This window comes from Vanacampus margaritifer, chromosome 8 (genome assembly GCF_051991255.1).
Source record: "Vanacampus margaritifer isolate UIUO_Vmar chromosome 8, RoL_Vmar_1.0, whole genome shotgun sequence".
In the NCBI taxonomy this organism is placed as follows: Eukaryota; Metazoa; Chordata; class Actinopteri; order Syngnathiformes; family Syngnathidae; genus Vanacampus; species Vanacampus margaritifer.
In genome coordinates this window covers 25,892,602-26,036,780 of record NC_135439.1, presented here as the reverse complement: position 1 = coordinate 26,036,780, position 144,179 = coordinate 25,892,602, and the positions used below count along the sequence as shown (strand labels likewise).

At 40.6% G+C, this 144,179-nt stretch overlaps 1 protein-coding gene and 1 long non-coding RNA gene across 3 annotated transcripts; one reads left to right on the top strand and one right to left on the bottom strand.

The window, feature by feature from the left end:
- The first annotated feature begins 80,517 nt into the window (after positions 1–80,517).
- Positions 80,518–137,403, top strand: p3h1 (prolyl 3-hydroxylase 1). 2 transcript variants are annotated; one of them, XM_077572222.1, is made up of 15 exons: positions 80,519–81,157; positions 82,714–82,866; positions 82,983–83,172; positions 83,247–83,381; positions 85,134–85,273; positions 90,992–91,081; positions 91,199–91,251; positions 109,237–109,364; positions 109,507–109,634; positions 133,851–133,946; positions 134,471–134,621; positions 136,441–136,558; positions 136,629–136,704; positions 136,786–136,926; positions 137,006–137,403. In XM_077572222.1, exons 1-15 carry the CDS (start codon positions 80,597–80,599, stop codon positions 137,354–137,356), a joined length of 2,511 nt encoding a protein of 836 aa, XP_077428348.1. In that variant the 5' UTR covers positions 80,519–80,596; the 3' UTR covers positions 137,357–137,403. The 2 variants fall into 2 exon arrangements, 1 of the variants encoding a protein (XP_077428348.1); XR_013294954.1 differs by lacking the exon at positions 136,629–136,704 and having other exon boundaries at positions 80,518–81,157; positions 137,006–137,154.
- LOC144055952 (uncharacterized) lies at positions 114,443–123,704 on the bottom strand. The gene is made up of 2 exons (XR_013294955.1): positions 120,523–123,704; positions 114,443–120,081 (listed from the first exon to the last, which is right to left on the bottom strand). It is a non-coding gene; the product is annotated as an uncharacterized LOC144055952 (long non-coding RNA).
- Positions 137,404–144,179: the final 6,776 nt, after the last annotated feature.

Sequence of the window (144,179 nt, the reverse complement as noted above, 5' to 3'; positions counted from 1 at the left end):
TCATCACACCAGCTGGTTTGGCTATGTCCCCGGATCACCGCAGCTCCATCTTGCGACACCCACGTCCAGAGACAGTGCAAGACATGCTGTCTTTCTTGGGATTGTGTGGCTACAGCCGAGCCTACATCCCATGTTTTGTGGATAAAACAGCAGGCTTGCGGGCCCTGGTTAAACAACAAGGGGTCCGAAATTTGAAGGCCACATTGCAGTGGACCCCTGGGGATGATGCATTGTTTGTGCAACTGATTCAGGAATTGGCATCAGCAGCAGCTTTGGCTACCCCAGATTACACTAAGGTGTTTCATTTAGATGTGGCCATTAGTGAGAAGACAGTGAATGCGGCATTGTACCAAAGACAGGGGACAAACAGGGCAGTTTTACTGTATTGTAGTGTGCCATTGGACGGAATTGAACAGAAACAAGCAGACTGCGTTAGGTACGCAGCGGGCCTGGCGAAGGTCCTACAGAAAACGGCACATGTGGTCATGGGGTATCCAGTCCAGGTGTTAACAGACCATGCGGTGTCAGCTTTTGTCGCATCGGCGGCATTTACTTTGACACCCCTAAGACAAACACGGATGATGAAGACCTTGACGGCACCAAACGTTACGTATGTGCATGATGGTGTGAACATGGCTGATCACCTCCTGGAAGGGGCACATGAGTGTGCTCTGAGAATACAGAAAGATCAAAAGGTCCGTGAGGACTTATATGCGGAACCATTGGAAGGTGGACGGGTTATGTTCACGGATGGGTGTTGTTGGCGGGCCAAGGATGGGACACTCCACGCGGCAGCGGCACTTGTCGAGTGGAAAGGTTCTTCCTTCCTCCCGGTGACAGCTCAAAAGTTGACAATAAAACCCTCCGCCCAGGCGGCTGAGGTGATGGCTCTGGTATTGGCCTTGGAACAGTGTCCAGGACAGCAATTAACTGTATATACTGATTCGGCATATGCAGCGTCGGCTGCCCTGATGGACCTAAAGGGGTGGCTACACAATGGCTGGCTAACAGCGAAAGGGTGTCTGCACAGGCCGCAGACAAGGCGGTTGCAGATTCGTCATCAGCATCACCGGAGTCGGGCATCACTCCGTACGTCTACCTTCGGGTGCTTTCCCGGAAGTGGACTGAACCTCGCTGGAAAGGACCGCTAAGGGTTTTGGCTAGAACTTCACACGCCGTCCAATTGGAAACTAAAGGACAAAAGTGGTACCATTACTCACAATTGCGCCCGGCCCCAGACTTTGTGCCTGCCAATGGTGAGCTTAAAGATTGACTGCCCGGACGGGCAGGTCAAGAGAGGGAATGTGACGATGGCGAGAATTGGATCAAAATCGGACTCGGAAGTGTCTGAACAAAAACGACGACGATGCAAATGTTTAACTTTATTGACTATTTTGTTTGCAGGCTTGTGCTTTGTGTGGACTATGTTAGCGTTTGAACATATGGTGTGGGATGATAGAAGTGATGGAACGAAAGGAGAACGAGTGATGGTGTATCATTCCTGTAATGGAACGGTATGGTATGAAGCAGAGCAAGATGGTGGTAAGACGCTGACACAGACACAACAACTACTGTTAAATCTGAAGTGTAAACAACCGACACAGGTGAACACTTTGGTGACAATTTTCAACTGGACTCAACAATGGCTTGATTTGTTAGATAAATTGGACAATTATCAACCACAGTACCAGGACTGGTCCTTGGTACGCCAACAGGAACCTAGAAGGAGAAGAGAGGTAAAGTCAAAAAATAAGTGGGAGAAAAAGGGCTACCAGAATCGGATGATAGGCTGGGCATATAATAATTCGGTGAGAATAACAGTGGCCCCTAATACGAAGACCCAAGTAAATATACCAATAAAGGCACTGAGAGGGTTTCGGGAAGCGTGGTATACACCAGTGGAGGCAGTCATGTCACTAGTAACTGGAGACATGTTCCCTGGTTACTGGTGGTATATGACAGCACATGTGACAATGTGGGGATGGGATTCCGTGGTTACCACACAGGCGGGTGATTATTGGACACCGTCAAAGAATAAAATTGCTAAGTATTTCCATAATAAGATTCTCCTAAGAAAAGAAGGGGAGATATTGAAATTAACAATTGCAATGGGTAATAAGTCAATTGCGCCACCACACCAAGAAGTGTTAGTGCTAAACACATCATGTTGGGGGTTTAAGTTGTGGGCATATTCGTCTGGAAAAGATCCATATTTTCCAATTATCATTTGTGAGAATGGGACTATGATAAAAGGGGAAGCACCGGTAGTAAATAATAAAACCCGTCGAACGGGTACCACGGCCAAAACAATGACGACAGTGGATGACTGGTTTATGAGTCACACAGGTATTTCTATGGTCACTAATAATTGGCTCCTGATGGCTGAACAGGCCGCTAAGAATACTAACGAGGATTGTTTGGTATGTTTAGGTGCAAGACCAGTTTTGAAAATCATGGCAGCAACTGTTGTATCCAAAACCTGTCTCTTTGGTTTCCTGTATAACAAAACTCTCCAAGGAAAGTGCAGCCAATTGGATTCGGCCTTTCCACTGACAAATATGGAAAAGCAAAAGCCCATTTTTGACATCCATGTTGCACAACAAAATTTTGGATTGGAAACATCCAGCAGTCATGGTGTAATGAAAATGTGTCTTTGCCAGCAGGAATACCTCTCGCTCGGGCTGATGTTTGGCTGTGGTGTGGAGAGAGAGTGTTGTACGATAGGCTTCCCCCCAATGCCTCAGATCATTAACTGTTAGGACAATCAAACGCACGTTGGGGCCACTACCGCCGGGTGGTCAGTATATGATGATCCCTCAGAAGGACCCCCAGGAAGCGGAGACAGCTGTGGCCCTCCGGGAGTCCGGGATGTGAGTATGTGAAGGTGGCCTCAGGGATCTGAGGCCATGAGAGAGAATGAAATTTTATACTGATTTTCTACTAGAATGAAAGTTTATACTGATTTTCTACTAGAATGAATTTTTTTTACAAATTTTTAGTTGTTTATTGATTTTTAGCTCATGTTTAACAATAAAAAACAAGGTATTCGAGTGATGACCTCAGTCGTCTGAGGTCATGAGAGGGAATAAAGGAATATAAGAGTTTGTGTGAATGGGGGTTGCAGGAATGGAATGTTTCAGAACAAAGGATGCTAATTGCAAGGTGAGATGCAGAGCCGCGATAAGCTCAAAGTATGTTGTAAATCACATTTGTTTTACACCGGGGGGGGAAAAGTACAAAACAGGAGAAGCCATCCAGTGACGCTGCGGATGAAGATCGGCCAATGAAAAGCAAGCTAAAGTTAAACTGCAGAAAACACGTAGCCAATAGAATAATGTCAGGATGCCTTTGTTTCTGTGTCATTTAAATACTGTGTAGTATAACTATTCACTGGGGCAACTCGAATGAGACTACGTCGGCTGCTTGAGACAGAGACGTATAGAATTGTATTGATAGGGACCCGGGACCCCAGCTGTTTTGTATTAGATTTGAGTGTTAGGAATAAATCCACTCGTGTGTGAAAATGCCGGCTTCCTGATATCTTTCTATTGCAGAACGAGCACGCTATTGTTGGATGGGTGATAGTTTGGTAAGGTCACAAATTGGAGTCAGATTATTAACTTGAGTTTATATTAATATAGAAATAAATTCCGACAACGGTATGGCATTTTTAATAGGTTTTAGGTGAATTAATGAGCACACACTCACACGCACGCACATATGCACACACACACACACACACACACACACACTCACACATCCTCACGCTCATAGAAAAAAAAGGGGAAAAAAGTGAGAGACCAATGATGATGACATGTCGAATCGGTAAGATTAAGAATGAACATTGCTGAGCTCTCTCAGGAAAAATATAAAAATAAATGAATAAAGACAAATATGAATCCTGTCCTGCCGTGTTGGCTCATTTAGCAAGGAAGATGACAGAAAACGTCAGAATCTTTACTCTAATTGTAACCGCCTTTCGCCAGCCTCCGAAGAAAGAATAACATCTTGGTTACACTTAGGAAATGAAAGATGAACATGTGTATTACATTATCGATCAAGTTTTACATGATCAGTTTTGAGGGGAAAAACAACACTTGAAAATGTAATAAATACGCAATAATTTAATAAGGTATTACATTATCGTTAAACATGTTATTACAATATCAGTCAGGATTTTTATTATATTATTGATTAAATTATTACATTATTGGATTTTATTACATTTTTGTTTGAGCTAAGTGCAAATTTTATTACCGGCAGATTTTCAGGCGTTATCAGTATCAGTACATTATCACGTTTAACATGGCTATACTATACTAGCCACTTAGCTTGTACCTATTTACAGTTGACTTACCAATAAGCCTGCCAAATGATAGCTCACGGCTCACAGAATTCCAGCTCCCCTCTCCTTTCTGTACATTGCAGTATAAAAATAAAACAGCATATGGCCTTTAATCAATCAATCAATAACAATCAACATACAGTATGACAAACTGTATTGCAACAGGTTTTCATTAGTGACCGTGCTACGGCTTGCTAATGCTAGTGGTTAACTTTGATTGAACTTACAAAATTGAGTGAAAGACACAAACTAAGTTGCCGGTTTGTACAGTATTACAGTCAATATCACAGTTAAAAAATGTTCAACATAAATTCATAATTGCCCATCATGACTTCATCTTTTACTTATGCATTTTAATTATTAGTAATGGATATTTCTAAATCATGAGTTAATCATTAGTTAATATTTGAAAATTATTAGTTCATAACTCTTTAATAGTTGTTAATTACTGTACTTCAATATGAGTTAATATTTGCTCATCATGACTTTGGTTATGCATTTTAATGATTAGCAATGGTATTTCTTAATCATGAGTTAATCATTAGTTAATATTTGCAAGCTATTAGTTCAGCATTCTTCAATAGTTGACAATTTATTAGTTCAACATGAGTTCTCAGGACTTCATCTTTAACTAATGTATTATAAATGATTAACTAACAAGCGTTAATATAAAGTGATACCAGAGTATCCACCCATTTTGGAGTTCTTGCAGCGTGTGTGTGTGTATATCTGAGGGACAATGTGGGACACTCCTTAGTGTGGCACCGACGCGGCATCCCCACCTCGCGGGCAGACTCAGTGATATTGGTTTACCCATTTCTAGCACCAGGGGCGTGCAGTGACCTTTGGAGGGGCAGGTGATCAAAGCAAAAAAAGGGCACATGATAACGTGCTTGCAATATCCACCCACTTGGGGTTCGAACTCATGTCACCACCGATCTGCCATGCGTAGAGGGGTGGGGGGTGGGGGTGCCTGAAGTAGATGAATACCTCAGGAAATTGATAAAAATGTGTGCGAAGGTATGTGCGTGCGTACGTGTGTGTGGGTGTGGGGGTGTTACCATTGTAAAATTAATTTGAAATAATGGCTAAACAATAAATCACACATAATGAAACTGTTATTTGTCTGCAATGCCAATGGCAATCATCATAAAAACTTTTTGACATTTGTGTATAAAGAATCATTTATGAACAACAAATTTACATAGATAAAAATAATTATGTAAAATGCACATGAAATTTAAATTTTAAATAACACAATTAGTATTTTCCTATAGTGCAAGTAGCATAAAAATGTCTTAGTTTACATTTAGCTTGATTCAGGTGAAGATGTTAATATTTTATTATTGGGACTGTACCCAACAATTAACAGACACATCTCAGCAAGCTACAGTACATTGTTTGTTTTTGATAAAACACTGTGATTGTTGTTTTTTTCTTATTTTTCTTTTTGATTCATCATCGTCCCTGAACACACTGCTGCCTGTTTCTTATTAGGACCTTACTCTGACCGCAAACCCTCAAAAACGAGCTGTTAGTTAAAATAAAAACCAAGATTATGTAGCAATTTCCACAAATATTTTGAAGTATATTTCAATTCAGCTATCATTGAGTACATGCTACAAGTTGGAGTCTTCAGGAAGAGTTCATTAAAATTGAAGGCGAGAGTTACAAATTTCGACATATTCTGTGTACCTTAAAACGCATCTGTAGAGCAGAAGCTGTACACACTACACAAGTTCCATGCCCGTCCTAATGGAAGAGAACGTTAGTTTTACCAGTGGAGATTTTTGCCGTGGTGAAAGTGGATGGGAAGGATCGTGGTCTTTATGAAACTGAAACATCTTCCCCGCGTCCTCCGAGCCAAGTGCGCCCAAATGTCAGACTTCATCATAGTTGCTAGGCTCATTACAACTTGTGTCACATTTCAATTGAAGCTAGGCTAGCACGCAGTATGCTCTGTGATCATGTCTACAGGATATATCAAATAAAGGTATTGGTTATGCTTGAGTTTTCTGCATTCTATGACCTTGGCTTTTGTTTACTGTGAGTTAGACTACGTAAATACAAACGGAGCGACCAACTTACCGACCGCAGGTGTAGTGGCGAGCGACCTGGCAGAATGAGAGCGCGTCTCATAGTATGACTTCATCCAAGGATAACGTAATAATAACAATAAAACTACTTTCACAAACCAAATTATATATTTTTAAATATAAAATAAATTAATAAATGGACAAAGGGTTACTTTGGGCATCAGTGCCAAAAGGGCCTGTGCCCCGGAACCCATAGCCCCCCCTGTAACTGTAGGTCAGCGCACCTGCTGCACACTCACACTCCTCGTAACTCTTCACTTGCTTTCTCTTCCGCATTCTCTCCTGCCACCCATGTGCACATCACACCAGTCACTGTTGATATGAATATCAGCGATCATGTTTCGCCACAAATATAGGTGTCAAATTCTGGTCCTCAAGGGCTGCAGTCTGCGTGTTTGAGAGGTTTCCCTCCTTAAACACAGTTGAATCAAATAATCAGGTTTCTTCAGAGCTTACTGATGATGGAGGAAGGAAACCTCTAAAACATGCAGGACTGCGGCCCTCAAGGAGCGGAGTTTGACACCTATGCCTCAAAACGTTAGCTGAACTCGTCCACAAGTTTCCACTGCTAATGACTGGGAATTGATTAATTATTTCACCGGAGCCACCTTCTTTAAAATAAAATAAAAATCCACAATATTCAATGTTACAACCATAACACGGCAATGTTCATTGAACAAAATGCAGACAATCCATAACAGTTGTTAGCTCTTCTCTAGTAATCTCACTTAATAGTTCAACAGTTAATTATTTATCGCACATTAATTATTGCCAAAAGACAGCTTTTATGTTTCTATTCATTAAATTTTTGTCTTATTTTCCTGAGTTCTCTTATTTTGCTTTGAACTCAGCAAAATATAAACGCAAAGGTGCACCTTTGAGGGCTGATGTAGCTATGACACGTCATTGCTCACGCATTAATTCAGTGGCATGTGCCATGCTAAATAGGAAAAAGCCGTAGGTGTGGGTAGAAACAGGCAAGCAATCCATTCATTAATCATTGCAGTAAACAGGCCATCCAGTGACACCTGGTAGGGTTAATGCTTCAAACCTGTATGCAATTACCTCCCCCTCACTGTTCTGTTCAAGGCAGCCCCTCACACGAAACCTTGTGATTATAAAGGAAATGGGAATTAGCAGAAACATTTCAGAGGGGTGGTCTGCAGTTTGCTGCTACATGGATAACTTGCAAAAGAACAGCGGGAGGAAAAAAACTTTGCTAGAGTTGGGGGTTGATTGGAGTTTTCCCTGTGGAGCAAGTGGGAGGAGGGAGGGGCAAGGGTCAGACCTACACCAAATTAGTAGTGTCTGTTATTTGAGACCAAAATAAGAGAGAGGCAGCAGCAAATGATTTCCCCAATGCTGGAACTCCTTTCTTAGCTCTCTGTTGAAATTAGGAGGCCATGCTGCAATTAGTGGTTTGTTTCTTTTAGACTGAAATATGGCAATTCTTAGCTTTCAACTAATTTTACTGGGAAGACTTATTGGCCGGGCCAAACTAAGGCTATAATTGTAACACGTGATATGTCAATTTATTTAAAAAGCAGAACTTTATTATGAGTATTGCTACACAGAATCCAAAAATTTGTTTTCAAGTAGGGTACAGTTGAAAAACGCCTCCTGAATAAACTAATGATGCACAACATGGCAGTATCTTACTTAAATTGTTAGTAGATTTCAGTTTATGAGCCAAAATTGAACTTTTGATGTAAATTTAAGAACTAAAAGGCAGATACATCAAGGAACTGTCTGTATGTTTTTTCGTGAAACAAGCATGACTCAATTAGTATTCGCTAGTGTAATTGCAAAAGCAAAGCGCGGGTGGGACCATTGCTACATGTCGCGGAGGTGGGAACGAACTAACTAACTAGTCGTGTCCTCCACATGCGGGCAGTTTGAAAAAGCTTCTCGGACGGGAGGAGGAAATAGCGACCGGTATTCACTGGAACTTACTCGGAACGAAAGTTTGAGCTAAGAGTCCAGCGGCATGCTACGCGCTGTAGCTTCTTGCTAACTACAACCATAATGTGAGTTACATCTTCCTCAAAAAAAATCCTCCCACCGATTCACTATTTAAACATCATGCACATTAAATACACGGCTAAACTTGTGACTGGGATAAAAGTTCATTTTGCAGTTGATGTCATGCATCATCATCTTCATTGGATCTATCTATCTATCTATCTATCTATCTATCTATCTATCTATCTATCTATCTATCTATCTATCTATCTATCTATCTATCTATCTATCTATCTATCTATCTATCTATCTATCTATCCATCTATCTATCTATCTATCCATCTAACTATCTATCTATCAAACTGTGGGGTGTGGTTACTTTTAGTGACAGCTCGAAAACACCATATGGCCTTTAATCAATCAATCAATCAATCAATAGCCTGCCCGGGTCCCTATCACCCGCAAATAGCAGGGGCACATTGTATAGAATATATATTGTGGTGATATTTATTTTTATTTTGGCTTCATGAACATACTCAATATTGGAGTAATACAAAAGTTATCCAGTTCTATTACTTTAATATTGTGGTATTTTATGTAATTAACTAAATTTTTTAGCAGGTAACTTGTAACTGTAACGGATTACATTTTAAAAGTAACCCTCCAAACTGCTGGCATATTATGTCTCTACATAATCTGTTTATTCTGTTTGGCAATTCGGGCTGCCAGCTCACTGCTTTCTTCTCGCATATCACGTGAGCACCGCAACTGTTGCGACACACTGGCGCATAAATGTCTAACTATTTATTGTGAATGAATTTTTTTTAACTTGATTTAGTTCCTTTGTTGTAAATATTTTCAACTAAAATGCATTATTTATTTCCATAGTATTGTATCATTTGATTCTTGCACTTGCGCTGTCACTTTTGTCATACTTGCAATGCATCGTGGTCTATATTAACCTGGTTGAGTGAACATCGATGTTCACTACTTTTCAGAGTGCATTGTGGGTAATTTTGAGTGCCCTACATTTTCGCCCCCTGGACATTCGGACACCACTACAACATGGCCGGGAGTGATGTCATGCAGCTGACAAATTCGGCCTTTGGAGGACCCAGTCTTGTGAATGTGGACACAACCTGGGAGTGTCGACTGTCACTAGCGTGGTGTATTAGCACTGAGTGCAGTGAAGTAGGAAGGAAATAGAAAATAAGCGATGGGCAGAACAAAACAGTTAACCCTGGAGGATAGCTTTTTGGCTTAAAAAAAGCATCCTCATTGGCTCATCAAAGCATGGAGGCGGCGATCGATTTGTTGCACGTCAAGGAATGACGCTTCATTCGTGGAGCAAACGTAACGACAAACCGTCAAGCAATGATCTGTGGGGTTCACGGCTCGTTTTGCCGGTCACGTCAACCCCTGGACCACTGGATGCTGTGGCAGAGCAGGAGTCAGACCAGCCAATAGTTGTTGTTTTTTTATGTGCAATAAACCAGTGGTCCCCAACCCCCGGGCCGCGGACTGGTCCCGGGCTGTGGGCCATTTTGGACCGGGCCGCACAGTTGAAAGAATAAAAAAACGTATTGTACTTTTTGTCAATTGTTTAGCCGAGGCTTAAAAATATTTTATTTTGAAAAGTGACCAGATTCTCTCTGTTTATGACGGACTCTTGACACAGTCAAGATGCTAATTATCTCAGTCACGTAGCACTGATGCTAATCGTCAAGTTAGCAAACTGAGTAAAAAACAGACATATTTGGAAAGTTTCTTTTCAACAGAGAAAAGGCCCAGTGATGAGACAACACAGGAGCCTATGACCAAGAAGAAAAAGAAAGGTGCATGGACTTACAGCTTCAGGTGATTCCCACACATGATGGCCCGCTCTGCATTATGGTGAGTGAGTTACTCATGGACTTTAGATTTGTTTTGTGGTGCCTTGTTATGTTGGCACATTTAATGAGGGTGCTGCTAATATACTTACATAAAAATGTGACTTCACGTTTATTGTTATATCTACAAAATACCCGTTTTTGTGTTGCTTGTATCATTCATAAACATTACCATAGTGACCTCACCATATTAAAGTGTTGTTGTTACCCTTGTTATGGGGTTTGTGCTGCTAGTACCAGCTCAGTGACCTTGTGGTAGAGTATCCTCCCTGAGACTGGGAGGTTGTGGGTTGAATCTCCGGCCGGGTCATACCAAAGACTATAAAAATGTGACCCATTTCCCTCCCTGCTTGACACTCAGCATTAAGGGTTGGAATTGGGGGGTTAGATCACCAAATGATTCCCGAGCGCAATTCCTGCTGCTCACCGCTCCCTCAGGGGATGGGTCAAATGTGAAGAACGAATTTCCCCCCACTTAGTTGGGTGTGACAATCAGTGGTACTTTAAATTTACATAAAAATAAATAGATTTGTGTTTACTGTTGTAGCCTTTTATTAATCAGCCGCTGAACAGCCAAGTCCATGAAAGTTGTGGACTTGTGTGAACCAGCCTGTGGTGGAAAAAAGGTTGGGGACAACTGCAATACACTGTTATTTTGTTATCAAAAGCACTTTTTGGAATGTTGTTTTATTGCAGGAAAAAATTATGTTGATGTTTGAGCTGTCACAAAAGAAAAAATAGTAGTGTTGAAGTCCAAGTTGTGCTTGATAAATTTGTTTTACAAAAAGCTCTTTTCCTACGTTTTTTTCACAGGAATTGGAATTTCGACAAAACTTAGCGATATTCTAACACTGATAACTAAAGAACGGAAAAAGATAGCAATACAGTTCTTTTTCTGATGAAAGAAGAGAGTCTAATCTTTCTTTTGGTATGTTTCATGTTTATATAGCAATAGAACCAGTGACATGCAGTTAGCTCTAGGTTTGGGTAGGCAAGCAATCGTAAATTTGTGTGGGGGCAGGCGAGTGTACGACATATCCTTGAGTGACCATATTTTCATTTCCAAAAAGACGGCCCGACCGAGATACTTAAATGATACTCTGAAATAAATCAAAAACAATAAAACATAACTTTTTGAAGTCTTACTTGACAAAAATGATTATGACATGTTGTAAGTGCATTTTTTGCTCCACAATCCAGTTATTGGGGCGAGCTGGGTTCGTACCCATCGCCTCCAATCCGGTAGCTCAACACTTTGCCCCTCAGGTAAAGTTCTGGGCCACCGTCACAGCCTAGGACAGTATTCAAACGCTAAGTGAGGTATGTAAACTGACGCGGTAAACACACACCTCCCATTTGCCGCACAACGAAAACTCACAATTTCAATAATTTACAAAACCTGTCCGGACGCCTGGAAAGGATGTAACAAAGTGGACATCTCTCTGTAAAACAGACTACTTCCTCAGAAGATCAAGTTAGTAATAGCAATACCAAACATCATGTAAAGTGAAACAGCCAGTTAATCGAAGCACATTCACAAAGCCAGTCTTTCCTTTTGCACCAATCTTGGTACGAATAATTCTCTGTCCCTTACTTTGCTGAAGATTCGGTAGCTAAGGCGTTGGTCTCCCATCCATCAAAAGCTGACGTTTTCCTCAAAAGAAAGGAGTGAAAATAGTTTTATTTTCTCCAGAGGTGTGCAGTGTGTTTTGAATTCTCGAATGCACTGTGCAAATGTTTACATAGGAATAATACAGCGACGTAAAAAGGCAGCATAGCAATCTGCCTATTTACGTAAAGGACTTTTATATTGCAATGACCCTCAAAAATCAGCGTCCTTTTTTATTTTTTGGCAATGAGTTGACTTGGTTGGCATTTTTTTCAAGTATATATATCTTAGTTAGTTTTTTTTTTCATAGGACAATATTGCTTTTATTGTCCATAGAGGGTATAAAAATAAATAAATAAATAAAAAGTAAGCCTACATATGTATGGATAGGTCTGATGCGACTGAACATTTTGAGTGGTGGAAAGTAAAAGAATATCCATAAATGACTTATCACACTTACAAAGAGTATCAGGGCTTGAGACTGCGACCATTTCACCCGCTAATGCGGCCAACTGTACAGCCTGTGCTGGTGAAAAATTAATCCAGTCGCACGGCACGAGTGCATGTTTAAATGAGTGGCGCAACGGCTGTGATTTGTGCATCAAACGCCACGGTTCGGGATTCGGGTCATACATACGTAGTCCGCGGAATGCGTTGCGGAGAACAACTTCAAAATAAAAGCCTTTCAAGTAATACATTGATGTCGATGCCTTGTTATTTGTATTTTGAAATTGACCCACACAGCGCCTGGAAGGCATCGCGGCTTAAGGCCACCAGCTTAACTTGTCTTCACGCGTCAACACAACGCCATCTCGAAATTATATTTAATTGCCAATTAAGGACACTGAGAAAGTTAATCAGTCTGTTAATTAGTCTGTCATTGTATGATACAACTTAAGTCTCCGGTGTTCGCAACTAGCCGCTAACGGGCGCTACATTGACAGCGTTAGGCGATCCGAACTACAGCTAGATAGATAGATAGATAGATAGATAGATAGATAGATAGATAGATAGATAGATAGATAGATAGATAGATAGATAGATAGATAGATAGATAGATAGATAGATAGATAGATAGATAGATAGATAGATAGATAGATAGATAGAAAGATAGAATGAGGAAGGCGATGTGTGACATCAACTGCAAAATGAACTTTTATCCCAGTCACAACTTTTGCCGTGTATATGGTGGCTTTTATGTTTAAATAGTGAATTTGAGTTTGGAAGGTGTAACTCACATTATGGTTGTAGGCTAGCGGGCTAGCTAGCAAGAAGCTAGAGCGTGTAGCATGCCGCTGGACTCTTAGCTCAAACTTCACTTCAGTTCATTCGTCCCCACGTTCCCGACATGTAGCAACGGTCCCACTCGCGCTGGGTGCACACGTGCTCTCTTGCTCTGTCTCTCTCTCTGTCTGTCTCTCTCTCTCTCTCTCTCTGTCTCTCTCTTTCTCTCTCTCTCGCACTCTCTCCCTCTTGCTCTCTTTCGCACTCTCTCATCGTATAAATTGTAATCCCTCGAAGTAATCTCCATTTCTAATAAATGTACCTGTAATTGGATTACATGTTTAAAAAATTGTAATCTGATTACTTTACTCCCCAAGCCTGAATATATATATACATATATATACAGTTTTACCTCAACTCACGAACTTAATTGGTTCCCAGAAAGTGAGTGTGAGGCGAAAAGTTCGTCTTCCAAACATTTATTTCCCATAGGAAACCATTAAAATGAGAATAATCCGTTCCCAGGTCCCCATAAAACATAATTTTCTACTAAATAAGCCTTAAAACTACACAAAATATACCTTATTTTATGTATAATAAATGTGCTATTGTATTGTAATTAAAGAAATACACTGTACTGTATAATAAAGTCGTTTTATTTGCCTTTGTGATGGTAGTTGATGGCTTGATGGAATGGAGTGGGAGGAGGAGGGAGGGAGGGAGTTACTGTTTGGAAGGAGAGTCACCTTCCATAAGGACTGTAGGTAACTCAACCTCCGGTGTGGCTTCTCTTCTTTGCTTCTTAGGAGACTCTTTATCCTTTGTGCTGACTAAAAACCTCTTAATTGACACCTGTTGCTTTCTGAGTTGTAAGGTCTTACGAAACTGAGGCATCACATTATCATTCATCATGTTGATGATTCTCATAGCCACAGTCTTTTCTGAATGGTACTGTTCGATAAAAGCCTGCACATCACTCCTCCTTAAGTTAGTTGATGCTCTCACTTGATGCTGCAGCCATCTCCTCCTCCTCGTCCTCACATGACAACTCCTGAATGGCTTCCTTGTTCTTAAGGATGGTAGCAATGGTAGACTTAGCGTACTGGTACAGGGACACTAAGTCACACAAACGCACACCTCGTTTGTGTTTTTCGATGATCTCCTTCTTCTGCTCAACAGTAATTTTCTTTAAGATCTTCTTAGGCTTAACACTAGCCTGTGGTTGGGTCTTTTTTAGTCCCATGATAGCAAAAGTACACTCCAAAAGGGTCCAAAATGTCTACCAAACACAAACCACGTCCGCACGCAAAGAAAGGGGGTGATGAACTGGGACGCCGTGAGCGTGCGTCAGCTTCTCGTGATTTCTCGTGTCGCGTGATTTGGTTCGTCCGCCGAAAACTAGTTCGTCAGCTGAGACTATATGCTCGCGAATTTAATGTTCGTGAGGCGAAAAGTTCGTGAGCTGAAGCGTTCGTCAGCCGAGGTATCACTGTATATATATATATATATATATATATATATATATATATATATATATAGGTAATTTAATTAATGACACATTTATTTAATTATTGGTTTATTTAATTCCATATTTAATTAATAAATGACAGATTTAATTATTTCATGACACATTTATTTAATTATTTAATGGTGTATTTATTTATTTAATTTTGTCACTTGTGAGCACCACTGGGACTCCTGTGCACGCCATTATATATATATAACATTTATCATCAAAAATATCTTTACAATAGTACCCTTTAAAGAGGCATTAAACAAGACATTGAACAGAACAATACTGAGTCAGTCATAGTATAGCAGTTTTATTTTTATTTTATTCAGTTTCCTGAGTTTCCATATACCACCTGCAATGTGCTCACATACTCCTGGGGTTCATTTCACAAAGCATGTTCAACAAACACTGAGACTAAGCCTGAACAGCGAGTTGACATGCCCTGAGATAGGAAACTTAGAGTTGTTTCACCTGTCGTTGCCACTACATTAAAAAGTCCACATCAATGGAGCCCCGATTCGTCGAGTCACCATGGCAATGGGGAAGCGCAGTCCACGTCACCGCCCTCTGCTTCTGCATTTTTTGTTTTTTTTCTTACCCCTCTCAACTGAAAGTCTTAATGCGATCATATGGCGAATTTGAACATGTCTTTAGAAAAAAAGTGCAACAACGCAGTGGCTCCCCATAGAGGAAAGCGGTGTGGGAGAACGTTGCTGCTCGGGTTTCGGGTCAATGCGTAAATTTAAATGTAGTCCTAACTTTTATAAAAAAAAAAAAACACGATATATGCTGGTATGTGAGCACATGACTACGGCTGGTAATGTTGCAAATGTAAGGACTGATTGAATTGTGTATGTAGGTGATGGGCTGTGATGTGAAACTTAAAATATACTTTCATCCATTCATTTTACGACCCACTTTTTTTTTTACGGTTAGGGTTAGCTTGGCTTGTTTACCTATCCATTCACTTTTCCTCAATTTAAATATATTGCGACTAATGAGGACACCATAACTAGTACATTGTAAATACTGTACGCTCGCAGTAAAAAACAAAACAAAAAAAACAACTGTAACCGCAGTTAAGCTAATTCCGGCTGTGCAACACACCCCTAAATTAAAGCAACTAATCAACGTTTGTTAGCACGGCATGCCTTCATGTAATGTTCAGGGGTCCATTTCACAAAGCATGTTCAACAAACACTGAGACTAACCCTGAACAGCGAGTTGACATGCCCTGAGATAGGAAACTCTGCGTTTTCAGTTTCAGGACAGCTGATTTGAGGTAGTTATATCAGCGCAGAGTTGTTACACCTGGCGTTGCCACTACACTAAAAAGTCCACATCAATGGAGCCTTCGTCGAGTCACCATGGCAACGGGGAAGTGAAGTGTGCGGCGCCCCCCTCTGCTTCCGCGTTTGTTTTTACCCCTCTCAACTGAAAATCTTAATGTGATTATATGGCGAATTTGAACATGTCTTTAGAAAAAAAGTGCAACATCGCAGCGGCTCCCCATAGAGGAAGGCGGCCTCTGGGAGAATGTTGCTGCTCGGGTGTCGGGTCAATGCGTACATTGAAATGTAGTCCTTTGCAATCACAATAATATTACATGGGAAACCTGTTGAATAGTAACTCATTAATTCATTTTATTTAGGTGCAATCCTGCGGGGGAGAAGCGCACTTGACTTGAAACATGAAACATAAAAACAATATTCAAACAGTTATAAGAAATAAAAACGGAGCGCAACACACAATATATACTGTGATGTGAGCGCATGACTACTGCTGGTAATGTTGCAAATGTAAGGACGGTTGTGTATGTAGGTGATGGACAGTGATGTGAAACAATATCAAAAAGATAACTGTCCGAAAATGCCAGCTATGGTCTGATAACAATCTCACGACGAATATTTAATTCCCTGCGCAATAATGCGGCACCTTCATCATTAGGCTCATTGTCAAAAGGACATGCCATGTTCGTGACAAAAGTGGACTTTAAGCTATAGACTATAAGCATATTTTCGCAAGAACTCGCCACAGCGGACATTATGAATGAGGAAATGTGGCTGAACGGAAGCGGGGACAGAGAAAACCTCGAAGTTCATTGTGGAAAACCTGCAAACGACCAGGTTTGGTTCATGAAACATGTTACTACGGTAACTGACCGAAAGCTTAAATTACCTCTTTTTATGAAACAGGCTAGAGTTACCTCTTTTTCTCTGATTTCAATTACCTCCCTTTCTGAAACAGAAAACGCAGCGTTGACCGCATTTCAGGGTTTCTTGACCCAGAGTTCTCACTAAACCTGCTTTGTGAAATAGACCCCAGGGTGGATCCCAAAATACCCTCCTTGGATTTAGGATTTTAGGTAGTTCTGTCCTGGACCCCCCAGACCTAGAACCAGTTTTGTGTGATAACGCAAACTTTTGACAAACTCCCAGGGTACATCAAGGGAAGTTCCTTAATTGGTTCCTGCGGTATGAAAGGCCCTATTGAAAATATTAGTGGAACTAAATTCAATACGGATGGAGAGGAACTAAATCACACTCAGATGTTGGAATCTGTCATAAAATTTACTTTATTTACACATATTAGTAGAAGAAAGAGCTGTTGAAAGTGCTTTTTTGTGGCCATGGTTTGGGGGTTGTGCTTTAAATCTAATGTTTATTTCAGTATTCAAAAGAAATTCCAGTGAAAACACATCAACACGTGTCTTACATGGCTGCATAAATGATTTGCTCCACTAAAGGAAATACTAAATCTAATCCTATGGGAAGCTGCCGCCAAAGATTTTGTGAGACTTACAAAACAAAGCACTGAAGTCACTTAACCTTGGAATAAGCAAACAATTTAAAACTTTGCTACATTTCTTGACTAAGTTACTAACAACTGCACACACAATACATGTTAGCAGGAGAGCATTCAGAGCTGCTGTGTGGTCATCTGCAGTTAATTATTCATCATTGCAAATGGGAATTCCATTGACACGCTGTGCTAATGAAAAGGCATTACCCCAATTTGAAACAAGTGGGACTTATTTTCTAGCCTCTGCTTTTACTCAGCAGCCAGATTGCCCAGAGATATCTACTTTCTCTGGGCTGTGTAAAAGATACCATCTAAATCATTAGGACTCATTCATTGCCATGTGCCACACCGCAGCTCAGGTTCCTGTGACCTCAAAGTCAAGCGGCTGAGAGCTCCCTGTCCTCCAGCACTTCCTCCAAATATTAACAGGGTAGTTATGTAGTCAAAAGCCCTGATATAGAACATTGGCTCATTTAAATTATAGCCAATCAGGTGGAGCAGAGAGGCGTGTAGTGATCTCCATCAGATGGCTGCATCTTAGTGTCTTGTAGAAGGCAGAAAGACAGAGAATGACTAGGCTTACATGGCTGAAATAATGATGCCATGTGCATGCTGGCTGTAATGCTTTCCTTTAATCTATCTATTGGGCTCAAAGTTTCAACGCTGATTGCAAAAATGAATTTGGGATTGTTACATTATAGTTTTATACGGAGAATACGTAAGCTTGACTCATTATTATGTTATTTATTATAATATAATATGATATAATATAATATAATATAATATAATATAATATAATATAATATAATATAATATAATATAATATAATATAATATAATATGTAACAAAAGGGTCCTCATGTGCCCAAAAATCTAAATTGAGATATTCATATATTCAAATTCTACACTTAATTCCCTTTAAAATTATTTATATATTTTTTTCTTTAATTTTATTTCGAACTTGTATACAAAGTAAAAACAAACTGATTATAAAAGTACATGTGTAAAGACAAAATATACAAAACATATGAAACAAAACAACAAACACAACATTCAAGCAACGACAGCAACATAAGAAAGTTTCACAGTGTTTCACCCAGTCATGAGCTATACATTTACACATACATGTTTGAAAAGGAATAGGAAGAAGCGTAAACTTATCAGGTCCTACCCCTTTTAATATCCTTTACACAATAAATACTAGGTATGTATTAGTGCTGTCAAAGTTAAAGTGTTAACTGATTCATTCATCACAAAAAATTATTACATTAATCATAAATTAACACAGATTAATCACACTTTTAATTTTGACCATAAATTATCCTTTAGCGTGACAGTGAATGGCTACGTTTAAGGTAACACAGGTTGTGTTTTAGCAAAAAACATAATTACATGCATTAAAGTAAAGCATTTAATAAATGTTTGCGTATCACATTTAGAATATTTGGTCATGTCAAAATATTGGGGTCATTTTGTTTCATTTTAAATTATGCAAGTAATTAACTGATTAGAAAAAGAGGAGGATGAGTGTGTGCATAACATTAAATAAATAAAATAAATAACATAAAAAGTCAAAAGAATAAACATATAACCAGTGCTCTTCAAATTTGGCGGGGGAAAAATGTTGATAAAAAAGCCTTTTTTTATTAAGCGAAGATGTGATTAATCTGATTTAAAAATGTAATCGTTTGACAGCTCTAGTATGTATAGTAAACAAAAAAACTGCTAGTATACAGCTAATATATCTTGATTATTAATAACAAAGGTTATTATCGTAATTATTAATAGTGAACACATTGAACAGTGTGCCTTATGCATATATTATCATACTTTTACATCTACATGTACATTTTTTCCTTATCAATAGCAACAATACTACTACTACTACTTCTACTACTACTACTACTAATAATAATAATAATAATAGCATCAACCGATGTTACTTTTCATTGAAAAGCACTTCTTCTTCACTATACTTTTCAAAAATTATTTTATATTTCCTTTTGAACTGGTCTATGTTTGAACATTGTTATAAATCAGTACTCAGCCTGTTCCAAATTTTCACTCCACATACAGATGTGCAAAAACTGTTCAGTGTTGTTCTTGAATACTTTGTCTTTAAGTTATGAATTTCCCTCAAACCATAACCTCTCTGTCTCTCTGAAAACATATTTTAAATATTGCCCGGCAGTAATTTATGTCTAGCTTTATACACCAATTATACAGTATTGAGTTCCACAAGATCAACGAATTTTACAGTTTTAGATTGTAGAAACAGTGTATATCCTACATTATGGACTGCTATTATAGCTCTTTTTTTGCAACAGAAACAGAGGTTGTAATGATGTCTTGTAAGTTTTCCCAAACTTCTGAACAATAATTTAAACATGGTAATACTAGAGAGCAGTACAGAATATGTAATGATTTCTGGTTGAGAAAATATTTGACTTTTGTCCGAAAGGATATTCATATAGAGAGTTTGGATCCAATATAAATCTCATTTACTCTTTCTATATCTACACCTTCAATTTGTAATCTTGCACAGTTTCCTATTTTAACATTACCAAACACAACTAATTTTGTCTTGTTTAAATTTATCGATAACTTGTTTTTATCAAGCCATGTTTTTACTTTCTTATATTCTGAGGTAGTTGTATTCAAAATAAGATGCATTTTCTCACCAGAAACTAAAATAGTTGTGTCATCTGCAAATAACACAAACTTCAATAAATGAGACACATTGCACAAATTATTAATATACAATATAAACAGCTTTGGCCCCAACACTGACCCCTGGGGGACACCACATATAATGTCCAAACATTTTGATTTAAATTCCCCCAACTCAACAAACTGTTGTCTTTCTTGTAAATAACTTCTGATCCAATTCAAGGCTATATCCCTAATACCATAACGCTCCAATTTACTAATCAATATATCATGGTTTATAGTATCAAATGCTTTTTGTAGATCAACGAACAGTCCTATTGTATTGTCTATGGAATCAGTCATTTCTTCTGTTAAAGCTGGTGCAGTTGACCATTTTGTTCTAATTCCATACTGTCTATCAGAAAGTATTTTACATTTTTTAATTAATTTATCTAACCTGTTATTGAAATGTTTTTCACAAATTTTGGAGAATTGTGGTAGTAGGGAGACATCCCTGTAATTTGTTAACTTGTATTTGTCCCCAGCTTTGTAGATTGGAATATTTTTTGCAGTTTTCACTTTATTCGGAAATTGCCATGTTTGAAATGATAAATTGGCGTGTACGTAAGTGGTTTAGAAATTCATGGACGTACCTCAAAAATTGACAAAGTTACAATTTTAATGTTGGAAGGTAGAAAACCCTAGTTTTGAGAAAAACAGGTTTAAAGTTTTGGTACTTGCATCTTTCAAATGTCCATAGCAACCAGTACCTTAGAAAAAAGTGATTAACCTGAAATTTTCAGGAACAGGTGAAATATCAGTGGAAAGTCAATTCCAATAGCAGGAAAGCTGATCGTTCAAGATTTAAACCCTTGAAAACTTTAGGAAGTTTGACCTCTCAACAAATGAAATCAGCCTCAACTTTGAATATCACATTAAGGTTATATTTCATCTTCTGAAGCATCAGCCAAAGTTTGATTATTTTATTGTTGCTCCTTGTGGTATTTTCTCGCTTAAATTAGGTCATAATACCACAGTGGGAAATTTGATTTAATAATTTGATGTCAATTAAAAGATTACTGGCCATTTCATTGAAACCATTTCATTGAAACAGACTTCAAGGAGGCTATTTTTAGAGAAATCTCAAAATCGACATATTTGACCTCCTGCTCTATTTTCCTCAATTATGCCAATTGTTAGTTTCCGACAACTCGACCATTTTGCCGGAGCGGGTCACATATAATATAACATAATGTTATATTACAATTATAGTATTTATTTGTTTGTTTTTGTTTATAAATTATAATTATATTATTATAACTTAATTATCCTTTCTTTATTGTGGCCCGAGCAGCCAGTAGGTCCCAATTGTATCTGTAGAAATTATTCTTCTATATTAGGGCTCGAGCAGTGTTGCTGTGAGGTCCCTGTTGCATCTGTAGAAATTCATCTTTTTTTTTTTCTCCGAAAATGAGTCGCATTTTTGGAGACCTAAACACTTGTCAGGTCTGACAAGAAATTTTACATTTTTAAGTTGTCATAAATGTTGGCAGCAAAATGGCTCTACAGCGCCACCTACAGTGGAAAAACAAAAAACAATCCCAGGACGTTTGACCTAGGGCTATGAAAATTGGCACGCACGTATAAAAAATTCAGTAAAAGCCATATCCTAAAATGAACAGGAATTTTTGAATGTCCGATTCTGGCCCATTTCTGCACATACTCGGGTCATACAAGGGTCATACTTTTTCCCACTTCTCCCAGACGCTTCATCCGAGTTATTTCAAACTTGGCCTGTGCCATCTAAGGACCTGGAACAAAAATAGCAGACAAAATCTTCAGTTTTTGCAATACTATATAATGGGAGGGGGGCATCAAATTTTGTGTGCCATGAAAGAGAAAATGCTCACGAATGCTTGTGCACAAGCTCCGGAAAAATGATCATTTGACTATTTTTTACTACCTTTCACTATAAATTAAAAAGAAAATGTCATGATCCGTATTTGTTCAGTTTTTTATTTGGTTTTGCTTCATGTTATGTCCTGTTTCTTAGTGTACATGTCTTTGCTCGTTATGGGTTTGTGTCCACCTGTTTGTCAACCCTTGTGTCTACCAATCATATCCCTCAGCCACTTGTGTTGTGTCCAAGTGTTTCAAATTTGTCTTGTTAACTTGCTTGTATTTAGTTCCTTGGTTCTGTTCTGTCCTTGCTGGATCATTTGTTTGCTTTCGCTTATCGTGCTGGTTAGTTGTCCTTTATTCCTGTCTATGTAAGTGAGTGTTTATTTCTAGAGATGTGACAATGAAGCCTTGTGAAGCTTTTGAGCTAGTGATGGGATGATGATACCTCAAGGAGTGTATTGACACATTACACAAACTGTATTGACATTGTATTGACACTGTCTTGGTCACTCAATAGTGACCTCTGCTGTAGATCTAAAATCATTGCTGATAAACAAAATGAAAATAAGATGGTAAAACGTGCATGCTGTAAACCTTAATATTAGCTTATGAATTTATATTTATAAAATAAATTTAATAAATTTTATTTATTCACTTGCTAGTCTTTTAGATCAGATGACAAGTATTTCAACATCAGTCTTTGGGAGATGTGACTGAGGGTCTTGGAGAAGCGCTTATAGCAACTCGGTGGAAAATACTTGGGTCAAGCCTGTATCTTTTACACACGATTTAAAAATAATGCATAATTGGAAACTTTAAATGCATCATTGTGGGAGTACTTTTGTTGGAAACATACCGAATAACTAACTTTTCCAGGTGAACATAAAGTGAAGCAAATATCTACATGAGGGAATTGTGCTTGTGCCCAACTTTTTCTTTTTTTTTGTTTTACAAGTTCTTATTCAAGAACAATATTTGCTCTATTGTGTTCGGCTTCAAGCGGCTTCTTCTCTGGCTGACAATTTCACCAGCCTTTGAGAAAAGTCAAAGTGTTGCCAAACACGAGATTGTTTTCTTGCATTGGAATTCTCCATCCTAAAGCTCTCTCAAGTCAGTTTTCTCTCAAAAGGCTGTAAAGCACTGGGGGCGGCAGTGTTTGTTTGGTGTCTCCTTTTGACAGCTGACACCGCGCCAAAAGGTTAGAATCAGTTACGTAATTTCCGGTATCTCATTAGCGCGCATAAAGCCGCATACGTCATCAGCACGTGATCATGGAGGTTTGATCGGGGCTTTTGATACATTGTTTCGAGCAGTCTGTCTCACTCGGCTGACACATGCTCCGGAGTCTCAGTGTCAAACGTCCCATCTCTATTTATTTCTTTGAATCTGTTTTGTTTTCGACAGAGTGTTTCTGATATTTTCAACCGCCTAGTTTTCTTCTAATGTTTTATTGATTAAACGTTTTTGTGAGCACACCTGTCTTCCCGTATTACTTTCTGCATTTGGGTCCACAACCCCCAGCATACCCCATGACAGAAAATGTATTAAAAAAATATTTCCGAACATTCAGATCGAAAAATCACGAGACAGTGGAGTTATTGAGAATGGACCTAATGAGGCAAACTTGAGATCCTGTTTATGTTGTTGATATAAATTAAGCTTATAGTTCATTTTTGAGGATGTTTAATAAATACTTTGATTTAAAAAAAAAAACATCTATTAAAGACATATAGTGTCATATATAGTGCAAGAAAGAAAGCAAGGATGTTTAAACCCCTACACAATGCAATTTAAAAAGAAAAAAGTAAAAAAGAAATAATTTTATAAAGATTTTTTACATAATAAAACAGAAGAAGCAGAGAAGCGATACAAGGTATATAAAAATAAATTGAATAACATACTTAGGAAAAGTAAAGAGGGTTAATACTCTCGGAAAGCAAAACAAATAAAAAATGAAAAATAAAATAAGAATAAATTTATAACGATACTTAAAGAGAGTTAATACAGCAAATTAATGGAAAAGAGCAGAAATAATATTAGAGAGACCTGGAAAGTAATTAATAGTTTAACTAGAAAGAACACTGGAAAAGACATATTGTCCCACTCCATCCTAAAAGGAGATACTTATCTTTATAAGGAAGATATTGCAAATTAATTTAACAATTTTTTTTTGCAAATGTTGGACCTATCTTAGCAAATGATATTAATCAGCCAAGTAATATTGTAAGTAATTCAATAGAAATAATTCCAAAGCGTATGTATCTTAAATAAACTGATGAATATGATGTAATTACGATTGTTAGAGCATTTAAAAGTAAACGGTCTACAGATAGTAATTTCTTGGATATGGCCATAATTAATTATTTTTGTCACTTTCAACTGTAAAATGTCCAACTGAAATGAAAACAGCAAAGGTGATTACTTTATATGAATCTGGAAACAAAGATACAGTGTCAAATTATAGACCAGTGCCCTTGTTTCCACGTTTTTTTGTAAAACTATGAAGAAATTATTTGTGATTAGATTGGAGAGTTTTATCGAAAAACAGAGCATCATAAATGATTATCAAAATGGATTTAGAGCAAAACAGTCAAGATGATTAGCTATCATAAAATTCATAAAGTAACCACTGCAATATACAATACATTGTATACAATATAATTTTTTATTGATCTAAAAAAGGTATTTGATACGATAGATCATGGATCATTATTGCAGAAATTGTATAAGTATGGTGTCAGAGGAGTAGCTCATTCCTGGTTATGTTCTTATTTGAGTGATAGATGGCAATATGTATCTTGCGATAAAAATGATTCTGTGTCATTAAAGGTAACATGTAGAATCCCACAAGGGTCAATACTTGAGCTAAAAATATTTATTTTGTATTTGAATGATGTATGTTTTCTGGGACCCACTTATATGATTTGATTATCATTGTTGAATGTGAAATGAAATTGCTTAAAAAGGGTTTGACCTGAATAAGTTATCTTTAAATACAAGTAAAACAAAATGTATGACATTTAGTTATTGTAAAATGGATTCAGAAGTTACATTGAGAATAGGGGATGCAGATAGTTTTTGATATGAAATTTTGGATCATCGGGTGTCATTTTGGATCATAAATTGAAATGGAAAATGCATATAAATGATGTCAAATCAAAGATAACAAAAGCAATTGCCATATTACATAAGGTGAAGGATCTTTTGAACCAAGCTTTGTATAATTTGTATTATTTCTTGGTTGTGCCTTATATAAAATATTGTTTGGAACTAGAAAAATTCCCGTGGAAATTTTGAATAGGACTGCTGACTCTTGCAAGGTGGAAAGACGCAATGTATGTAGTACTTGTAGCAATAGTAGTAGTAGTATAGTAGTAGGACTTTTAGTAGTACTACATACTAATATAAGTAGTGCTTGTAGTTGTAGTAATTTTAATAGTAGTCAAATGGCCAAGATGGCCGCCGACCCAGGTGGGCGAGGGGGAGAGAGTCCTTGGCGTACCTAATCAATTGGCCAAGATGGCTGCCGGCCCGGGTGGGCGAGGGGGAGAGAGTCCTTGGCATACCTAATCAATTGGCCAAAATGGCCGCCGCCCTGGGCGAGAAGAGTGGCGAGAATCCTGGGCGTACCTAATCAAATGGCCAAAATGGCCGCTGCCCTGGGCGAGCTGAGTGGCGAGATTCCTGGGCGTACCTAATCAATTGGCTAAGATGGCTGCCGAACCAGGTGGGCAAGGGGGAGAGAGTCCTTGGCGTACCTAATTAATTGGCCAAGATGGCCGCCGCCCTGGGCGAGCAGAGTGGCGAGAATCCTGGGCGTACCTAATCAATTGGCCAAAATGGCCGCCGCCCTGGGTGAGCGGAGTGGCGAGAATCCTGGGCGTACCTAATCAATTGGCCAAGATGGCTGCCGACCTGGGTGGGCGAGGGGGAGAGAGTCCTTGGCGTACCTAATCAATTGGCCAAGATGGCCGCCGGCCCGGGTGGGCGAGGGGGAGAGAGTCCTTGGCATACCTAATCAATTGGCCAAAATGGCCGCCGCCCTGGGCGAGCAGAGTGGCGAGGATCCTGGGCGTACCTAATCAAATGGCCAAAATGGCCGCTTCCCTGGGCGAGCAGAGTGCCGAGATTCCTGGGCGTACCTAATCAATTGGCTAAGATGGCCGCCGACCCAGGTGGGCGAGGGGGAGAGAGTCCTTGGCGTACCTAATTAATTGGCCAAGATGGCCGCCGCCCTGGGCGAGCAGAGTGGCGAGAATACTGGGCGTACCTAATCAATTGGCCAAAATGGCCGCCGCCCTGGGCGAGCGGAGTGGTGAGAATCCTGGGCATACCTAATCAATTGGCCAAGATGGCTGCCGACCTGGGTGGGCGAGGGGGAGAGAGTCCTTGGCGTACCTAATTAATTGGCCAAGATGGCCGCCGCCGTGGGCGAGCAGAGTGGCGAGAATCCTGGGTGTACCTAATCAATTGGCCAAAATGGCCGCCGCCCTGGGCAAGCGGAGTGGCGAGAATCCTTGGCGTACCTAATCAATTGGCCAAGATGGCCGCCGCCCTGGGTGGGCGGAGGGGAGAGAATCCTTGGTGTACCTAATAAATTGGCCAAGATGGCCGCCGCCCTGGGTGGACGAGGGGGAGAGAGTCCTTGGCGTACCTAATCAATTGGCCAAGATGGCCGCTGCACCGGGTGGGAGGGGGGGAAAGAATCTTTGGTGTACCTAATTAATTTGCCAAGATGGCCGCCGCCCTGGGCGAGCGGAGTGGCGAGAATCCTTGGTGTACCTAATTAATTGGCCAAGATGGCCGCCGCCCTGGGTGGGCAGAGTGGCGATAATCCAGGGTGTACCTAATTAATTGGCCAAAATGGCCGCCGCCCTGGGCGAGCGGAGTGGCGAGAATCCTGGGTGTACCTAATTAATTGGCCGCCCTGGGCGAGCGGAGTGGCGAGAATCCTGGGCGTACCTAATCAATTGGCCGAGATGGCCGCCGACCCGGGTGGGCGAGGGGGAGAGAGTCCTTGGCGTACCTAATTAATTGGCCAAGATTGCCGTCGCCCTGGGCGAGCAGAGTGGGGTGAATCCTGGGCGTACCTAATCAATTGGCCAAGATGGCCGCCGACCCGGGTGGGCGAGCAGAGTGGCGAGAATCCTGGGCGTACCTAATCAATTGGCCAAGATGGCCGCCGACCCGGGTGGGCGAGCAGAGTGGCGAGAATCCTGGGCGTACCTAATCAATTGGCCAAGATGGCCGCCGACCCGGGTGGGCGAGCAGAGTGGCGAGAATCCTGGGCGTACCTAATCAATTGGCCAAGATGGCCGCCGACCCGGGTGGGCGAGCAGAGTGGCGAGAATCCTGGGCGTACCTAATCAATTGGCCAAAATGGCTGCCGCCCTGGGCGAGCGGAGTGGTGAGAATCCTGGGCGTACATAATCAATTGTCCAAGATGGCCGCCGACCCGGGTGGGCGAGGGGGATAGAGTCCTTGGCGTACCTAATTAATTGGCCAAGATGGCCGCCGCCCTGGGCGAGCAGAGTGGCGAGAATCCTGGTCGTACCTAATCAATTGGCCAAAATGGCCGCCGCCCTGGGTAAGCAGAGTGGCGAGAATCCTTGGCGTACCTAATCAATTGTTTATTCTGTATTTTTTATTTTTTTTTTAGACAGAGCTCAGTCATTCGGTAATCTTACCGATTCGACATGTCATCATTATTGCTCTCTCTGTTTTTGTGTGTGTTTTTCTCTTTTTCTTTTTTTTTTATGGCGTGAGTATGTACGTATGTGGGTGTGGGTGTGTGCATGTGTACGTGCATGTGAGTGTGTACTCATTAATTCACCTAAAACCTATTGAAAATCCCATGCCGTTCACCTAAACTGAATACTTCAGAATCCAGCTAGAGTCGTGAGGTTGTCAGGAGACCCGTGGAAGCATCAAAGAAAAAAAGGAAAGTGAAATCCAGCACGGACCAGACATCATCTACTACCCACCGGGTTACTGTTATACATTATTAACATTTTTAATTCTTTATTTCATATATTAACCATGTTGAAATGTTTTATAGATGTGTAGAGTAGGTGAAATAGTGTTGAACTCAGTATAATTTGACCTTAACCTTGTTTTTGTCTAAAAATTCCTTCTCAGTGTTTTGCGCACACACATTCTCTTCGTGAGAACAGATTCTGCTTTGAGAGAGCACACACACACACACACACACACGCACACACACACACACACACACACACACACACACACACACACACACACACACACATTCTCTGTTCGCACCATCACTCACGGCCACTCTAAATCCAGTTCAATTTGTTTGTGAGATATTGTTTTGGGAAAAAAGTACGAAAAGTACCCTGAGTGTATATTTTGTCTAAAAAGATGAACACAGCTGCGAACTGTGTACAAAAATTCCATTATGTAACATATTGTGTGTGAGAACCAATCTGTTTTACTTATTCATGATGGGAGGAGAAATAGGTGTTCTCCTACTGATTTGGATTCTGTGTTGTGTGATCGGAGATTCTCTGTAATAAATCATCCTTGCAAGGACTCTGTTCACGGGAATCGCATCATTTGATTTATTGGACACGCAAAAGTTTATAATTTTTAAGATAACCTTCTTCATTACCAACCAGAATCTTTCACGAACCCCAGAAACATCTAAATTCCAACAAATTAGGGAGACCTCAAGAGACCAAAGGAAAGACTGAGGAAAGGAAGGAAGGATAGATGAAGTAGAGTGAGATCCACAGACATCAGCCTCCACCAATTCAACGACCAGAGGACGAAGCAGATTGTTTTTGAATTCCGATAGATGATGGTGTGGTGGATCTGGCCTGCCTGAAAACCTCCACCAAAGAGGGGAGCCGTCGACCCCGGCCAGGACAGAGCAAGCACAACCCCCAGGGCCCTCCATGCCACGGCAGCGCCAAGGCACAACCCCCGGGGCCCGCAGGGGCCACCGGCCGGACAGCAAACGCACGATCCAGGAGCGCCGCCCACCCCAACACGGCCCGCGCCCCAAGCCCAACGCAGCAGATCGGGGCACGGCAGGCCCACCAGGCACCCCACTCAGCAGAGAGAGGGGGAAGGAGGAGGAAGGGTGACGAGGGAGAAGGGACAGGGAGGCGGAGGATGGGCGGGGAGAGGTGAGGAGGGAGAGGCCGCAAGGGGGAGGAAGGGGGAGGGGAGAGGGAACCATGGGGCACCCCGGAGGCCCACCCGCCCTGAACCGCGTAGCTGGGCACGGAGCGACGGACTGCGCCGGGGCAGCGCTGCCCCGGACACCAGAGAGAGCACCGCAACGCAGCACCCCCCAAGAGACCCAGGTAACGGCCAAGACGCAGCCGCCACCCAGCAGCCAACAGAGGGGCAGAGCCGCCCACGCTCAGCCAGGGGGGACAGCACCTATAGTGTTACCCCACTGGCATGCAGTGATTCCGAATATTAACCCTTGCTGCGCATTGGAAGTGAATCTTGAGGAGTTGGTGACTGTAAGGTGTCATTGCATGTAGTCTGCTCGATCCTGCTGGCAGCGACTGAGTTTCTGACTATAAAAACACAACCATTGGTTACAAATTGCCAAATACAGAAACAGCAATATAAGTTATCGCGATGTGGTGGCTCTCACTAACAGGCAGAATTAAGTAACCAGATTTAGATTAAAAGATTCTATATACGTAGACCATGTTTCCATAAATTTTTATATTAGTTTTTTATTCGAGGCAGATATATTTTTTCCATTAAAATGTGATTTATGAGGAGGTTAGACCATTGGTCGATATTGAGAGTTTGTTTATTTTTCCCGTTAAGAATTGTTTTTTAGCGATAATAAGGGCTGCAAGTGTAGATTGAAATTGTTTACGTGGTAAGTCAGTTGTTGTTAGGTCACCTAGCAAACACAAGTTTGGAGATAAAGGTATCCTACAGTCCAAGATACCGGAAAGTTTTTCTAAGACTTTAGTCCAGAAATACATAACCGGAGTGCATAACCATAAGGCATGAAAATAAGTGTCTGTAGTGTTTTGTAAACACTGGAGACAAATGTCGGAGTCTGAGAGTCCCATTTTCTTCACCATATATTGAGTAATGTATGTTCTATGAATAATTTTATATTTGATAAGTTGTAAATTTGTGTGTTTTGTCATTTTAAATACATTTTCACAAACAACAAAAATCCAAAAGTCAGATTCCGGAGCTATTGACAAGTTTGTCTCCCATTTCGAGATGGGTAAATACATTTTATCAGGATACGAAAGTAACTTTTAAAAATACATTTTTGAGAGTTTTTTTGCTGTTGTCGGAGAAAGCTTTGTAATATCTTTAGCTACAACAGGCCGTTGGAGCGTACCCCGAAGTGTTGGAATTTGTTTCTTTATCATACTTTTAACTTGCAGATAATGTAAAATATGCCGGTTTTTATTTTGTATTTTTGGAGCAAGGATCTAAATAATATAAAGATAATATCTGAGAAAATATGGTGGAGATGTGTAATTCCTTTCTGCTCCCACACACCTAAATAAAACAATTGGTTGTTAAGTTGAAAGTCAGGGTTATGCCATATGGGAGAAAGCCCACAGGGTTTCAATTGGGCCTTTGTAATTTCTAGTGCCTTCCACCAGGCGGTCAGGTTGAGTTCGGTTGGGTTTTTTCAAACAATTGTGTCGCTTAATCGATGTTGTAATAAAGAGTAAATCTAAAAGTCTGAGGTTATTACAATCCTTCTGTTCTAGTTCCAGCCAACAGTTAGCATCTCTGTTGGGTTGTGGCCATAGAATGATATATTGTAGCTGGTTAGCTTTATAGTAGTGCATAGAATTTGGTGCCACTAGACCTCCTTTGGATTTACTTTTCTGAAGGGTAGATAGACTAATCTTTGCTTCTTCTTTTTTTTCCAGTAAAATTTTGTAACGGCCGAGTCCAACAACTGGAACCATTTAGATATAGATTTGAATGGAATCATTGAGAAAAAAATAATTTATTTTGGGTAAAACTTTCATTTCAATGGTGGCTATTCGTCCTATTAGAGAAATAGGAAGAATCACTATAAATGCTATCCAGAAGTGGAGTAAAGTTTAAATGAATTAAATCTGTTAATTTAGGTGAGATTTTTAAGTATTTTAAATTGCCTATAGGAAATGAGAAGTGTGGGTCCTGGTTTGTAGGGTTCCATGAATTTTCTGTATTAGGTAGTAGTGTTGATTTTGTCCAGTGAATAGAATAATCTGATAAATGTGAGAATTTAGTTATTAAGTTAAATACTTTCCCTAACGAAATAGCAGGTTTTTCTAAATGAAGTGAAATATCATTGGCATATAGATTAATTTTGTGTTCTGTTACCCCAGAGTGAATTCCTTGAATCCTTCTTTCCTGGCGTATAGTTAATGCAAGCGGCTCAAGTTAGTAAGTTATCGTGATGTGGTGGTTCTCGCTAACAAGCAGAATTAAGTAACCAGATTTAGGTTAAAAGATTCTATATACGTAGACCATGTTTCTCTAATTTTGACATTTATTTGGGTTTATTGCGTACTCATCCGTCAGTTGTTTAATTTTATCTTCCAAGTCTTTTGCAAATTTTTGGTCCTGTTTCTTTTTATAAGATGAAGATGATATAATTTTTACTCTAATTACCGCTTTCCCAGCTTCCCAGAGAAGAGATGGAGATTCGTCTGGAGAGTAATTTATTTCGAAAAAGTCTGCCCACTTTCTTCTTATAATATTGTCAAACTCTGCATCATTTAGCAGTGAGATGTTAAAACGCCATGTCGGGGATGGTTTAAAGGTATAATCAACTTGTAGGGTAAGGGAGACTGGTGCATGGTCGCTGCTGGAAAACGTTCCTTGTTTTCCGTGTGTTCGTAATGTTGTTTTCAGAATCAGACTTGAGATCGGTGAACAGTTCCTTCGAAGGATTTTATTTTACAGAATTTTCTGGACATCACAGACAGATACGGCCAAACACTGTGGATTTTCCCCATGTGTGTGTGGCTCCTCCCACTTACAATCACCATTATACTCCCAGCATTCCAAAAAGCCCCTCCCCTTCCTCTTCCTCCAAATCCTCAGCCGCGCCCCTTGGCAGGAAACAGCCCCCCAAGCCCCCAGCCCTTAGCTAAGACAAACATCATTCAATACAAATGGCCAGATGGTCTATTGATATGTAAACAGAGCAAGCCAGAACTCCTGTCTTCACCCCGACAGCTGTTTGATCACGTGAGATAAGGGGCAGGAAGAATCTTCAAACGTTTGGTCACTTATTACACTCGTCAATCTTTGCTGAGTAAGTTAAAACAGTTATAATTAAATTGAAACAGAAGATTCTCCTCAATCCTTTTTTTGGACTCAAAAGAGTCCAACACACACAGATAAACATTTCAGGAAAAAATTCCAGCGGGATCTTCATCGTCGCAAACGGCTGGCGCAACATTAAGCAAGGGTTGTGTGGGAAGATTGGATATTATCATTAGAATAAGAAGCAGAAGCACGCAACAATGAAACATCCCTTTAGCAGTGAGAGTGTCACGGCTTGAGAAGGGAGGACCCCGATGCAGTGAGGAAGGCGAGCCACGGCAGGGATGCGGATAACTTAGATTTAATGTAGCAATAAACGAAAACACAAAATCACGCACACAGGCGGACAAAAGTAAACACAAACTCACACGCACAGGCGGATAGCAAACAAACTCAAAATCACGCACACAGGCGGACAAAAGCAAACACAAACTCACGCGCACAGGCGGATCACAAACAAACTCAAAAGCCCGCACAGTGGGGGTCAGAAGAGCGGCGTCTCGGAGTAATCACCCGACACTCCTTGCTGTGTCCATCAGGCTTTTATTGAGGTCTGATGGCAAGATGGCATGATGGGCAGCAGGTGTGTATGGTGGGCAGAGCCCACCAGCTGACCCAAATCATGACAATACCCCCCCCTTAACGACGCCCCTAGGCGGACCACCCGGCGCCGATGGGTGTGCTAAATGGAAATCCCAGACGAGGGACTGGTCCAATATCCAGGAGCGGGGAACCCACTGGCGGTCCTCGGGTCCGTACCCCTCCCAGTCGACCAGATACTGAAACCCTCTGCCCCGCTTTCGAGAGTCCAGAATGTCCCTTACTGTGTACAACGGCTGCCCCCCCTCGACCCGGGGAGGCGGCGGGGGCGCGATTGGCGGGCACAAGGGGCTGGCAGAGACAGGCTTAAACAGGGACGTGTGGAATACTGGGTGTACCTTGAGAGTATGGGGCAGGTTGAGCCGGACAGCTACCGGGTTGACCATAGCGTTGACCTCAAACGGGCCGATGAACCGCGGCCCCAGCTTCTTTGAACTCCCCGCCAACTGTAGGTCCCTAGTGGAGAGCCACACCTTCTGACCCGGTCGGTAGAGCGGTGCCGGAACCCGGTGCCTGTCCGCGAGCCGCTTGTTGCGGTCCGAGGTGCCGCACAGGGCCTTCCTAGTGTCTTGCCAAACCCTGCGAGCCCGGCGGAGGTGGGTCTGGACTGAGGGAATGGCAACCCCGCCCTCCTGGGAAGGAAACAAGGGGGGTTGATAGCCACAGGCTGAACGGGGATAGGCCTGTGGCCAAGCACTCGAGAGTGTTGTGGGCGTATTCGACCCATGGGAGGTGGGACGCCCACGAGGAAGGATGCTGATGGCACACACATCGAAGCGCCGCCTCCAAATCCTGGTTGGCTCGCTCCGTCTGCCCATTGGATTGGGGGTGATAGCCCGACGACAGGCTAGCCGTAGCCCCCAAGGACTTGCAAAAGGCCTTCCAAACCCGGGACACGAACTGGGGCCCCCTGTCGGAGACGTGACATAGTCCTGGACGTCCTTGCGCAGCCCAGGCCACCAAAATCTCTGCGCTACCAAGGACCGCGTGCGACCCACCCCAGGGTGACATGCTACCTTCGACGCATGCCCCCACTGCAGCACCTCCTGCCGAAGGTGTGTGGGCACGAACAACTTGTCTCCAGGGCACGCGACCGGGGTCTGCGTGTCGTCCGCTGCATCCGCCACCTTCCGCTCCACTTCCCACTGGAGGGCTCCCAATACTCTGTCCTCCGGGACAATGGTTTCAGGTGGAGACCCCTCGGCCGCTGGACTGTGTATTCGGGACAAGGCGTCCGGCTTGGTGTTCCGGGCTCCTGGTCGGTAGGTGATGGTGTAATTGAATCTGGTTAGGAACAGGGCCCAGCGTGCCTGGTGGGGATTCAGCCTTCGGTTGTTTTTGTGGTCCGTAAAAATCTGGAAAGGTTCCGCCGCGCCCTCCAGCCAGTGCCGCCACTCCTGCAACGCAAGGATAATGGCCAGCAGCTCACGGTTGCCCACGTCGTAGTTGCGCTCAGCCTGGTTGAGCCGGCGTGAGAAGAAGGCGCATGGGTGTAGCCTCTGGTCCTCCGGGGACCGTTGGGATAACACTGCCCCCACTCCTGTCTCTGAAGCGTCGACCTCGACAACAAAGGGAAGAGTCTCATTGGGGTGTGTCAACACGAAAATAATACTTTTAAATTGACGAATGCGGCCTCAGCCTGTTGGGTCCAAACAAACGGAATCTTGGTGGATGTCAGTCTTGTTAGCGGTTCCGCTTTTAAACTGTAGTTGCGGACGAATCGACGGTAGAAGTTTGCGAACCCAAGGAACCTCTGTAGGTGTTTCCGGGACGTGGGCGTTGGCCACTCGACCACGGCCTGGATCTTGGCTGGGTCGGCTCTCTTAACCGACCCTTCTCCACAATATAACCGAGGAACTGGACTGAGCTGGTATGAAACGCACACTTCTCAGCTTTTACATATAGCCGGTTCTCCAGCAGCCGCTCCAGGACTAGCCGAACGTGTTGTCGATGTTCGGCTAGATCTCTCGAGAAGATCAAGATGTCGTCAAGGTACACAAAGCAGAAGTGATTGATCATGTCATGCAAGACGTCATTAATGAACCCCTGGAATACTGCGGGAGCATTTGAGAGGCCGAACGGCATAACCAAATATTCAAAATGTCCAATAGGTGTTTTAAATGCTGTCTTCCACTCATCGCCCTCCCTTATCCTCACCAGATGGTAGGCACTGCGAAGGTCCAGTTTGGTGAACACCGTAGCTGAATGTAAGGGCGCAAACGCTGAGTCCATTAGCGGCAACGGATATTTGTGTTTAATAGTTATATCGTTCAGACCACGGAAATCGATGCACGGGCGTAGGGTCTTGTCTTTCTTTTCCACGAAGAAGAACCCCGCCCCTAGCGGTGACTTGGAAGGCCGAATCAGTCCGGCCGCCAGGGACGTGGTGAGGTACTCCGTGAGGGCTTGAAGTTCCGGCTTGGCGATCTGATATAGGCGTGTACCAGGCAGCGGTGCCCCAGGAACCAGTTCTATTGCGCAGTCATAAGGTCGATGTGGAGGGAGAGACATGGCCCGGTCCTTACTAAACACCTCCCGCAAGTCGTGGTATTCTGCCGGTACCTCATCCAGGTTAATCTCCTCTAACGTGGCTTTGGCTGGGCCACGGTGATCATCCACTGCTGACTGCAGGCAATGCGAGTGACAGAAAACACTCCATCTCTCCAACCTGGGAATGCCCCAGTTAATGTCCGGGTTATGCCTGGCCAGCCAAGTCAGGCCCAGGACCACTGGGGCTGACCGGGACGGCATAATGAGGAACTGAACGGTTTCCACGTGGTTCCCCGATAGACGCATCTGTAGGCTCTCCGTTCGGTGTGAAATCACACCCATGAAGCGTCGGGAGGCGGGGCGTCGACGAAGCGCCCCGCGGACGTGGCCGACACTGGCTGAGCAGCAGTCTCCGTTGCCTCCGGTCGCCGCTCCTCCTCCTCCCGTTCCCACCGTCGCTCCCGCAACCGGTTATCCAACCGGATGGCCAAACCGATGAGCTCCTCCAGCGTGGACGTCTGCCCTTCCTTGTGTTGTCCAATCAGTGCCCTCAGCCACTTGTGTCTGGTCCAGGTGTGTCTTGTTGCGTCATTAGTGTTGGTGTATTTAGTCTGCTGTCTCTCCTCTGTCTGTGTTGGTGCATTGTGGCATGTATGTTTGTCCTCATGTCATGCTGCCTGTTTTCTGTTCCCTCCCAAGTTCTAGTTCTAGTTCAAGTTCATGTTTTGTTGCTGTCAGTTTTTTTTGTTCCATCTTTTGTTCAAGTTCAAGTTCATGCTTTGTTTTATGTTTTTGAACTTTGGAACCCTCTTTGTCAATAGAAATTAAATCCCTTTATTTTTTTGACTACACCTCTGCCTTCTTACTCTGCCTTCCCGCATCTGGGTCCTAAAGCCCCCCGTTTTGACAGAAAGCAGGTAAAAATGTAGTAGACTAAACCCAATAAGCAACAAGTGACGGGAAATAGAGTAATTAAGATTGAAATAAATTTTGCCATTCATCCTATTTTAAATTCCCATATGTTGTTTCCAATTTCCTGAAATGCCTTGCTATAGATCTCATCCCCTGATCTGACATAGTACAGAGTGCAATGTATACAATCAGTTACCATATCATAAGATCTGAGGTTACGAACCCAAGGTGACCAGAGAGCTCAGAAGTGCTCAGCTTTGAGCCAACAACTGGAGTCAATATCCATTCCTGCCCAGTAGATGTCGGCAGTGGCGCATGCCACAGGGCAATGTTCAACAAGCGGGCACTGGGAGGCTGCACTGAAGGCAGAGCAGCAGACCAGCAGTAGGTGTTATCAATCCGGAAATTCCAGGATAAGTCCCTCAGAGCTGCATTTGATGAGAGGAGATCCCTGCCCAAAAGATTGACTGGACAGTTATGTGCAACCACAAAATAATGCAAACGAGTCTGTGAAAAAACATTGAACAGTCACTGAGCATGTGGATTCAGGGCACTGTTAAATGATGATATAATTTGTCATCTTTTGCGTGTTCCAAAAATTGGAGATGAGACTTCTTTGTGACAAAGGCTCCTTCGAAGGATGATTTATTACGGAGATCTCCGGTCACACCAATTGAATATCACGTAAAGAGTGTGTCAATCCAAGAGTGTGTGAGAGAGCTCTAATACACCCCAGTTTGAAAGCAAAATGCCTTTTTCTCTTCCCATGAATAAGAAAAACAGATTGGTTCTCACACAATATGTTACATAACAGAATTTTAGTACACAGTTCGCACCTGTGTTCCCTTTGTAGACAAAATATACTCTTCCGTGTACCAGCTCGTACTTTTCCCAAAACAGAATCTCAGTCAACAGATTGAACTTGACATCTCCTAATGTAGTATAGTTGTGGGAACTGTGTGTGTGCTTTCTCTCTCACGAACAGAATATGTTCTCACGCAGGACACTGAGAAGAAATTTTTAGACAAAAACAAGGTACCAGATTGGTTAAGGTCAAGTTATACTGAGTTTAACATTATTTCACCTGCTCTACACATCTATAACTAAATTCAAAATAGTTAAAATAATAAAATAAGTGTATTAAAAATGTTAAGAATGTTAACAGCACCATCATTGTTGCTGCTGCGGTTGCTTTTCTCTCCTCGATTGTAGCCATGTGCAGTTTGCTGGCCCCTTTTTCTCCACCCAGACGCTGGAGGTCGCTGTCCGCAATCGTGGGCCCAATGACCAAGGCCGTTCAGCACATGTTGGGCCACCCAGGGGCGCACCTTGACCAATGAATGTACCTGCTTGATACATTATGCACTCGGAATCGACAGAGGGAGATGAGATCACAGCAAGAGTGTTTAGTTCCTGCTTTTTCAAAAATTTCAACTGCACCATAGCAAGTAGTGTTTCTGTACTTCCGTATTTGTCTACCTTAGACTCTTTTCATTAGCATGTCTCCTCAAATTATGTTTACGATGTGACAACCCCCGGTCAATGTCAGCATTGGGAAGTTTCCTCCATGGCCCATGCCACAGACTTGAGAATGCCCTTCAAAATGGCTGAGCAGACACCAGATCTGGAATGACATACTCAGGGAGGGGAAACAAAGGTTAAATAATTTTCTCGCCTAAGAGCCTAATTATCAGGGAGGAAAAAAAAAAAATCAACCCTAATTTTTTTTTCTTTTAAACAATTTTTTTCTCATTCAACTATAAAAGCGGACATAATTGTGTAAAAAGAACACGGATATCACCTGCTATTAACATCTGTTCCTTAACAGCTTTCTGCACTGCTCGAAGCCAATTGGCACCACCAGATTGCATGGGAGAAAAATCCTGCATACACACACACTCATTTCAATAGTAGAGCAGAGCATCAGCGGGGTGCCTGACACGATATGGAAAACCAGTTTTTCCACTTTTCCATTCGAAAAGCGAGTCCTCAGCGCCATTATCACAACAGTCTTATCTCTCACACTCACCCTCATTTGGAGACAATGAAGAAATTCCATCCGCCTCCACAACAAGCGCTCATTCCTCCTTCCTCCCAGAGACAATCCAACAGTTTTTTTTTTTTAAACAGACAACACTAGAACACAAGCCTTTTTCCATTTCACTCATAAACATCACCAAACACACAGTTGTAGACATTAATAAAAAATAATAAAAAATATCTATTCTTGCAACACTTCTCATCCACTCCCCTTTTTCCTTTTAATTTTAACAGTTACTTCTTAACCATCTCCTGCATTACTTTCGCTCCTCTCTATCTTTATCACTTAAACACACACACACTCCATCTTCACTTTGAGACACATACAAACTCACGCACACACATGCTAGCTCTACCTCTTTCATCAAAGATACCAAACAAACAGCGGTTGATAATGGAGGAAACCAACCTTCCTCACAACAAGTCCTCATCCAATTATTCAACAATACTTTCATACCATCCCCATTTTTTGCAGGCATAATTCCCACACATACTTCACACACAGTTTTAACCTGCCCTCCATTTCCATATTATTTACTTACTTCCTTATTTATTATTATATTCAATTATTATTAATTTATTTTTATTAATTCAGTGATGTCTCACTTGTGGTACCACAGTTCAATAGGTTATATTTATTCAACAACGTTGCTTCTTACCCCTCCAAAACATAAAATAATAATAACAAACAAACATGTAATGCCTCAGAAATGCAAGGGCTTACGGTCCCTCAGATTCAAATAAGAACGGGACTGCCATGTGTTTTCCTCAAATAAATATGTCCGGACCTCTTGATTCCTTCACAGCGGCCGAAGCTTCAACTTCTTATCTCAAAAACGCTCGACTGTAACCAAACAAAAGCATTCGATCCTAAATTTAGTAAATTGCCTCAGAAATGCAAGGGCTTACGGTCCCTCAGATTCAAATAAGAACGGGACTGCCATGTGTTTTCCGTAATTTAATAAAACCACTGCTTCAACCTGTACACACATCTCTTGTTTCTCTTCACTTAGCTGCGCACAATTCATCGTAACGGTACTTGCGTATACAAAAACCTAGGTTCCCACGATACAAAAACTTGTATGTCTTAGTAAAATCCAAAATCAAGGACTTCTTATCTCTCAGATTCCGTAATGGAACGAAACAAACTTGTATTTTAAACTTTACTAATACCTGTTCACTCAGATCTCATGTAAAATTTAGTCAAAATTTAGATGACGAAAACAGGTTGCAGAGTCCACAACAGGCAGAAATTCACTACTACGAGGATAAGTGTCCTCTTACCGTACAATTAATTTGGCGCCAGAAGTTCTGTCTGTTGAAAAAACCCTTCAACCAGCAAAGTTGGACGTCGGGAGTCACCATTTGTTGGAAAACGTTCCTTGTTGTCCGCGTGTTCGTAATGTTGTTTTCAGAATCAGACTTGAGATCGGTGAACAGTTCCTTCGAAGGATTTTATTTTACAGAATTTTCTGGACATCACAGACAGATATGGCCAAACGCCGTGGATTTTCCCCATGTGTGTGTGGCTCCTCCCACTTGCAATCGCCATTATACTCCCAGCATTCCAAAAAGACCCTCCCCTTCCTCTTCCTCCAAATCCTCAGCCGCGCCCCTTGGCAGGAAACAGCCCCCCAAGCCCCCAGCCCTTAGCTAAGACAAACATCATTCAATACAAATGGCCAGATGGTCTATTGATATGTAAACAGAGCAAGCCAGAACTTCTGTCTTCACCCCGACAGCTGGTTGATTACGTGAGCTAAGGGGCAGGAAGAACCTTCAAACGTTTGGTCACTTATTACACTCATCAATCTTTGCTGAGTAAGTTAAAACAGTTATAGTTAAATTGAAACAGAAGATTCTCTTCATCGCGAATAATAATAGGATGTATTTTTGTACCAATTTTATCAGCAATAGAATTATTTGTAAGAAAAAATCAATTATTGAAAAAGACCGGTGCACAGTGGAAAATAAGGTAAATTCCTTCTTAGTTGGGTTTTTAAGTCTCCAGCTGTCGACGAGGCCAAAATCATCCATATATTCCCCTATTATTTTAGTAGATTGTAATCGCCTTATACATGTTGTGTTATTAGAACGATCTATTAATGGATTTAAGACTGTGTTAAAGTCTCCTCCAATAATAATAGTAGAGGTCGCTGCTAAATCAAACAGCTGAGAGAAAAAGCCATGGAAAAAGGCAGAATCATCATTATTAGGGGCATATAAATTACCAAATGTATATATTTTATTAAACATAGTCACCTGAATAATAATGTATCGGCCCTCTGAGTCTGTTACTGTATTATTTAGAGTAAAGAATAATTTCTTATGTATGGGTATACAGACTCCTCTTTGTCTACTGTTATAAGGGGCAGAGTACACTTGACTAAAATTCTTGTCAATAAGTATTTTTTCTTCAGATTTTTGTAGGTGGGTTTGTTGTAGGAGGCAAATATCTGCTTTTAATTTTAAGAGAAAAAATGTATTATTTTTGCCTGTAAGCGAGCACCACAAACATTCCAGGAAACCAGAACTAATTTATGCATACAAACAATATAAACGGAGTCCTGTGTATATATCTGTATAGGCTACTTGTTAATATTGTCATGCTATAGGATAGATCAAAGTGGTTAGGTGGTTTATGTGATTTGTGTGAAATAAGAGGTAGCGTGTAAGTGAATATAACAGTAAAAAAAACGGGGAGGGAGGTGGAAGTGAAGGAAATTAGCGGGGGATTAAACATGTAACAATACAACAGTAACTGGTAACCTAAGTGAAATTTTTTGTTTAAATATATTTTAGATATAGTTATGTATTAATATTATATTTGTAATATAGCCTATACATAATGAGTATTCATATTTTAGGTTTTATAACCACATATACAGTATATGTATACATCTAATAATCAAACAAAGTTTAGTTCCACCAATGCCAATTAGGACAGCCAGGGAGTGGAGTTGGGGTTCCGGAATAGTTGGCCATCGATGTATAACTAATAATTTACCCTCCTGCCTATTTTGACTCATTATAGGAAACAGTACCTTTCGCTGCTCATTAATCTCTCTCGGGAATTGGTCATTCATTCCGAAAGAGGTCCCTTTAAGCTCCCGTCCTTTACTTTTAACAAATTCTTTGTGTTTAAAATGCTCAAACTTAGCGATAATAGGACGGGGGTTGTTGCCCCTATGGGCTCCAAGCCGATGTACACGGTGAAATGTGATGTTATTTACCGTCTCCTAAGAAATTTTTAACGATGTCGTCATAATTTTTTTTTTAACTCGGCCTCTGGATTGTCAGAGGTATTCTCGGATATGCCTGAAAATATTAAATGATCCCGCATGCTAAGGGATTGGACATCCAAAAACATTTCTTTTAGCGTTTTATTCTCCTTTTTAATCGTTTCCAACTTGGCTGAAACAGCCGCGAGTGAAGAGTGTAACTCGGCATTATCTTGTTGGAGGTCACTTACCTATATGGAGGTTAAATTCGGATTTGGTTTAGCATAATAGAGCTAGTTCTATTTTAGCAGCAGGGCGCCGCCATGTTGGGTATTCTCGGTCTTGATGAAGGCCTCGCGATAGTGAAGAGTGATAGATATTATAACATTTTTAATACTTAATTTCATATATTAACCATTGTTACACATTATTAACATTTTAATTCTTCAGTATTAACCTTGTCGAAATGTTTTGTGTCCTGTGCAGAGCAAGTGGTGTTGATTTCGGTATAATCTGACCTTAAGCTGGGACATACTATTTAGTCTAAAAAAGTTCCTTCTCAGCGTTTTGTGCGAAAACACATTTAGTCCTTGAGAACAGAATCCGTTTTTGAACACGCACTCCTGACTCTGTTTTCACCATCGCTCATGGAAAAGTACCCAGAGAGTATGTTTTGTCTACAAATGAAAGAGAGGAGGTCTTTTAACTATAAGAAGCCATTGTACACGCGGAAGAGCTACATTCGACGCTCTGAAATTCCACCTGTTTAAGTGAAGCAATTGGAGTCTGTAATGAATGTCCAGAGATCTCTGACCTTTTTTTATTAAATCATTTTTGCAAAGGTGTTTTTTCTTACATTAAATCTGTCTTCAAGTTTTCGAACACGCAAAGAGGACAAATTAATGATATTCCTCTTTCAAGAGGAATAAACAAATCTTTGTCCTCTTTGCGTGTTCCAAAATTTGAAGACAGATTTAAGGTAAGAAAAAACACCTTTGCAAAAATGATTTAATCTAACAGAGATCTCTGGACATCGTGACAGGCTCCAAACATCACATAACAGGTGGAATTTCAGAGTGCCGAATGTGTCTCTTCCGCGTGTAAAATGGCTTCTTATAGTTAAACCGACCGCCTCTCTTTTATTTGTAGACAAAACATACTCTCTGGGTACTTTTCCATTATTAATGACAATTTTATCATTCTTTTTTTCAAGTCCATTATTTTTCAATGTCAGTATCACGCAAAATATTTTGCTGTAAAAGCTAATGAGGTTGCGCAAAATGACTACGACATGGCCATCCGCCATTGTTGACAGACTGGCAGTGCGTGCGCAGGCCCGCAAGAATTGGAGCATATGCCATCAAACTGGAGGAGTATCCCGCATATGGTGTTCACAATGGAACGTACTAGGCGCATTTTGGAATCTTTCCATGCTTAGTTCCAAAAGTGATCGGTTTCAAGTTCCAACAATATATTAAAGGGGAAAATTAAAGGCATTGTGTAATAATTAGCGCCATGTAGTGGTGAACTGGTTAACTTGTGGTGGCCGTGACTCAGGAGGTGGATCCAGTCATCCAGTAACAGGAAGATCCACTGTTCAATTCCTGCTCTCTCCAAGTCACGTGTCATCGTTTCCTTGGGCAAGACACTTCACACACATTGCCTCCAGTGCCACTCACACTGGTGTATGAATGGTGCAAATGTTTGGTGGTGGTCGGTGGGGCTGTAAGCGCCCACTGGCAGCCATACTTCCGTCAGTCTGCCACAGGGCAGCTGTGGCTGCTTACGTAGTTTACCTTCACCAGAGTTTGAATGTGTGAGTGCATCAATAATGTATCCATTGTAAAGCATCTTTGAGTGTCCAGAAAAGCGCTATATAAATCTGATGCATTATTATTATTATTTTTTTTTATTACTGTTGTTGTTGTTGTTATTATTATTATTATTACTGTTGTTGTTATAACTAGGGATGGGCGAATACCGACACCAGGTATTGGTATTGGGCTGATACCAGATCACATTTCATGGTATCGGTACTCGCGATGGATATCGATACTGGTATTGGTCCTTGCTAGGCATGGGCCGATATTAGATGTTGACGTATGATAACCGTAAGCGAAAATATTATTATTAAAATAACAGCTCTAAAATGTCTTCTTTTTTTTATTTTTATATTTGGGTAAATAAAAACAGCTCCTTTTTACAACCAACACATTCTATTTCATTTTTAAACAAAATATAGAATATTTGGTACATGAAGAAATGTGTACCATGCTTAATTAAATAAATAAATGTTGACTTTCTTTTTGTGTTTTAATTCTTAGCAAGTCACAGTCATCACTGGTGAGCTATTTTTAGAACAGACCCCAGTTACTTATGTTGTCTTTAGGAACACGCTTGCACCTACACACATAAGTTGCAGCTAGTACCAATCATTTGTAATTGGTAAATCGGTTCCCGGACGCCACCAACAGGCCCACCCAACCAGGCAAGCAGTCAAGGCGAGCGCATGCTCGTTCACCAGTAGCGTCTTCGCTGACCTTGGATCAGCTTTCACACATGTTGTGGCTTCCAGAAGAATAGATCGGCTTGCATTCTGCCCATTGCGTCCACAGCAATATTCACTTCATTCTGGTCAGTTCAGCCATCACTGTTGCCAGCATCTGGTGATGCTTAGATCTTGATACTCCTGAGCGATCACAGAGGCCAGCCCACCCGGCGGAGTAGCCCCGGCTAGCCGCATCCCGTTCACCAACCCTATTGTAAATATTTACAGCAGATATATTGCAGCCACAATACAACCTTATCATGACAGCCTTGCATATTACAACAAATGTCCAAACAGAAATAGAACCAGACGATGTTTACATTCATACAGGAACAGCAATACATGTTACTAATGCAGGTGTATAAACAAGAGTTAACCTTGGCAGTGTAAGCAAGTAATCATATGCTATATTTACATTATTCAACTCATGACAGCTCCGGTTTTGGGTTAATTAGTAATATGTTACAATGATTTTATTTGGGTAAGACATAATCCACAATTTAATGATGTGAGTTACTGATAGCAGTTATTGTCTCTCAAACTCCGCCAAATTTTCCACTCTTTTCACAATCCATATTTTCTTCTTGTCAGGAAAGGGGAGCTTGACGACCCAAATACGATACGATATGATATACTTTTATTTTCCCCGTGGGGAACTTTTTCCTGGACTCCGTCCAGCTGCAGTTTACAGTAAGGAAAAAAACAACAGAATAGAAAGAGATAAAATCAAAATTAAATAAGAAGTGCAGCAGTAGTTTACAGTAAGAAAAACAACAGAATAGAGAGAGATAATTAAAATAAATAAGAAGTGCAGCAATAAGTAGAAGTCTTCACAGAAGTATACATGTGTAGAGAAGTACATACATGAGGACTGTACACACCCATATACACACACACTCCTATATATATATTTTGCACCACTTAGTTAATGTCGGTTATTAAGCAGTTTGATGGATGTCGGCAGGAATGAGTTATTGTAGCGGTTCAGCCTGGCTCTGGGGGCCCTGAATCTGAATCAAATGCGGGAAGACAGGGCGAGGAGGCAGAGGTTCAATCAAAAAAGGGATTTTAATTACTACAAACAAAAGGTGATCTTCCAAATTGCAAGATAAACCAAAACTAGAACCAAAACATGAACCAAAACATGGGGGGAACAACAAGGCAAAAATTAGCAGCATGACATGGGGAAAAGACAAGGCAAAAACGGGCAGCATGACATGGGGAAAAACAATGAACCGACACAGACAGAGGGGAGACAGCAGACTAAAGACACAGACACTAATGACACAACAAGACACACCTGGGGCAAGACACAAGTGGCTGAGGGCACTGATTGGATCACACGAGGAAGGGCAGGATCACACTTAAGACCAAGGAAGACACACAAGGAAAACAGATCCAAACATGACAGAACCCCTCCGTCGAGGGACGGCTCCCAGACGTCCCTATAACAAAAAGGTTCAAAAACAGGGCAGGTGGTGGGGGGCACGGAGGCGGGAACCTGGCACATCCATCAGGGCCAGTCCAGGTGGCGTCCCGGACGCCAGACAAGGGGAGCCCAGCGGCACCGGTCCGGCGGGCGCCCCGGATGCCACACTGGAAAAGAAAGGCAGTGGGACGTACACCTCCTGTCCACCCTCATGGGCTTGACGCCGCCATGGAAGAGGCGAAGAGACTTTGCACGAGAGCGGCCGAGGCCAGGAGGCCAGGGGCGGCAGCGGCGAGGATGCCCGGGGACTTGAGGCTGCCGTGGAGGCGGCAGACCTGGCGCGGGGACTTGAGGCTGCCGTGGAGGCGGCAGACCTGGCGCAGGGACTTGAGGCTGCCGTGGAGGCGGCAGACCTGGCGCGGGGACTTGAGGCTGCCGTGGAGGCGGCAGACCTGGCGCGGGGACTTGGGGCTGCCGTGGAGGCGGCCGACGAGGCGCGGGGACTTGGGGCTGCTGAGGCAGACGAGGCGCGGGGACTTGGAGCGGACGAGGCGGACGAGGCAGACGAGGCGCGGGGACTTGGGGCTGACGAGGCAGACGGGGCGCGGGGACCTGGGGCTACCGCGGAGCCAGCACGGGGACCTGGGGCTGCCGCAGAGCCGGCACGGGTACCTGGGGCTGCCGCGGAGCCGGCACGGGTACCTGGGGCTGCGGCGGCAAACGTGGCTCGGGGACTTGAGGCTGCGGCGGCAGACGTGGCTCGGGGACTTGAAGCTGCGGCAGACGTGGTTCGAGGACTTGGAACTGCGGCAGACGTGGTTCGGGGACTTGGAACTGCGGCAGATGTGGTTCGGGGACTTGGAACTGCAGCAGACGTGGTTCGGGGACTTGGACCTGCGGCAGACGTGGTTCGGGGACTTGAAGCTGCGGCAGACGTGGTTCGGGGACTTGGAACTGAGGCAGACGTGGTTCGGGGACTTGGAACTGTGGCAGACGTGGTTCGGGGACTTTAAGCTGCGGCAGACGTGGTTCGGGGACTTTAAGCTGCGGCAGACGTGGTTCGGGGACTTGGAACTGCGGCAGACGTGGTTCGGGGACTTGGAACTGCGGCAGACGTGGTTCGGGGACTTGAAGCTGCGGCAGACGTGGTTCGGGGACTTGAAGCTGTGGCAGACGTGATTCGGGGACTTGAAGGTGCGACAGACGTGGTTCAGGAACTTGAAACTGCGACAGACGTGGTTCGGGGAGTTGGGGCTGGCGACTCCGAGCGCCACCAGCTGAAGCCAAACGACGCCCGACTCCCTCAATCAAGGATGATAGTAGGTCCATTTGGGTGGCCATGGCGTGCTGGAGTTCCAGCACGCCATGGCCACCCAAATGGACCTACTATCATGGCGTGACAGGCGTGTCTCCTGATTCGACAACGTGGCTTTCAGCGCTCCCGCTGGGTCCTTCTCTGGTCAGTTCATTCTGTCAGGAAAGAGGAGCTTGAGGACCCAAATGCGGGAAGACAGGGCGAGGAGGCAGAGGTTCAATCAAAAAAGGGATTTTAATTACTACAAACAAAAGGTGATCTTTGAAATTGCAAGATAAACCAAAACTAGAACCAAAACATGGGGGCAACAACAAGGCAAAAACGAGCAGCATGACATGGGGAAAAGACAAGGCAAAAACGGGCAGCATGACATGGGGAAAAACAATGAACCGACACAGACAGAGGGGGGACAGCAGACTAAAGACACAGACACTAATGACATAACAAGACACACCTGGGGCAAGACACAAGTGGCTGAGGGCACTGATTGGATCACACGAGGAAGGGCAGGATCACACTTAACAAGACCAAGGAGGACACACAAGGAAAACGGATACAAACGTAACACTTCTGAGAAGATGAGTCTTCTTTTGTTTGGATGAAGATCCGACAGTCTTTTGTCCATGTGTTCTCGATAAATCCATTCTTTCTCAATTGTCGCGCCCTTCTGGCAATGTCAGCATTACGTTTTGTGAGATTTTCATTGACGTAGACATGTTTACCTTTGAGCTTGTAGCTATCTCTCAAAAGAGCTATCTTTTTCTTCCTGTCAACAAACCTGATCAGAACTGCCCGTGGTCGTGTCCCCCCATTTAGAAGCGCATCTGAAAGGACATCTGAATGTGGGCTGGATCCACAATTAATCCCAAATCTTGTTGAGTTGTCACTTGCTGTTGACAGTCTCGTTCAATGAAGCTTGGTCAGAATCAACTGCACTTGTGCTGGCCGCAGCTCTCTACCCGAGGGCCGCAGCGGGGTTTAATCTGGATACCTGTAAATATCACAGCGTTGATTTGAAGGTTCTTTTCCAAATCATCCACTTTTTGTTCCAAGGTGACAATGCATTGATCTTTTTCTTGTGTCTCTTTCTTCAATTGCAGAATTTCCCACAGAAGTGGCTCAATGCTCTTTTTCAGCTCTTTTTCCGCCAAGCATATTGCAACAATGTAGTTAAAAATCCCAATGTCAAGGGTTTTGTCTGCCGTGATGCCGTCATTGCAACAAGCTGGATGCTATGCTAACCGCTACAAACTACATTGACTACAAAACAAACATCCCCGCAAATGCCCCACCTTCACTTTTGTTGTGGACGTTTTTCAGAACGCAAACAGGACAAACAACAACGAGCCCGAGAGGGGACATCACGAAAATATTTACTATTGCATTATAACGCAATACGTTGCAATTGCGAAACTATTGCGTTTTATTGCAATACTATTGCGTTATATTGAAATAACTATTGCATTATATTGAAATAACTATTGCGTTATAACTAGAGCTGTCAAATGATCAAAATTTTTAATCAGGTTAATCACATTTTAGAATTTTGATTAATCACAATTAATCACTTAATTAAAAAGGCTTTTTATCAACATTTTTTTGCCTTCCCAAATTTAAAGAGCACCTGTTGTGTTAATTTTTTCGGCATTTAATGTTATGAGTACGTCTTCAACATTTTGTTCATCCACTGCACACGCCCATCCTCCTCTTTTTCTAATCAGTAAATTACTTGGATAATTTAAAATGGAAGAAAAAATAGCCTCCAATAGTTTGACATTAACAAATATTGTAAATGTCATACGCAAACATGTATTAAATGCTTTGCATTAATGTATGTAGTCATGTTTATTGCTCAAACACAACCTGTGCTACCTTTAACATAACCGTCCGCTGTCAGCTAAAGGATCATTTGTGAACAAAATGAATAGTGTGATTAATCTGCGTTAAAACATGATTAATGCGATAATTTTTTGTGATTAATTAATTAGTTAACACTTTAACTTTGACATCCTCAATACATCTGGTGATTGAGTTAACATAGTAATATCTATTTCTACACATGTATAACTAAATTCAAAACAGTTAAAATATAAATTGAAACAGTTAAATGTCAACAATCCATCAATTGAACTCGAAAGAGTTCAAAACAGACATTTAAACCTTAAAAAACAATTTTTAGAGAAAAATTCCAGCGGGATCTTCTTCGGATGTCGTGACAGCGGGCATTACTGGAGAAATCACAGACTCCACCATCATATAAGAAGTCTTATTTCGTACATCCTGTTTTTCAATAGCTGCGGTAATAATTCTTTGGCAAAGAACAAATACATGAAATACAACAACCGCATGTGGTTAAAAAGGCAGCAAATACAGCAACAGATATCAAAATTGAGGAAACTAAAGTTTTATAGCGGCCAAAAACATGCATCCAATTATCCCATACCTAAGTGTCTATACCAGAATGCTCTTTCATTTTTTTATTAAGTGTCCGGAGTCCTTCAATTGCGACAGTTAAACTGCCATCTGGTGCCGTGTTATTTGGAATAAACGCACAACATTGATCTCCAAACATTGAGCAAACTCCGCCCCTCTCTGCCAGCAACATATCTAGGGCAATTCGATTTTGGAATACCATCAAAGATGTGGCAGCCAACTGGCCGTGTACAGCCTCAAAACCAGATTGAGTCCAATTTCCTAGCCTTTGGACATTATAATGTACATAATTAATTCTATCTACGTTTTTGTTAATTGTACACCACCAGCAAATTAGAGATTCAAATCCTGAGGCTATTTGATCAGCCAATTTGTATTCATCTGGAACTCCTCTAGGTACTCCAATTGCATCTATGTAGGTGGGAACATGTTGCTCTTGCCAAGAAGATCGTTTGACTCTCTGAAAAGGAGGAGAAGATTTTGGTTCCCAAGTATCAATCATTTGTAAAAGGTTATCAACAGATGTGGGGAAAACTTGCACTGGCAGAAGGAGGGTAATGAGAGCACAATATCCTTGCATATTAATCGGTAATTTATCAAATATTCGGTCATCCCCGCACCACCACCAAATGTCGGCTCTGGATTGAGGTTGGAACTTTCGTCCCACATCTATTGCTGAAATGCAGTGAGTGATGTGATTTAATTTTCCCAATTGTTCCCCAGTACCTGTCATTTTAATACAGACGCTCCCCTACTTACGAACATTCGAGTTGCGAACAACGGTACATACGAACATTTCTGCGCGTACAGTATGTCGAAAAATGTTTGGAAAGAAATGCTGTAAGTTAGATTTTGTATTGCGCGTAGTGCTTCTTTCCGCCGCTAATACCGACGATTGGCGCTGTGAGAGCTCATTGGAGGCTGAGCAACGTGGCGAGGAGGAGGAGGAAGAAAACCCCGGTCCCCATGAAGCAGGAAATAACTTTTGAAGCCGATTCCAGCGACGACGAAGAATCTCTCATGATATAAAATCCTCCTCTTCCTCCTCCTCCATCATCTCCTTAAGCATCGAGTACATCTTCCAAAAGTAAGTTAAACTTCATTTTATTTATCTTATTACGTACATGTACATACTGTGTGTGTGTGTCTCGCTCTCTCTCTCTAACATACGTAGTACAGTACAGTACTGTACGTATTCTCTCCATTTTATTAAGTTTTTTTCCAGTACAAACCAATGCAGGTTACTTGTACAAGCCTTAAACATACTTATATAAACCTTCAATATACTTATATAGGCTTTAAACATAAATTATAATACAAAATATAGCACTGAAGCAACTTACGAACAAATTCACCTTACGAACGATCGTCCGGAACGTAACTCGTTCGTAAGGTGGGGAGCGTCTGTACATGAAAAATTACCATCCGCAACTTTATTTGAAAATATTGGTCGAGTTGTCTGCCAATTTACGAGCGGATACACCTTATCCCATCGAGAGCATTTAACTCTTTTACTGCCAAAGACGTTAAATGACGTTCTGCAAAAACCTACGGAGGAGCGCCAAAGACGTTAAAAGACGTCCACCCATTTTTTTTTTTTTTTGAAACGGGTGGAGTAAAGCCTTGCCCAGCTGTGGTGAAAGTTTCAAGCAGGTCTAGTGAGCCTAATGACTATTTTTGGCCCCTAGAGGGCAGCGATGACTCTCTTTTGACAAGATTGAGTAGGCGTCAGTAGAAGACGTGAGGCGGAGCTAGAGGGGACAATGGCTGGGGAAGGGAAGAGAACATGGCGACCGGTTTGCAAGCAGCTCACGCTCGAGCATTTTTTTTCAAAGACGAAAAGCATCGACCAACGCTAAATAGCACATTGATAACGACGATTACCATCATCGATGATGATGATGGTGACTCCGAGGTTGACGCCGAAGTTGGAAGTGCTGACGCGGCGGCTATGACGACGTCATAAAGGTTCACGGGCTAGCAATGCTAACACCGGAAAACGCGGAGCACCACCGAGCACGCTCAGGCGGACGTTCAATCAGACGACGAAGAGTACCCCGAGTCCAATGCATATTCATCGGAGGAGTGGGTACAGTCTGCTACTTGCTATTCCCCGGAAAAAAAGGCCGTCAAGAAAGTGTAACGTCTGCACGCGAAACGGACAATCGAAGTGAAACGTATCTGTTGTGCAAATCCTGCTCCCTCTCCTTGCACGCAGGGCAGTGTTACAAAAAGAAAAACTGTATTTGAAACATCCACATAATTGTAAATAGTACCACAGTTGCACACATTTGTAAATAGTTATCGAAATTGTTTTGTCAAATTGTTACACTGTGGAATGGAAATAAACGTATTTTGCAATCCAAAAACACTTTTTCATTGTTGGTGCTGGTGTATTACAGAAGTAAAGCACTATTTAGGTGTTTGTGGCATCATTCATGGACAAAAAGAAGTGTAGAATTCACTAGAGTGCATGAAATAACATTGTTTCACAAAAAGCTCATTTTCTCCGCTTTTTGTTTCAAAACAGAGCATTTCGGTGAAACTAAACATTTTCTATTGTTGATTACTGAAGAACGGAATAAAGTAGAAACAAACTTTTTTTTCTGATGAAAGATGAGAGTTCAATCTTTCATTTGGTAGTATGTGTGTTTCCATAGTCCAAACACAACATTTTCTGTGGATCTTGAAAGATCAGTCAAAATGCTTAAATCGGCTGGCACTGGCGACATCCCGTTTCTGAAAACGTCTGGCAGTCAAAGAGTTAACATTGGGGACAGTTTTATTCATAAGTTCCATTACACATTGATCCTCTATTTTAGCAGGGATTACTCGCAATAAAGGTCGTGGTCCCACGCACACTACACAGTTTTTGCCAGAGGCACGCGCTGCTTGGTTTGCCAGCAGTAGCCAATTATTACTGCCGCCGGACAATCCTGTTGTAGCACGAAACCACTCAACTACAACATCAATTGGTACACTAACAGCTTCTACCCCAGTTTCCATTGCGTATTTAGTCATTTTCGGTTGTTCTAACTTACTCATAGTTTTATCTACACAAACTAAAATTGGAAAATAGGGATCAGCTCCGGAGAACCATGCCCATTACAATAGCCCGAAACAGGAGGTATTATTTAGAGTTACATTAGGTGGCCGCATATTTCCATCAGGAAGAGCAAAAGTCAATTCGAGTTGACCTCCCATTTTACGCAGCATTACCCTTTTGCTAAAGAAAATTGCCTCCACGCTTGATCCCGGTGGCCAGTATCGTCCGCTTTGGGTGGTTACAAAAGCACTCCAGTCTAGTCGTAAAACATGTCCTGTCAAATACCACCAATATCTAACCCGAAAACTACCTTTTGTTTTAGAACCCTGGACAACTGCCAGAGATCCAAGGATTGGTCACTGGGATTATCTTCCCAAAATGTGACTCAATTGTGGAATAATGCTGCCCGGAAAAGGGCACTTGACTCAATCTCCATTGAACGACATTCCCCGCGAGCAGGCAGCGGGATACTGGGAGCAGGCGTAGTTCTCCAGTTGAATCTGTCAGATGGCTCCCCCTGGTGGGGGCGTCGAACCAGAACCAGCGGGCCTCGTGAAAGACAGGTGAAACCAGGTGTCGCCTTTCTTATGCAATCGAACGGCACAAGAAGTTCTCTCTGTGATTTTGTATGGTCCGGTCCACCTAGGAGCAGACCATTTTCGTTTAGTGACTTTTAACCACACATTTTCACAATTATTTATTTCTGAAGGAACATCTGGTTGTTTATTTGTTAGCTTGGAGAACGTAGATACTATCTGTTTAAGTACTGGAGGTCCTGCAATTTGCGACTCTCCCAACGGAACATTAGGAGCCGGAAATGGTCTGTTTGTGTGTGACCTTCAAACGGAGTCCGGCCTTTAGCCGAATTTAAAAACATTCGTACATTCATTAATGCAATAGGAAGAGCTTGTAGCCAGTTCAATTTTGATGAGGCCAGTGGTTAAGCCAATTTTTCTTTAATATTTCTATTCATTCGTTCAACTTGTCCTTGAGATTGAGGATGGTATACAGAATCAAACGTCTGTTTTAGCCCCAATGCTTTTTCCACTTCCTGTAGAGGTTTGTTTTTGAAATGGGTTCCATTGTCTGACCTAATTTTTCTGGGAAACCCATGTGATGGTATGTAATGATTAATCAAATGTTTCACCACGACCTCTGCTGTTTCAGATTTGCAGTGATATGCCTCCGGCCATCCGGAAAAGGAATCTACTAGAACCAATAAATATCGGTAACCTTCCACTGGCTTTAACATGTCAGTAAAATCCATTGAAATTACTTGTCACTTCTGGATCGTGAGTGCCAAGAGGAGGTTTAGATGTAGGCATACTGTTGAATTTATTACAAACACTGTAATCCTGTAGTTCACTTTTGACAATTTGCCTCATATAAGGATGTGACCAGTTGCTTAGTCGTCTTAGTGTTTCGTCTACACCAACATGGCATATTCCATGGGCTTCAGAAATTAGAATTTTTAATTGTTTCTGTGATGGGATATATTTACCTTTTCTCCGCCATATGCCTTCCCCATCCAGTTAAGCACCTCTTGAGAGCCAAACACTCTTTTTCTCCGGACTGGCTTTCCGCTGCCACAGTTTGATTATTTCCGCAGTTATTTCTTGTCCGTCTCCCAACTCTTCACCTTCGCTCACCATCAATTGAAGTGTTGGTTTGTAGCCCGCTGCTTGTTTCGCGACCTTGTCTGCGGAATCATTTCCTACTGACACAAAATCATTATTTTTTGAATGTCCCTTGCATTTTATCACAGCTACTGCTTTGGGCAGTAGCAAGGCGTCTTTCAAATCAAAAATGTCTTGATGGTGTTTGATAGGTGTCCCTGAAGCAGTCATGAAGGCATTTCTTTGCCATTCTTTGATGGCTGTATGCACAACTACATGTGCATACGCGGAGTCAGTGTAAATGTTCACAGTCTTATCTTTTGCTAATTTTAATGCAGTTGTCACAGCCACTATCTTGAGTGAGGCCCTGTAAGTCTCTCTGCCACTTTTAGGTCAAAAGTTGTTCCAGTCATCTGTGTTGCAGCAAAACCTGATTGTAGTCCTTTATTACCCTTGAAACAACAGCCGTCTGTGAATAACGTCAAGTCTGGGTCATTTAATGGGATGTCATAAAGGTCTTTTCTCAGTGAGTTATCTTCTAGAATTCGCTTAGTGCAGCAGTGGGGTTGTCCCTCTAGCATGCCGTCTGCCATATTAATCCCCTCATGTATAAACAAGATGTGAGGTTGTGTCAATACTGATTCAATATTTCTCTGTCGTCCCCCTGTCATAGTAAATGCTTGGCTGGTTACGTACTGCACTGTACTATGTGATGTACGTACTGTCAACAGATGATGTAAAACAATATGAGATGTTTTTTTATCAAGCGTGCAAGTGCTGAAGCAAATGCTGCGCACACATGGTGACGCTGTTCATATTTTTCAAGAGGTGTTGATGCATAAAGACAAACATGTCTATTACCATTCTCCCTCTTTTGAAAAAGAACAGCCGACACATTCGATGACTTCTCAGAAACATCAAGGAAAAACATCTTAGTGTAATCAGGAACGACAAGAGCCGCGGCTGATGACAAAAACTGTTTTAGCATAACAAAAAAGGTCTCAGCATCATGAGTCCAATCAAGAACATGTGACAGGTTTCTCATTCCTTTTTCATTCACTAATTGTCTGAGAGAATGAGTCAGTTCCGCAAAATCTGGAACATGATGTCTGGAATAGTTGCACAAGCCCAAAAAAGCCATTATTTGTTTCACATTTGTCGGTTTGGGATGGTGCAAGATGTCATCTTTGTGTGACGGAGAAATACCTGTTCCATGCTTTGAAATAAGCCTTCCCAAAAAAGACACCTGAGGTCGAGCAATTTGGAGTTTGTCCTTGGAGCACTTCAGGCCCACCGAAGCCAGGTGGCTCAAAAGGAGCTGTGTAGCTTGAAGGCAGGACTCCTCGGACGGCGCAGCTAGCAGTAGATCATCCACATACTGCACCAAAACATCAGTAGGAAGTTGGAGAGGTGACAGCAGCTGTCGAAGGGAAGCATTAAAAACACCAGGAGATAACACAAACCCTTGTGGCAATCGGGTATATGAGTAACACTCATTATTCCATGTAAATGCAAAATACTTTTGCATAGACACGTCAAGAGGGATGCAAAAAAATGCATTTGCAAGATTAATGCAGGTAAAATGCGTATGCAATGGAGTAATTTGTGACAGCGCAGAATGCGGATTTGGCACCGGCAGTGCAGGTGTCAACACTTTAGCATTAATAGCTCTGAGATCATGCACCATGCGAAATTTACCAGTATTTTTCTTTTCTACCGGGAGAATGGGAGTATTGTAGCTTGAACAAAGAACCCCCGCTTTCAGCAAACCATTAATTGTTGCAGAGATGCCAAGACGCGTCATATGGTATTGCGGCACCCAAACGGATTCGGGTTTTAATTCACAAGTTACTGGAGTAACTTTACACCTACATCAGTCGGGTCAGCAGACCACAGTTTAGCAGGCAAGGTTTTTAGCATGTCACAAGCAAGGTCGCTGTCAGATGTCTCCCTCCCATGATGTCAATCCAAAAGTTGATTTTCTAAAACAGACATGGAAGCAAATAAATCAGATTTAATCCAATAGGCATCAAGAGATTTGGAATATAATAAATCTGGGTGTATAGAGTGTTGCCAATCAGTTGCTTTTGTGCACGCCAGGACAAATGGACCCAAATCTTTCGCCGTGTGCTGGGATGAGACCATCAATGAAATATGAGGATGACATGCCAGCACAGATTCATCAGGTGGTTCCGCCATCTCATACCACTGAGATTGTTCTTCAGTCAGACTTACAGAAAACGCGACACCGGGCCTACTTGCGAACAGATACCCTACACGCAACTACCAGCTCTTGCCAACAACTGTACGGAAGGCTTCACTGTATATCTCATCACCACATCTGTCATATAAAATAGTGCAATGCAAGCAGTCAGATACCATATCATATGATCGGAGATTACGAACCCAAGGAGACCAATCTGTCCAAAACTTTTCAGCATCCCTCCAGCCGGAGGAATCAGTGTCAATCTTTGCCCAGTAGATGTCAGCCGGAGCGCATGTCATAGCGTGTTGAGGCACCACTGGGAACTGGGGGCAGACGTTGGAGGAAGAGGCAACAGCGCAGTAGTATGAATGTCCATCTGGGAATTGAAGCGTGAGTCCGTCCGACCCGCACTGGATCAATGGTGCAGTTTTTATGAGAAGATCCTGTAAGCATTATTTGATTACTTTATTAAGTGTAATCTTTGCGTGTTCAAAATAATTGCATTGAGATCTCGTGGAGAAGTTTTCCTTGCAAAGATTTATTAAGAGCTCTTAAGACACAATTAGTGAGCTCACATTTGAAAGCAATGTCCAGCCCCAAGTGTGTACCAAATAGAAAACACCCACTCTTTTTATACAGGAAAAAGCTTTCTCTCCCCCTCTCAGGCTGGACAAAGGGTTACTAATTATAATAAGCAGACATGTGATATACCGACATGTTTACTCCAGCTCCCCTAGCAGCCCGGAAATATGATGTAGACAGGTAATGGCATGAGAACTTGACTCCCATACACATACACATTCTTATCTTCATGAGAACTGGAAGGGAGTAAAAAGTTCCAATATATTTCACAACAACATTATCACAGTGTTATTCCTTTAACTACACAGCTATATGGCATCTATATACTTATAAGTAAATTCATAAACAGTAGAAATATAAATTGAAAATGTTAAATGTCAACAGTCCCTCAATTGAACTAGTAAAAGTTCATAACAAGACGTTTAACCCTTAAAAACAGTCTAGAGAAAAATTCCAGCGGGATCATCATCGGATGTCGCAACCGCGGTCATAGCTTTAGAATTTACTGGTTCTACCATCATATAAGACGACTTGTTTTGAACATCTTGTTTTTCAATAGCTGTGGTAATAAGTCTTTGGCACAAAGATCTGATACACGGTACACAGCAGCATCCACAAATAGTTAAAAAAAGCTGCAAATACAGACACAGAAATTAGAATTGATGAAACCAAAGTTTTATATCTACCAAAAGTATCCATCCAGGTATCCCAAATTGACGTATCGATACCGGACTGCTCTTTCATTTTTTTATTAAGTGTACGGAGTCCCTCAATTGCAATGGTTAAACTTCCATCCGGTGCAGTATTATTAGGAATAAAAGTACAACATTGTTCTCTGAACATTGAACACATCACCATTTGTCCGCTCTGGATTGAGGCTGAAATTTATTAACCACATCTGTTGCTGAAATGCAGTGAGTGGTGTGATTTAGTTTCCCCAATTGTTTCCCAGTACCTAACATTTTAATACATGAAAAATCACCATCCGCCACTTTATTTGAAAAAAAAATAAAATTTTCAATCAACCAGTGGATACACTTTATCCCATTGAGAGCATTTATCATTGGGGACAGTTTTATTCATCAGTTCCATCACACATTTATCCTCTATTTTAGCAGGAATTACCCTCTATAAAGGTCTTGGGCCCACACATACGACACAATCTTCTCCCAAAGCATGTGCTGCCTCATTTGCTAACAGTAGCCAATTATTACTGACACCAGACTCCAATGTGTATTTAGTCATTTTTGGTTGTTTGATTTACTCATAGTTTTATCAATGCAAATTAAAATTGGAAAATAGGGATCAGTACCAGAGAACCATGCCCACAGCATTAGGTCATAACAAAAGGGATTATTTTATGGTTACATTAGGTGGCCGGATATTACCTTCAGGAAGAACAAAAGTTAATTCGAGTTGACCTCCCATTTTACGCAATGTTACTCTCTTGCTAAAGAAAACTGCCTCCCCGCTGGAACCTGACGGCCAGTATCGGCCACTTTGGGTGGTTATAAAAAGTGCTCCAGTCAAGTCATAAAACACTTCTAGTTAAATACCACCAGTATTTAAGCCAGAGGCCTCCCTTAGTTGGCCCCCCACTACTAACTCCCTTCAAAGATTTAATGGGGAGTTTAACAGACGTGTTTGTGTTAGGAGCAACGGTCAGGACAATTGAGTTATTATACGCCCAGGACATTAACTAAGGAATTCGGGGAGAAACAACATTCCTTTTATCACGGTGTGTTGTATTCAAACTCGCGTCAAGGGGCTTCATGAAAAACCAGAATGGCACAACAATTAATAAGAGAAAAATCGTCACAATGCAGCAATTAGTAGCAGAGTTCTTCTTCGAAACCATCTTGAGAAGAAGTCCTGTCGTTGAGCGTTGGTTGATTTTTTATTTATTTTTTATTTTTTTTAGAGGAAGAGGCGTTGTCAGCCTCTTTCCGAACCCTGGCTCACTGCCAGAGATCCAAGGAATGGTCACGGGATTACCTTCCCAGTGTGACTCTATCATTGTGAATTGATGAAAAGGGCATGTGACTCAATCACCATTGAGTGATTTCCCCCTTTTAAACAGCAGATTGACACTGGATCAGCTTTTCCAGGCGAATCAACTGTGAAATGATGCCCAGGGAAAAGGCACTCCAATGAATCTCCTTTGAGCGACCTCCTCCGCATGCAGCTCTCCTCCTTGGACAGCTTGTCGGGTAGACACTGGAAACGGGTGTGGTGGGATCCGTTAGATGGCCCCAACTGGTGTGGGCGTAGATCAGCAGATGGTTGCCCTCGGTGGCAACGTTGAGCCAGACCCAGCGGGCCTGGTAGAATATGACAGACGATGACAATTATTTCCTCTCCGATACAAGCGCACCGCACAGGATGTACGCTCTTTTACCTTGAGCGGTCCCAAGCATCTAAGAGCACACCATTTACTCTTAGTTACCTTCAACCACACATATTCACAATCATTTATTATTATTATTTTTTTTTTTTAATTTTCCTAAGGTGAGTCCCATGTGATGGTATGTAATGATTAATTAAATGTTTTACCATGATATTTATTGTTGTAGATTTAGCATAAATGTGCATTTTGTCATACATCAAATTTCTGTATTTTTGACGCTGGTTTTTACTATAGCAGTGTAAATCATTTAAAAAACAACATCATCTTAACCCAGAATGCTCACGTCTGGCCGGGCCATGAACAGTCTGAGAAGAGATATATATATATATATACACTTATACCTTTAATAAACACTGCAGTCCTGCAGTTCATTTTAACAATGTGTCTCATAAAATAATGTCAACCATGTGTCTCAATGTTCCTTCCACACCTAAATGGCAAATTCCATGGGCTCTAGAAATTATACTTTTCAATTGTTTCTGAAATTGAATATACTTACCTTATTTTCACCATGAGTTGTCTTTGCCAGCACTTACTTTTCTTCCATGGTCAAAATCAGATCACCTCAATTCTCCACCTGTGAATTCATTCACTCACATACTGTAGAAGTATCACATTCAGACTAACTTATAGTCCTACATTTATTTGATTCAACATGAACTGTTTGTGTGCATACTTTCTTTGTGATACACACAGACAGACCAGTAACTGACTCTCTCATCTGATAAAGATCAACTTTGATCATTTCAGACCTGAATGTGAAAACTGCAGCCACTTACAAATTGCTGCTTCAAAGAGGGAAAAAAACAGACAACTTGCATCCTGTTGATAAGAAAAGCCAAATTTGGGCAATTTGGCCAACACCAAAACTACAGGAGCAAATCCTGCTTAGCTTGCAACAACAATTCATAAAAACAAAAGCCTTTGAGGCGCAAATTTGAATTCTGTCCAGGCAACACAGAGTGAGGAAAAAAAACTAAACAAAAAAGAAACAAACTGTAAAGTAAGATAAAAGATCAGATTACCTACTTCAAATAAACCAAAAAGTAATCTTAAAATGCTAATTATCCTCACCTCTTCTACAGAGTAGTGGGGCTTGTAAAACACAGCAGGCAACTTTGCAGATCATGACCCAATTCAAAAATCACAGTGCTGCGACCTTAATCAAAAATTAAAAATTTAACCAGCAAATTCGCCGTTAAGTGTTCCACATCTGAGTCCAAATTCACAAGCCAAAGTTATAAAAAAAGAAATGGGCAAAAAATTAGAAGCCTCAATTCAACAAGCATCAAACACCGGAAAATATAGTAATAAAGATTGAAATAAATTTATCCTACCCTAAATTCACACAAGCCGTTTCTCAATTTCCGAAACTGCGTTGCTATAGATCACATCTCCTTTTCCGACACAGCACAGAGTGCAAATGTACACAAACAGACCAAAATATGACTCAAGGAGCCAATCTCAGATGACTCGAGAACTTTGAGTCAACAACTGGAGTTCATATTCCTTCCTGTCTAGCAGATGGCAGCAGCTATGCAGGGCAAAGTTCAAAGCAGGCCTTAGCTTCCACTGGAGACCCCTGACAGTTTCATCAAGACGGCTGTGATGAGAGTTCGAGATGTCTGCTCAAAGAGTTGATGGACATTTTGCTCAGACAATGCATAAGAGTCATCGAACAGTCATATGGCGAGCGGATATAGTGTACCATCCTTATCGCAGTCTGTTTGGCCACTTCCCCTCCCGAAAGTGGCCTTCTGTGCAGCTTGCTGTCCACTCTGTGCACCAAGCAGAGCAGGAGAACGCTTGTCCATATTCCCAACAGCCAGGTTATTCCAGCACGTTTGTTGAGTCGCCCAAGAACAGCAACTCTCGTCAAAAATTTAACCCGCCTGAAACATTAATACACTCGGAACAGACAGAGGGAGATGAGATCATAGCAAGAGAATACTATCTGCTTGTTGTAATTAAAAAATAATAATTTTCTCAAAAAATGTATTTTGTAGTTTTATTTAAATTTGTTCACTACACTATAGCAAGTAGTATTACTATATTTACGCATATGTCTACCATAGACTTCTTCTTCATTACATGTTACCTCAAATTATGCTTAAAATGTGACAGCTCACAGTCAGCGCCCTCATGGGGAAGTTCTCTAGTCTCTTAACTGGCATGCAAAAATGGCCGACTTCAAATTCTGAAATTGGACTCAGACAGAACAAAGGTTTAATCATTTTCACACCTACAAATGAGTCATGAGAAATGCAGGGGGGAAAAATCAAAAATGAAAAGTCTTTTTCAGTTAAAATTTGGTTTTATTACTCATTCAACTATAAAAAACAGACCTGATTTTAAAAATAATATGGAGAGTGGCCTGTAGTTAACATCTAGACCTCTATATCCTTCCGCTCATCAGGAATTCCACTGGCACCAACAGATTAGCATCTGATGAGCCCTGCTACGCACACACAAAAGATAACAACCAGGTGTTGCGTGACACAAAAAATCACAAGTCTCCTCTGAAACCACAACTCTCCCCACCGGAGATAAAGGGGAGAGAGGGGGGGAAATGGGAGAGAAAAAAAATAAAGAAAATAAAATAAAAATAAAAAACAAAAACTTATCACATACGCATACTCCTGTCCTTTTTATTTATTTTTATCTTCTTTTATCATTCTTCTCTCACCTAGAAAAGAGAAAAACTTCCATTATGAGGACACATTGCACTCTAACTCCTATCTCACACACAAAGCCCCCCTCCCCCCATTTAAGACACAGGGGAGGGAGCGGAAAAGAGAGAGAAAAAAAAATCCTAGCATTATCACATTCAAAGCCTATTTTTTACTACATTCCTATACAAAAAACAAACGCCATTATCGCACCAGTCTTATCTACTCAAAAACAACACCAAACATACAGTTAAAGATATTAAAGAAAAACAAATAAAATATCCACACACACATTTCTCATTCACAATTACAGATTCAGTTAACTCCCAAACCACCAGGATAGCCCCCACCTTCCTTATCTAGGTCTCATCCTTCCTCAACAATTCTCTCAACTTTTCAAACTTTTGCAGGCACATACGCACACACACATACCAACTAGAAAAATTCCCATTATAATCACAAAATTGACCCTAGTCATTTTATAACAAAAAACATTCCCTCCAAATCACACAATACATCTCACACAGTCTTGTCTCACGAACTGGGCCCAGCAGTCACTCATACGCAACACAAACTCCTCAAATCTATTCAGTGACGTCTCACTTGTTGTGGTTAGAACCCTCTCAGCAACGTTGCTCATCATACCACCTTTACATTGTCGTCTAAATTGTCTTCCATTCGAAGAAATTATAGACGTATTATTTACGGAGCTTTCCAGCGTGTTGTTGCGGTGGAAACCAACCACTATCACAATTAGTGCGCATTCATTCATTTAAAAGAGTTTTCAACTTACGCCGGCGCCGTGGTGGAAATGCGTCAAGCATCACGAGCGTTGCAGCCTTCACTTGTTCGCTTAGCGACAAATTCTGACTATGGACCGGAAGTGTATGCAAATCGAACCATCCTTAGTTACGGTCAAAAATTTTCGTCCATAATATATAGTAATTAGTTGTTTTAATATTTATAAAGTCAGTGACGTCTCACTTATGGTACTACAATAAAACAGGTCAAAACTATTCTCATTAATCCCCCCCAAAAAATTATTATTATATATATATTTTCTTTCTTCAGAAAAATAAAAACAAAAAGAAAAAGAAAAAAATGAAACAGAAATTAAATATCGTTTGCGCGACTTAATAAATATATCTAGGATCTTCACGGGCGGCTTAATTCAACAAAATCAGAAACAAAAAAACACAGCCTCTCCACCGTGGAATTATATCAACACGGGCGGCTTAATTCAACAAAACGCAGCCTCTCCACCGTGGAATTATATCGACACGGGCGGCTTAATTCATAGCTCCTCCACCGTGGAATTCTATCTCATATGCCGTTTTGAACGGCGGAGCGCTCCTACTTGACGTCACTTCCGTATACAACGGGCATCACTTTTTTTCTTTTTTCTTATGCATAGTTCAATGTCGTAGTAATTTTCAAAATCGAGGACTTTCGCGTCCCTCCGTAACAAATACGACTTTAAACCCACTAACTTGTTCACACAGATCTCAAATACAATTTGGTACAGACGTAATGCAGCTTTGAGTGATCCCAAACAAACAGAATTTCTCTACGTGGATAATTGTCCACTCACCTTATTAATATTTGGTGCCTTAGAAATCCAGTGCATCCAGGATCAACACAGCTTTCGCAAAAAACGTCTCAATTTGTCACCGTCGGAGGTCACCATTTTGTAAGCATTATTTGATTACTTTATTAAGTGTAATCTTTGCGTGTTCAAAATAATTGCATTGAGATCTCATGGAGAAGTTTTCCTTGCAAAGATTTATTAAGAGCTCTTAAGACACAATTAGTGAGCTCACATTTGAAAGCAATGTCCAGCCCCAAGTGTGTACCAAATAGAAAACACCCACTCTTTTTATACATGAAAAAGCTTTCTCTCCCCCTCTCAGGCTGGACAAAGGGTTAGTAATTATAATAAGCAGACATGTGATATACCGACATGTTTACTCCAGCTCCCCTACCAGCCCGGAAATATGATGTAGACAGGTAATGGCATGAGAACTTGACTCCCATACACATACACATTCTTATCTTCATGAGAACTTGACTCCCATACACATACACATTCTTATCTTCATGAGAACTGGAAGGGAGTAAAAAGTTCCAATATATTTCATAACAACATTATCACAGTGTTATTCCTTTAACTACACAGTTATATGGCATCTATATACTTATAAGTAAATTCATAAACAGTAAAAATATAAATTGAAAATGTTAAATGTCAACAATCCCTTCCCATAAGATTCACGGGACAGTTCGGCGCAAATACAAACTCATGTAAAAAAGTTTGTGTGAAGCATCGCGTGTTTATAGGGGCTGTGAAATTCAGAATAGTTTGTTCTCCCTTGAATCCAACCAGCGAAATGCCATTCGTGGTGAGTGTACAGTCAGGCGGCAATGTCTTAATGGTAGAGTGACGAGCTCCAGTATCCACCATAAATGACAAGGAAGTTCCCTCTACCTCCATCTCAATCATCGGTTCTTGGAGGCCTTTGGATGTGAATTCAGGGCCCAGTCATTGCGGAAACTGTCCACCAGGTGGCGGCAGGAACTGCTGATTCGGCACAGGCGGTTGTGATGACATTTGGCGCGTGGGAAAGTTCTGTAAGCCACGTCCCCTCTGCTGGAAGTAGCCTCGCCCTCTTTGTTGCCGTCGGCTTTTGACGCCACGTGAGTGCAGACGGCAGGTATTTGCCCAGTGGCCAGGTTGACCACAGTTGAAGCAGTAATCTCGACCACTAAATGGAACTGACTGAAACATAACACACACACACAACATTATTAGGTGATGACATATCAGTGCAAGCCGGAAGAACAAGATCCTCCTCTTTTTTCTTTAAAGTTTGCAATTGCATAATGGCTAATTGTAATTCAGTATTCTTTTGTTTTTCAGTTTTTGATTCGATATCTTTTGCATACCTCCTCAAATGATGTTTAAGATGGGCTAACCATCTAGAATGTTCTGCTCCGGGCAAATCCGGATTTGAGTCCATGGTCTGTATAATCGATCTAGGAAGACCCTTCAGCACAGCTGCTCTGAAAACTTGTGAATATAGTGCAGCGTCAGTTGGCAAGTGTCCAGTTTTTAACGAAAATTCTACAAGCGCACGATCAATAAATGTAGCAGCTTCCTCATCAATTTTCGGAGCGAACATCAAGTCAGATATAACAATTTCCGGGATTGGGAACAATTCATCAAGGACCTCAAAGAGTGTCAAATAATTATCACGTGATAGTGCTTCACCATCCATTAAAGATGGCAGTCCTGAATTAGCCATCAACACTTCGAGTTGAGCGAGAGGACAGGCGTGGGTCAAGAGCGCACGCACATCCCCCGCTGTCAAAATCTGACCTATCACCTCTCTCTGCAAAGACCTGAGCCAATTCTGCCTCCCCGCTGGTAATGGTGGAAGTCTCTGTAATACTACGGCCAAATCAGAAGGGGAATAAGGCTTATACATAGTAGCAGAATTCCCGGTGGCTGGGTCCACTTTTGTCAACATAGGTACTTGTAAACCTATTTGGGAGCGAGTCACAGGTCGTTTCGGAGTACTGTCTGGTGATCTGTCAGTCATACTAATGTCACGTGGTCTTGAAACATTTTCTACGGCACATGTTAACTGTGCCAGCTTCCTTTGTATGTCTTCAATTTGATTAGAAGCTACACCAGTCATATCATGGTCACGTTGTCGAAACAATTCATCCCGTTCAGCCTTCAAGCTCAGCTCCAAACACCTCAGAAAATCATCCAAGCTCTTCTCCGAGCTCCTCAGTGAGAGTTCAAGTTTGAGTTTTTGTTTGTAGCAATATGGTGATGTTCTAAAAATTCTCAAAAGAAAAAGGAAGTTGGAGAGTCAGCGTGGCAAAGAGTATCAGGCCCCAAATATAGATAAGCAAGATCTGACTGCTGATAGCGATTCTGGTAGTATGGACATTTTATCTTTATTGTGGGGTACATCTGAAATAAATTAATTTAATCTGTGCCCTTTGTTTTTGCCACAGATGGAGAAACTACAATTGTATGGGATCCAGGTCTTTCAGGGACATGTGGCGACGATTCAGATGTTATTGTTATAAACGTCCTCCAGAGTAAAAGTGCCATTTTGGTAAGTAAAATCAGTGAATGGTACAAATGTATATATATTATTCTAAAATATATTTTTGTCTTTTCTTCTTAGAATCCTTCCCATATGATTGAGGTCCATATTCCAAATGAACATCACAAAACTTCTACCAGTGTCACAAATATTCTTGAAGGTGCACAGGTATGACCTTGTTATCTTTCTGTGAATGTCTGTCTTTAAAATTAATAATTTTTAAATGCTTAATTATAATGTTAAAATATGAGATCCACTTGAAATCTGCTTGCTAACTGAAATAAAGTCACTGTACATATTGGTTTTCAGTTTCACACCCTTCTTTCATAACTACTGTTCTGATGTTGTGAACACAAAAACAATTTGATATAATTTGCAATGGAAGATACTAATAGCTTTTTAATTTCAGGCAAGTGTGAGGAATGCTGCACCTCTCCAATCTTCAGCAGGTCAGGACCCATTGCTTGAGTTTCAGATGGCTGATGATTTGCAAACCTTTCAGGTAAATATTGTATGTAAATTATTGTCTACAGCGTGTGCCACTAAATCTGTAGAATAACAACATGATGTGATTGCTCAAGGATAGAGTGAATGTAATTATTTTTGTGTACAACATATTCTATAGATTCTCCAGGACAATATACTGGATTCACCTATGAATTCATGGGAACAAGTTATCCCATCAAACTGAACAGAGAGTTCGATTGGTGAAGAGACAGTATGCCATATAAGTGTTTGAAGAGTGCTTGTGATGAAATATATTATACAAGAATTTATGGACCAAAGCATATTGCTTTCAACGTTGAAAATTAAGTTTACAAACGAAATAACTGTTCATAATGCTGAGTGTCTCAAGAGGTTTACATGGCCTTCTGGGAGCAATTTCTACAACTGTGTGAGGGCGAAACTCAGAGAGTTCCTAAATTGATCCCTGAATTTGGTAAACTTGAATGGCAAGCAGTGGGCCTAATTTGGGTCAAGGGGTTAGTAGATCATGGCATTGTGCCAGTAATGTTGGCACTCATTTTGGCCTGCATCCTTGGTATGGATGCAGTTCATGACAATAATCTCATGACATCATTTCTCAACTACCTTTCTCCCATTGAGAAGTCAGTTTGCTGAGAGAGCACTGCAGGGCAATAGTGACCAATCAGATCAAGAGGACTTGCTTGACATTTTCTCAAGATTGGGCTCACACACATTACCTGAAAAAGAAGGCTTGCAAGTAGCTTTTATGACAATGGCTCACAAAACCATTCTTCAGGAGGCCAAATATGTAATAGATTGCTTCGCTACACAAATGGTTCATGTGAAAGTACTGTTGCCTGATAAAGAGACTGTTACTGCTATGTACAGATCAAAACAAGCATCAGGAAGGAAGGTCTCACAGCTGTTTGAGCCCTCTCTGGTTGCTCTCTCAGCCAGAACGGGTTACACTCACTTACCTACAGCGGTATGCAAAAAATGCTGACCAAGCAAAGGCAAAGAAACTACTACGTTTCTGTACAGGATCTTCAGTCATAACTGTTGATAAAATGATTGTGTCTTTTAGTAGGCAAACAGGTCTCAACAGAAGACCTGTAAGTCACACCTGTGTGCAACACTTTAACTGCCTTGTACATATAACTCTTATTCTGATTTCCATACAGAATTTGATAATATACTGGCTAGTGTTAGATATTATTAACATTTTAATTCTTTATTTCATATATTAACTATGTTGAAATGTTTTATAGATGTGTAAAGCAAGTAGTGTTGAACTCAGTATAATTTGACCTTAGGCTGGGACATATTATTTGGTCTAGAAGTTCCTTCTCTGTGCGAAAACACATTTGGTCCTTGAGAACAGAATCTGCTTTGAACACACACCCCTGACTCTGTTTGCGCCATCACTCACGGAAAAGTACCCAGAGAGTATGTTTTGTCTACAAATGAAAGAGAGGCGGTCTGTTTAACTATAAGAAGCCATTTTCCACGCGGAAGACACACATTCGGCACTCTGAAATTCCACCTGTTACGTGATGTTTGGAGTCTGTCACGTTGTCCAGAGATCTCTGTTTTTTTATTAAATCATTTTTGCAAAGGTGTTTTTTCTCACATTAAATCTGTCTTCAAATTTTTGGAACACGCAAAGAGGACAAATAAATTTATTCCTCTTCAAATGGTGCACCCCGAGTAAGAGCGACGTTTTACGAGCGGGGGCGTTCAAAGACGAATAGAATTCCCGGCCACATTAATCACGGTAAGTGGACACTTTATCCACATTTTAGGAATTCTGTCTGTTTGAGAACGCTGCGGCTAGTAAATTCGTCTTGCAAAATTATATTGAAGATGGAATTTATGTAAGAAAAATAGTGATAAATTTTGAAGTCGTTTGGTTGGACGCGAGGTCCCAGATTTTGGATTTTACCACGGTATTTGAAGTATACACATGTGGTGACGTAGCATTATTTATAAAATGCTGTCACGTTAAATTGTACGCGATTGTTTTGTAGTCAGTTTTGAGAAACATTTCTATGTTTTTACAAGACGAGAGATACTTGGAGGATTGCCATAAATTCCTTGTATAATAGAAGCTGAAGAGTAAAACAGTCTTGTTCACGCAGACGAGAGGCACTTGGATAATTTGTTCTCAAAGGTCCTTGTGCAAGGAAGCAGTTTGTTAAACGCAAACGAGATGTTCTTGGATAAAATTTCGGAAATACTACGACTAACACAGAGATAGTACTGCTCTGTAGGGACATCGTAAAGATCTTTGAACATTTATTCAGCGTTGGTAGTCAGGTTGACATAAGCGGATGTAATATGCCGCTTTGAGATCAATCGGGAGGTCTTTTGAATAATTGGTCATTAATATTCTTAGACAAGTCTGTTCAGCTGAAAGACAACAGAAATACGAATGCGCAGATGAGGATATATTACCAGAGATTGGTACGTAACGTTACGAGGGGTTTCTGCACAATTGAATCAAATAATTGTGAACAGACAGGCTATATTAGTCGAGAGACTGCTTCGTAATTGACTTAAAGCAGTATTTATTATTTTGAGAAAAGATCATGATATTTGTTGTGTGTTATTTGTATGTTTGGTATTTGGTAGAATAGTCGGACGTCATTGTTATTGTTTTTACGGGGGCGCAAAGAGATATTTTGTTGACTAATAATAGTGTATTATAAGTGAGACGTCACTGCATTTATAAATATTAATATGACTTAACTACAATATAATATAATAAGGTATAAACTACGGAGGTCAATCATTAATAGAAATTAAGGACGCTCTATTTGAGCGCGAAACAAAATGGTTTGACCCAAATGAGCTTCCGTTAAACCACGGGATGACGCTATGAAACAAATGGGAATGCATGCGCAGTTGCTATCGTAGTTTTGCCCAGTAAACAGACCTGTGAATTGAAGAACTAATAAAAATGGATGCACGATTGCGGTGGAATAAATCTTTTGGCGCCGTTATAATCTACGGTAAATTAATTTTATTGGTGAAAAACGTTAAAACTTGCACCGTCAGGCGTTCAACGAAAAAATAAGATATCTCTGCAATTTCTTCGAGTGAAACAAAAGCAAGGCACAATCGTGTGTTCTTGGATCCAATTATGAATAATGCTAAAATGCTAGCTTTAGGTATTTCTGTGAAGTTATAACTATTTATATAACTTTAATGTTTAATATGAATTACGGGTGCGCTTTTATTCTGAAGGACTAAATGACTTGACCTGATATTACTTCCGCTAGACGGAACTAAACCTTCCGGGTTAGATATTACCGTTAAATAATGATATAAAATGTATTTAATATTGAACGACGGGACTTGATTATATTGTGAAAAAGGTTAGTTTATTCTAATAAGATATGTCATTTGCTCGATGGTTTTAAAGGCGGCAGTTTAACTTTGAATGTGCGTAGATGACGACCGCTCGTTAAAAATGTTATAAATATATGTATTTTTATATAAAAGAAAATCCCGGACGTAACTTTAAGTAAAGTGTATTAAATAATGATTAATGCTGAAATGTTGCTTTGCAAATAAAACAGCTGTATAATACAAATTTACGTAATAAAATAAATGAAACCGTTTAATAAATGCTGAACGGGATAAATTAATTAGACGATATATTACTAATAAAAAAATTTTAACGCTAAAACCGCAAGCATCAGGGTCTGCGTTAAATAATTGAACGACATTACATAAATTGTAGTTGCTATGACTCTAGCTGACCACCAGGTGTCATCCTTTTATAAATTAATGACGCAGGTCAATTTGAAAATTGTAGTTGCTATGACTCTAGCTGACCGACAGATGTCACCCTTTTTCCAAATCAAAATTGGTAACAGCCTTAAAACCTTTATTGTATGTGCGTTAATTAAATCTGCTTTTAAAGTTTAATGAGAAAATATATATTTAACTTTTTTGGATTGTTATTAGATGAAATATTTCAGCCATATTTTCCGCATTTTAATAATAATAATAATAATAACTAAAAAATGAATAATTTGGATGGCAACTAATGTGGAATATTTTGTTATAAGATGATTGTTTCTTCCCTTATAATTTTTCTTGTGCACGAGTACATTATTTAATTTTGAATATCTTTTCAGAATCAGGAGCCACACCCATTAAAGAGAGAATTCCCAACAAGTGCCATAGTCCGGGGGGTGAAGTAATATATTATTTGTATAATAAAGGAGACTTTTCTCCCTTTGTTAATTACAATTAAAAGGGGCTATTCCCATGTTTATAAATAGAAAAATAATTTTAATCTCTCCTGAATATATTTAACCTTTGAATTCGACATTTGAAGTCCCATTTCAGAATTGGAGCCCAAGCGAGTCCTGGAAGAATCAACAGACCATTCTATGGGGAAACCATCTGGGAGAATCACATTTTTGACACAATTTGAGGTGTTATGTAATTAAAAAATAATTTTTGCTTTGATGTTTGACCAAAAGCTGACTAGGCGTTTCTTGAAAAATATTAATTGAAAACTACACACTTATTAATTGACTCGGTATTATATTTGTAAATTGTTAGAGTAGATCTGTCCTATCTCATCTTAAGTATTATTTATGAAGGTATGCAAAACATATTAAATTAAATATTGTAAACCATAACAAATATTGAAATATAATTAGCCATTATTTAAAATTGTAAACTTTCATTGTTTTAATCATTTTTATTTTTATTTTAATTAATAAATTATTTTTATTTTTATATTTTTTATTTTTTTTATTAAAAATTAAAAAATATATTATTTTTTTTAATTGTTTTAATTTTTTGAAATAAAGGAGGATTTTGTTCTTCTGACTATTTACTGACATGTTATAACCTAATACTGTTGGGGCAGATTTTGATGTTTCAGTCAAGTGAGGGTCATTTGTCGGGGTCATTATTTCAAAATAAGGTCAACTGGACCGATGCAAGCAAAGAGACCACAGCTGCTACCACCAGCAGAGGGGCGTGGTACGGCCATCCCCTGATCAGCACTCCACCTGCTGTGCCTGCCACCAACTGATGGACAGCAGAGGTTCCTGGCGCCACCTGGTGGAAAGTTTCCACAATGACTGTGCCGTCACATACAAATGTGATAAATGAAAAACTGCTCCAATGCTCTGCACAAACTTCCTTAATGCATTCCTGCATCCCAAACTGTCCTGTCAAAAAACTGCTCCACTACGCTGGTGACTCTGCCCCCACCAACAATGTTTCCTTGAGTTAGTGATACCAGACCATATGATGTGATACTGACTGTTTACACTGCACTCTATATTTTTGACAGATATAAGGTGATAACATTTACAGTAAAACATTTCGTAAATATAACAAACTGATTGACAACACTCTATACACACAGATTTATTATATTTTAAAATGCCTATTCTGATTTGATCTGATTTGTTTATCTCTGTCTATTTTAAAACAGTCAGCTTTTTGGACAAACATCAACAAAAGGGGGACTAGCAAGCTTAATAATGACATGTTAAAACTAAGGGTAACTTAATGTATTAATAATAATTGCTACAATATTTCTATTTCTATAGTACAAAAGATAATACTGGTAAATTTCGTGTGGTTTCAGAAATTGAAAACAGCTAATGTGAATAAAGATAAGATACAATTTATTTCAATCTTAATTATTATATTTTACGCTTATTGAATTTAGTCTTTTAATATTTTCCAAATTCTCTTTTGAAATTTAAATAGTTGCTTGGGACGCATTGTTGAATTTACTGGTTAAATGTAAAATTTTACCCCTTTTTAAACAAAAAGCAAGCAAAATTTATTTACTGCAGAACTTGTATATTATTAGAGTCTGAAAAATTCTCTAAGTCGATTTTTTTCAGATGGGGGAATTATTGGTCGGTCTGGGTATACCGTTGCGAAGGACACAAACAGTCCATGTTGAATTAAAATAAAGATAAAATTAAAAGTTAGTCTTAATGTGATAATTATAGATAGTCCGTGAGAATGAATTTTACAGGAGGGCAATTGGGGATTTCCTTGACCATGGAGAAGGAGTAAGTTTTGGCAGAGACGGCGAAAATAAGGTGAATATGTTCCATTTCTATTTTTCCCTGGGGCCCTGGGGTTAGATGTTATTTTTTTATTTTATTTGTTGGCGAAAGTTGCATTTATTTAATGGCTGGAAGTACATTCATGCCATATCTATAAAAGTAAATATTATAATAAAACATTCCAATAATCATTACACTCTATAAACAAAATTGGCCTCGTCAGATTTGAATTGGCTAAGATTTTCATTTTTGCATTCATGAATGTGCTTAGGTCATTAAAGTCAGCCAAAGGCTGGATTCTAATTGAATGTCACAACAAACAGAATTTTTCCCACAGGACAGGCCTACAGAACTTTACTAACATTTACTAACTCCAAACTAATAAAACTACCAGATGCTCTTTCAAAAAGAAGGGATGTAAATATGTATATTATTAGTGACTAAATGAAAATATTCTGCACCCAGATGAGGTGATGAAAAGGTCAATATGGTCCAGTCCACGGGGGGCACCTGGTTCCACATCTTGCCTATCAGACCTGCCGGGTCCGCCTTCTACTCAACCCCCATCTTTAGGAGCGAACCACCAGACGAACCAACTGAGAAACCAGTCAACTGCCTCCAGTGACCTGACGAGCCAACCGAGAAACCATTCAACTGTTTCCAGGAGCCACCTGACGACCTGAGGATTACTGAATGGAGATTGAGTTTCGCTGAGGATATCCTTCAAATGGAAATAGAAGGAATGTGTCCCTTTTCCGGGGCGTTCCACAAAGAATGAGTCATACCTTGGGAAAACAAATCCCGGTAATCAAACCCTGCATCTCTGGCAGTTGATGTGGGTTCTAAAAGAGCTGAAGGATCCATCCATCCATCCATCCATCCATTTTCTTGACCGCTTGTCCTCACAATGATTGTGAGGGTACTGGAGCCTATCCCAACTGGCTTCGGGCAGTAGGCGGGGTGCAACCTGAACAGGTTGCCTGCCAATCGCAGAGCTGAAGGACTCTGTTTGAACAAAAAACAAACAAACAAACGCAAGAACGAAAACGGAACTGACAAACGTCAACAAAAACTTCCATAGCCCAAACGACAACAAGTCTTCAATTGCGTACATAATGACACTCTTTCTCATACTGACTGTCATGCCAATTTGCTATTTCTGGGATCCCCCACCACAATTTTGAACATAATCACAACACATTGTCTTCATATATGATATGCTTATTTTACTGAAAAAAAATCTTTTAATGAATCACATTGTTTTGACATATGACTGACCTCCTCTCCTGCTAAAAAGAATGTTTTCATTTTTCTCTTCTTCTTATGTTGCACCTGCCATTGCAATGATGAAGATCCCGCTGGAATCCTTTGGTAAAATGTTTAAATGTTTAGTTATTGGGCTTTTTTAAATAAGCCCAAAGGGTGGACTGTTAGATATTATTAACATTTTAATTCTTTATTTCGTATATTAACTATGTTGAAATGTTTTATAGATGTGTAAAGCAAGTAGTGTTGAACTCAGTATAATTTGACCCTAAGATGGGACATATTATTTGGTCTAGAAGTTCCTTCTCTGTGCGAAAACACATTTGGTCCTTGAGAACAGAATCTGCTTTGAACACACACCCCTGACTCTGTTTGCGCCATCGCTCACGGAAAAGTACCCAGAGAGTATGTTTTGTCTACAAATGAAAGAGAGGCGGTCTGTTTAACTATAAGAAGCCATTTTCCACGTGGAAGACACACATTCGGCACTCTCAAATTCCACCTGTTACGTGATGTTTGGAGTCTGTCACGATGTCCAGAGATCTGTTTTTTTATTAAATCATTTTTGCAAAGGTGTTTTTTCTTACATTAAATCTGTCTTCAAATTTTTGGAACACGCAAAGAGGACAAATAAATGTATTCCTCTTCACTAGCAACTGTTGGGAAATAGATATTGAGTAAACAGTGAATATGGTCATGTTTATGCAGGACAGGAATGCGATGCTACCATAGCCAGCTTGAAACCTCAGAGCATTCATTGATATAAAGGGAACACTAACCCAAAATCTTTGCCACTTATCGGTTCGGGTTTGTTTCTATTGATGTTTGGTTCTATTGTTTAATGCACTTTTTCTTAAAATGAAACATTTTCACATTTCTTTTAACTTTTTTTTTTTTTTACAGCAATCCTTTGACATTTAGTAGTTTTTGCTCCAATTGTACATTGCACTTTTTTTTGCATATTGCTGCACATTCACCGATTTATTATTAAGAATTTCATTTGTATTCTGTGAAGATGTTAAGGGAATAGTTCGGGTTTTTGGACATGAATCTGTATAGCATCCTTACCTAAAGTGCTGTGCAATCAGCACTGACTTACCGCTGACCTGTGACCCGAGACCCGGTCCGGTTTTGGTCGAGATGAAAGTAGTTCGGCAAGTTGGCTGGAGCCACGGAAATAAAGTGTTTTTCTTCTAAAAACAATTTGTGTTCAAAAGGGTGATACATTTGCATCATGATGCAAATTTGCTGGGGAAAAAAATTAACAGAAAAATTGTAATGGAGTGGGACTTTTTTCTAATGTGCAGTTTTGTGATGCAAATTTGTCACTCTTTTGAACACAAATTGTTTTTAGAAAAAAAACGCTTTATTTCCGTGGCTCCAGCCAACTTGACGTACTACTTTCGTCTCGACCAAAACTGAACCAGGTCTCAGGTCACAGGACGCTGTCAGCGGTAAGTCAGTGCTGATTGCACACCTCTTCAAATGAGGATGCCATACAGATTCATGTACAAAAACCCAAACTATCCCTTTAAAGAAAATGAACATTCACTGATTTATTTTTAAGAATGTCATTTGCATTCTGAAAATGTTAAAGAAAATGTTAACATTCTTAAAAAAAAAAAAAAAGATTAAAAAAAATGTCAGCATTTATTTGCTTTTTCAAACAACACACACTTTATACATGCAAAACATCTGAACTCATTCAAAGAGTTGTAATATTTACAGCAGGGATAGGAAACCTGGTCCTTGACAGCCACAGTCCTGCCTGTTTTAGCTGTCTTCCTCCTCCAACATACCTGATTCAATGATCAGGATTGTTAACAGGCTTCTCCAGAGCTAGCTGTTGGGCTGATCATTTGAATCTTCTATGTTGGAGGAGGGAAACATCTAAGACAGGCCTGACAGCAGATCTTGATCAAGTTTCCCTACCACTGTTTTATAGTAAATCTTTAAGTTTCTCTCTAAGAGACATATACAGGTCCAGGGCTTTATACTGTACATCTCAGATGGTATAGACAAGTTGAACTCTCTCATCAGGATGTTGCACAGTTCATATACGTCTGTATCACAAAGTATCGACTGCCGAAATGTACAACTGGTTCTGCACACTTGCAGGTTATCATTGTCAACTGGAGAAAGGTGGTCTCTTGTTCCATACAGTTCAGGAAGTGAATACATAACATTGGGTTGGCCACTGGGGACATTCCGGTTTGGAGATGGTCTGTTGTTGTGGGCATTCCAAACCCGGTCATCCAACTCATTCTGTAAAATAATACAGGTAGTTATTTATATTGGCAGTAATGTGCATGTCGAAATTTAAAAGCCAGCCAAAATCCGTAGAGGAGTGACCGGGTTATGTATTGCAAACTATGTTTATAACAGAATGATAATTTGTAATTGTGTTCACGAAGATGAGCATTATCTACAATGCCAGTTGGGGGCACCAGACCGCTATTATTTGTGAGCTTATAATGTTTTGTTGCTTGTGCATGAATGTTGCATTTAACAAACAAATTGTAAAATATTTTTCCCTCACTTGAAAATGTCGTTATACTGTTAATATTAATCCATAATCTTGCCTATTTGTTGGTTTACTCTCAGGCTATGAACATCCAGGCATTTCTGCTCTTTTCACAATTCAACGCTTAACTCTTTGACTGCCAGACGTTTTCAAAAACGGGTTGTCGCCCGTGCCAGCCGATTTAAGCATTTTGAGTGATCTTTCAAGGTCCACAGAAAATGTTGTGTTTGGACTATGGAAACACACATACTACCAAATGAAAGATTGGACTCTCAGCTTTCATCAGAAAAAAAAAAGTTTGTTTCTACCTTATTCCGTTCTTGAGTAATCAACAATAGAAAATGGTTACTTTCACCGAAATTCTCTCTTTTGAAACAAAAAACGGAGAAAAAGAGCTTTTTGTGAAACGATGTTATTTCATGCACTCTAGTGAATTGTACACTTCTTTTTGTCCATGAATGATGCCACAAACACCTAAATAGTGCTTTACTTCTGTAAAACGCTTTCACCAACAATGAAAAAGTGTTTTTTGATTGCAAAATACGTTTATTTCCATTCAACAGTGTAACAATTTGACAAAACAATTTCGCAAACTATTTACAAATGTGTGCAACTGTGGTACTACTTACAATTATGTGGATGTTTCAAATACAGTTTTTCCTTTTGTAACGCTCTCCTGCGTGCAAGGAGACGCCAGGACTCGCACAACAGTTTACTTTCACTTTCACATTGGTCCGTTTTGCGTGCAAACGTTACACTTTCTTGACGGCCTTTTTTTCCGGGGAATAAAAAGCAAGTAGCAGACTGTACACACTCCTCCGATGAATATGCATTGGACTCGGGGCACTCTCCGTCGTCCGATCGAACGTCCGCCTGTGCGTGCTCGGTTGCGTTCCGCGTTACGACACCGTCATAGCCGCCGCGTCAGCGGTTCCAATTTCGCCGTCAAGCTCGGATTCACCTTCATCATCATCGAGGATGATCACCGTCGTCATCAATGTACTATTTTAGCGTTGGTGCCTTTCGTCTTGTAAGTGTAGAGCTGCTTGCAAACGCTCGCCATTGCCCGTTCCTCCTCCATCTAGCTCCATCTAACGTCTTCTACTGCCGCGTCAATGCTTCTCAACCACGGAGTCACCACCCTCATCTTCATCATCGATGATGATCATCGTCGTCAACAATGTGCTTTTTCAGCGATGCTTTTGGTCTTTGAAAAAAACGGCTCTGGCGTTAGCTCCTCGCGACCAGCCGCCATTTTTCCTTTGTTTTCCATTCTGATCTCCTGCGGACGTCTTTTAACGTCTTTGGCGCTCCTCCGTAGGTTTTTGCAGAACGTCATTTAACGTCTTTGGCAGTAAAAGAGTTAATTTCCACGGTGTATGGGGTATATGCCATGGAGGAAGCGGGACTTCTGAGTTTCACACATCAGCTTTGTTTCCGGTTTGCAACGTGTGGGCCGCGTCCCGTTACTTGTGCTTCTGCCCTTGTGCCCCTCGGTTGCGCGTTCCCGTCGACGGGTGCGAGTGTGTCTGTCTCAGTTGTCCGAAGCATTTCAGAGAGCTGAGACGCATCAGCAGGAGCGCGCGGTTGGGGGTCACAGAGGTGGTGGTGCGAGTGTGTGAGAGCGGCCAGCAGTAGCCGGTGTCGGTACCAGATGTGATCGCGCTGCTAGATTGTATCGGGGTCACCTAACGATGACGTCACGCTACAGGATTGGCAGGAAATTATCCGTTTACAATTGTTCAATAAAGTTATATGGGGGGAAAATCCGGTTGACATCAAAACATTGGAAAGAAAATATTAAAGATGTCATTTAAATAACAAAATATATGGACTGAAATTGTAAAAACGTAAATAAAACCAAGAATATAAAAGCAGGATACTTAAAGATTGAAGAAATAATAAAATAGATTGAAGCGTCTTTGATCTTGCTGATGACATCAGTACAGCAGCACTAACGAAATGCGCGATTCATTTGTGTTCACTTCGGTTTGGTTTATTTTTTAGCTGTTCACAAATCACAAAAACAGTCTTAAGAACACATCTCAGTTAATGAATTTGTGTATTCATTTATTCAATCAATTTTATTATTTATTCAATGTTTTACATTCTTAGGTTTAATTACATTTTTACAATTTCAGTCCATACATTATGTTATTTAAATTACACATCTAATATTTTCTTTCCAATGTTTGATGTTAACTGGATAATTTCTAGCCAATCCTGTAGCGAGACGTGTTCATTAGGCGACCCCGATTACATTTGGTACCGACACCGGAAACGGCGCTGTGTGAACCCGGAAGTCAGAATTCCGTGGCATCTACCCCATTGTATTGCTTTTGCCTTTCTGTGCCTGTGTCTAAATCCACAAGGCTGGGTCCTCCGAATTTGTCAGCTGCATGACGTCACTCCTGGCGCGACTCAACAACACGCACAGACTGACACATGAATAGAATGTCGGTCAATGCGCTACCGACAAGCAGCATTGACAATCCATTCATATGTAAGTCCGTGCGTGCTGTCGAGTCGCGCCGGGAGTGACTTCATGCAGCCGACAAATTCGGCCTTTGGAGGAACAAGCCTTGTGAATTTGGATACAGGCTGTGGCTAGCCTTCAAACCAGGCATAATATTATAGTAATCAAACAACATTTTATCACATTTTCAAATCAATTGCGGATGTAAACTACAGCGTTCGCTCTTCTAGCTTCTAGTGTCAATCCATTTACTCACCTGTATTATACCCATGAAGCAAAACTGCAGGTTTTTTTCCCCCAAAAATACCATCGAGTGATCCGTTATCGCGGAGATCACCGAACAATGACAACCAAAATTCCGCACACTGTCTTCGAAGAAACCCCCACCAGTACTGTATCCGCTGATTGGCGCCTTCTCAGTAGCTGTCAATGCTGCTTCCTGCTGGAATCGGGACCAAAAACCGTTAAAATTCTCAGACATAGCAGTTCTCTGTCCCTAGATCACCTCTGATGATTCGAGGACACCCTCCAAGACGTAGTACAGCTTCCACATAATAGCCTCCAATACATCCACCTATATCCATGAAGCTGCCCAGAACCTTGAAGTTGAGTATGTATGAATTCGACCAATACAGCGACGTCAGAGAATTGCTTGCGTCTCGAGTGTCCTCTGCCTCTCTTAAGTTTTCTTTCACTTAAAACAACTCTATGCCCACTGGCTAGCACGGATGTTATGTCTTTGTGTTTTAATCCCAAATCAAAATAAAAGGCAATCAAATCACCCCATTCATGCTGCATTATTTGTCGATCATGTGTTGATAGCCAAGGCGGTTGCTAATGACCCGGATGGAATCTTTCGTTCTCTGGCAAATAATTACGTTATTTCGCAACAGTTTTACAAAACTTATTGCGTTATAACGCAATAGTATTGCAATGTAACGCAATGCTATTGCATTATAACGCAATAGTTTTTTCAATAAAGCTCAATAGTATTGCAATATAATGCAATAGTTTAGCGATATAACGCAAAAGCATTGCGTTATATTGCAATCGTAAATATTTTCGTAATGTCCCCTACCGGGCTCCGTAACAACGCAACAGGCACTATTTTTTTTTCTTCAGATAGTTCTCGGAATGGACGAAGTGGATATAAGAATTTAAGACTTTGGTAAATTACATTTTAGACTTGGGATAATTATTTTAAAGAAATGGCCAGCAGGTGGTAGCAAGTATAAGATCAGCCAGTATCACTCAAGATTCTTGTTGTAGAAGAGAAGCAGGAAGTGTAGATTGGGACGGGGAGTGTCGTCTGTCACAACTAGCGTGTTGTAGAGCAGCAGAGGGCAGCGGGGAACAGCGGACTGAGCGGAGAGGAAGTAGAAAATAAGCGATCTGCAAAACAAAACAGTTAACCCTGCAGGATTTCCTATTAGTTTAAAACTGGGCTATATTCTAAAGCTGATAACTAAAGAATGGAAAAAGATAGAAATACACTTCTTTTTTCTCATAAGGGTCGAATCTTTCTTTTGGTATGTTCCATGTTTAGGCCTATATAGCAACACAATGTTCTGTGGGCCTTGCAAGATCAGTCAAAATCTAGTAAAACGGCTGGTATTGAAGAGGGTTGCTCCAATGGCTGGTCTTCAATGAGTTAATTAACTGGGTTAACTAAATTTTTAATTTGTTATCATCATTATGTAAAGGGAAGATTGGGATCCACCCCCCACCCCACCAAAAAAAAATCGCTGGAAAAAAAGTGACCAATGCCGTCTTTCAGTGAAGAGGTGGGGCTGATCTAGAAGCCATCCCACCTCTTCACGAAAAGCTCACTGCAACCCTCTGGCGGTTGGCCTGCTCAGATTCCCAAAACGCATATATATATATGTATATGTATATATATATATATATATTAAATATGCTAGGAGGCCTCGTCCAATCTTTTTCAAAATTCACTTATCCGTGCGCACGACAGTTCAGGAGAATGGAGCTGAGTTTGGCGCTTACAGTAATTTGCATCGTTTTACCATCATTCACATCGAGCTCTTATTTGAGCAGTAGTTTTGTTTTGGAGCCGTATGATTTCCTTTTTGACACGGCGGTGGAAGCCTATTATAAGGGAGATTGGCTTTCGGTGATCCTGAACATGGAGAAGGCTCTCCGTAACAGAGCAACAGTCCGCAAAGTAAAGGCAGACTGCCGACTCAGATGCTCCAACCAGACAGCATTCGAAGACCCCTCGGCCGGCTTAGGAGTTTCAATACCCGGGGCTGGATCTGTGGAGGACCTGGCTTTCTTCTGGAACATTCTAAAACGCGCGGACTGTGTGAATTCGTGCGAAATGGAGAAACTTGGAATACCAACTTTACTTCAAGTCAGTGAAGAGGTAGAGTTGGAGTTCAGGAGGAGGACCCCTTACAACTACTTGCAAGTCGCGTATTTCAAGGTACAGTAGTCCTACGTGCAAATACCCGGTGGCTGTAACCACTGATTAACTGTTCGAATGCACTATACAGAACTGGGATTTGTGTGTAATATGTAAAAGAACACTTAATGTCCACAGCGAGTAGCCTAAATCTTAACAACCCCCCCCCCCCCCCCAAGTCAAACAGCAATGCCACGTCATAAGCATTCGTCATCGTCATCATCACCATCAGCCTTGTGACTAATAGTAGTGCGTTTAAAACAAATTGAACTGATCCTTAATGTACAGCATCTCTCGTTAGGCTGTTCTGTATGTATGTAAATCACATTTTCTTTAGGCGCTTTCTTACAGTTCAGTCACAGACATTACCTCCAGTTTTCTCCCATTCAGGGCTAGACTGGCCATCTGGCTTAGACGTTAGATGCTTGGTGGGCCAGTACCTTTTGGGCTAAGCTGGCGCTATTTAATTATTACTTTTATGGAGTTAAATTAGGGTCAAAAGTTTTGTACTTGAAAAAATACAAACGAGTCAAGTCAGCCGTTACGTCAACTTCAAAATAAGAGCATTTCAAGGCATTGATGGCCATATATTATTAGTATAGTAAGGTTTATTTTGAAGTTGGCCTCACCACATTGGTTAGGTTTTTCCTATGAAGAAAATGCGGAGTCGGCCACCACCACCTAATTTTCTCCAGCCTGAGTGACTGATATCACTCAACACAGCTGCAGTGCTCTAGCTGTGTTGATTGAGCAATGTATTTTAACTGCAGTTGCAGCGTTGCGCCATTATGGAGGCGCTATGTCAATAGCAGTGCACAGGAAAGACCTGAAGTAATAACCGAAGAAGAAAGTTTCTTCTTTTTTTTTTTTTAAACTTTATCGCACCGAAGAAGAAACGGATCACGGAGCAACGGTTGCACATGCCCACTTCCTGGTTGCGAAGCAGAGGACTGGTGGCTCCAGCCATCGACAAAGATAAAAACACAGTATATAAAATAAACATAATAGTGTTTCACAACAACACTGAACTATATTCACAATTTAATATGTACTTGTGGATGAATTTTTAATGATTCTAGTAAAAAAATAAAATAAATCGTGGGCCGCGGCCAACGGCACAACACCAGGCTTCCACTTAAATAAGCTTTCAGGCAGCCGCAGCATGAACCCTCCCTCGGCGCTCGCCCAGCCCATGGTCATGGCTCCAGCTTTGGGTATGGCGCCTTTAGAGACCGCAGGAAGTAGGGTGACCAGCTTTTGAAGCTCCAATTCATGCAACCCGCAAATTGGAGTCATGTCCCGCAAAATCAGTGCTTGTCCTAATAATAATATTAATAATAATGATGATTAAAAAGTTTGCTGCAAATACTGTCAGCCGTAACCACGACAACAAGGCATAGCCACGGACTTTCATATGTACAGTCCGTCTGAGTCGCTCACAAAAAGTTCCCCATTGCTTTCGTGGCTGCCAGACTGTTGTAAACCACAAACTGCTGTTAAATGGTGACAATGACAATGAAGAACTACCAGTTAGAAGTACACTACAACATGTCATACCTTTTGTTTTGTTTTTTTAGATAAATAAACTGGACAAGGCAGTGGCAGCAGCCAATACATTTTTCCAAGCAAACAAAGATCACGTGGAGATGAGGCAGAACCTGGATTACTATGGCACAATGTCAGGAGTGCAGGAAGAGGACTTCAAAGATCTCGAAGCCAGGCCACACATGGTTTGAACATGCATTCTATTCTTGAAAGAATATAATTTGAAAATGTTGGGCTTTGACATTTGACCTCACAATAATCTTCCAAGTTGTGATAATATCTATATCAAATTTTGTTCAAGGCAAAATTTTTGATGGGAAAGAGATATTACAGCGGCAACTCTTACAGTCTAGCAGCCAAACTAATTGAGGTGGCTGTAACTGAGTACTTCATTGCTGATGAAGAGTGCAGAGCGCTTTGTGAAGGAAGCTACAACTATGATGGCTACAATTACATGGAGTACAATGCTGACCTCTATCAGACAATGACAGGTGAAGCATCGTTATACTGGATTTCGGTAAAGGCACCCATCAATAGACTTTTTATAGTTGTGTCTTTTTGTCAGACCATTACATACAGGTACTGAATTGTAAGCAGCGTTGTTCTGTGGAGCTGGCCTTTACTGCTGTTGGAAGTGAAAAGCCTTTGGAGGATTTTCTTCCCTCACACTTTAACTACCTGCAGTTTTCCTACTACAACAGTAAGTATTTTGTGTTTGTGTGACTGTGTAATATCACTAATGCAGTCATTACAGGCCACAATATTTCAAATTCAAATAACTACATACAATTAATAAGGTTTTACAGTAGAAACAGTTCTGCAATTTCTGGAATGCAGACACCCTCCTCAATCTACCTATCCACCATATTACATCACTACTTGTCCTCATTGTTATGATTGACTTTGGTAGTGCTGGGCGATATGACAATATTATCGATAGAAAATTCTTATTGTGTAATTTTTTCCCTATCGTGTCTATCGCCATTTGTCATTTGTTTTTAATTGAGGAGTTGGGAAGGACCCTAGCCCAACTCGACCCCGTGTGACCAGTGACCACTCCCACTAGGTTCCTGTGACCTAGCCTGGTCTCTGCCACTTGGACAGCAGCACCATGACTTCCTCCTCCAAGAATGTAAAGGGCAGCTGTAGTTTATTGTTGTGCCAATAGATCGCAATGCTACTCAGGCTCCTAGATAACCCAATTCATTTTTGGAGATGACTGCTGGCCTTCCTCAACAGGGTCTCGACGCTCGACTGCTGAGATTGGGAAGGTGTAGATGAGGAATGGCCACAGGATCCTAGGGAGAAAGCCGTGCTGGTAGACCCAGGCTTTAAACATCCCTGGGAGGCCCGACTTATCAACGGTTTTCTCTCAGAGAGCAGCCAAACATCTTACCCAGAATCTTGACTGGCTTTTCTGTGATGGTGGGGATGACTTTGCCTGAGATGTTGAACCGGAACTAGACCTCCACCCTCCCTTTCTTTAGCACCATGGATCTTGATTTGGCTAGTTTAAACCACATCCACCAGCTTCTCGATACTCTTCAGAATCCACCGATAGCCTGGGACTGATTCTGTCATGCTTGTGAGATCATGACAGAATGAACCCTGATGGGTGGCTGCCGTTAACCAGATCCCAAATAAGGCCCTCTGCACCCTGGCTCAGCAGACTTAATGAGCATGTTAATGGCCAGTGAGAACAGTGTCACAGAGACTGTGCACCCTGTGAGAATGCCGACCTCCACCTTGTGCCAGGATGATGATGATGTTGCTCCCGAGGAGCCCCTCATCCTGAAATTGTTGTCATCTCACCGAACTGTCTCAATTGTGACTTTGCAAACAAGTTGTCACACCTATAGATTAGTCCAATTGTATAATCAGCCCTCCTTACTACAGTCTTACTATAGCTAATCAGTGGAATTTAGCTTATCTGGAGGGTAAGATGTGGAGAAACTTGATGTGTTAGGAAAAAATAAATGACTGCGATTTTGGAATCAGCATGCCAATTTTAGTTTTAATCAGTATAAAAATCTAGCACAATGGATTTTTTTTTCAAATTGTTCACTAATGTTTTTCATGGGAAATTAGTGTGCTAATAACAAATCAGGTGTAATTAAAAAAAAAACTTAATGCACTTTTCTCGATAATATTAAGGTGTGGAAGTGGTATTTCTGTTGCATATTGAATAAGTGTGGAATTGGTAGTTTTGTTGTATATATACTCTATGTACAGTACATTCTTTATCTCAGACTTTGAAATCATAAGCCTGAAAACTGTTTGCACATACATAGTTGTACTGTACCTAAGCTGATCTGTAGGTCAAAATTAGATAGCCTTTCCTTATACAGCCTATTCATATTGCAAGTGTGCACACAATACGTATCTTGGTATTAGTTAAATAAAATGGACTGGAACCTGTTTTAAAGTCTGTTCTTCCTGCACTTGACTCTAGGTGAAAACTATGAGCTGGCCATTGAGTGTGCAAAGACCTACTTGCTCTTCCACCCTGACGATGAAGTAATGAAACAAAATCTTGCTTATTATTCAGCCATGCTAGGATTGCACAAGTCACAGTTCATACCAGCGAGACAGGTACAGTTGTTCTAACTCACAATATTATTTTAAAAATGATGATAACACATAAACTTTACATTGTAGAATACAACAAAATGAGGTTCATTTATTTTGACAAATATCCAATTGGAGATAGATGATCAAAAAATAAATATATTGATTTGTTGTTTTAGCTGGTGCTGGAGACTACATTTAATATGAAAAATACATTCATAAGAAAAACTGAGAATCACATATTTGTACGTTTTTCCATTAATTGAACCGTGGAGATGGTCCCAAATAGTTTACCTGGGCTGGACTAATTGGAGGCAGAAGCGAAGCTATTTGGATGACGCAGGGTCAGTCATAAGTGGTAGTACTGTGTCAGGCCACCAAAACACTGGTTCGACTGGACCAATATTTTTTTTTTATAAATAAATACGATGAAATCAGCACAGTCCTGTTTTAAAAGAAAACTACTACTACAGTGGAACTTCGAGTTACAAACTAACCTTTTTACGAACTTTCCAAGTTGTGAACACAATTTTGGTTGAAAATATGCCTCTTCAGAATTCAGTGATTCCGTTTTATTCACTCAACGGTGGCTCTCTGCCGCTCCTAAATCCCAGCCTCTGCTCTTTAGAGCCAACAGGGGGGAAAAAAGAGCCAGCAGGAAGAAAAGGAAAAAAACGCCCCTTTTCGCACCGTGAGCCAAACGGCTTTCTGGGCGAGAACCAATTACCTCTTTAACATTGCCCCTCATCTTTGCTTTTCGGGTTAGTGATGGCTCGGCCGACGGCCGAAAATCGCTTCCATTGGCGCAAATATGAATTAAGCAGTAAAATCCACCTGTTTTTATCCATATTTTGTATATGTTTATATTTTGCCACTTGCTAAAAATTACATCAAAGATGTTCACGGCTCAGTTTGCGAATTTCATATGACCAAACTAAAAAAAAAGGGGTCTTCTGCCCTCAGTTAGTGTAGGGGACGTAACCTAGTAGCGAGCTAAGACTGAGAGAGCATTTTCTGAGTTCTACTAAGTACATCAATGGCCTTGTCTGTGGATGAGAATGAGCTCAGTCCGTCATCCAGGTGTGAAGTTCATTAAGTTCATTAAGAAGTGACGTTCATTAAATTGTCTCACCTCGCTGCCATACTCACTTTCACCTTCTAGAGCTGTCCTCCTCAATCCATAGATAGCAACTGATGGTGATAGGCAGTTGCCGAACACATACAAGCACATCCGGAATTCCTCCACTTCTCCATCAAGGTTGTGGTTTTTGAACCAGAGAAAACGGAGATAGTCCCGGTGATATTCTCTGACCATAAAATTGTGGAACATTTGCTCCACGTCCGCCATGACTGCGTAAGGGTCGTACCGGAAACGCATCAACACTCCCACCAGACTGTTGTTGAGGTCTGGCCTTTTAAGCAGAACATCATTGAGAGAGACTTTATCACATTGAGCACTTGAATCAAATACTATTCTGATGTTTCCAGGTTTTTGTGGGTGATATACACCAAAGCTTGGGATACCAGCATTCCTGCTTGGGGGTGAGGGGTGGGGCAGGTTAAGCGTGACCCTTCCTGAAGATTATTTCCATGAAATTGATATAATGTTCTCTCATTTCAATTTTCCTTTTTAATGTTTTGCATAATGACATCAGACTGAGAGCAAGTTGTTGGGCAAACGCCGTCTCCGGGGACGAAATGGGGCTACCCAATTATTAGCCTCATCTTTTGTGAACTCGTTATGCATAACATTTAAGAATGTTGCGTCCTCTACTGAAAAGGCCACTTTGTCATCATCAGGGGTTGAATTGAAAAGGAATTTACTCAGTTCATCTTGCGCATTGTCACGGAGGGAGCATTTATCTGTGTACTTCTCTTTGGTGTGGATAGTGTTCGTGGAAGGAGTGAAGAAGCTGGGCCGTCCGTTGTTGAGAATGTTTGTTTTGAAGGAGTTCACTGTTGGTTTATGTGCACCTGAGAGGCAAACGTCTCCTATGAGCAACCATCCTAAGTCCAGACATTGAGCGTAAGGTGCATCGTTAGAGCCATTTACCTAGTTGTGGATCTTGTGTGCTCTAATTATATCCCTATCTAAGAGGAGCAGGGTGTCAGCTGGTGGGTCTAGAGGAGGAATCTGTGATGCTATCGGGCGTAGATGAGGATGAGCTGCTGCTGTTTCTGGTGTAGGTATTTCATTCCTGTTATCTGGAATCTGACCGCATTCTGTCAGTGTGGGCAACACCATAGACACCTTTCCACTTAAATTCTCAATGACAAAATCGTTAGCCCTGCGGCCGCCTGTGTCTAACGGCCCTGCACATGTTTTAATGGTGTATGGAATTATGTTACTGTATACACCAAACATATCGAAAAACCCAGATCTGGCATGACGTACATCTTTCTTTTATTTTCGGGGGACACTTTTGGGTAGACATTGACTAAGCAGATCTCTGCGCACGATTTGCCTTGAAATCCTGGACCATATATTTCTGTACAGTTGGATGTAGTGACTAACGGGCTAGTGTCGTTTTGCTCCCCGCCATCACTCTGGGAAGGTGTGTCGGTGTATTTTTGTGACCATGGTGGTGGTCCGGCATGCATGGCTGAAATGTGTGTATCGCTATTGCACTCAGAACAGTGAATTACAGCGTTACAGTCTTTGGCCCTATGAAAAGAGGATGTGCAACATTTGCAGCATATAGAGTACTCTTTAAGCAGACTCTTCCTCTCATCGAGTGTCTTCATTCTGAAGCCCCTGCATTTGGCAAGAGAGTGTGGCTTATAGTGAATAGGGCACTGCTTATCTGGACTGGGGAGGGAGGTTGTGACCTTGTCTGTCGTGCCAATATCCGTTTTGTTGACTGCAATTGGGACTCCGTACTTGTTTAGTCTGAGCCTTTTCAAACTTAGGCGAAGGTGTTCTATGACCCTGTAGCTTTTCGACTATTGGGCTTATTCCCCGAGAGGTGTCAAGGAAACTAAGACCTGGCAAATAGTTTTGAGTTTGAGTTTTTTGAAAGATCTTAGGGAATGCTTCTCAGCATTGAAAGAGGGATGCCTCAATTACCTCTGGCGAACCATAGTTTTTGTCAGCACGATGTTCACGTGGACGCACTGTGAGGAGTGGTTCTCTTGGATCTGGGTTGGGTGTTTTAGTACGAGGTTGGTTGGAACTAACTTGATGCTCCGTGTCAACCAACTCTTCCTCTACAGAGTCTTGTTCTTTCTGAAAGTGTGTGATCACAAATTCTTGTGCACGTCTAATAGAAGGAGGTATTGTACCTGGGATGCCTGGACTCACGAGATTAGTGGAGTGAAGAACCTCTTCAGCTGGAGCCTCCAAGACCACAGCTGCGGCGAGTGCTGCTTCAGCCTCACCCCCCTGCTTCAGAGCGTTGAGTGTTGCCTCGATGCGTGCCTTTTCAACCTCCATGTCAATTCGGCGTTGGGCGTACCGGGCTCTGGCGAGGGCGGCTTCGGCAATGGCATGAGCTTGAGCTGCGGCCTGGCTTGCAGTTTTGTTTTTTTTTTCTTTTCTGGGAGATCTCAGTATTGATCATTTGAAATGTCATCATCATTGTTCTCCCTTTTTTTATTTTTTTATTTTTTTTATGTGTGTTTGTGCGTGCGTGCGTGTGTGTGTGCGTGCGTGCGTGCGTGAGAAAAAAAAAAAAAAAAGAATTCCCATATCGTTCACCTAAACCGAACACTTCAAAATCCAGCCAGAGTCGTGGGGCCGCCAGGAGACCCGAAGGGGGACCAAAGAAAAGAAAGAAAAGCGAAGCCCAGCACCGACCAGACACCACCCACCGGGCCACTAACCTTCACCAACCCCAGAGACATCTAAACTCCAACAAATCAGGGAAACCTCAAGGGCCCAAAGGAGAAACTGAGGAAAGGTAGAAAGGACAGACGAAGCAGAGTGAGATCCACAGACACCAGCCTCCACCGAATCAATGACCTGAGGGAGAAACAAATTGTGTCTGAGTCTCGATAGATGCTGGTGTGGTGGATCTAGCATGCATGAAAATCTCCACCAAAGAGGGGAGCCGTCGACCCCCGCCAGGACAGAGCAAGCGCAACACCTCAGGGCCCCCCAGGCCGCGGCCGCGCCAAAGGACGACCCCCGAGCCCCGCAGGGGCCACCGGCCGGAGAGCAAACCCCGGAGCAGGAGCGCCCCCCACCCCAACGCGGCCCGCGCCCCCAACCCAACGCAGCAGGACGGGGCACTGCAGGCCCACCAGGCACCCCACCGACCCACAACCCCCGCTCCCGCTCAAAGTGTGTTATGTGCCCTAAAATGGATTGTGCAAAACTAGTGCACGGATGGAACCCCCGGCCTAGGGGAGGGGGAGGAGGGCGGACAGGGGAGGGGGAGGGGACGGGGGAAGGAGACGACAGGAAGGGCAGGAGGCAGCGGCAGGGCCGCAGAGAGAGGGGGAGAGGTGGAGGAAGGGCGACGAGGGAGAAGGGACAGGGAGGCTTCGGCAATGGCATGAGCTTGAGCTGCGGCCTGGCTTGCAGTTGATGCACTGGAGCGCCGTGATGATGATGAGTGGACCTCCGATCTGACCTCAAGTTGAGCGAATTGTGACATGGTCCCAGTGTGTGACATCTTGCTAAATGAAGCAGAATCTAGACATATAGTAAATATTTTCACTCTTCTGCCCTCAGTTAGTGTAGGGGACATAACCAGCAAGTTAAACATTTGGAAAAGTTCCAGAAAATAAAAGGACACATGGTTGATGTAGCCTTTGGTCTTCCTTTTTCTTTCATATTTTGTGAAACTGCAACATAGAGATCAAAATAAAACATAAGTGCTCCCGCATAAAAAATAACATTACAGTATAAGCAATACTACTTAACATCTGTGTAGCACAAGTAGGCTAACAGCGACTTTAGCATAGGTCAGCAGCTAACGGCTAATCGTTTTGAAGAAAGTTCACCATTAAGAAACTTAAAATAATCACAAACACGAATGCGTCACAACATTATGACTGGTATGACTTATAGATTATGCTCTGCCAAGGCTCCAAAATAAAAAACAATGGTGAGAGAGGGAATTTGTCGTTTTCTACCTCCCTGTTGTAACTAACTGCATGTGCAGGCTTTCAGTAATACAGCTGCTGCATACATTGCTTTGCCAGTAGCTATTTTACAAAGTCAAATACATGAACACACAATGGCAAGGGTGACATCTACTGGCAAAGGTAGAACATAACTAGATTTCATTACAAAAGAAACTTTACAATACAACTCAATTTACTATCATATTAGGGACAGAACAAGGCAAGACGTGATTGTTCATTTACCTGTGTGTGAGCAGCTGTCAATGGCAATTTTACTGCTTAATTTATATTCCATAAATGCAATATTAATCAGAATGATTGCTGTATTTAGACTAGACTGGTGGGGGCACATAGAACACACATACACAAAAAACATACATACATACATACATAGGGACTGAACAGCAACTGAAGCAGGTTTTATTCTGTCGATACAGGTCAGTACATATGGTCTTTCTCGGTCAGTGTATTTTTTTCGAGGCTTCGCATCATATATCATTTGCCCAAAAATTTGGTCCCACACCAAAAATTACGGGAAGAGACGACAGACGGAGGTGCCCACCTCTACTAACATCCACATCACACTTTTTTGACATTTAATGTCCATAGCCTTTTACATAAAAAACATTTGTTGATTTCAAGAGTATAACAAAATATGTTTTAAACCCTTAGACAGTGAAGCGATTCATTCAGCGTTCCCTGCTGGAGAAAGAACTGATGTACTTTGGATATGAAGCATTTGGAATAACATTTGTTGATCCCGTGAGTATTTCAAGCCTAAGTGGTCCTTTAAGTATTTGCAATTAAAATGTGTCTGGATTTATTTACGTATTTATTTATGTATTTATTTATGTATGGTTTTATTTATTTTTTATTAAGGATACCTGGACCCCAGAAGATATCATGCCTAGAAAACTGAGAGACAAACAAAAGTAAGAGATACTAATGAATACAAATTCCATGTATGATTTGATTATGATGTATCACTTGACATTCAATCAAGAATTTTTTGGGGAAAAAAACATATATATATATTTTTTAACGTATTGGTTTGCTTTTCATGTGTTTGATTTCATGCTTGGATCAATGTGTTTGATTTTAATATTTCACATTCTTGATTTTTGTGACCCGGAAATCAATTCCAAATTACTTTTGATGCATTGACATGAAGATCCATCATTTTGCCATTGCTACAGTTGCCAGTCAGAAAGTTAGAATATCAAGAAAAAGTCTATTTCAATCATTTGTTTCAAAAAGTGAAACTTTTGTTATATTAGTTCAACCCAAAGTGAAACATATGAAGCCTTTATTTGCTTCAATTTTGAGTATGGCAGAAAAAAAAATCCAGAATTTCACAAGATTAGAATATTGTGACAAAGTCAACATTGTAGGCTCCCTGTGTCCCAATATTGTGAGCTAGTTAATGCAAAACAACTGCAGAGGGATTTCCTCAGCCTTTAAATGGTCTCAGTCTGGTTTAGTAGGCTTAACTAGTTGGTTGTGCAGACAGCTATCATTAACACACTACATAAGGAAAAAAAGGTCTAAAAAAAGAATTGCAAAAGTAGCTGGATTCTCACAGACCGCTGTATCAAAGTACATGAACATAGTGTTCAGAGGAAGACTTAATGGAAAAGGTGCACAAGTGACAGAGATATCAAGCAACGGTGGCTAAAAATCTGGGGTAGCACCACAAGGAGTGGACTGAGGCTGGTGTCAATCAATCATATTTTATTTATATAGCACCTTTAATACATTAAAATGCAACTCAAATCTGCTGAACAATTAAAACATCCATAGTACAATAAAAAGAAAACCAACCCGTCCAACCAATATCCCCATGATCATACACATGCCATGGCGAGGCACAGAGAAACCATGTAAGGAAAGGCACCCAGGAGGAGCTCATCCACACTGAGAGAGATGATGGCCCACGACCACAAGGAGAGACCCCCTGCCCAGATTGACAGCGCTGCACCCCACACAGAGAGTGAGGAGCGTCACAGCTCCCCATGCCCAAAGGGTCCCCTGGACGACCGCCCCGCCATGTATGACATGGGCTATAGCTGTAGAATTCCAAGTTCTCAAGTTAATTTTGCATTTCCTTTGGAAATTAAGGTCTCCCAGAGAAGTGGAAAAGTCAAACTGCTTTAAGTCCAGTGTGAAGTGCCAACTGTCAGTAATGGTTTGGGGAGCTTTCTCATTTGCTGGTGTGGCTCCATTGTCTTTGATCAAGTCCACAGTCAACGCAGCGGTCTACCGGGAAATTTGATGTGTTTTTTGGAAACAATGATTTTATTTTTCGGCAGGATTTGGCACCTCCCAAAAAAAAATAAAAAATACCAATACCTGCGCAAACGCGCTTCTACCGTTAAAGCCGGGAGCGCTCCTGCACTCTTCTCCCTTTAAATGCGGGAGAGCGGAGAAGTCATTTTGTTTTGTTTTGACCAATTCTCGATTTCTTAGCCGATGAAATGCATCAGAATATATACGAGAGGGTGACGTGGGCCTCGTAGCATGTCCTGGAATTGTATTTGAGCATTTATGGCTTACGCAGATTTGCGGGGGTTATGAAATAAATTACACGATTGACGACGGCGCGGGAGGACTTTGACAGTGGCATATTGTTAAGAAATATGTTTTTAGACAATGAGGATGTTGAAAATGTCAATGGCTTTGTAACGGAATGGACGACAAATAGCCTAATTACCACTCGATTCCCCGAGGTTGTTACAACTGCGGTCCAGTGTTGAAGGTAAATATACCCTCAGATGTGACAGTTGTTTTTTTTTTTGTTTTTTTTTTTAATATTGAAGATTTATAATAATAAACTTATGTTTGTGTGAATGCCACAGGTGTAAGATCTGAAATGTTTTGGGAATTATGTTATCTGCTTCAGGAGCTGAGATATAAATAATTTTTAATATTGTTGAATTTCCAGGAAAACTTCAGGTTTTGGGGGGTAACTCTAACGTCACCCATAGGTCTTAGAGACATGTTTTGCCAGGCGCTTTAGGCCTTAATGAGTTAATAGCCATGGAATAACAGTACTTCAATTGGCCAGGGAACTCGCCTGACTTGAACCTCATTTCAAATTGACAGGGTATTGTCGAGGAGAATGAGGGAACAGAAACCGTGAAATGCAGATCATCTAAAGGCCGACATGAAAGCATCTTGGGCTACAATAACACCTGAACTGTGCCAGAGGCCAGTGGTGTAATCCAGGGTATACGCAGGTATACGGCGTATACCCACTTCTTTTTCCATCGGTTTTGCGTCTACCCACTTCTAAATCGTCAGTTTTGCGTCTACCCACTTCTAAATCCTCTTTGATGTGCACCGTTCAAAATATGTGAAGATGGTGAAGCCATGGCCCACCCTCCTGTGCCTCTAATTGGCTAGTAGGCTGGTAGGCCTTCACAGATTAGACTGGCTAACTTTAAGCATGAGAACTGATGAGCTAATTGTAGGCAGAGTAGAGTGGGTCATAAACAGGGTGAATGATCCTTTCCGCAGTTTTAGTTCAACCGGAGCACATCGCGCTCATACACCTGAGACTCCTTGCGGTGTGGTTTCGATCCCCGGAGTGGTCGCCGCTGGTTACACTTTCCTACATGATCTAGTTTTGTTTTAGTAGCTAGACTCGTATCTGATTTTAAAGTAAGTTAAAACACAAGAATGGAGACATGTACTTAAAGATTCGGCCCTAAAACAATATTGACATCTAATAGTGATGACTGTTATTCACAATTTGTGTTCATTGTTCATGAAGTCATGATCATTTTCTGATCCTCACTCTCTGTGTGGGGTGCACCGCTGTCAATTGTTATTGTAAGCAGGTAAAAATTATGGATTTTTCTTACATGTCGATTTTCAAATTTTCTGACCAGAACCTGTATGTCAGTTTTGTTTTATGAAGACATAAGTGTAACAATGAGGACAAAGTTTAAATTTGTCCTATTTGTATCAGTCATTATTATCCTGTGGATAAGTGTTAATTACATGATTCACAAATACTCCCACAGACATACAAAAATTTTATGTGCGCACAGACAAAAAAAACATGGCTTAAAGACCTCCATTACCACGACGGAATTATTTAAATTTGGAAAAATTATGAAGGAAAAAAAACAGGTCTGCACACAATGACAGTAAAACTTAAAATAAATACAACAACCATGTATGTGAGCCGTTTGTTTAAACAACCATGTATAGTAAGGTGTTTATTTTAAATGAGAATGAAGTAAGATGTTTAAAATAGCAACAACAACCATTTATAGGAGATCTTTTATTTTAAAAACATAAAATTGAAATAAGACCATGTATAGCAAAGCATTTATTTTATTTATTTATGTATTTATTTATTTTGAATGAATAGTAAGGCGTTTTTGTTTTTTACAACAATGTATAGAAAAGTCATTCAAGATATTTAAAATATATATATAGGAAATATGTTACTTAAAAAAACATTAAATAAAAATAAGACCATTTAATTAAAAGAAAATTAACATGTATACTATGGTTTTATTATATTAAAAAATGACCATTTATAGTAATGGTTTTATTATTATTTATTTTTTTAAGTTGCCATGTACTGTATAGCAAGACATTTATTTTTAAAATAGCCATGTATAGTAAGGAATGTATCTATAAAAATAAACAATGTACAGTAAAGTTTTTATTATTTAAAAAAAATACCATATATAGTGAGTTTTTTTTAAATTTAAATTTAATTTTAATTTATTTTATTTTTATTAAATAATATGTATAGTAATACTTTTATTTTATTTTTAAATAAATGACCATGTATAGAAAATAATCAATGTAGCCGCAAGGGGGAATAAGCCAGTGTCTCCTTGTGCCAATCCCAAAAATAAATAAATAGATAAATACAGAGGGTTGTATCAGGAAGGGCATCCGACGTAAAACTTTGGCCAAATCAAACATGCGAATCAAATAAATGACTGCCATACCAGATCAGTCGAGGTCCGGGTTAACAACGACTGCCATCGGTGTGTTGGACTACTGTTGGTCGAAGAAGGAGAGGAGGAAGGTGTGTTCGTAGGAAGAAAGAGAAAATGAACACCAAGAGTCTTGGACTGAGAGTAGGGACTTTGAATATTGGAACTATGACAGGAAAAGGTAAGATATATAGAGTGTAGCCAGACAGCATAGAATGGTAGTGTGTAGGATTTTGTGGAAAACACTACTTCACTTTTATATTTTTATGCAGGATCGTGAGTGATCGGTGGTAACAATGAATAAATACACAGAGACTGATATACTGTGCTAGAACAAATGTGCCTTTTATTCCCCGCAAACAGCAATCAACACTCTTCAACGCTAAGCAGCAGAATATAATCATCATCAGCGCTTACCTTGACACTAGACCGGAGAGCCGATGGTCCGGGTAAAACAAGCTGCTTAACGGCTGGGCAATCGTACGTATTCCACAGCTGACTCTACCCACACCGTGTGCCGCTCCGTCTTTTATTCGTTAACAAAAAGTTGGTGAGCGTGAGAAACTGGGCTGGCCAAGCCCTCTCCCAGGCACCTTCGAAAATATGTTGTCAAAGCAGGGAGGACTGTAGTATAAACAAGGAAGAGTTCCCAGGTTGATTCCGCCCTTTATTCACAAATTGTTGGGCACCTGGATTCGTACAACAGCTCAGGACAACAACATATCCTTAAATAAGAGGTTACATGAGGACATATCAAACCATGGTTATTTTCTCTTCAGACGGTAAAGGCAGAGCAGAGGACGAAATGGTGAAAACTGAAAAAGGAAGAGTGTTGTATGACTTTCAGGAAGGAGTTGAGATGGGCTTGGATGGTCAGGAGGTGCTTCCAGATGACTGGACAACTACAGCAAATGTGATCAGGGAGACAGGTAGGACAATCCTTTGTGTGTCATCTGGAAGGAAAGGGGATAAAGAGACTTGGTGGTCGAATGTGGAGGTGAAGAAGTGGATCCACAGAAAGAGGTTAGCTAAGAAGAAGTGGGACACTGAGAGGACCGAAGAAAGTAGAAAGGAGTACAGGGAAATGCAGCGTATGACAATGATACTAGTTTGTTCTTTGCAGAGCTTTTACAGTAGCAGTAGAGGCACATTGAACATTACATACAATTAAATTTTTACTTTGTTGATAAACAGTCTGTTCAAGAACATGAATGTATACTGTGTTTAGATGCATGTATGGCAAAAAGTGACACCTTTAGTGTGTTCTTTGCAGAGGTATTTTTTGCAAGAGTTGATGTTGAGGCAGGGCTGGCTGAGGAGGCTTTTGTTGCTGATGCTCTTCGTGTTACTGTGGATGTGGACGGCGTGCTTGGTGAGCTCTGCACCTGTCTGACCAAGGCTGCAGCGGATGGGTCTTGGGGGGACCCTTTCCCTTCACTCAATGTGGGCCATGACAAGGGAACTTCCTAACTCCTCAAGAAACATTCTCCGCTTGCTCTTCTTGGTTGAATTCCACCCTTGGTGAATGTGGGTCCTCAACACAAATGCATTGTATGCAGAGACAGTGAGGATGTTGTAAAACACAACCATTGGCCATCTCCTGGTCATTCGCTGGCAAGTGTAGGTGGCAGTCAGCTTGTCCAGGTTGTCTACTCCACCTTTGTTTTTATTATAGTCCAGGATCATTATGGGCTTTTTGTCACTGCCTGATGACACAGCTGCATCTTTGTGAAGAGTGGACATCGATATTACATTCCGTCGTTTTTTTGGACAGTATGAAACAACAGTGGTGGTGTCTGTAAAAACAAACTTTGATGAAAGCGGAGCCCTGTCCTTCACCTGCAACATTTCAGGGGGCAGCTCGGGTTTATTTTTTTTACAGTGCCAACCATGATGAGTTTCCTCCCGAGAAGTTCTTGTCCAAGGTCATAGCTGGTAAATTTTTTGTCACAAGTGATGTTGTGACCCCGCAGTCCAGTAGTCATATCAAGGACTACACATTTTCCTTGTTTTTTTCCCAGGAACGCCGCTTGCAGATTTGCCTGTGTAAATCTGTAGATTTCATGCATAGCTGGTTTTTGCATCATAGGCTGCCCAGATTTTTATGCCATATTTGCTTGGCTTACTTGGCATGTATTGTCTGAAGGGGCATTTTCCACGGAAAGGAAGAAAACGTTCATCTAGTCACCTTTGGCCCTGGGTTGAACATCAGTGGAAGGAGCTACACCCATCTCTCCCAGACATCCCTGATGGGAGAAAGCTTGTCAGATTTTGCTCTGGTGTCTCTGTTGTCAAATCTGACTACTCTGGACATCATTTGAAAGGTCTAAAGTGACATTGTTGCCCGGAAAATATTCCTGCCTGTCAATGCATCCCAGAGACTATCGGTGGCCTCATTGTTGGATCTGTACACTGCAGCGAGAAGAAGACGACCAATGTAGTGAAAGATATTATAACATTTTTAATACCTAATTTCATATATCAACTATTGTTACACATTATGAACATTTTAATTCTTCACATTAACCTTGTCGAAATGTTTTGTGTCCTGAGCTCGTATGGTCTGGCCTTAAGCTGGAACATACTATTTAGTCTAAAAAAGTTCCTTCTCAGCGTTTTGTGCGAAAGCACATTTAGCCCTTGAACCAGAATTTGTCTCAAAAACACACACACACACTCCTTAGGCTGGTATACACTGATTGGTCCAGAATTCCTTGTTTTATTTGTACACGCACATCTTGGTCATGAAAACAGAATTTGCTTTGAAATAATACACACACACACTTTTTACTTTCTTCATCAGTCACGGCCACCGTGAATTTGATTCAACTTGTTTGTGAGATGTTGTTATGGGGAAAAATAGATCCTTCAACTATATAACATATTCAGTCCCGAATACATACACCGAGATCTGACCTTGTTTACGCCATCTGCTCTGGAAAAGTACTGAGATATGTTTTGTCTACAAATAAAAGAGGGGAGGTCCTAAAACAATAAAAACCCGGAAGAAGACACATTTGACGCTCTGAAATCCCACGTTTTTAAGTGATGTAATCGGTAATCGCTGTTATCTGTCCAGAGATTCTCAGTTTTTTATTAAATCATTTTTGCAAAAGGTGTATTTTTCTTACATTAAATCTATCTTAATTTTTGGAACACACAAAGAGGACAACATTCCTTCAAATGGTGACCCCCGACGTAGCGACGTTTTACAGCGTTCAGAGACGGGCAGAATTCCCCGGCCACATATTAATTACGGTAAGTGGACACTTTATCCACGTTTTAGGAATTCTGTCAGTTTCAGAACGCTGCGGCTGGTAAATTCGTCTTGTAAATTTATATTGAGAATGGAGTTTGTGTAAGAAAAATAGTGATAAATTTTGAAATCGTGTGGTTGGACGTGAAGTCCCAGATTTCGGATTTTACCACGGTGTTTGAACTGTACACGTGGTGACGTAGCATTGTATATACGGAAATGCAGTCACGTTAGTTATGCGATCGCTTGGAAGTGGTTTGAGAAGTTGTATAAGTTGTTGAAGTTTAGAGGTAAATCAGTTTGAAAAGCATTTTTGTTTTTACAAACTAAGGTATGTGGAAAATTGGCTTGAAGTCCATATATTGAAAGTTGAGGAAAAGTCGGCTTGAAAAGCATCTTGTTTTTACAAGCAGTAGATTCTTGGGTGATGAGAAATGGACCTTGAATAAAGTATGTCGCCGATAGACGCAGCAGAAAGTACGACTGCTGTTATGTAATCGGGACAGGCTCAACTTGTGTATGTGTTAAAGTTGAGGAAATGAAGTCGCCGATAGACACAGCAGGGAGGTACGACTGCTGTTATGTACTCGGGACAAGCTCAACTTGTGTAAGTCGGATTGACATAAAACGGATTTAATACGCCGTTTTAAGATTAATGCCAAGGTCTTTTGAATAATTGGTTATTGATATTCTTAGACAAGATATAAGATATATTGGCTCAACTCGTGTAAGTCGGACTGACAAGCATATTTGATACGCCGCTTTGAGATCAGTTACTAGGTCTTTGAAAATTCGTTATTAAAATTCTTAGACAAGACTGTTTAGCTGAGGAAAGCAGTTATCCGGATTTTATATGTTTTAGTATGTCGTACAAAGCAATATATCTTGTCTGTCTGTTGTATGTGTTGTACAAAGCCAGACGTCACTATTTTAAAAGAGGGCGCAAAGAGCTATTTTGTGGACTAATTCTGTTATAAGTGAGACGTCACTTCATTAATAAATATTAATACGACTCAACTATAATATAATATAATATAATAAGCTATAAGATACGGGCAATAATTAATATAATGTATGGTCACTATTTGAAACTACAAAAATGGACGCTTTATTCGAGCGCGTAATATAATTTTTTGGCCCGAAAAGCTTCCGTCAAACTACGGGATGACGCTAGGAAAGGTTGCGTGCGCATGCGCTGGTGTCAGCGGAGAACCATGAAATAAAAGACGAGGAATAAAATAATTGCACGACTGGGTGCACGATTGCGGTGGAATAAATCTTATGGCGCCGTTATAAGCTACGGTAAGTTAATTTTATTGATGGGGGACGTTGAGGCTTGCGCCGCCGGGCGTTCGACGTAAAATACGAGATATAAGAACGCGTTTACGAGTGGAATAAAAACGACACATAATCGTGTATTTTTGGATAAGATGATGATGAATAATGCTAGAATACTAGCTTTAGGTATTTTTGTGAAGTTAGAACCATTTATATAACTTTAAATAATGATATAAGACTAAATGATTTTGCTAGCCGTAATTAAAACTTCTGGGTTATATTATCATCTGTTAAATAATGATATAAATGTAATTAATATTGAACAACGTGACTTGATTATCTTGTGGAAAAGGTTAGTTTATTCTAACAAGATATGGCATTTGTTCGATGGTTTTAATGACGGCAATTTAACTTTGAATGTGCGTACACGGCGACCGCCTGTTAATAATGTTATGAGTTTATGTAATTTTTATATAGAGGAATATCCCGGACGTAGCCTTAAGAAAAGTGTATTAAATAATGATTAATACTGAAATGTTGCTTTGCAAATAAAGTAACTGTATAATACAAATTTATGTAATAAAACAAATCAAGCCGTTTAATAAGCGCTAAACGGGATAAATTAATTAGACGGTAAAATTACTAATAAAACTTCTAACGCTAAAACCCGCAAGCGTCTGCGTTAAATAATTGAACGACATTATATAAATTGTTGCCGTAACTGATTTTATAAGCTCCTTATATAAATTTCTTAAGCACTAATGTTGAATACTTAAACTGGCTTCACGAGTGCAAATACGTCATATTTAAAATTATGTTTGATATAAAACGAACGAATATTAATACACAAATAACATAGAGAGGTATAGTTTTAAGATATTATAAAATTTAGATGCATGTCTTATGCTTGTAGAGCATGGGTAGCTTTGACTGATTGTAGTTGCTATGACTCATTTTGACCACCAGATGTCCCCTTTCTCAAATAAAAAAATGCCAACAGCCATCAATCTTTGTAATGAGGTCAAATAAAATGTTTTTATAAAAGGTAATGTTAATTGTGTGATTGTTTTAGATTAAATAGTTTAGTCTCTACTCTTATTTTAATAATAATAATAATAATAACTAAAAACGAATAACTTGGATGGCAATTAATGTGGAATAATTCTTTATATAGATGATTGTTTTTTCCCTTATGATTTTGTTTGTGCGCGAGAACATTGTTTAATAAATTTTAAATATCTTTTCAGAATCAGGAGACACACCCATTAAGGACAATTGGGGTCCCACCAAAGTGCCATATTCCGGTCCTGGGGATGAAGTAATGTGTTAATTATAATTTAAAAGGTACAAATTTACGTAATAAAACAAATGAAACCGTTTAATAAGCGCTAAACGGGATAAATTAATTAGACGGTAAAATTACTAATAAGATTTTCACGCTAAAACGGCGAGTTTCAGGGTCTGCGTTAAATAATTAAGCGACATTACATGAACTGTTACCGTAACTAATTTTATGAGCCCTCATTTAAATCTCCTAGCTGACCGCTAGGTGTCACCCTTTAATAAATTAATGACGTGAGTCAACTGGAAATTTTAGTTGCTGTGACTCATTTTGACTACCAGATGTCCCCCTTTTTCAAATTAAAAATGCCAACAGCCATCAACCTTTGTAATGAGGTCAAATAAAATGTTTTTATAAAAGGTAATGTTAATTGTGTGATTGTTAATCTGCTTTTAAAGTTTAATGAGAAAATATATATTTAATTTTTCTGGGATTGTTTTTAGATTAAATAGTTTAGTCTCTACTATTATTTTAATAATAATAATAATAATAATAATAATAATAACTAAAAACGAATAATTTGAATAGCAACTAATGTGGAATAATTATTTATATAGATGATTGTTTTTTCCCTTATGATTTTGTTTGTGCGCGAGAACATTGTTTAATAAATTTTAAATATCTTTTCAGAATCAGGAGACACACCCATTAAGGACACGGGATTCCCACCAAAGTGCCATATTCCGGTCCTGGGGATGAAGTAATGTGTTAATTATAATTTAAAAGGAGTTTTTTTATTTATTTATTTTTTCTCCCATGTTTATAAATAGAAAAATAATTTGAATCTCTCCTGAATATATTTAACCTTTGAATTCGACATTTGAAGTCTCATTACAAACAGATAATTATGGGGAAGCTATCTGGAAGAAGCTATCTGGAAGAATCACATTTTTGACATAATTTGAGGTGCTATGTAATTAAAAATCATTCCTGCTTTGACGTTTGACCAAAGGCTGACTTTACGGGCTGCGGCCTCCATTGAGAAAACATTAATTGAAAACTACACACTTATTAATTAACTATATTTGTAAATTGTTAGAGTATATCTGTCCTATCTTATCCTAAGTATTATTTATGAAGGTATGCAAAACATATTAAATTAAATATTGTAAACCATAACAAATATTGACATATAATTAGCAATTATTTAAAATTGTAAACTTTCATTGTTTTAATTATTATTATTTTTTTATTTTATTTTTATTTTATTAGTTGTTTTTTATTTTTGAAAAAAAAAAATCTTCCCCCTTCTCAAAATTTTTGAATTTTTTTTTAATAAAGGAAGTTTTTGTTTTTAATATTTACTGACATGTTATAACCTAAATACTGTTGGGGCAGGTTTTAATGTTTTCAGTCGAGTGTTGGTCATTGGTCGGGGTCATTATTTCAGAACAAAGTCAACGAGCGGGACACAGATCTCTTCAAAACAAAACCCCCCGCCAATTGGCTGGCAACCTGTTCAGGTTGCACCCCGCCTACTGCCCGAAGCCAGTACCCTCACAATCCTTGTGAGGACAAGCGGTCAAGGAAGTGGATGGATGGATGGATCCTTCAGCTCTTTTAGAACCCACATCAACTGCCAGAGATGCAGGGGTTGATCACCGGGGTTTGTTTTCCCAAGGTGTGACTCATTCTTTGTGGAACGCCCCGGAAAAGGGATACGTTCCTCCTATCTCCAGTGAGGGATGTCCTCAGTGAAACTCAATCTCCATTGAGTGATGTCTTCAGCTCATCAGGTGGCTCCTAGAAACAGTTGAATGGTTTCTCGGTTGGCTCGTCTGGTGGCTCGCTCCTGAAGGTGGGGGTTGAGTAGAAGGTGGACCCCCGGCAGGTCTGATAGGCGAGATGTGGAACCAGGTGTCCCCCGTGGACTGGACCATATTGACCTTTTCATCACCTCATCTGGGTGCAGAATATTTTCATTTAGTCACTAATAATATACATATTCACATCCCTTCTTTTTGAAAGAGCATCTGGTAATTTTATTAGTTTGGAGTTAGTAAATGTTAGTGGAGTTTTGTAGGCCTGTCCTGTGGGGAAAAAATCTGTTTGTTGTGACTTTCAATTAGAATCCAGCCTTTGGCTGACTTTAATGACCTAAGAACATTCATTAATGCAAAAAATAAAAATCTTAGCCAATTCAAATTTGACGAGGCCAATTTTGTTTACAGAGTGTAATGATTATTGGAATGTTTTATTATAATATTTACTGTTATAGATATGGCATGAATGTGCTTCCAGCCATTGAATAAATGCAACTTTCGCCAATAAATAAAATCAAAAAATAACATCTAACCCCAGGGCCCCAGGGAAAAATAGAAATGGAACATAGTCACCTTATTTTCGCCGTCTCTGTCAAAACTTACTCCTCCATGGTCAAGGAAATCCCCAATTGTCCTCCTGTAAAATTCATTCTCACGGACTATCTATAATTATCACATTAAGACTAACTTTTAATTTTATATTTATTTAATTCAACATGGACTCTTTGTGTCCTTCGCGACGATATACCCAGACCGACCAATAGTTCCCCCATCTGAAAAAAGATCGCTTTAGAGAATTTTTCAGACTCTAATAATATACAAGTTCTGCAGTAAATAAATTTTGCTTGCTTTTTATTTAAAAAGAGGGGAAAATTTTACATTTAACCAGTAAATTCGACAATGCGTCCCAAGCAATTGTTAAATTTCAAAAGAGGATTTGGGAAAATATTAAAAGACCAAATTTAATAAGCGTAAAATATAATAATTAAGATTGAAATAAATTGTATCTTATCTTTATTCACATTAGCTGTTTTCAATTTCTGAAACCACACGAAATTTACTTGTATTATTATTATTTATTTGTACTATAAAAATATTGTAGCTTAAGCCAATGAATTTTACAAAGAATCTCAGTTTTTAGCCAATCCATCAATTATTATTAATACATAAAGTTGCTCTTAATTTTAATATTTTACCATTAAGCTTGCTAGTCCCCCTTTTGTTGATGTTTGTCCAAAAAGCTGACTGTTTTAAAATAGACAGAGATAAACAAATCAGATCAAATCAAAATAAACATCAAAAGTTTTAAAATATAATAAATCTGTGTGTATAGAGTGTTGTCAATCAGTTCGTTATATTTACGAAATGTTTTACTGTAAATGTTATCACCTTATATCTGTCAAAAATATAGAGTGCAGTGTAAACAGTCAGTATCACATCATATGGTCTGGTATCACTAACTCAAGGAAACATTGTTGGTGGGGGGCTGAGTCACCAGCGTAGTGGAGCAGTTTTTTCACAGGACAGTTCGGGATGCAGGAATGCTTTAAGGAAGTTTGTGCATTGGAGCAGTTTTTCATTTAAGACTTTTGCATGTGAGTTCAGGGTGCAGTCATTGTGGAAATTTTCCGCCAGTTGGCGCCAGGAACCTCTGCTGTTTATCCGGTGGTGGCAGGCCGAGCAGGTGGAGTGCTGATCAGGGGATGGCCGCACCACGTCCCTCTGCTCGTGGTAGCATTTACGGTTTCTTTGTTGGTGGGGGTTTTGTTTTAATGACATCTGTGTCCCGCTTGTATCGGTCCAGTTGACCTTGTTTTGAAATAATGACCCCGACAAATGACCCTCACTCGACTGAAAACATTTAAATCTGCCCCAACAGTATTAGGTTATAACATGTCAGTAAATAGTCAAAAACAAAATCCTCCTTTATTTCAAAAAATTCAAAAATTAATTTTTTTTTTTTAAAAATAAAAAATATAAAAATATTAAAACAATAAAAGTTTATAATTAAATAGTTGCTAATTATATTTCAATATTTGTTATGGTTTACAATATATAATTTAATATGTTTTGCATACCTTCATAAATAATACTTAAGATAAGAAAGGATAGCTTTGCTCTATAAATTTACGAATATAATACAGAGTCAATTAACCAGTGTGTAGTTTTCAATTAATATTTCTCAATGGAGGCCGCAGCCCGCCTAGTCAGCCTTTGGTCAAACATCAAAGCAGAAATTATTTTTTAATTACATAGCACCTCAAATTATGTCAAAATGTGATTCTTCCAGATGGCTTCCCCCATGGAATCCAGTCTTCCAGGACTCGCAAGGCCTGCTCCAAACTCTGAAATGGGACTTCAAATGTCAAATTCAAAGGCTAAATATATTCAGGAGAGATTAAAATTATTCTTCTACTTATAAACATGGGAAAAGCCCATTTTTTAAATTATAATATATTACTTCACCCCCCGGACCGGAATATGGCATTTGTTGGGAATTGGAATTCTCTCTTTAATGGGTGTGGCTCCTGATTCTGAAAATATATTCAAAATTAAATAATGTTCTCACGCACAAGAATAATTATAAGGGAAAGAAAATCATCTTTTAACAAAGTATTCCACATTAGTTGCTATCCAAATTATTTGTTTTTAGTTATTATTATTATTATTATTTTAAAAAAATGTGGAGAGTAGAGACTAAACTATTTCATCTAAAAAGAATCCAAAAAAGTTAAATATATATTTTCTCATTAAACTTCAAAAGCAAATTTAATTCACGCACATACAAAAGCAACAATGACACATTTAACAACTTGTCTTTTATAGAAAAAGTTATATTCTCTATTTGTAAAGGTTTTAAGGCTGTTATCAATTTTAATTTGGAAAAAGGGTGACATTTGGCGGTCAGCTAGAGTCATAGCAATTATAAAATATGCACACCTTTGTTGCAAACTTACTCTGTCTGGCTTCTGAATACCATTCAATACATCCTATCTTAACTGTTCTCCTCCATTTTATGTGTTGTTATTTGTTCGATTTGTATTATGTCGCTATATTATCGCATGTGCTGTGATGCCAGATCATCAACATTAATCATTTGGAGATGTTACCGTCCAATTAATTTATCCCATTCAGCGTTTATTAAACGGTTTCATTTATTTTATTACGTAAATTTGTATTATACAGCTGTTTTATTTGCAAAGCAACATTTCAGCATTTCACACAGCTCCAACACTCCTCCACTCAGCGGCCGGCGCTCACGCACATTCAAAGTTAAACTGCCGCCTTTAAAATCATCGAACAAATGACATATCTTATTAGAATAAACTAACCTTTTTCACAATATAATCAAGTCCCGTCGTTCAATATTAATTACATTCTATATCATTATTTAACCGTAATATATAACCTAGAAGCTTTAGTCATGTCTAGCGGAAAATCATTTAGTCCTTCAGAATAAAAGCGCACCGTAGCCCCAACATTATTACTTTATTAAAGTTATATAAATGGTTATAACTTCACAAAAATACCTAAAGCTAGTATTCTAGCATTATTCATCATCTTATCCAAAAATACACAATTATGTCTTGCTTTTGTTCCACTCGAAGAAACCACAGATACAACCCGTACTCCACGTCGAACGCCCGGCGGCGCAAGCCTCAACGTCCCCCATCAATAAAATTAATTTACCGTAGATTATAACGGCTCCTGGCTAGCTCGCCACAAAAGATTTATTCCACTGGCCGCATCCATCTTTATTAGTTCTTCAATTCACGGGTGTTTACTGTGCAAAACTACGATAGCAACTGCGCATGCGCTCTCAACTTTTTCATAGCGTCATCATATTCTCGCTTAACGGAAACTCATTTGGGTCAAACAATTCTGTTTCGCGTTCATAAAGAGCATCCTTAATTTCTATTTATTATTGACTCCCGTATTTTATAACTTATTATATTATATTATATTATATTATATTGTAGTTAAGTCGTATTAACATTTATAAATGAAGTGACGTCTCACTTATAACAGAATTAGTCAACAACATATCTCTTCGCGGTCCCTTTAACATAATTGTGACGTCAGATTTTTGTATCGCAAGACAAAACATAGAACACAGACAAACAAATATCATGATCTCCTCTTAAAATAATAAATACTGCTTTAAGTCAATTATGAAGCAGTCTATCGACCAATATAGCCTGTCTGTTCACAATTATTTGATTCAATTGTGTAGAAACCCCTCGTAACGTTACGTACCAATCTCTGGTAATATATCCTTATCTGCGCATTCGTATTTCTGTTGTCTTTCAGCTGAACAGATTTGTCTAAGAATATTAATATCCAATTATTCAAAGACCTAGCGATTGATCTCAAAGCGGCGTATCAAATCTGCTTATGTCAATCTGACTTCCATAAGTTGAGCAAATATATCTTGTCTAAGAATATTAATATCCAATAATTCAAAAGACCTAGCGATTGATCTTAAAGCGGCGTATTAAGTCCGTTTTATGTCAATGTGACTTCCATAAATTGAGCAAATATCTTGTCACGATTACATAACAGCAGCCGTACTCTCTGCTGTGTCTATCCGCTGACTTTCTTTTATTCAAGGATCATTTCTAATTACCCAAGAATCTAACGTTTGTAAAAACAAAATGCTTTTCAATCTGACTTCCTCTCAACTTAAACACATATACATAGACTTTAAATCAATTATCTACGTACCTATCATTTGTAAAAACAAAATTATAAAAACAAAATGCTTCTCAAACTGACTTCCTCTCAACTTAAACAACTTAAACAACTTAAACACATATACATAGACTTTAAATCAATTATCTACGTATCTATCGTTTGTAAAAACAAAATGCTTCTCAAACTGACTTCCGAGCGATCGTGTACAATCCAACGTGACAGCATTTTATAAATAATGCTACACATGTGTGTATACTTCAAATACCGTGGTAAAATCCGAAATCTGGGACTTCGCGTCCAACCAAACGACTTCAAAATTTATCACTATTTTTCTTACATAAATTCCATCCTCAATATAATTTTGCAAGACGAATTTACCAGCCGCAGCGTTCTCAAACAGACAGAATTCCTAAAATGTGGATAAAGTGTCCACTTACCGTGATTAATGTGGCCGGGAAATTCTATTCGTCTGTGAACGCCCCGCTGCAAAATGTCGCTCTTAGTCGGGGTGCACCAATTTGAAAGAGGAATAAAATTATTTGTCCTCTTTGCGTGTTCCAAAACTTGAAGACAGATTTAATGTAAGAAATAACACCTTTGCAAAAATGATTTTAATCTAACAGATCTCTGGACATCGTAACAGACTCCAATTCATCACTTAACAGGTGGAATTCAGAGCGCCGAATGTGCCTCTTCCGCGTGTAAAATGGCTTCTTATAGTTAAAACCGACCGCCTCTCTTTCATTTGTTGACAAAACATACTCTCTGGGTACTTTTCCATGAGCGATGGCGAAAACAGAGTCAGGGGTGCGTGTTCGAAACAGATTCTGTTCTCAAGGACCAAATGTGTTTTCCCACAGAGAAGGAACTTCTAGACCAAATAATATGTCCCAGCTTAAGGTCAAATTATACTGAGTTCAACACTACTTGCTTTACACGTCTATAAAACCTTTCAACATGGTTAATATAAATAATTAAGATGTCAATAATGTATAACAATGGTTAATATATGAAAATAAAGAATTTAAATGTTAATAATATCTAACAAGTTAAAGAGGACATGAAGGTAGTTGGTGTGAGAGCAATATATATATATGTCACACCAGTAATTAATAACAGTAAAAACAGTACAGTTTTTTTATTTTAAAACAATGTTATTAATTATTAGGAAATTACTTTATCAATGACTAAAAGATGCAACCATAACTTCATTGTTAAGAGTATGAAAAATTAGGGAAACGAATATTTATTGTACATTTTATTGTAAATTTAGTTATAAATTTAGACATAAAATGTGCAATTAATTTGCAATTATTATGACTTAATTGAAGTCATGAAGTTAATTACGATTAAATGTTTTAATCACGTGACACCCCTATTATATATATTAGAGCACCCATAAACACTAGCACAGAATAACTTTGGAGTGAATGAGGTTGTTTTTGCAATGTCGTATTTCGCGAATCCGATCGATGACGTGATTAATAGATCTGGCAAATTATGTGTTGCGCACCCATCTAGGGGAAGGTGCGCCACATAAGAAAGGGACACCTCTCGGTCTCCAAGTGAGAATAAGTGAGAATATTTTTCTTCTCTGTAATTTGTCCTTGCTCGTGTCTCAGGGCTGAGAGAGAGACAGCAGCAAGGATTACGGAAGAAATAGGAAACCTCATGAAAGAGATTGAAACTCTGGTTGAAGAGAAGAAGAAAGACTCAACAGATGTGGCAAACATGGTAGTTGCACAAGAAAGTGAGTATTGCAGTATTACCATTATTAACTGATGTTAATAATAACAATACTGCATTAATTGAAATAACCCACAAAATAATCCTGTCTTGTTCTATCTGGGATAATAAACTCAAGTCCATCTTCTGTTGGTGATCTTCTTTAGGTGGAAGTCCCTTTTATGACAACATTAAAGTGACCATGACATCCATGCAGTTGAATGGCTCTCAACGTGTCTTGCTCGATGGGGTCATCACCAATGATGAGTGCACGGAGTTGCGGCGTCTTTCTAATGTAAGTTGTATAAAAAAAAGCATCTTAACTATATGGTTCGTGGGAAAAAAACAAAAAAACACTGACTTTAAGGTATTTTTACCTTTTTTTATTTTTTATTTCCTGCGTACATTGAGATGAGAGCAATGAGCAAAACAGAGATTTGTATTTGTTATGTTGTCAATAAGGTTTTACTACATATAAAAATAAAAAGAGTCTACTATTGTAGACAAAGGAAAGGATGAGGTCCAGAAGACGTAAAGAAAACTACTGAAATATAATGATTAAAATAAATTCTTCAATCGACTTGCTGTATGCTCAAGGTAAATTGATTGTCTGAATTATAAAATTATTTGAGTTGACATTTTTTAGTTATAACCCAAAAGTTTAGGTCAGTAAGTGCAGTACCGTATTACAGCATAGGTTTCCACACAATGGCCTTGTCGTGGGGGAAAAAACTACTATCCCAATGCACTAGCTGAAAAACTGAATGCTATTAGCTGAATGCTAAGATTTGAATGCATGTGCTTATGAAGTAAATTGAAAGATAAATTACTAAAGTACTAAAACGTGGCTGAAGCTGGCTTTGAACCCAGGTACTCTGTCTTCAAATGCAATTGCTCTAACCACTGCGCCAACTTGTGTCTTAAAAACTAACATGCATTTTATAATTTCAATGAAATTATAATCCATTTCCATATGCTAGTCAGTTGGTATCAAACGATCAAATGTACTCAAATGTGGTCCCAAGCGGGGTTCGAACCCAGGTTCTCCATGGTGGAAGGTAATTGCTCTAACCACTGAGCCGACCTGACTTGTTTGACATCATGGCCAATGGTGTATTTATTTTGAAAAGTGTCATCTGATGCTGAAAGCTAGCATTCATTTAATGATTTCAGTGAAATTATAATGAAAAGAAAGCATTTGAGTCAGCGTGTCAATTCACACCAGCTGGGGTGCTGTGCGTATCAGGATCCGGAGCTCTGGAAGGTTTCCGCAAGGTTTCTATTTTCTCTGGATTCCGCATCTAGCTTTTCAAGAAGCTAAAGAAATTATATGAGCCACACAGGATGTCAGGCGTCAGCATGCGAGGTAGATCCGGTATATTTTAAAATAAAACCATTCTGCGAAGACAAAAAAATAAAAGCTTGAAATAGATTAAACATGACAAAATAACACAATTTAATAGGGATGTTTGATACCACTTTTTTTGAGACCGATATGATACTCCATGCATGAAAACCTCCACCACAGACGGGAGCCGTCGACCCCGGCCTGGACAGAGCAAGCACAACCCCCCAGGGCCCCCCAGGCCACGGCAGCGCCAGGGCACAACCCCCGGGTCCCGCAGTGGCCACCGGCCGGAGAGCAAACCCCGGAGCCAGGAGCGCCCCCACCCCAACACGGCCCGCGCCCCAAGCCCAACGCAGCAGAACGTGGCCCCCACCGGTCCACAGCCCCCGCTCCACCCACGACCCCCCCGCCCCCCATCCACCCCCGCCATCCACCCCAACCCAGCCCCAGCCCAAACCCCCAGACACCCCCACCCCAGCACCCCCCCACCCAACCACTCACGGACAGGGGACCCGCAGCACTGCTCCATACTGCGGTCTGCCCCAACCGATGGCGCCCCCCCCAGTTGTGTGGTGCAGTAAAATTGGAGGGGAGTTGTAGGGCGAAGACGGTGTTTCCACCTTACCCCACTCCCCCCCAAAGTGTGTTATGTGCCCTATATGTCTATAAAAGTGTATTGTGCAAAACTAGTGCAGTGAGTTAAGAGGAGCGACCAGCTGGGCCCCCCCCAACCGGGCGGGGGCTGGAGACGCACCCGCCCAACAAACCCCCATCCACCCCACCGGGACCCCGGCAGGCATATGGGACCAGCCCGGTGGGGCGTTAGGGCTCGCCCCCCGGATACTGGGGCCCGCCCGAAGTGCCAGGAGGTCCACCGGAGCGGGGCGGGCACAACACCAAACCAACCAACCCTCCCGGCCACCGGAGCGCCGAGACCCGGGCCACGGATGGAGCCCCCGGCCCAGGCAACTTTAAAGTTAACCCACTGGCATGCAGTGATTCCGAATATTAACCCTTAGTGCCCATTGGAAGTGAATCTTGAGGAGTTGGTGACTGTAAGGTGTCATTTGATGTGGTCCACTCGATCCTGCTGGCAGCAACTGGGTTCCTGACTATAAAAACACAACCATTAGTTACAAATTGACAAATACAGAAACAGCAATATAAGTTATCGCAATGTGGTGGCTCTCGCTAACAGACAGAATTAAATAACCAAATTTAGATTAAAAGATTCAATATACGTAGACCATGTTTGTATAAATTTTGATATTTGGTTTTTATCCGAAGCAGATATTTTTTTCCATTAAAATGTGATTTATGAGGAAGTTAAACCATTGGTCGATATTAACTCTTTGACTGCCAGACGTTTTCAAAAACGGGTTGTCGCCAGTGCCAGCCGATTTAAGCATTTTGAGTGATCTTTCAAGGTCCACAGAAAATGTTGTGTTTGGACTATGGAAACACACATACTACCAAATGAAAGATTGGACTCTCAGCTTTCATCAGAAAAAAAAGTTTGTTTCTACCTTATTCCGTTCTTCAGTAATCAACAATAGAAAATGGTTACTTTCACCGAAATTCTCTCTTTTGAAACAAAAAACGGAGAAAAAGAGCTTTTTGTGAAACGATGTTATTTCATGCACTCTAGTGAATTGTACACTTCTTTTTGTCCATGAATGATGCCACAAACACCTAAATAGTGCTTTACTTCTGTAAAACGCTTTCACCAACAATGAAAAAGTGTTTTTTGATTGCAAAATACGTTTATTTCCATTCAACAGTGTAACAATTTGACAAAACAATTTCGCAAACTATTTACAAATGTGTGCAACTGTGGTACTACTTACAATTATGTGGATGTTTCAAATACAGTTTTTCCTTTTGTAACGCTCTCCTGCGTGCAAGGAGACGCCAGGACTCGCACAACAGTTTACTTTCACTTTCACATTGGTCCGTTTTGCATGCAAACGTTACACTTTCTTGACGGCCTTTTTTTCCGGGGAATAAAAAGCAAGTAGCAGACTGTACACACTTCCTCCGATGAATATGCATTGGACTCGGGGCACTCTCCGTCGTCCGATCGAACGTCCGCCTGTGCGTGCTCGGTTGCGCTCCGCGTTACGACACCGTCATAGCCGCCGCGTCAGCGGTTCCAATTTCGCCGTCAAGCTTGGATTCACCTTCATCATCATCGAGGATGATCACCGTCGTCATCAATGTACTATTTTAGCGTTGGTCAATGCCTTTCGTCTTGTAAGTGTAGAGCTGCTTGCAAACGCTCGCCATTGCCCGTTCCCTCCTCCATCTAGCTCCAGCTAACGTCTTCTACTGCCGCGTCAATGCTTTCCAACCACAGAGTCACCATCATCTTCATCATCGATGATGATCATCGTCATCAACAATGTGCTTTTTTAGCGATGCTTTTGGTCTTTGAAAAAAACGGCTCTGGCGTTAGCTCCTCGCGACCGGCCGCCATTTTTCCTTTGTTTTCCATTCTGATCTCCTGCTCAACGCTCTAGCTCCGCCTCTACTGACGCCCACCCGATCTTGTCAAAAGAGAGTCATCGCTGCCCTCTAGGGGCCAAAAATAGTCATTAGGCTCAAAAAACTTGCTTAAAACTTTCAGGAGAGCTCCGCAAGCCTTCCCAGCACCCGTTTCAAAAAAAAAAAAAAAAATGGGAGGACGTCTTTTAACGTCTTTGGCGCTCCTCCATAGGTTTTTGCAGAACGTCATTTAACGTCTTTGGCAGTAAAAGAGTTAAGACTTTATTTATTTTTCCAGTTAACAAAAATTGTTTTTTAAGCGATCGTAAGGGCTACAAGTGTAGATTGAAATTGTTTATGTGGTAAGTCAGTTGTTGTCAGGTCACCTAGCGAACACAAGTTTAGAGATAAAGGTATCCTACAGTCCAAGATAGCGGAAAGTTATTATTTTTGAGAGTTTTTTTGTTGTTGTCGGAGAAACCTTTGTAATATCTTTAGCTAAAACAGGCGGTTGGAGCGTACCCCGAAGTGTTGGAATTGGTTTCTTGATCATACTTTTAACTTGCAAATAATGTAAAAAATTTCCGTTTTTTATTTTGTATTTTTGGAGCAAGGATGTATATGATATAAACATATTATCTGAGAAAAGATGGTGGAGATGTGTAATTCCTTTCTGCTCCCACACACCTAAATAAAACGATTGGTTGTTAAGTTAAAAGTCGGGTTTATGCCATATGGGAGAAAATCCGCAAGGCTCCAATTGGGCTTTTGTAATTTCAGGGTGGCAGAAATTATTGGGTCTAAATATTTTCACAGATTTAACGCATGGATTATTACTTTTTGCCAAAACAATGAATCTTTCAACACATTTTCACGAGATGTAAAAAAGCCTTAATGGGGGGAAGTCAATCTTAGCCTCATCTCCAAGTTTTTTCTTGCCAGCGGAAGTCAAACATAAAGACAGTGCTTCTTTATTCGCTCTCTGATGAGAGCCTTCTTTGCTTATTGATAGGGGTTTTTTTTTTAGCATTGTAGCGATAATTGGTGTTGTCTTTTGGACGAATTAGTCATTTGATCAGCGCTTGAGGAAGTTGTAATTCCCTCAATTGCTTATTTATGTTTACTTTCAGTTTGGAGAAACACAACGAATAAAATCCAAATTCTCGTTTATTTATTCTTAATCTTAAGTCGCCACATTCAAAGTTTGTGGTTCTTTGTATTAGTAAAATAATTACTAATCCACTCGGACACAAGCACGATTGAGACTGAACTAGATTTTAAAAAAACATGCATTTATTCACTACGGTTACACATACAGAATCAAAATACTGCCTACCTAACTATCATACGGTGGGGAAAAAAGAAAAGGATAAAAGTAAAACTAATAGAAATAAGAAAGGAACAATTTAATGAGGTAGAAAGGAAAGGTTTTACTTGCCAAATCCGTGACATGTTTGAAATGGAAGTTGCACCAGCGATGTCAAATTGGCTATGAGACGTGCAACTTGCTGGAGTGAGTTGGATCGAGCGGACGGAGGGAAGATTGGTTGAAGAAAAAAAAAACTGCTCCAAAAAAACCAAGGCAAAAATAAAAATGATAAATGTTGTTCCACAGTTGGACGAGGGGCGACACAGCTCGACTCAGGCGCGGTTGAGACTTCAGCCGGAGTTGTCCTCTCGGCGCGCGAGAAGATCCGCGTATCAGCTGGCCAAAACCTGCTACTGAGGCTGAGATCCGCTGCGTGTCTGCGTCCCAAGGGAGATAAGCCGTTGAACCAGCTCTCGCTGCGATAGGACACTGGAAGCAGGTGCTGGTTATCGCACAGGAATTGCGCGTGTCCGTTCATCTGTGGTTGCTAGGTGACACACGGAGTCACGGAAAAGTTCGTCGGCGACTGTGTTGCCGAGGTTGTACGAACACACAAAAAAAGAAAAATATGAAAAATTTAAATAAATCACAGGATGTGTCCGTCGGACAGTGAGGAGGCGCGCCGGGATTTGGTGCACGGCGGCTGTGGTGCGATCGCCAAGTCCGAGACACTTGGTCATTCAGGGAGCAAAGGTGCCACGTGGTTGAGAACGTGGCACGGCACCGGGAAGTCCTTTTGTCAGTTCGGGCCCAGACGGAGGAGAGAAGGTGGAAAATAAACAGGAACAGCAGCGGAAGACGAGAGAGCGAACAAAGCGTGTGCCGGCTGTTTTAAAGTTGTGGGGCGTGTTCAAGAAGGGAAGACCGACCCCTCCCTCTTTGACTTGACTCAACTCCAAGACCTTTTAAACTCCAAATTATTTAAAGAATTAATAACTAATAATTAAATTTGATCAGGCTGGCAAGCCAAGTTCTTCCAAGCAAAACATGTTATCGTTACACATTTCGACTAATACTGCGTCATGAAGTAATTTCGTTCTTTGCGGAATAACTAAGAACTCTCTTGAGGTTGAAATACATATGACATTCTTTTCTAAATACAATTAAAACATACATGGTGTAAAACATTCAGTTGTGCTCAAGTTCACATGTATGTGATGAATTTCTTGGGTGAAATGTGTAAGATTGCTTTGTGGGTCATAGGTGTGCCATGTGAGGGCAGTTCCGATCGTCTCCACTTTAAGGCGCTGTGGTCACATGAAACTTTCAAGAACGCTGGAAAGTGACTGACCTGGGTTTAACCAGGGCCATCTGGCTTGGTGTTATCTGTGATTTAATCCACAAACTCGGCAGGGGACAGGATGGAGACCCCAGATAAAATACTTTGGTGCCATAAACTCGTGGTTCTGGCGGGTGAAAAGCAAACATTCACATCCTGGTGACATGGGTGGTGGTTGACTTCAAAAGTGTGGAAGGCCTTTTGGCCATCTCAGGCGAGGGTGAAATAGAGGGGGAGAGTTGCTATCTCTCAACCCCAACCCCAGGTTGACCTTGCACATATTTCCAAGAGTGAAATGTTTGAGGAAAGGAGAACAGAAAAAAAAATTGAGGGTGACTAGCAATATTCGTTACAGATCCCCCCTTTTGGCAAGAGGGATGAATCTTCAGGATGTCCGGGTTGCCGTGTCCAAACGATCCGTGGCAGGGTTCCAGCCACGTTCAGCTGGCAGTAGTCCCAATCACGCTCCACTGCAACAACCAAGACATACCACTGGTGCAACTTTCCCCTACCATCTGCAGGGCTATGTGTGTGCAGTGTATGTTGGTGTGTTGTCAGTGTCCATCTATGTGTATTCAGTTACTGGGTGTGTCTCACTAGGTACTGTATTAGCTACTAGGGAACTTGGGTCCCAGAAACAAGCATGGGCCTGAGACAGACGCAAAAGAAACGCGAACCTATCCTAAGGCTATAAAGGCTATTATCAAATCATGAGTAACTAGGGAACTAAAACCTAACAAAGTTGAGAAGAAAAAAAACAAAAGAAGATGGGAAATAGCTTTTCGCCTTCTTAAATCCCCCAAACCCAGGTTTATACTACGGGGCTAACTCTCTTATGAAGACGGGGAGGCAGCTACAGGCACTTGGAGGTCGAGGAGAATCTCTTCGTCGGATTGTCCTGATTGATCCTCCACCGGAGGTGGTCGTTTACGGTGAAACATCTTAGGTCGGTTAGCGCAACAGTCTAGTAGCTGATTGCTAAGCCTGTGCACCTTCCGGTAGAGTAAGTAGGCCATACCGAAGGTTAGGAGATACCCGAGAATAACAAAGGCTATCAGGGCATTATCGGCTGTAGACCAGGACTGAGAGAGGGAAGGCAGGGGAAGTTGGGCCGCGTTGCAAATAGCCTGTAAGGTGTCATCGACGGCGGTCAAGTCTATGGCCTGCGTTCCCTCGACTTGAATCGTGTACTTGGGGGTCAAATTTTAGCTGGTTGTGGGTTAGGAAGTCGGACACTTCAATTTCAGTCTGATGAATTTCCGGTGCCAAATGATACAGGGCCACGTTATCAACATGCAAAAAGGCGTCACGAGGAACATCAATTCACATAGTTTGGTTGGGTAGATTGATTCTAATGGTAGTATCGTGTTGATCGTAGCTTAGAGTGGTGGTTGAGGCGGGGGTGTTAACTAGCCACCGCGAGCCAATAATCTCAGCGCGAGTCGTAGTCATTTGGTATTGAGGCGTGGCCTCGGCTTTACATTTCAATCCCTTATTCAAAGGCTTAAGGCCTCATCTGTTACATCCCGAATTGACGGCTTACTGGGGCACAGGCAAATTTGGGGCCAGATAGAGGTTAGGACTTGAGTCGTGATAGCCAATCACTTCAGGGGTGTCAACCCTTACGTAAGTATCTCCTTCCCACACGCCCACGTTGATGACATCTTTCAGGTGGTAGATGTTACGGGCATCTATAATCGGCAGGGTAATAATAAAAGCCACTTCATAGTTTTCGGGTTTAACGTGTAGCACCGTGGCGCTTCCTAAAGAAAACGCGAGGTGGGTTTAAATTGGAGTAGCTGAACTAGCAAAAGCTCTAGACAGGATGTCTTGGACCAATTGTAACGGTACCAAGTACGGGGGAATTTTTCCCATAGCGAGTTGGTCCACAGATGAACTAACTTCACGCAGCATGTCATTCATAAGCATCATAACGTCTTGTACGTAGGCCGTATCCTCTTGGATCATGGTTGCCAGCAGTTTCAAGGCTGATCTAGTCTGGTTCAGCATAACGCTATGTGTGTTAAGAACAAGGATCGTACCCTTAAGAGTCTTACTAAGCGTCTGTAAATTAGAAGACTGCTGAGCTAGCTTACTTCAGATATCTGGCAGCTCAGCTTGAAGCTCCCCAACCTGTTTGCGCACAGTCTGCAAGTGTACGGCGTTAAAAGTAAAAGTTTCTATACTAAATAGACTTCCAATTGACGCGGCAGCTAAGAGTAGGCCTCCGAGAAAACGTTTCTCACGTCTCGAAGCCCCACTGAGGTCGGTTTGGGTAATTTGAAATTTCTCGAGGTGTCCTAACATGTGAATGATGTCTTCGGCGGCATGGTAGTAGCTCGAAGGCCAAACTGTTTGCCAGCCCAAGAGGCGCCACTATCGTCCTGGCCAGAGCGCTTCCTATACGTCGCCTGGGGGTCGAGGTGGACGAATATTCTTTGGGTATGAGCCGGCAGTTGGTCATGAGCAATCCTGGTTGCTCTCTCAAGGCAACTACCGCAGTCAGCATCATCTCCTAGTAACAGACAAAGGCACGCAAATTATCTTTGTTCGGCTTTGTCTTTGGTCCAGTGGGTGCCCGCCTGGTACTTTTAGTCATCATAGTCAGCTGGATCGGTCGGCGGGTTTGCCGTGTCGGTCGAGGGTGCCGGCTGGGTCGCTGAGTCAGTGTCCGCCATTGACCCTCCTTTGTTAGTTTCGCGCGCGCTGGTCTAGAGCATTGTTTGGTTGCGCGTACGAGTGTCCCAAACCGCAGTGACTTTTAATCTGATTTTGATGGACCCATCTCAGTTGATCCCCTTGACGTCCTTTGTTCATCCTAATTTGATAGGCGACGGGCGACAGTTTGTCAACGATTTCGTAGGGTCCGGCCCAGCGAGGAAGAAATTTGTGGTACTCGCCTTTCGTTGCGTGAACAAGTAGTACCCCATCTATCACCTGTTTGGAACTCAGTTCGTGAGGCCTTCTTATCGTAGTTTCTGACCCTTGCGCTTTCTTTAAGCCGTTGTTGGGCGAACGCGAATGTGGCCCGTAGGTGAGCTTGCTGGTCCTCCACATACTGGGAGGCCGTGTACGCCGTAGCTAGGTTTGTTTCTCCCAGCTGGTACATCAGGTGTAAAGGAAGCGTCATTCGTCGTCCGGTCATCATTTTGAAGGGGGACACCCCAGTGGATTCGTGCGGGGTGGCTCGAATCGCCATAAGTATCAGCGGGACTGGGACCGGGTGGCTTTCGCACAAAAGGCTGAGAAGGAACTTTTTTAGACTAAATAATATGACCCAGCTTAAGGCCAGACCATACTAGGTCGACATCATCTGCTCTGCTCAGGACACAAAATATTTCTTATAGGTTAATATGAAGAATTAAAATGTTCATAATGTGTAACAATAGTTGATATATGAAATTAGGTATTAAAAATGTTATAATATCTTTCAGTCCGCCCTTTGGGCTTATTTAAAATAAAGCCCAATAACTAAATATTTAAACATTTTTACCAAAGGATTCCCACGGGATTTTCATCATCGCAATGGCAGGTGCAACATAGGAAGAGGAAAAATGAAAACATTCTTTTTAGCAGGAGAGGAGGTCAGTCATATGTCAAAACAATGTGATTCATTAAAAGATTTTTTGTTTTTTTTTGTGTTTTTTCTCAGTAAAATAAGCATATCATATATGAAGACAGTGTGTTGTGATTATGTTCAAAATTTGTGTTGGGGGATCCCAGAAATAGCAAATTGGCATAACAGTCAGTATGAGAAAGAGTGTCATTATGTACGTGCAATTGGAGACGCGATTGAAGACTTGTTGTCGTTTGGGCTAGGGAAGTTTTGTTGCTTGCGTTTTGTTTTTCCAAACAGAGTCCTTCAGCTTTGCGATTGGCTGGCAACCTGTTCAGGTTGCACCTTGCCTCCTGCCCGAAGCCAGTTGGGATAGGCTTTTCTTCCTTCAGCTTTTTTAGAACCCACATCAACTGCCAGAGATGATCACCGGGCCCAAGGTGTGACTCATTCTTTGTGGAACGCCCCGGAAAAGGGACACATTCCTCCTATCTCCATTGGGTAATCTTCAGCTCGTCTGGTGGAAACTGGAAGCAGTTGAATGGCCTTCCGGCTGGCACGTCTGGTCACTCAGTTGGCTCCCGCTGGTGGCTGGCTCCTGAAGGTGGGGGTTGAGTAGAAGGCGGACCTCCGGCTGGTCTAATAGGCAAGATGTGGAACCAGGTGCCCCGTGGACTGGACTAGATTGACCTTTTCATCACCTCATCTGGGTGCAAAATATTTTCATTTCGTCACGAATAAACATTTATTCACATCCCTTCTTTTTGAAAGAGCATTTTGGTAGTGTTATTAGTTAGGGGTTAGTAAATATTAGTAAAGTTCTGTAGGCCTGTCCTGTGGGAAAAATTCTGTTTGTTGTGACATTGATTTAGGATCCAGCCTTTGGCTGACTTTAATGACCTGAGCACATTCTTAAATGCAAAAAATGAAAATCTTTAGCCAGTTCAAATCTGACGAGGCCAATTTTGTTTACAGAATGTAATAATTATTGGAATGTTTTATTATAATATTTATTGTTATAGATATAGCATGGATGTGCTTCCGGCCATTAAATAAATGCAACTTTCGTCAACAAATAAAATCAAAAAATAACATCTAACCCCAGGGCCCCAGGGGAAAAATAGAAATAGAAATGGAACATATTCACCTTATTTTCGCCGTCTCTGCCAAAACTTACTCCTTCTCCATGGTCAAGGAAATCCCCAGTTGTCCTCCTGTAAAATTCATTCTCACGGCCTATCTATAATTATCGCATTAAGACTAACTTTTAATTTTAAATTTATTTATTTAACATGGACTGTTTATGTCCTTCGCGACGATATACCCAGACCAACCAATAATTCCCCCATCTGAAAAAGATCGCTTTAGAGAATTTTTCAGACTAATATATAAAGTTTTGCAGTAAATAAATTTTGCTTGCTTTTTGTTTAGAAAGAGGGGAAAATTTTACATTTAACCAGCAAATTCGACAATGCGTCCCAAGCAACTATTTAAATTTCAAAAGAGAATTCGGGAAAACACTAGAAGACCAAACTTAAAAAAGTAAAATATAATAATTAAGATTGAAATAAATTGTATCTATCTTATCTGTATTCATATTAGCTGTTTCAATTTCTGAAACCAGACGAAATTTACCTGTATTATCTTTTGTGCTATAAAAATATTGTAGCTTATGCCAATGAATTTTACAAAGAATCTCAGTTTTCAGCCAATTCATCAATTATTATTAATACATAAAGTTGCCCTTAGTTTTAATGTTACCATTAAGCTTGCTAGTCCCCCTTGTTGATGTTTGTCCAAAAGGCTGACTGTTTTTAAAATAGACAGAGATAAACAAATCAGATCAAATCAAAATAGACATCAAACGTTTTTAAAATGTAATAAATCTGTGTGTATATAGTGTTGTCAATCAGTTCATTATATTTACGAAATGTTTTACTGTAAATGTTATCACCTTATATCTGTCAAAAATAGAGTGCAGTGTAAACGGTCAGTATCACATCATATGGTCTGGTATCACTAATTCAAGGAAAGCATTGTTTGTGGGGTTGAGTCACCATCGTAGTGGACAGTTCTGGACGCAGGAATGCTTTAAGGACGCTTGTGCAGAGCATATGGAGCAGTTTTTCATAGGACAGTTCGTGCGGAGCATTGTGTGCATTGGGCAGTGGAGCAGTTTTTCTTTTATCACATTTGTATATGATGGCACAGTCATTGTGGCAACAGGTGGCGCCAGGAACCTCCCCTCTCCATCAGGTATTGGCAGGATGTTTTGTGATGATGGCTGCATCACGCCCCTCTGATGGTGGTGGCAGTTGCAGTTTCTTTGTGGGTGGGGGGGTTTTAAAGAGGTCTGTGTCCCGCCAGTTGACTTTGTTCTGAAATAATGACCCCTGACCAATAATCCTCACTCGACTGAAAACATTAAAATCTGCCCCAACAGTATTTAGGTTATAACATGTCAGTAAATCTTAAAAACAAAAACGTCCTTTATTAAAAAAATTTAAAAAAAAATTGAGAAAAGGGGAAGAAAAAAAAAAAATTTTAAATAAAAAATAAAAAATAATAAAAAAATAATAATAATTAAAACAATGAAAGTTTACAATTTTAAATAATTTCTAATTATATGTCAATATTTGTTATGGTTTACAATATTTAATTTAATATGTTTTGCATACCTTCATAAATAATAATTAGGATGAGGTAGGACAGATATACTCTAACAATTTACAAATATAGTTAATTAATAAGTGTGTAGTTTTCAATTAATGTTTTCTCAATGGAGGCCGCAGCCCGTAAAGTCAGCCTTTGGTCAAACATCAAAGCAAGAATGATTTTTAATTACATATCACCTCAAATTATGTCAAAAATGTGATTCTTCCAGATAGCTTCCCCAGTCTGTTTGTAATGAGACTTCAAATGTCGAATTCAAAGGTTAAATATATTCAGGAGAGATTAAAATTATTTTCTATTTATAAACATGGGAGAAAAAACTAAAAAAAAACTCATTTTAAATTATAATTAACACATTACTTCATCCCCAGGACCGGAATATGGCACTTTGGTGGGACCCCAATTGTCCTTAATGGGTGTGTCTCCTGATTCTGAAAAGATATTTAAAATTTATTAAACAATGTTCTCGCGCACAAACAAAATCATAAGGGAAAAAACAATCATCTATATAAAGAATTATTCCACATTAATTGCCATCCAAGTTATTCGTTTTTAGTTATTATTATTATTATTATTAAAATAAGAGTAGAGACTAAACTATTTAATCTAAAACAATCACACAATTAACATTACCTTTTATAAAAACATTTTATTTGACCTCATTACAAAGATTGATGGCTGTTGGCATTTTTTTATTTGAGAAAGGGGACATCTGGTGGTCAAAATGAGTCATAGCAACTACAATCAGTCAAAGCTACCCATGCTCTACAAGCATAAGACATGCATCTAAATTTTATAATATCTTAAAACTATACCTCTCTATGTTATTTGTGTATTAATATTCGTTCGTTTTATATCAAACATAATTTTAAATATGACGTATTTGCACTCGTGAAGCCAGTTTAAGTATTCAACATTAGTGCTTAAGAAATTTATATAAGGAGCTTATAAAATCAGTTACGGCAACAATTTATATAATGTCGTTCAATTATTTAACGCAGACGCTTGCGGGTTTTAGCGTTAGAAGTTTTATTAGTAATTTTACCGTCTAATTAATTTATCCCGTTTAGCGCTTATTAAACGGCTTGATTTGTTTTATTACATAAATTTGTATTATACAGTTATTTTATTTGCAAAGCAACATTTCAGTATTAATCATTTTTTCAATACACTTTTCTTAAAGATACGTCCGGGACTCTCCTCTATATAAAAATTACATACACTCATAACATTATTAACGGGCGGTCGCCGTGTACGCACATTCAAAGTTAAATTGCCGTCATTAAAACCATCGAACAAATGCCATATCTTATTAGAATAAACTGACCTTTTTCACAATATAATCAAGTCCCGTCGTTCAATATTAATTACATTTTAAGTCATTATTTAAACAGTATGTTTAATCCGGAAGCTTTAATTCCGACTATCGGAAGTGATATCAGGTTAAATCATTTAGTCTTATATCATTATTTAAAGTTATATAAATGGTTATAACTTCACAAAAATACCTAAAGCTAGTATTCTAGCATTATTCATCATCATCTTATCCAAAAATACACGATTATGTGTCGTTTTTATTCCACTCGTAAACGTGTTCTTTTATCTCGTATTTTTACGTCGAACGCCCGGCGGCGCAAGCCTCAACGTCCCCCATCAATAAAATGAACTTACCGTAGTTTATAACGGCGCCATAAAATTTATTCCACCGCAATCGTATATCCATTTTATCAGTTTTTCAAACCACGGACTGGGCATTTCTCCGATCGCAAATGCGCATGTGCTCGCAACTCCCTGTCGCCTCATGACAACCATTTTTGTAGTTCTCAAACAGTGTTTTCTTTCTATTAATTATTGCCCGTATTTTATAGCTTATTATATTATATTATATTATATTATATTATATTATATTATATTATATTATATTATATTATATTATATTATATTATATTATATTATATTATATCGTAGTTCAGTCGTATTAATATTTAAAATGAAGTGACGTCTCACTTATAACAGAATTAGTCAACAACATATCTCATCGTGGTCCTTTTAAAAATAACCGTGACGTTAGATTTTCTTCACAGACAAGACGGCATACAAACAAACGAATATCTCCTCCTAAAATAATAAATACTGCTTTAAGTCAATTACGAAGCAGTCTCTCGACTAATATAGCCTGTCTGTTCACAATTATTCGATTCAATTGTGCAGAAACCCCTCATAACGTTACGTACCAATATCCTCATCTGCGCATTCATATTTCTGTTGTAACAATGACGTGACACACAACAAATAACATACTGCTTTAAGTCAATTATGAAGCAGTCTATTGGCATTTTAATAGCGTATCATCTTTGTCAATTAAAATTGTACGTCCATTTCAGCCTGTCTGTTCACAATTATTAGATTCAATTGTGCAGAATCCTCATCTGCGCTGAGCAAAATAATCCATTATTCAAGGATCTATTATCGTTATCTTCACAGCGGGCGATCTAGCCGTTGTGTCAATCGTAATCTTCTAATTCCATCCAAGAATCTACCAACATTTAGTTTTATGCCTATTTTCCATATTATTCAAGGAACTTTTATTTTCGATTTACTGCCAGCGGGCGATCCAGCCGCTTCTTCGATCTAAAATATTTCTCTAATTCCTTCCCAGAATCTATCGACATTTAATTTATGCCTGTTGTCACCTCAGCGCGACCTTATTTCATCTGTACACACAACAAATAACATACTGCTTTCAGTCAATTATGAAGCAGTCTATCGGCATTTTAATAGCGTATCATCTTTGTCAATTAAAATTGTACGTCCATTTCAGCCTGTCTGTTCACAATTATTAGATTCAATTGTGCAGAATCCTTATCTGCGCTGAGCAAAATAATCCATTATTCAAGGATCTATTATCGATATCTTCACAGCGGGCAATCTAGCCGTTGTGTCAATCATAATCTTCCTAATTCCAATCCAAGAATCTCCCGACATTTAGTTTTATGCCTATTTTCCATATTATTCAAGGAACTTTTTTATTTTCGATTTACTACCAGCGGGCGATCTCTCCGCTGTTTCAATCTAGAATCTTTCCCTAATTCCATCCAAGAATCTATCGACATTTAATTTATGCCTGTTGTCACCTCAGCGCGACCTTATTTCATCTTCATTTCATCTTCATTTCATATTAGCGCATTTCTTTGGTCAAGAACAAGTTAGGTGGAATGTGTCCAACCACTGGCACCGTTAGAGTGAAGTCGTGGAAGTCGGAACGGATAAGCAGACCCAGGCGGGTAGATTTTGATATGCGAACGTCGTGAGATAGGGGATTGGGAACCAAGATCAGAGTGGTGAGGGAGGCATCCACAATGGGAGTGGCCTCCAAAAGCAGTGACAGGTTCATGAATTCCGATGAGGGTTGGAAGAATGCGGAGCGAGCATTCAAGACCTGGTTCGCTCGCTCCACTGATTCCACTGAAGGTTTAAGGTGGACACGCCCATTGCGGTAATTGTACGCGGAGGTTCAACGGAAAACGACAAGACTTGGAGGCGAAAACAATGTTTGGGTTGTGATCTCGCAAGTCGTCAGCAGGACCTGCAGAAATGGCTGACTTGTCAGCCGACAAGGCGAAGACAACGACGGGTGTGCCTTGTACCTGGACATCTCCGATGAGGCACGGGGTGTACCCTGCGCCAGGCGGTGGCGGGTCAAGGTCTCAAAGGAAAGTATTGTGGCTTCTCAGCCGGTCCTTCAAAGGGGACGTGAGAGGTCCTGCCTTGACGTGTGACGTGTCCCAGCTAGTTATGGGGGCGCCGGCTTTTCGAGTCACGGTGCAGAGCTGAGACCTGTCAGGGTCTGGGCGACATGTCGGCAGGACCTGTCGCACCTGGGCCCAAATCTCGAGGTTCTGGTAGTCGATGATGGTTTGGAAGCGGAACAGCAGGTCTTGAGGGAAAAGCAAAAAAAACGAAAAATGAAATGATTGAAAATAATTGACAAGCAACCAAACACACAAAAACAGACAAACAGCAAAGTATTAAAGCAGGAAAAAGAGAAAAAAGACAATCACAACAGTATAAGTCCAGCGTTTTTTATTTATGCAGCCACGGTGCTATATTAATGTAATACTGCAGTCAGTTAAGACTACGAGATATTATCGGATATTATCCCGCGAGGCCACAAAGCTCAATTAACAAAGCTTGTGTCGCTTAGACCATGGCCGGCCACCGGCTATAAATAGCAGCAGTGGTTTGATTGACAGACCAGGACGAGCAGATCGGAGCTCGATGCTGCTTGTCCCACGGCTAACTCTCAACTGGCAGTCTCTCACCCCCGGTGCTCCACACGCACCCAAGGGCCGCCTCCGAGGCATGGCTCGCTAAAAAGGCAAAGTGGGGGAGTTACTCAACTCCACGCCCCACACAGCTCAACTTCACAAGGACTATGGTGCCACCTTGTGGAAATGCGTACACGGTACAGGTATGCAGCTAACGTCTTAGCCTTCCTGTTTTAACCTGCTCGCCGTGAGCTAATTTGGAGTCGGCGGCTTACGGAAAGCACACGCGCGACTCACAACTACACTTAGGTGCGGGAGGAAGCGGAGATGACTCGAATGTCGTTACGTCACTCAAGGGTAGCTAGTCCTAGGCACGTAACTCGAGTCTCGTCAAGGTATGCACGCCGGCAGTCACCTGACTTCCCACAAGTTCCGGAAACAAAAAAACAATGCCCAACTTTAAATTCAGCCAGCTGAAATTTTCAAGTTGCAAACTCAAGTTCTATCACGTTGTATTCACACACAAGTCACTATTCTCCCAATGGTAACTGTCTCTCGTTTTCAATCAATCTTGTTACACTGTCATCCCACACTAGCGGCTCACCTAAGATGTTACCACACGCAAGATAGCGGCTAGACAGACACTTAGTGCAATGCTCTAAGGTGTGAATTAATACACTTTTCTAGTATCGTAAAAACTCTACTCTCAGCGAATACCAATAATGACGCTGCGTAGAAGCCTTTCACCAGCCTAAATCATGTATGTTCGAGTGGACATTCTTTTAAATAAAAGCCTCACCAAGGGGCACCATTCTGTAGCGATAATTGATGTTGTCTTTTGGACGAATAAGTAATTTGATCAGCGCTTGAGGAAGTCGTAATTCCCTTAATCGCCTATAGGGGCACCACGTTCTGTTCACTTTCAGTTTGGAGAAATACAATCCTAATTCTCGTTTATTTATTCATAATCTGAAGTCGCCACATTCAAAATTTGTGGTTCTTTGCATTACTAAAAGAATTACTAATCCACTCGGACACAAGCACGATTGAGACTGAACTAGATAAAAAAAAACATGCATTTATTCACTACGGTTACACATACAGAATCAAAATACTGCCCACCTAATTATCATATGGTAGGGGGGGAGAAAAGGATAAAAGTAAAACTAATAGAAATAAGAAAGGAACAATTTAACGAGGTAGAAAGGAAAGGTTTGACTTGCCAAATCTCTCAGATGTTTGAAATGGAAGTTGCACCAGCGATATGTCAAATTGGCTATGAAACGTGCAACTTACTGGAGTGAGTTGGAACGAGCGGACCGAGGGAAGATCGGTTGAAGAAAAAAACTGCTCTTAAAAAAAACAAGGCAAAAATAAAAATGATAAATGTTGTTCCACAATTGGACGAGGGGCGACACAGCTCAACTCAGGCGCGGTTGAGACTTCAGCCGGAGTTGTCCTCTCGGCGCGTGAGAAGATCCGCATATCAGCTGGCCAAAACCCGCTACTGAGGCCGAGATCCGCTGCGTGTCTGTGTCCCGAGGGAGATCAGCCGTTGAACCAGCTCTCGCTGTGATGGGACACTGGGAGCAGATGCTGGTTGACGCACAGGAATTCGCACACGGTCACGGAAAAGTTCGTCGGCGACTGTGTTGCCGAGGTGGGACGAACACACAAAAAAGGAAAATATAAACAATGGGGGGAAAAAAAACACAGGATGTTTCCGTCTGACAGTAAGGGTTTGGGGTTTGGTGTACGGCGGCTGCGGTGCGATTGCCAAGACTGAGACACTTGGTCAGGTGCCACGTGGTTGAGAACGGGAAGTCCTTTTGTCAGTTTGGGGCCAGACAGAGTGGAGAAGGTGGAAAATAAACAGGAACAGCGGCGGAAGACGAGAGAGAGCCAACAAAGCTCACGCCAGCTGTTTTAAAGTTGTGGGGCGTGGTAAAGAAGGGAGGACCGACCCCTCCCTCTTTGACTCGACTCAACTCCAAGACCTTTTAAACTCCAAATTATTTAAAGAATTTTTAACTAATAATTAAATTTGATCAGGCTGGCAAGCCAAGTTCTTCCAAGCAAAACATGTTATCGTTACACATATCGACTAATACTGCGTCATGAGGGTATTTTGTTCTTTGCGGAGTAACTAAGAACTCTCTTGAGGTTGAAATACATATGACATTCTTTTCCAAACATGAACAAAACATACATGGTGTGAAACATTCAGTTGTGCTTAAGTTCACTTGTATGTGATGAATTTCTTAGGTGAAATGTGTAAGATTGCTTTGTGGGTCATAGGCGTTCCATGTGAGGGCAGTTCCGACCATCCCCACTTGAAGGCGCTGTGGTCACATGTAACTTTCAAAAACGTTGGAATGTGACTGACCTGGGTTCAACCAGGGCCATCTGGCTTGGTCTTATCTGTGATTTAATCCACAAACTCGACAGGGGACAGGATGGAGAACCCAGATAAAATACTTTGGTGCAATAAACTTGTGGTTCTGGCGGGTGAAAAGCAAACATTCACATCCTGGTGACATGGGTGGTGGTTGACTTCAAAAGTGTGGAATGCCTTTTGGCCGTCAGGTTGACCTTGCGCATATTTCCAAGAGTGAAATGTTTTAGGAAAGGAGAACAACAGAAAAAAAAAATGAGGGTGACTGGCAATATTCTTTACAGCATATAAGCTTGTTTTTCTAGTCTTTCGAGGCAGCAGAGGGCGATGACAATGTAATGGGCTCAGCACACGGGAGGCGACGTCGCTCGCTCTCAATTTATTTCTTATGGAAGCAGGGGGACAAGGCAAAAATCACCTTCCCCCTCCCCCTGGGCGACACGTGACATCCGTGCATTTGTGAAAATTTTCACTCGTACACGTAGACATGCACGCGTAGGTTTGCGACGTGATACGAGAAAGTTGAAAATGTTTTAAACTTTTGTCGCTGGGGGTGACAACCAATCAGCGAAGCTTTTATTGATGAGCCAATGAATGCAGGGCATGCTACACAGTAGGCTATCCAGCAAAATGGATGACATAATTTTAGCAATGTCCAACTAGCATAAATTTTTTGGGGAATAAAACTATCATTTTGTACGATACTCCATGCAATGATTTCCGGGACGTCAACAAAAAGGCCGGTGCATGAGAGCTTGTTGGTACAGGGGTAATTTGTCCGGTAAGTTTTCTTTACCGTTTTTGTAACAGTTAATAATAATAATAATAATAATAATGATAATAAAATTATACAGGAAATGGATGGATCTTCATACTGGAATTACGTGCTGTAGTGAAACTTGTGTTTACAATGAAAACGTTTAGATTCCCTCCAATTTAATAGACAATTAAATCTGTTGGAACAAGATAGTCTGTTGCTGCCTTATTGCGTCCTGTGTGTTGAGACCTAGGAGGCGATGAGGTATGTATTTCGCTGTCGTTTGTCGCCTCCCGTGTGTCGAGTTTGACATGGGAGGGGACGAGGTACGTATTCCGTTGTCGCTTGTCGCCTCCGGGTGCCGAGCCCATAATACGTCAATTTAATTTAATATTTTATTTAGAGCTTCTTTTTTTTATCTGATTAATCACATCTTAGAATTTTGATTAATCATGATTGCTTAACTCTTTGACCGCCAAAAAACGTTAAATAACGTTTGGTAAAATCCTACGGAGGACCGCCAAAGACGTTAAAAGACGTTCACTATGTTTTTATTTTTTTTGGGGGGAAACGGGTGTAGGAAAGCCTTGGCCAGCTGTGCTGAAAGTATCAAGCAGATCTAGTTAGTATAATGACTATTTTTGGCCCCTAGATGGCAGCGATGACTCTCTTTGGACAAGATTGGGTAGGCGTCTGTAGAAGACGTGAGGCGGAGCTAGAGTGTTGAGGGGAGAATGGCTGGGGAAGCTCACGCATGACCATTTTTTTCAAAGACGAAAAGCATCGACCAATGCTAAAGAGCACATTGATGACGACGATGATGATGATGGTGACTCAGAGGTTGACGCCGAAGTTGGAAGCGTTGACGGCTATGATCACGTCATAAAGCCTCACCGGCTAGCGATGTTAACGCCGGAAAACGCGGAGCACAACCGAGCACTTCTGCACAGGTGGACGTTCAATCGGACGACGAAGAGTACCCCGAGTCCAATGCATATTCATCGGAGGAGTGGGTACAGTCTGATCACGCAGAAGACACTGGTTATGGACTACGATGCCACCATGAATGGAGCGGATAAGATGGATCAGAACATCTCTTACCACCCGGTATAGGAACTAAAGGACATGAGGAAGCCAGACGTAACACCACCGTAACGTCACCGTATCATGATCCTGAGAGTAGACTTGATGGCAACATGGCCAAACACACTGCAGTATATACTTGCTATTCCCCGGAAAAAAAAGCCGGCACGAAAGTGTAGCGTCTGCACGAATCCTGCTGCGTCCCCTTGCACGCAGGGGAGTGTTACAGAAAGAAAAACTGTATTTGAAACATCCACACAATTGTAAATAGTACCACGGTTGCACACATGTAAATGGTTTGCCAAATTGTTTTGTCAAATTGTTACACTGTTGAATGTAAATAAACGTATTTTGCTATCAAAAAACACTTTTTTATTGTTGGTGGTAGTGTTTTATAGAAGTAAAGCACTGTTTAGGTGTTTGTGGCATCATTCATGGAAAAAAAAGTGTCAAATTCACTAGAGTGCATGAAATAATATCGTTTCACAAAAAGCTTGATTTCTCCGTATTTTGTTTCAAAACAGAGCATTTGGGTGAAACTAACCATTTTCTATTGTTGATTACTGAGAAACGGAATAAGGTAGAAACAAACTTTCTGATGAAAGATGAGAGTCCAATCTTTTGTTTGGTAGTATGTGTGTTTCCATAGTCCAAACACAAAATTTTCTGTGGACCTTGAAAGATCAGTCAAAATGCTTAAATCGGCTGGCACTCACAGCATCCCTTTTCTGAAAACGCTTGGCGGTCAAAGAGTTAATTAAAAAGGCTTTTTTTTAATCAACATTTTTTGCCCTCTAAATTTGAAGAGCACCTGTTCATTTAACTCTTTGACTGCCAAAAACGTTAAATAATGTTTAGTAAAATCCTAAGGAGGAGTGCCAAAGACGTTAAAAGACGTTTGTTTCAAAACAGAGGTGAAACTAACCATTTTCTATTGTTGATTACTCAAAAACGGAATAAGGTAGAAACAAACTTTTTTTTCTGATGAAAGATGAGAGTCCAATCTTTCATTTGCTAGTATGTGTGTTTCCATAGTCCAAACTTTTAGTTAGTCCATAATTTTCTGTGGACCTTGAAAGATCAGTCAAAATGCTTAAATCGGCTGGCACCCACGGCATCCCTTTTCTGAAAACGTCTGGCAGTCAAAGAGTTAATGTTATAAGGACGTCTTCAACATTTTTTGATCCACTGCACTCTCATCTTCCTTTTTTTCCTAATCAGTTAATTACTTGCATAATTAAAAAAATAAAATAAAAAATTACCCCAGTAGTTTGACATGAACAAATATTCTGAATGTCATACACATTAGTTGCTCAAGCACAACCTGTGCTACCTTTGACGTAGCCATCCGCTGTCAAGATAAAGGATAATCTGTGATCTTAATTAATAGTGATTATTCTGCGTTAATACATGATTAACTCCTTTACTGCCACTCGTTATCCAAAAAAACAACCCAGACAGTTGCAGACGATTTGGAGCATTTTAACTAATCTTTCAAGGCAAACAGAATATAGTGTGCTATGGCTACATAAACATGGTGGGTATCAGAAAAAAAATTATGATTCTACCTTATTCCGTTAGTAATCACCATTTGAAAATAGGTAACTTGAGTGGCATTGAGTGAAAGTTGAAAGGATGAGGAGAAAACCACCTTTTTGTGAAAAGATAAATTTTCCCATTGAAAAGAGATACAATGCTACCATCTGTTGGCCATAGTTAGTGGGTGTTTTTGATTTAATAAGTCATTTGACTAGGCACATTGAGAAAACTCCCCGTAGTAAACGTTAATTAACGTTTTTGACGGCATTCATTTGGATTTTAATATACGTCATTAAACGTTTTTGGTGGTAAAAGCTTTAATGCGATAATTTTTTGTGATTAATTTATTAGTTAACGCTTTAACTTTTACGGCACTAATTTTATTTTTAAATTCCTTGTGTTCAAATTACTTTATTTATGCTTTCGTTTTCCATAGTTGTCCTCCCTCAACCACACACACAAGTCCCAAAGACCTTTTTTCAGTTCGATCTGGAGCGTTGCCATCTAAACTTTAATCAGCCTTTATTTTGTTGTGTTGAGATTTTGCTTATTTCAGCTTGATTTCTTGTTCGGTGTTATTTTGGGGGCTACAATCTCCTTTCTTTCTTTTTTCACCCCCACTAATTATTACTAAGTGAGGTATCATTTCAAAGACCTAGGACCATAGGTGTCAAACTCCGATCCTGGAGGGCTGCAATCCTGCAGGCTTTGGATGTTTCTGCCTCCAACACAGCTGATATATGGTCAGCTCATCAGCAAGCTCTGCATAAGCCTGATAAAGATCCTGTTGATTGGAATCAGCTTGTGATGGAAGAAGGAAACCTCCAAAACCTGCAGGACTGCGGCCCCGAGGACCGGAGTTTGACACCTATGACCTAGACTATTGAATTTCTGTAAAATTTTCATCTAACACTTACTAACCCTGTCAAGCTTTGCAGTGCACCTCCAGAACTTCCCTAAATGTCTGTTTTGACAACTTGAATATACAGGGTGGGCCAATAAAATGTTACCAGTTACCACTTAAAAAAAAAATTCGTACAATTTCCAAAATAACCGATTTTTTTTCATTTTCTGGAAAATCAACAACGAAGCACTCAGTTATTGGCCTAATGAATCAAAAGCAATAAATATACTGTCGAGGAGAAAGTGAAGATCGTGGAAGCATATTTTGAATCAAAATCGGTAACCCACACTCAGCAATAATTCACGAATGACTTTCCGGGAAGAAATCCTCCAAGCAGACTCAGAATTAGACATCTTCTGCAGAAGTACAGAAAAACAGGACCTTTGACCAATGTGAATAAAGGACACAGTGGTAGGCCAATGCCTGCAAGGACAGCCATCAACACTGAGATCATGAGGCACTGTCTGGAGGAATCACTGACAAAATCAACCAGATGTTTGTCACGGGAGACTGTCGCTATGAGTGTGGGTTAATTATTTTGATTTGAAAAATGCTCCTTGACTTTCTCCTCCACTATATACTGCTTTCGATCCATTAGGGTTATTTCTGTTGTTGATTGTTGAATTTGTTGTTGATATTCCTGAAAATGAAAAATAATTTGTTATTTTGGAAATTGTAAGATTATTTATTTTTTAAGTAACATTTTATTGGCCCGCCCTCTATGTTCTTACATAGTAGTTGGGCCCGCTTTGCTAAATTTTCTTATACTGTACATTCATTTATACTGTACATTACAGTATATGCTTGTTTATCATCAAGCTTGTCATTTGAAGTAGCTTTTTTTTCTAATGTGTAGGCAGCTGCTCTCAAAGGTGATGGCTACCAGGGACATCCTTCACCCCACTCTCCTGGGGAAATGTTTCAGGGAGTCACGATTCTAAAGGCTGTCAAGGTCTGTAAATAGTAAAGTGTACATCATGTGTTAAATTAGAAGAAAAAAAATCTCACAGCTGAATTTTGTAATGCAGTAACTTCATCCTTGTTTTGGCCTATCAGTAATACAGTATCAGATTCACTGAAGCAATAAGCATTTTTGGTACTTGAACTTGTTTGCGTTAGACCAGTGGTGGGAAAACTAGGTCCTCATGAGTCGGAGATTTCCCTCCTCCAACACTGCTGATTCCAATGAACAGGATCATTATCAAGCTTATGCAGAGCTTGCTGATGATCTGATCATATGAATTAGGTGTGTTGAAGAAGGAAAACATTGAAAACCTGTGGGATTCCAGCCCTCGAGGACCGAGTTTGCGCACCCCTGTGTTAGACATCACTCCATGCCATTAAAAAGTGATGTGCCTTATTATAAGCTTTTATATTATTGTCTTTTTTTAAATGTTACTGAGTAAGTTAGCAAAAACATCAACAGCACACACAAAACGTTTGTTTTTCTTGTCTATTTCTTTTTTCCTCCCATAGCTGGCACAAGAAGGAAAGGTTTCACTGAAGGGGGCCCAACTGTTCTTTGATGTTAGTGAGAAGGTGAGGAAGGTTTTGGAGTCATACTTTCGCTTGGGTTCACCGCTGTACTTCTCCTATTCACATCTGGTATGTCGATCTGCTATTGAGGGTAAGTAAAAATTTTCATCCATTCGTCTATCTATCCAAATGTGTAGAATTTTACACACACACACACACACACACACACACACACACATATATATATATATATATATATATATATATATACATTCTTATTTTATACCTGGTCCATGTATAAAATAAGGTATTGATAGCTGTGTTGTGTTTCTAAAATCTAAACGGCAATATTTGACATTTTGAGTAGAATGTTTTTATTTTTTGGCAAAGGTGTTTTATAAAATAAATTAAGACAAAGTTCTACTTTTTATTTCAATAATGAAAAAGATCAAATGCAATTTAAGGCACATTCCCTTCCTTTAAACATGGAGAGGGAATTACAAAATAACCTAGGTCCAGGATATTGAAAAAGAAGTAAAGAAAGCAAGCCAGGTATATTCAGTGAACCTTATTTACATTTTTTTTTAATTTTTTATGAACATTGCCATCTTTTTCATCGCAATGGGACTTATCTCATTGGCTGCCAACATTTTCCACAGCGTGCATCATTAGACGCTACGTTCCCAAGACAAAAGGCAGGATGAACCAAAACAACAGATAAGAAGAGAGTCTGGTGCAGCTAGAACACCATCTTCCATACCCCGCCCTTCAGAACAGATTGATTTGTTATCATCTTCCCAAACTCCAACCGCAGAACTACCAGCCCCCTGCGCTGTACATCACCCCTGAACGACGCCTGCCAAACACCACTACCACCACCAGATTCACTACCAGACCAACCCCTGCACTGCTTATCGCCCCCCTAAACGACAATATGAATGACTCAACCTCCGCATTTCACCGACAAGATGAACCATCTCGTCAATCTCTCCAAACAACTATTTAAATGTCTCTTAGACAGCTATCTACTGACTTCGGGGTTTCGCCCACTAACCACCCTAGAGACTCCATAAACAGCTTTCTACCAATCGTCGGACTCCACCAAGCCTCAGCAAACAGCCACCTACTTGCTGACCTCCATCCTATGCATAAACAGTGTGTGTCCCCAAATCAGGACCCAATGAACCTAAGAAACTTGTAGCATTCCTGTGATTATAAGTAACAGAAAGTCAAAGTAACAAGAAGAAATGTCTGAAGCTACAAACCTAGTCACATAGCGTGGCAACCGCTGACCAAACCAGTGTCTCCGATAAACGCTGCGAGACTAGCTCTTCTCAATACTAGATCAATAATTAACAAATCACTGTTGATTATAACATATGATCTTGACTTATATCTCCTCAGCGAACCATGGCTAACAAAAGGTTCCTGCAACACTATTATGAATTAGCCAACACCGACAGATTTTAGTTTCATGAACAAATGTCGCAGTGGCAAAAAAGGTTGGGTTTTTAGTTATTATATTGGACGCCAGGATAATATAGCTGTAACGTGTTGTAAACTTACCAAACTTATATGCAACATTTTTAACATGAACATCATGCAAATCAACTTGGAATTGTGACCCAAGACCCAATCATGAACCAAAAGTGTTAACATCATCCAAATTATTGGTTTAGACACGCAAATCTGTCATCTCCACTGGGAGCATCTATGGATCTGAAGGGGTTAACTCACTATTTCAGTGTAAAGATTTTTTTTTTTGTGGCTTTAATTCATTTGAATATCTCAGTCTCTAGGTAAAAAAATGTCATCCCTAATCCTCCAAACAAGAGTCAATGATTAACAGCACCAGGAAAAACCTACCAGACACACATTTCCTTACTTTTTGTGTTGTTTAGATTGATTTGACTGATCAAAATTAGGTTGAATATGAAAGCTATAACACTTGTGTTTTTATTGTTATTCAGGCAAGCAAGAAACACGTACTGATCTGAGCCACCCTGTTCATGTTGACAACTGTCTGCTGGTTTCGGAACTCAATGAGTGTTTAAAGGAACCGCCTGCATACACAAATCGAGATTACAGGTGACTCTAACAGTCTGCATAAATATTGTAATATTTACAAATCAGCCTCATGTCTCATTTGTCTTCACAGTGCAATACTTTACCTAAATGATGACTTTGAAGGAGGAGATTTTATTTTCACAGAATTAGATGCCAAAGTAGTCACGGTATTAATTCAGTTTTGATTTAAACAACATTTTGATTTCTAGAGGTACTGCTATCCATTAGACATTTTCTGCTTTCTCTAGGCAGCGGTGCGTCCACTGTGTGGCCGTGTGGTTGGATTTGGAGCAGGCAAAGAAAACCCACATGGTGTGAGAGCTGTCACAAAGGGACAGAGGTGTGCTGTTGCACTGTGGTTCACCTTGGATCCGGCTCATGAGGAAAAGGTAGAAGCTACCTCCTTTCAAAAAAAAAAAATTATATTACGGAAGTCTCTTTAATTTTATATTTCCCTTTAATTTGTAGGAAAGAATTCAAGCTCAGCATATGTTGGAGATGTTCTCCACCACTTTGATGCCAGATTTTAACTCAAAAAAGGCAATGGCCAGCTCAGACTACCATCCCATGGTGACAGAACCAACCAGAGAGACTGACAAGGCAATAGTAAATCAAGGAAAAGCTACAGATGTAGAGCAAGTTAACACATATAACATACATGCTGAAAAAGCAGCTGAGGTCAAGAAAGATGGAATTCAAACTGTTAACATAGATGGACAACAGACCCCTAAATTAAAAGTGAAGCAGTTGGATGCAGTCAAAATTGATCCCAAAACACCTTCCATGTCAGGCTCTCAGAATGGCAAGGATGAGTTGTAATTAAATTTTGCCATAATAAATTTTTTAACACTGTTGTCCTAAATGAATACTGTGATTTGTTTGAAAAAAATATTGTAGGTATTTGATGAATTTGATATGATGGACCAGTTGAATATAGTTGTAACAAGCAAGCAATATTGATAGCTTTTAAACCCTCTCTTAGCTATATTTGAAATCATGGCATGCATTTTCATTTGACATTCAAACTTTTGTAACCATAATGACTTAAATATAGGTGTGTCAAATGGAGAGGGTAGATTACCCATGAAAGTGAATGTTTCCACGAACTAATTGAGTCTTTTGAACGGCTCTTCAATGTGAACAATGGGAATCGAGTCTTAATAGAGAGCCATTCAACTTCTAATTCCCTCTCACACGACACCCACCCCCACTACCACTACACACACACACACTCACACACTCACACACACCAAACACACTTCTGGAGAGAGCGTTATCTTTGCATTTCAGCCTCAAACAACTTGTAAGTTGTTCGTTCAGCTCTGGAACAAGCAAAAAACAAAACAAACAAGACAAAAAACTAGGACGCTGCTCCCTGTGAGTCACTGAAGTTACAACACAAGTCTCAGAGAAATGGAGCAAAGAGAGGACCCACAAAATAAATAAATAAATGAATGAATAAATAAATAAAAATTCTGGTGGTGTGGCGACCTTTATATGTCAGGGACTTCTAGCAAAAAAAAAAGAGGCCAACTTTCAACCCTGTTTAATACCATGTTCCAGCGTACCGCATACAGGACAGTTGCTATGTTTAGAACAAGCTGGGAGATTTACGTCACCACCCTGGCTACTTGCCCAGACATAATACATCGTTGGAAAACTGGGTTCTTGCCCAACATTTTAAGATGCAATCATATCTGCAGGCTCAGCGATCACTTAAAGCCGGGTTCACACAACAGGAGAATTAGGCCGATTTTAGCCCTGCGAATCTCCCCCACCAACAATCGTAAGGACGCGCCGACATCCAAACGATAATCTTAACAGATAGTCCTACCATGTGTGGTCTGTTTAGACCGATCTCGGCCACTCGGAAGGTCATTTGGGCCGCTCCGATCTAAAATCGGGGCTATTCACCATGTTAGATCATTTTGGCCCGACTTCGCTCCATGTGGTGTCCCCCTAGAACAAATGAGCATGCAGACGGTTGTCGCTGATGTGCAGCCAATCAGAAAGCGAGGCAGTGAGGAAGACAGTGGGGAATCCAAAATAGAAACTATCATGGCGCAACAGAAAATCTGTGCTTGCGCTATTTACACTCCTTAAAACAACGCCTTTTATTTTATGTTGCTTTTTTCTGCTAAAAACAAACCAGGAAGGATCGCGACTGGTCCTCCATGTTTGTTTACTCTGAAGTCACGTTCAATCTCATAGATAATTTTGCAAGATTTCCTGTCTAACCAGGAAACTTTCATGAATGAAATCGGTTTGTGTGTGATGTGTTGATTGTTCCGTGTGGTTGTCACCACACATGTGTAGCGATTATTTGGGTTGCCGTAATGGCTTATGAGAAATTTAGACGGTAATGAGGGGAATTGTAATTTACTCAGCAACCTCTGGGGCACCACGTTGACTTTGCTTGTTTGTTGGAGCAAAATAAATGACAAAAATCCTATTATCAAGTATTCATAATCTGAAGTTGCTACTTTAGTTAATCATGGAGTTCTTTGCTTTCACAAGAGAATTACTAATCCACTCAGTAAACACAAATGATTCGGCAGAAATTGAATTTCTAGACAACAAATTTATTTAGTAAACACACATATATCAGTCACAGCCTAACCTATTAATGAAACGGAATATAAAAATGTGAATCAAAGATAAAAAGAAAACATGCAACCAAACTAACTAAGATAAAAAGGGAATGAAAAAGGTAGATGGGGGATAAAGATGGATGCGTGTTGACCTGTCAATCCTTTTATGTTTGAATAAAAGCATTGTACCAGTAGTATATGGTCAGATTGCAATGAAGGCGCAGCTTACAAACTGGTTCAGTCGCACGGGAGAGGTTCAGTCGCACGGGAGAGAGAAAGAGAGACTCGAGCGTCGATCCTCGGTTGAATGCTGGAATGCTGCACCAGGTCTCTGGTTCTCCCGCGATCATAAAGTTATTGAATCTGCTAAATTTACTAATTAGCTAAACTTAGGTGGCTACAGAAATTACACACATTATTCATTTGAGATAGACGTACAGATTGTGTACAAAGATAAACAATAGGAGTCACTTGATGTCAGTCCGGTACATAGAGTACGTCCCGAATTATGTAGACTTCAGATTAATTAGGAGCGGCAGGATTCTTGAGGATAACCGATAGTGACCGCTGGAGGGCACTGTTGTACCATATATCTTCCAAGGGGCATTGTTTCCCAAAAAACACATGGCTAATTCCTGCGATAGACCAGACCATCAAAGATGGCCTGGGGACTGCTTATCAGACAGGTTTTCAGGTCTGTCGGAGCTGTGATATGCGTTTCCTGGGGGTTATAAATGCAATCCAGACCCTTCTGGAGGGAAACTCAAAGAATCCTTTTTGAACTGAAAACACAGAGTTAAGACACGCACACACATTCCCCAGGGGGAAATGTTTAAAAAGGCAAATACAATGGAAAAATTGAGGATGACGGGCAATATTCGTTACACAAGGTACATTCAAAACTGTTACTCCTGTGATTTTTTTTCTCGTCAGATGTGGGGTCTCTCATAGTTTGGAGGTCAGCTGACAATTAAAAAAAATCTTGCCGTGTGAACCAGTATTTATCGAAAACTATAATAACCAAACTTGAGATCTAATACAGTGAACCACCTGGAACCAGTCAGTGCCGAAAACGACTCCTCCAGGTTGGGAAGGGCGTAGGCATCCTTTATAGTCTGGAGATTCAGCTTTCGGTAGTCAATGCACAGACGAACATCACCATTCTTTTTACGGACTACCACGATGGGCAAAGCAAATGGAGACACTGATTCCCTGAGAACTCCAGTTTTCAGTAGGTCTCTCGTCATGCAATTTGATGTTATGTTTGACCTTATTGATCCTAATGGGAGAAGACTTCCGGTATTCCATGAAGCTTGTTTACAATCCTTTCTTTCCATTCTTGTGAGATGGATGAATCTCTGAAATTAAATTGTAGGTCACAGGAAGAGTTTACAGTGAAGTCAGACCTCACGTTGGCATCATGTGACAGGATTTGAGGTGTTAGCACGAGATTGGCAATCGGGCTCAAGGGTGCAAAACACACGTTGTGTTCTGATTCATTACATTGGTACTTAACCCCTAGACGTTATTGTGACCATTTTTCGGCTTTTTGTTGGTTCTGACCAAGCCATTTCAAAATAAAATACTGCCCACGGGTTAATGGCAGGTATGCGGTGAAACTGTAATCAGGCAATTTACAACACAACGTCCACCTGCAAATCGAGATGATGGATGTTCAATGAGTGCACAGGAGCCTGCAAGCGGGATGTTGGTATTGATGGAGCCATCAATGACAACGGTATGACCGCCAGGAATGACAATTGGAGCTTCACGACGAGCCTCACGACCCCTTCGGTGCCCAACCGTGCTTGTTGATGACGTAGTTGGAGACAGCTTCAAGACAGCTCGGTACCCGCTCCCTAGACGTTATTGTGACCATTTTTCTGCTTTTTGTTGGTTCTGACCAAGCCATTTCAAAATAAAATACTGCCCACGGGTTAATGGCAGGTATGCGGTGAAACTGTAATCAGGCAATTTACAACACAACGTCCACCTGTAAATCGAGATGATGGATGTTCAATGAGTGCACAGGAGCCTGCAAGCGGGATGTTGGTATTGATGGAGCCATCAATGACAACGGTATGACCGCCAGGAATGACAATTGGAGCTTCACGACGAGCCTCACGACCCCTTCGGTGCCCAACCGTGCTTGTTGATGACGTAGTTGGAGACAGCTTCAAGACAGCTCGGTACCCGCTCCCTATATACTGGTCGTACAAGAGTTCTAGAGTGTTCATTCCAATCAAAACCTGTGATTGAAGCTCTGGACGGGAATCTGGCCACTTCCGTTTTAACACCCACAAAGTCACTGGGGAATGTTACTGACATTTCAATGTACCCCAAGTAGGGAACAGCTTGGAGGAGATCACAAACGGGTTTCAGTGGTTGAGAGGGAAAATGCTTGTTGTAAAAGTGGTGACCTGTGACCCAGTGTCAAGTAAACAGGAACAAGTTTGGCCAGTGGTGGTAACTTCACTTGTACACTTAGATCCTATTAATCCCTTTGGTAGTCGAGTGTTTAGAGGTGGTGACGGTGTCGAAGAGTACCTGGGCTCAGTTTAAAGACTGGCTTGAAGGGGGATTGTATTCCTGCAGTTTCTCAGCATGCTGTTTCTTCTTGAGAGTCACCAAAGCAGAATTCGGGGGATTGTCACATGCTGGTTTAATGTGTCCATCTTCCCCGCATCGATAACAAAAACCTGGCTTCAGTCCCGAGGGTGCAGGTCGTAAGGATCGTGACCAAGGTTTTTGTTTGGCACCGGAACCAGGAGGGGTAGATTTTGCTGGTAGTGACTGCTTCTGACCGGATTGGGCTGCAGTCAAAGCTGCCAACTGTCTTTGTATGTCTGCTAACTGCTTTGTTAACTTTTCCAGTGTGGTGGCTTCATGGTCTTCAGCATGAGTCATGGCAGTGGGTTAGGTTGGGCAGGTGATACAGAACTTTGTGGGCCTGGCCTTAGTTGCTTAACAGAGTGGCCAAGCAGAGAAATCACTTCATTGAGGACTTCTGTAAAATCCTTCCCTGTACGCTTAGCCAACTCTTTTAATTCTAATAGATAAGCATTGGTTTTTAGCTTCTCTATTTGAGTAGTACACACTTTTGACAGTTCTAAAATTTCATAACTGAGTTTACCGTCATCACTCAAAAATGTATATGGTAAAGTGTCGCAAAGCGCAATTATAACAGCACCCGATTTATACTCAACAACCCATTACGGTTAAACACAGACTCTGGCTCTTCAATAACTTGACTTTTTAAAATTGAGCTATATTTTGTCAAAAACCCTATGACTTTATCCGTTTCTGTCTTAGTAACTCCTTCAATCAAAAATGCATTGGGTATTTTTATGCCATGTTTCTCAAATACGTCCATTTTAATGTTGTATATTTTTCCGTCCACAACAGTTCTGCCAACTCTCTCCTGGCTAACTCACCAAATTATGTAGCCAATATTTGCTGCATATCATAGAACAAAAGTAACAAGTAGTAGTAGGCTAGGTGTCAGAAGTCACAGATTGAAATAAACAATTGATAATAAATGCCCCAAATCTTGAGGTGTGGAGTTCATTTGTTGGCAATCACACATTCCAGTTCACTTGCACCAAAATTAATCAAAGTTCACGCAACCCACAGGATGGTGGTTTGAATGTCCTAAAGGAGTGTAAATGGTAAGAGTGTGTACGAGAGCCTCCGACCAGCCCGAACAGAGCAGGTTGTAGGGGTTCCTAGCAGGAATCTCCAATGGCTTAGACTGGGTTTAATCTTCTGCGTTGAATCTTTCTGGGCTTAGCTCAACATCAATTCAAAGCCTGGCCTGTGCAAAACAGGACCATCTTGGCTTGTTTATGCACAATAATACAAATGTTTACCTAGGGTGGCCATCATCTTTTGAAAACAGATTAATCACAGAGCTCTTTGTGTACACAATCAAAAACTAAATCGCATAAGTAACACTAATTGCATTATAATAGAAAATAGTTCTAATCCATCTTTAGTATTGTACAATATAAATCTATTAGACATGTCAATTCATTTATCAAAAACTATAATGTACTATATGAAAGCACTAAAGTTGTGCAAAATTAGCAATAGCAGCATTGAACTAATTTAATCCATAAGAACAATGTATTCTAATAAAGATGCACAAAACATACACAGTTCAATTACATTCAAGTGTCAAAAAGAGCTTCATTGAGTAAAGTGCTGTTCAATGTTCATAATATTTCAACCAATCAAAGCTGGCTAAAACGCCATATGATATAATGCATAAAATAATTAGTAACAGTGAATAATCAATACCAATCACTTCACACTGATTATTTTATACAACCATTTGAGAACCATGCCAAAGCAATTGCAACTGGACCCATAGGCTAATGCTAAATCATGACTCACCAACTCGACTTTTCTTAATAAATGGCAGTCGGCTCTAGAAGTTGACCAGTAGGCATGTGTAACGCACATTGCCCGTCAGCCTCAAATTTTTTCCCTTCCTTCCCTTAATATTTCATTCTTGGAAATATGCGCTTAGTCAACCTTTTATTAGTATGGGGAGAAGGAACTGCTCTATTCCAAAAGACCGGCCCAACATGGGCGCACGGATCACCCTTGCCATGTAAGAACGTGTGGCCTGATGGCTTTAACTGGTTTCTCATGGATAAAAATGCCAGAATGCAGACAGATAGAAAGGCGCCAAGCAAGGACAAATAGGGTGCCAAGCAAGGATCAATAACAGCAACGCAACGGCCTAGCTCAAGTCACCTATCTAATTATTAAGAGCCCTAATCGAACAGCGGCAGTGGTCAGTGTGTCCAAGCTCGGCACTCCTGAACACACGACAGTCCAAGATGATGTTCCAGTGGCCGGACACCGAGATACGGGCGATGTTTTTTGCCGCTGTACTGGTGTTGGAATACCAGATGGTGCGATAGAGCTGGCGATGTTCAAACCAGGTGCCGGAGACTCTCAGGTTCTGTATGGCATAGAGCTCTAGCAAGCGTTCACCGTTGCCATTAGTGATGCCGCAGGAGTGGGGGCCGATATGTTCATAT

Bases quoted from the DNA above. Each gene is read 5' to 3' on its own strand.
- p3h1 (XM_077572222.1), top strand. From the start codon at position 80,597: ATGTATATGTATATATATATATATATATTAAATATGCTAGGAGGCCTC. The intron at 91,082-91,198 runs GTGAGTATTTCA...TTTTTTATTAAG, and splicing joins GAATAACATTTGTTGATCCC to GATACCTGGACCCCAGAAGA. The intron at 109,635-133,850 runs GTAAGTTGTATA...TCTAATGTGTAG, and splicing joins AGTTGCGGCGTCTTTCTAAT to GCAGCTGCTCTCAAAGGTGA.